This window comes from Nanorana parkeri, unplaced genomic scaffold, assembly GCF_000935625.1.
Source record: "Nanorana parkeri isolate BGI_ZX_2015 unplaced genomic scaffold, ASM93562v1 scaffold20, whole genome shotgun sequence".
NCBI classification, from domain to species: Eukaryota; Metazoa; Chordata; class Amphibia; order Anura; family Dicroglossidae; genus Nanorana; species Nanorana parkeri.
The window spans coordinates 127,329-271,507 of NW_017306288.1; the positions used below are offsets into that span (position 1 = coordinate 127,329).

Here is a 144,179-nt window from a genome sequence, read left to right on the forward strand (position 1 = left end):
GCAACCAATCAGCATTTTTCTCTCTTGTTCAAATCTTACCCGAGAAAACTGAGGACAGATGCCGATTGGTTGAAATGGGCAAATGCTCCAGATTCTGTCTGCTCCAGTTTTGATGCATTCCCCCCACTGTTTTTTATTACCGTTTTCTATAGAGGTCAATTAGAGAAATAGCTCAGTTATAATGCTGTGTATGCAGAAGTCTTTATGTTGTTAGTTGTGTTTTCGTTCTTTACACACCTTTTAGCCCTCAGATGCTTCCTCTCATTCTGTGACCGGCCAGTCACTATATTCAGTCAGTCTGCTTACCTACTGACATGTCAGAAGACTACACTAATCAGCAATCAGAGGTGGACGGGGAGACTGCGCAAAAAGTTTCCCTCTGCCTGCAGCAGACCGATGACATCATTTTCTCAGCATTCCCCTGTGAGGCCTAGGCACAGTCACCAGACTGGAGTTCAGGGATTGCTATTTAATCATAGAAAGTATAGGTTTTGTTTAGGAAAATGTATAGTGTTCCCGTATATTGTCACACATTAGGATATTACTCCTGCAGAGATGTTACAAAAACTGACAGGTCCGCTTTAAATGTTGGGATTGCATGAAGTAAATAGTAATCGTATTATTCACATTTTACATTGAATACGAATACATTCTACTCACTTGTCAGAGGCTCGCCTCTGTTTCAGAAGTATGTCCGGCAATTACTTCAGCCATTCAGCCAGCAGAGCTAAGGACATAAGAAAAAGAAAGAATTAGGCTAATTGGAGAATAGTAAACCTAAAACCAAGACTGCCCCCTCAAGCAGCAAAGCAATGCTGGTCATATACGCTGCCCAGCCAAAAATAAAAGTCACACTCATATATTCTGTTGGACCGCCTTTGATTTTAGCTCTGATTGCGGCACACAATCGCTGTGGCATCGTTTGATAAGCTTATGCGATGTCACAACATTTATTTCCCTCCAGAGTTGCATTCATTTTTCCCCAAGGTCTTGTAGTGATGATGGGAGAGTCGGACCTCTGCGTAAAGTCTTCTCCAGCACACCCCAAAGATTCTAAATGGGGTTAAGATCTGTACTCTGTGGTGGCCAATTCATGTGTGACAATGACGTCACATGCTCCCTGAACCACTCTTTCACAATTTGAGTCCCATGAATCCTGGCATTGTCATCTTGGAATATGTGCCATCAGGGAAGAAACAATCCATTGATGAAAAAACCTGGTCATTCAGTATATTCAGGTCAGCAGCTGACCTCATTTTTTGGGGACATAACGTTGCTGAACCTGGACCAGACCAACTGAAGCAACCCCAGATCATAACACTGCCTGAAATCCAGGTGGTGACTTGTTTGGTTTTTTTGGCCGGGCAGTGTACTAGTAGACTTTTTTTCCATTCAGCTTGAGGGCAGTTTGGATGCAGAAACTCCTTACCCCGCAGGGTATTGTATTCTGACAGCAGTGAGTGTGCCACTGTCAGAACATCCAAACAGTTTGGCTAAGAAATTTGTCACCCGGGTCCTTCAATTTTTAGATCGAAGGACGCCTGGACGGCGACTGCCGACAGGGCCACCCGCGAAGAGAACTGCAGCCGCTTTATCAAGAACTGGTTGAAATTCGCTCAGTGTACACAAATGCCGTGTTACAAACAAAGTTTACTTCATGATAAAACTGCATGCACAATTTTTTGGAATCGCCCTGCACTGCATTGTGGTACTGTGCGTTACAGTGCGGGCGATCACACCGTGGGTGGGAGGCGTGTTTGGGCATTTGAAATGAATGGCACTGCAAAGCACCTCCCGCAGCAGAATTTTTCAGGCCAAAACCAAAAATGACTTTTTTCCCACCTTTTATAATTTTTTTTCTTAATAATTGCATTGTAAGCACATGGCGCTTGAGTAGCTTCAGCCCGGGAATGACAGCTGCCAGCGGCAAGATCCCGCAGACGGCAGCTGAAATGTAAATACAGCAGGTAGTGGGCAGGTGCAATAGCCAGCCTGCTATTGGCCACTTTAAATTGCAATAGCAGACTGGCTATTGCACCTGCCCACTGCTCACTGTGCCCTCCTCCCAGCGTGGAGGAGAGAGCTAGGAGATCCAACCAACTAATCCATAATGAGAATAGTTGACAACTAATCACATTATCGATTAATCAATTAGTTGGTTGCAGCTCTACTATTTCACCAATACCTAATGCTGGGCACACACCTTACAACCATCGCAAGACTTTTGTCTTGCGATGGTTGTAAGGTAATTAAAAAAACGCACGATCTGGCCATCTTGGACAGGCAGATCGTACTTGCGATAATCGCAAGCCCGCTGAGGGGCGGGCTTCCGGTGACCGCAATGCTGACGGGCAGTGTGCGCTTGCGCACACCGGCCCGTGCGGCTTTTATCTTGTGAACATGCCACAAACCTCCAACATGCTCCAAAGACAAAAGTCGTGCCATCGTACAGTAGAAACGGTTGCACGCCTTCCACACACCTTGCAATAATCGCGGGATTTCCCACGATCATACGATTATCGCAAGGTTTGTGGGCACCTTAAAAGCAGCACCTTGTTGACACCCGGCAATTGGCAGCAAATGTGGCAGGGGGACCACACATGTGCTACACACGTCCTGTGTACTTTGGTTAAACTTTTTTTTTGGGCGTGTGTAGCATGCCCAAAGTGCAAAAAGTGATGTTCACGCAAGCCAGACAGTCAGTGTAATTACAGCTGGTGTGAAACAGACCTTCGTACACCACGTTTACAAACACTGCTTATACTTGTGGTAGAGATACAAACTAACAATATTGTGACTTTGTATTTCCTATTTATCTGCAGATCAAAGGGACGAGCTTAAAGCGCACCTTTACACTCAAGAATCAAATTCTACCAATGGGCACAACCGTTGGGCACCTCCACCATACAGAGAGGACAGGGAATCGCCAGCTGGGCACCTCCACCATCCAGAGAGCACAGGAAGTCGCCAGCAGGGCACCTCCACCATCCAGAGAGCACAAGGAGTCGCCCGCTGGGCACCTCCACCATCCAGAGAGCACAGAGAGTTGCCCGCTGGGCACCTCCACCATCCAGAGAGCACAAGGAGTCGCCCGCTGGGCACCTCCACCATCCAGAGAGCACAAGGAGTCGCCCGCTGGGCACCTCCGCCATCCAGAGAGCACAGGGAGTTGCCGGCTGGGCACCTCCACCATCCAGAGAGCACAAGGACTCGCCCGCTGGGCACCTCCACCATCCAGAGAGCACAAGGAGTCGCCCGCTGGGCACCACCATCCAGGGAGTACAGGGAGTCGGCCGCTGAGCACCTCCACCATCCACAGAGCACAAGGAGTCGCCTGCTGGGCACCTCCACCATCCAGGGAGTCGCCCGCTAGGAACCTTCACCATCCAGGGAGTACAGGGAGACGGCCGCTGAGCACCTCCACCATCCACAGAGCACAAGAAGTCGTCTGCTGGGCACCTCCACCATCCAGGGAGTACAGGGAGTCGCCTGCTGGGCACCTCCACCATCCAGAGAGCACAAGGAGTCGCCCGCTGGGCATTTCCACCATCCAGGGAGTACAGGGAGTCGCCCGCTGGGCACCTCCACCATCCGGAGAGCACAAGGAGTCGCCCGCTGGGCATTTCCACCATCCAGGGAGTCGCCCGCTGGGCACCACCAGCATCCAGAGAGCACAAGGAGTCGCCCGCTGGGCACCTCCACCATCCAGGGAGTACAGGGAGTCGCCCGCTGGGCACCACCAGCATCCAGAGAGTCGCCCGCTGGGCACCACCAGCATCCAGAGAGTCGCCCGCTGGGCACCTCCGCCGTCCAGGCAGCACAGGGAGTCGCTCACTGGGCACCACCAGCATCCAGAGAGTCGCCCGCTGGGCACCGCCACCATCCAGAGAACGCCCTATTTCAATGAATACAAGTCATTCTCTGATTTGACTATGCTGGGATCATCGGCCCCTCCTCTCCACCTCGTCCAATCAGTGAACGTCTTTTATCCATTGAAAAAAAGGTATTTTCTCATTTGTTGCCCTGTATGTGGCACCCCCAGTGGCCCCTCAGGAGATCAGATACAGATACTTCCATTGAGCCAAGCTAGCCCACTAGAGTATATTTATTTATTTTGTTTTTTTGGGCGAGGTGCAAAAAAAATTAAAAATGTTTTTTTTTAACCACTTGCTGTCCGGAGCAATTTCTTACATTTGCACACACATGATGATAAAATATACATTTTTGGCTAGAAAACAGCTTCAGACCCCCAAACAATGATATATGTTGTGAAAGCAGAGGCCCTGTAGAATGAAAAAGATGCTAGTTGCAATTCACGATATTTGCGCAAATGTTTATCAAACCTGTATTTTGAGGATAAAATACACTGAATTTAAATTTAGTGCACAGAAACAGAATATAATACCCAATTTTTTTGATAAAATATAAAAGACGGGGTCATGACGGGTAAATAGATACCCAACATGTCAAGCCTTAAAATTGCGTGCAACCATTAAATCGCAAAAATCCTCAATTTCCCATAAGGGACACTTTAAACGTTTTTACCGCTCATCAGTTTAGTGCCAACAGTGATTGATGGCTCTAGAATTATGGCTCGCACTGCGACGTTGGCGGCAATATGTAACATGTATAGCGCAATTGTTGCAACTTCCTGGCTTAGTATGTAAACATGCTATAGGTCAACTCCAACCCCCTGACCTCACCTTCAAATCTATAAGAGAAAGCGACCCTCATCCCAGTGTGCCATAACACGTAAAAGGGGTAAAATGTATGTAGGAAAAGGAAATGACAGGGAGTCAATCCTTAATATGTGTTTATTAACAGGCTTGCACAGTGTAGCAAAGAGCAGAGTGCAGTATCCACATTTCCTGAAGAGGTGGCTAAGTACCTGCACACTGTCTTAAACCCGCACACATATAACACATTCCGCCAGCCTCACTGTCTATGGCCCGCCATTAACAATATAAAATACCGGGCCGGTACCTACCCCAGGCCCAGTCCCTATCCTACAAGCTAGCACTCCACCATCATACTTACGGATACGGCGCTGCGTGCCAGATGATGACGTCAGTACGCTCCCCGGCTTCACACGGCTAACGCGCATGCTTAGAGAAACAAACGGGCTCGTTCCCGTGGGCAGCACGCTGACGTCCGCAAGTGAGTACAGATGCTGAGCTGGGCGTCCCCGTACATGTGTTTTGGGTCATCGTTATAGAGGTTTTTTTTTTTTTAACTGATGAACTTTATTGGCAACATTTAAACAGGCAACAATTGTCAAAGTCGGTTTGCTGTTATAGACGTGTGCAGACATGCGCCTGAGACCGTACAAGGTGAATAGCGGCGTATTTCTTTCCTCGCCCGGGAGCCCCAGGTATGCATGCAGCAGCCCATAGATATCACTGGCTGTATTCGGCTGTACGCAACTACGCATGTATACGCAGGACTCGCGTATGCGCTGGGATGGAACAAGGTGCCAGTTTTCTGGTGGCAGTGTATTAGGATAATGTATGCTAATATATTAACCAGACTCTCTCTATAGGGAAGAATGATCCCTGTGGAAGTTATGTTGTCTTCCCTGGTCCCTCTATCAACTTGCTAGTGACGGTCTCAAATAAAAGTTTTGTTTTCACTACATACTTTATTTTCCACCTAGGCACATCATCGCTAAGGTCTTTGTGCTTCTCTATGCAACGCAGGTACATCATGTCTGGTGGGAGGAGCTGCCCAGATGCTGTACATTAATTCCTTATAACATCATAGCATCCTGCCTCAGTACTTCTCCCAAGAGCCCCCAACCCTGCTGCAGCAACCAGTGCCCTTGCACAACCTTTCAGTGTCCCCTTGCACAACCTTCCAGTGTCGTCGTCCCCACACAACCTTCCAGTCTCCTCCCCCACAACCTTTCAGTGTCCCCCCCCCACACAACCTTCCAGTGGTTCTAGTGTCCATTCGCACAACCTTCCATTGTCGCCACTGAAAGGTTGTGCGAGGGGGACACTAGAACCACTGGAAGGCTATGTTCACACCTCCTGACCGCGCGGTTTTGTGCCGCACAGCCAGTAGTCGCCAAGGTGTGAACCGATTGCGCTGTGGGTGCCATTATTTTCTAATGGCACCCCAGTCACGCAGGGGTGGATCGTGGAGTTTCCAGCCACGATTCCGCCCGTGCAAGTGAACACGATTGTGGCTAAAAAAAAAAAAAAAGCCACGAGTTGTGTCGCAAAAAAAAAAAGGTACTTGTACCTTTTCTTTTTTTTAACGATTGCTGGGCAGATGTCACCCCATTGAAATCAATGGGTCCGCGCGGCAATCGCTGTGTTTACTAGCACGCGATCGCATGTCCCCGGGTGTCACGCGGTGTACTGCAGGTGTGAACCTAACCTTAAATAATAGCATGGCCTATTTCCTGCAGTATACAGATAAGCCACGCTGTCATATAAGATGAACTACATATGACAGAGCTATGTTACTTGCTAAAGGATTTGGATTTCTGCCATCCGGTCCCGACATTTAAACAGCTCTGTCACTCAGCACAGCCAGCCTGGCAGACCCTTTCTTTCATCTGCTACAGTTGTGTAATGTAATTAGGTCTTGTACCTGCCCACAGCCTGTGACAAAGCAGCAGACTAATGGAGCTTACACTATATTGCCAAAGTATTGGGACGCCGGCCTTTACACGCACATGAAATGGCCTCCCAGTCTTAGTCCGTAGGGTACAATATTGAGTTGGCTCCGCCCTTTGCCGCTATAACAACTCCAACTCTTCTGGGAAGACGTCCACAAGGTTTAGGAGTGTGTCTATGGGAATGTTGGACCATTTATGAGGTCAGGTACTGATGTTGGAGGAGAAGGCCGGGCTCGCAGTCTCCGCTCTAATTCATCCCAAAGGTGTTCTGTCGGGTTGAGGTCAGGACTCTGTGCAGGCCGGTCAAGTTCCTCCGCCCCAAACTCCCCCATCCATGTCTTTATGGACCTTGCTTTGTGCACTGGTGAGCAGTCATGTCGGAACAGGAAGGGGCCATCCCCAAACTGTTCCCACAAAGTTGGGAGCATGAAATTGTCCAAAATGTCTTGGTATGCTGATGCCTTAAGAGTTCCCTTCACTGGAACTGAGGGACCAAGCCCAACCCCTGAAAAACAACCCCACACCATAATCCCCCCTCCACCAAACTTTACACTTGGCACAATGCAGTCAGGCAAGTACCGTTCTCCTAGCAACCGCCAAACCCAGACACAGAAGCGTGATTGGTCACTCCAGAGAACACGACTCCACTTCTCTAGAGTCCAGTGGCGGCGTGCTTTAGGCCTTTACACCTGAACGTTTTGTAGCGCGTTCAACGCTGGACGAACGCTCTACAAAACGCTCAAACATCTAAATCCCATTGTATTCAATGGGTCTGGTTCACACCTTGCCGTATTTCCGCCTGTCCGAACGCGATACAAAACGGCCTACGCCCAAAGAAGTACATGTACTTCTTTGGGGCGTTTTGGTCTGACGTTTCCATTGGGATACAGCCAAGTAGCCCACGGAAACGCGCGTTTGTCTCACGGTTTCTTTACCGTGAATCGCGGTAAAAAAGCCCATATTCAATACACCTAGGTGTGAACCCAGCCTTACACCACGGCATCCAACGCTTTGCATTGCACTTGGTGATGTGCGGCTTGGATGCAGCTGCTCGGCCATGGAAACCCATTCCATGAAGCTCTCTACGCACTGTTGTTGTGCCAATCTGTAGGCCACATGAAGTTTGGAGGTCTGTAGCTATGGACTGCAGACAGTTGGCGACATCTGTGCACTTCAGCATGCGCTGACCCCGCTCTGTCGTTTAACGTGGCCTACCACTTCGTGGCTGAGTCGCTGTTGTTCCCAGTTGCTTCCACTTTGTAACATTATATTTTATACATTATTTATAATTATATATATATATACACACACACACACACATTTTTATAATACCACTAATGGGTGGCGGTGGAATATTTAGTGGCAAGGAAATGTCAGATGGACTTACTGCACATGTGGCAACCTATCGCGGCACCACGCTTGAATTCACTGAGCTCCTGAGGGCGACCCATTCTTTCACAAATGTTTGTAGAAGCGTCTGCATGCCGAGGTGCGTGATTTTATACACCTGAAACAAATGATTTGGAGGGGTGTCCCAATACTTTTGGCAATATATTGTATCTATTAAGCTGGCCATACACCTTACAACCATCGCAAGACTTTGGTCTTGCGATGGTTGTAAGGTAATTTAAAAAAACGTAAGATCTGCCCATCTTGGACAGGGAGATCGTACTTGCGATCATCGCAAGCCCGCGCTGCTGAGGGGCGGGCTTCCAATGACTGCAATGCTGAACGGGCAGTGTACGCTTGCGCACACTGGCCCGTGCGGCAGTTAGTCTTACAAGCATGCCACAAACCAGCCAACAATCGTATGATTCTCGGCGGGTTTTCGAGCCTGCTCGTAAGACAAAAGACGTGCGACCGTACAGTAGAAACGGTTGCACGCCTTCCATACACCTGCCAATTATCGTACAATTGCGGGATTTCCCGTATCGACAGGTGTATGGGCACCTTAACTCTGATCTCTCTTCCTATCCGTAGGCTAGTTGCAATGCAGCACAACTGATTAGCTCCTGGCACTGCTTCTCCAGTCTGAGCTCCGCCGTGTAGGGCATTTCAAGGAGTTGACACCACGTCAAATCCAGGTACGTACACTGCTTGCATAAAAAAAATACATGTAGTGATGTAATAATGAATACAGAGCTGCATTATTCTGTGCCTTTTATATTAGTCTGGAGTAGAGCTTTAAAATGAACAGACATTTCGGACTCCCAGATCATGAACGTAAATGGAGCAGTCCGCTGACACCGACGTCAATTCAAACCTCAGCCGTAACCCACATAAAAGACAAAGTGGTAGCATGTGTGGCCTGGTCCACGTATAATGTTTATTGATGTCATAAAACAATACAGTTAGTGTTAGATCCAACCACAAAACAGCAAAAACAGGATAAATGGAAAGAAACAAAATTGCACAGTCGGCAGCATACAAATCACACTGAGCAGATGATGAAACTATGACAACATCTAAATAAAAATTAAAAACAAAAGGAAAGTTCTAAAAAGAATTCTTACTCATTGAACCTTATATGAAAAGAACGCACTTCGAGGATGTCCACAGCAAAGAAAGTGCATGACATCACATAACCAAGCAAACTAGATGTATTACAGGTCTGCTCACAACCCAGGTCCATGGATTTCATCTTCTCTCAGTCACACTGGATTCCAAAAGACAAGATGGAAGCAGAACATAGATTTCATAGGTTTATAAAATGACCGTGGATTGTTACAACTACAAGCAGGGACTTTATCGCGAGCCATCATGTTCTCAGCTTATACTCTACGTTTATGTCAATTCTAGAGCTTTGATTGTGTACAAAAGATACCCTTATAAACGGATCAGTCCAAGCTTCTCATCTCCTGTGACATGCTACTCAATGCACTGCAAACGTGAGTCCGTCTCTGATCAATAACATCCATTGATGGGTCCCCGGGGTCAGATTACTGTAAATGGCAGCGGTCCCCAACCTTCACTTCATCCATAGAGAGGTCTAAAGAGGTTCTCCAGGAACATGTTCTACACTTTCCACTCCGCAAAAGGGTTTCTAGATGTCAGCCCAGTAAAGGAAATGCATGGTCGTCTTTATTCAGTGTGTAAAAAATATATATTTATTTTTATTATTTCCTGGTTCCTACATGGCAGCATACCTATGATTGGTGCTCTGCCCACATCCAACCTCCAGGAACGATAAAATCTATAAAATGTCAGACAACCACCACCGCACGCCAATCCCCTGACCTCTTATGATTAGCCAGTATAGCCTACAACATTTAGGTTGGGCTTTTTTTTTTTTTTTTTTTTTTATTTTTTTTTTTAATTATTTTCTTTAAACAAATATTCTTTTTTTTTTTTTACAAATTGAAGTACAAAAAGAGCACCAAAAAGATTCCAAGGACTTTCCTCTTAAGTAAAGCCTAGACGATTTAGATTGGGCTGTCCTTTTTTTTCATTATAGGCTAGTCCATTTAGGTTGGACTCTAATTTCATAAGCGTGAGCAACTCCCACCCTCCATCTGTTCTGGAACTACAAGTCCTATGAATCATTGCAAGGCTGACCGTTACAGGCATGACTCAGAGAGGCATGTTGGGATTTGGAAAAGCACAGTTGGAGGGCCGGAGATGCCCACCCCTGCCTTAGGCTGTCTATGGAGGTAAGGAGCTAGTAGCTTAAATAACTGCCAAACCAAATAGTCCTTCAGGCAAGCTGATGAAGGGGAAACACATCCTTGTATCATGGTGACATCATCTTGGGGGCAGAGCTTGTGTGTGGGATTCTGAGGTTCCCCTCCTTCAATGCCAGCACTGCAAATGTCCCTCCTCTCCAGATACTGACCGAGTACATGAGTGCTGAAATCTTGTCCTTCCCTGATGCTCTCTCATTGCTCCCTGTCCCGTTGATTTTCAATAAAGGTTACATTAAACTCTACCCTATAGATGTTTGGTTGCAATGTTCTCTTTTGTTTGTTTTGCTGTTAAATACCTCCCTTGAACAGCACTTCTGAGTTCAGACACGGGCTCAGACCTCACACAGCCCTTTGCTTTTCTGTGTAAGTGAATGCGCTAAGAGCTGCTGAAGAATCTCTTTGTGAATGGGAAGAATAAAACTTGCTTATGAAGAACCTCTTCAAGAGTATATACAGAGAAGCTATTGCCCCCGCCCCCCCATATTTCATAAATTGAGCTGAGCATATGGTTTATACCCCTGATGAAAGCACACTGGACTGAATCCCACATTTGATTCATATAGCTGCTGCAGTCGCCATCTTGCATTAACATCTCTACCTCACAACATGTTTAACAATGATACAAATCAGGCCTTGAAGTGATTTGAGACATTAACTAAAAAAAATCCAAAAAACACAAAAAAAGTATTCTTTAATAAACTAAATAAAAAAAAAAAAATGCATAATATATTGCATGAAGAGCTGCTGGTATTTGTCTTCTTAAGAAAATATAGAATTGTGCGACTGTGACTACAATGCACCGCTGGAGACGCATTGTTTTTCCTGTGCAGTAGGAGAGAACATAATGAAGGCATATTACCGAAATAAGCAAGAAAAAAAAGAACCTGAACCTTCCATGGAATCACAAGAAATAATGCTGCGCGGTATGGACTTGTTGATTTGTCGTGAAAATCTACTTGTAGGCATAGAAAATTCGAACAGAAGGTGCAAGTTTGACTCTGCGTTTATATTTATAATATATATATTTATAGGTGGGTATGAAAAGCATATAGCTTTATAGATGGCGTTGGAAAAAGGTTATTACTGTAAAAACATGGGAGGAGGTGGCCGAGGAAAGCAGAGACGGGATGGAAATGGCGCTAACTGAAGTAGTGCGGTCATGTAGACAAGGCTTCTAAATGATCAGAGCTAGAAAATATAAATACACTGCTTTGGGGTGAAGAAGTGTCCAGAAGTTGAACAGAGAATGGATCAGTTGCTTTGATCGAGGGCTCTTAATAATTCCTCGCCCTGCAGCAGGTTCCGGCTTCCTTGTATCGGGGCGTTCACTTCGCAGTCGTAGCTAGTTAGCTGAGGAAGCCTGGTGCCATCCAACGACTGTCCAAGCAATCGACTGGCCATATCTGGAAGGAAGAACAGTCCAAAATTAAATGCGTTATCGTTAAAACAAGATTTTTTGACTTCCCACAAAATAAAACATTTTCTTACATTATGGGACACAGGTAATTCAAGAACCTTGGGTTATGCTGATGCCTTCAGGAGATTGGACACATGCAAACAAGAGCTATAAGACAGCCCAGTATAACTGCTTCCACTCCCAGCATTACCTAGAAGCCAGAACCCAAAGGATGTAGGGAAGCGATGGCCAACCTGGCAGCTTCCATGCAGAATTTTTGAACCAAGAAAGGTTGTGCGGTACTTCAGATCCAAAACAGGACAAATGCCCCTGTTGGGTTTTGGAATTGTGGACAGGTTTGAGCAAAAATCTTGGAACCTCTCTTCTGCTAGGACAAGGGCTACACTAACCTATTTGAAGGAGCTGCACCAGAGCAGCTTGGAGATCTAGTCTGTGCAGGGATGTTGGCAGGTAGAGGGCAACATTTTAGCTTGTAGCCCCCCAGCTGGGTACCACCTTTTGAGCCCAGATGTCTGAAATGTCCTGGGACCACGTGGCTGCAAGAGTAAACAGGTGTCTTCTCCCCCCCCCCACTCCGGCCCCATTTGAGGAGGCGGCACTCGTGGCTTGGAAGTTTTGGGAATTCAGAGCTTATGGTCGAATGGACTGCCAGACTTTGCCTTGGATTTTGAGACCTGTGAGAAACAAAAAAGGAGCTTTTCTTAGTTTGAGGGTTTCCTCGAAAAGGAGAACTATGAGGTGAGTGCTTTTCACTCACCTCATAGTTCTAGCCGACCTGTGACAATGAGACTGTCACAGGTCGGCTCAGTAGATTAGGAAGTGAGCGAACACATACCGTCGCTCGCTCACTTCTCGATCCTGTCATGGCAGAGAGCCGTGACAGGGGAGGGACTGGATTCCCCTCTCCCCTGTCCGATCCTCCAGTGCTGACTAGCAGAACGGACAGGGGAGGGGGCGGATACAGCCCCCTCTAGATTGACAGCTGGCTCTGCCTCTCACACAACTGGGTGGATCCAGACATAATTGTCGGGATCCGTTCCGGCATCTCAGTATACCGCGAGCTGTAGCTGGCGGTATACTGAGCTTTGGGTGACGGGAGGACGCTAGTTTGTGTCCTCCAGTTATCCTTAGGAGAACTATGGGGAAAAGCCCTAACCCCATAGTTCTCCTTTAACACTGTAGGAGAGGGTGTGGCTGCCTGTTTGTGTACGCTGTGGTCTGATTGAGCTAACCTGGCTGCAATCTTACCCATAAATTAAGAAAGAATGTAGCAGAGAATTCCTCCCTGGGTAATACAGAGAAAGTAGCAGTATCAGGGCTATGTGTACCAGGGCCTTTGGAAGGCACGCTTCACGCTGCCCCAGAACTATTTAGTGGATTGTACATTGGCAAGGCCTACAGGACCAGTGCCTTTGCGCTTATAATCCACCATACTGCTGTATGTAAGTGAGGAATTCCCCAAGTGGTACACTCAGTCTCTAGCGGGAACAGGAAGAGTGAATGTCATCTGTGACCTTGTCACTGGAGGCAGCAAGGAGCTTAAAAGAAGCCCATAGATCTTAGTGGAGCTGCAGCAGATGAGGAAGAGGGAGGTGCTGAGGGGTGCACATGCACTCAGTAAATGGCACGCACAATGTGCCCGCGTTTAAGTCTCAGCATGGCGCACTTGCAGTGTGCCTGCATACTGGAACTGTACTGCACTGCACTGTGCCTCTCCCACCACTGGTGTGGGACCAAATCTGGGGAATCCAGCGCTTCAGTTAACCCCCAAGGGGATCCCCAGTAAAAACACACACCAGACCTACAAAGAAAGTGTGATAGCCCTTGCTTACCGCTGGTGCGTGGTCTACGGCATCTTGTTTGTCAGTGTCAAATCTCCTGACAGCAGCAGCATAACTAAACGTTCACAAAGGACTATCCTGTGTCCCATAATGTACAATGGAGAAAACAATTCAACAATACAGTGCACCATTTATTGATATTTTTAGCTATTACAGTCGCTATCTCTACATGACGATGATCTACGATAAGACTTAATGAAAAGTCTGAAACTGAACAAGTACCTGTAGACAATAAGAGGATTGTTCGTTGTTCAGGGCCAGTTGGCTTATCAGAGTCTGACACTTTGACACATTTCCATAACAGAGGAGAGTTAGGCCCTGGATTAACATTCGTTTGGAATAACGTTCCCTATAAATTAAAAAAATTTATAACATTTTACAAACTGTGTATCACTAAAACAGCATTTAGAAATTAAATGTTTTTTTATTAAAAGCCCACTATAGCAAAACCTATGTGGGGACATTTACTAAAACTGGAGCAGCTGTGCATGGCCAACAATCAGCTTCCATCTTCTGCTTGTTCAGTTAAGCTTTAAAAATGAAAGCTAGAAGCGGATTGGTTGCCATACACAGCTGCTCCAGTAAATACCCCTCATTCTATTTTACGGTTTGCATTAATACCTGTAATGGTAGCATTCAGCACATTTGTATTATACCTTTATTTTTCTTTGCATTTACATGCGGACCAAGCTGTCCAGCAAAAGTGACAGTTAAACCTAACTATTGTACAATTATATTGTGCTTACAATGGTTAGCGCTTATTTATAGGTAGAGGTGCACCGAAATGAAAATTTTTGAAAATCAAAAACAAAAAAAATTTTCAGACCGATACCGAAAATGTTTTTTTAGTAATTTTTAAAATATTTTATTTTTTATGAACTTTATTTTTTTTATATTTTTATTTCTCAATTAATTTTTTATTAAATAATTTTTTTTAGATTACTTTTAGGGGCTTCGGGGAAATATTGGGGGTCTAAACAGACCCCTGATATTTTCCTTTTAAAATAGAAAAAGAGGATTTAGGACACAAAGTCCTCTATCTATTTTTCTGTATTCCCTGTTATCAATGAATAGGAATCCTCTGAGTGTTCCTGTTCATTGATAACATGAGTTATCATGTTTGTTTACTATAACTACAACTATGAATGAACAGGAGGTGATGTAGATCACTTCACCTTCATTCATAATTGAGGATATAGTACACATACCATGTCCTCAATTATCTACAAACACTCAGCGATCACTGAACACTGAGTGTTTGCACTGCTCTCCTCTCTTGTCACAGGAGGCTGAGCGAGTGGAACAGGGAGGAGAGCTCAGCCTGTCTCCGCCCACACACCGCTCTGCCGGACTGGGAGGAGACGCCGGTCGCTCACAGCGCTCTACTCCTGCAGCGCTCGGCAGCCTGTCACAGTTTCTCTCCTCCCCGCTGGAACACAGAGCCGCGCCCAGCGGGGTGGAATGAAAGCAGGGATGCGCTGATCTATTGGCAGGAAAATGGCAATCTCGGCATTTAGCCAAAAGTGCAATTTTCGGCCGATATGTTTCGGCGGCCGATATATCGGTGCATCCCTATTTATAAGGATTAAACATTTTTCCTGAAGCAAAAAAACTGATGCAGCAACTGCTTAAAAGTGTTATCTGGATCTGGCCTTTGATTTGTTTGTTGCTTGCTTAAAGTCCATCTAAAAACTACATGTCCATTTTACACCACCTTGTCTACAGAATGACAGTGCAGCACGATGAACAGGGAAGTGAGAAAACAGACCTACTGGCAGGATCAAAAGGTAATAAATCTATGCTACAAGAGAGGAAAAATAAAACCTGGTGTGTAAACGTGTGCTATGGGCAGACAGCATCATATAGGTCATCTTTTTTTATTCTGGCTATAGTTCTAATCTAACCAATGTCTTGTAGGCCCAAAATATTTGTACTCCATAGCCCATTTTGCACAAGAAAGTGTTACATACCCAGCAGGGAAATACCATCCACATTGCATATCTGCACAGTGCTTTAAGCTTTCTTTCTAGATATGAGCTGTCTCATATTAAAGTACAGTACCCTACTCTCACCCAGCACAGAGCAGTTGTAATGCCTTGGAAGCCATTTAGATATGCATGCTGCAGTATTCTGCTCCACGTTAAGCCAAGTCAACCAACAGGTGCATTTACAAGCGAACATATAACAGATGAATTAAAACGCAACAAAAAGACCCAGATATTCAATTCTAACCACTTCCCGGCTGGCCGTTGTAAAAAAAAAAAACAAACGGCCGGCCAGGAGCTCTCTAGATCTGAGCGGGAGACTTTAGACATCCGCTCAGCCACAGTGGATCAGAGGGAGATCGGTACACGAGCTCCCTCCGGTCCCCTCTCCGCTGTCAGAATGCGGAAGTGATGTAGATTACATCAGTTCCGCATTCTCGTGTCACTCTCCAGCTTCAGATGCTGGAGAGAAGCTGATGGAGCAGATCTGTACTTCATCAGCTTCTTTTGGGGGGTCCTAGGTGACATTAGGGGTCTTGGAGACCCCTGATGTCTCCATAAAGATGACCCGTCACATCTTTCACTATCACATGAAAACCCCCCTATGTGATAGGGGGAAAAATTAAAGTTTCCCCCCAAAAAATTTAAAGTTACACATAAAAAAGAATTTAAAAAAAAACTATTTTAAAAAAAATTCCCCCTCATACATACACGCATGCAAACATGCGTCAGGTGCGCATACGTGCGAAAACGACGATTGCGCCCATTACAGCACACGTTACATATCGTTGCGAACATCGGAATGAGAGCGATAATTCTAGGGCTGTCGAGCACCGATAACACTAAACTGATGAGCAGTAAAAGCTTTTAAAGCGTCGCCTATGGCCAATTCTGGGTATGGTAGTTTTTTGCGGGTGCGTGCAATTTTAATGCTTGACATGTTTGGTGTCTATTTACCCGAGGTGACCCCGTCTTTTATATTTTACCAAAAATATGGGTAATCATTGTTTCCTTATATAATGGGGGAAAAAAATTAATTTCAATAATTTTTCTTTCATATAGTAAAAAATAAAAACCGCAGTGGTGATTAAATACCATCAAAAGAAAGCTATCTGCCCCCCAAAAATGGTATAAAATTAATTTCAGTACAGCGTTGCATGACGGAATAAATGTCAGTCAAAGTACTGCAGCGCTGAACACTGAAAAATAGCCTGGTCAGGAAGGGGTGTAAACACCTGGTCAGCAAGTGGTTAAAGGAGATGTCCAATTTAAAGGAGTTTCCCACTTCCTCTGGGTACAATCTTTGGAAGACAATAGCCTAACAATTCAGATACAGCTGCTGCTAAAGTTCACCAATAGGTGGCACTGCAAGTAGAATCTAAAACTGTGCTGGTAAAGGGTTCCTTCTTACTGAGCGCGAGGGGCCACAAACGGGCAAAGGATTTCCTGTTATTGAAAAGGTCAATTGTAAAATGTATATTTAAAAAAAAAAAAAAAGCTTTTTTTTTTTTCTTCTGCACTTACTAGTCCCACTGCTTGAAACAAAGGCCCATCGTTTTCAATTTTGCGTTTTCTCTGGACATTATGTAAAGCGATCATCTTTGGGCTCATTTCGTCATCCATGGGTGCAGGTCTGAAATTAAAAAAACATACAATGATAGCAACATGTAAATTCATAGAAATACCAAAACAAACTGAAAAGCTTCTTTGCTTAGTCTTGGACAGAGCAGGGAAGGATCAGAACTTGTGCCAGGTTTTTATGGCTGTGTGTCTCCTCGCTCGGGAGATTCACTGATTGAATTGCAAGGACAAAGTGCCGGAATCGCGCACGTATGCCGCGCGGTGAGGTGTCGCCTAGGTGTGAACCTAGCCTCAAAGAGAGCTCTTCCAGGCCTCCCTGCACCCTCCCTTCGCAGTGGGTTAACATTGGCGCCAAAAAAGTGATTAAAGCAAGTAACATAGGACCTTATGCATGTTCACGTATGTGTCATCAGACAACTGTTTTGATCCGAGTAGCATAAAATAGCCAGTGGTACCAGCTGCTTGTCTTTATTATCATTGTCACTGAGACTGAAGGCGAGGGAAATAAAATTGGGACACTTGTGGTGACAACAGTTTTTGCTCACTTCCTGTTGTGTCTACAGAAGAAGTGAATAGAAACTCCAGTTTTAAAGGAGAACTATGAGATGAGTGATTTCTACTCACCTCATAGTTCTAGCCGACCTGTGACAATGAGACTGTCACAGGTCGCCTCAATAGATCGGGAGGTGAGCGACAACATACCGAATTCGCTCACCTCTCGATCCTGTCACGGCTCTCTGCCGTGACAGGGGAGTGGCTGGATTCCCCCCTCCGAACTGCCAGCGCTGACTGGCGGAACGGACAGGGTATGGTACAGCAGGCTCTGCCTCTATATAGGCAGAGCCAGCTGTCACTCACGCATCTGGGCGGATCTCGACATCGATGTCGGGATCTGCTCCGGCGTCTCAGTATAGCGCGAGCTATAGCTCGCGGTATACTGAGCTTAGGGTGACGGGAGGACGCTAGTTTGTGTCCTCCCGTTACCCTAAGGAGAACTATGGGGAAAAACACTGACCCCATAGTTCTCCTTTAAACCTTTCCCTACTCTATCCAAAAATCAAAAAAGTTGGATATACTTGAACCAGTAATTTGCAACAATTGTTACGTTGGATCACTGAAATTCTTGTAAGCGGTTGAAGATTGGAGTCACCTGCTATCACTGGCACGTAATATATGACAATGATGAGCATTTATATAACTGAAATGACCGATGAGCCAGTCACTTGTTTAGCTACAGTGGGCAAATGTTCTATGCTCACACTGGAATACGGGTCACACATGTAGCATGACAAAATGTCGACTGTTTACATTAGCCTAGATGTAGAGGTATGCATATCTACATAGATCATACACACACACACACTGACAAATAGGCCTTAATCATTTACAATGCCTTCCAAGGCCTGAATTTTAAAAAAGGTACATTACCTTTTATTTAGCGAACTCGTTAAATTGGGAGTTCCAGGGCGGGATCTGTCCTTTTCGGCTGCTTTCTCTGTCCTCACGGGAGAACTTGTCCGACTTCGGTTTGCATTATATGGGGAAGCGGGGGCACTTAGCACCTTTTTATTGGGTGGTGTAGGCGAGTGCACAATGATGGTTTCCAAATCGCTCATGGCTTCAGTGGCGATTGCTTTCAGATCGGTAATGGGTGGAGCAGTAGATGGCTGGAACAGATTGGTCATGCTTTCTAGTGACTGCGGATGAGTGGAATCAGTCTCCATGGAGGAAAGCTGGTCAAAGCTTCTTAGCTGGAAGTCATCGTCCATTGGGATATATGGAGCCAACATTTCCAGGTCCAAGTCTGTTTCCTGAATTCAGATAAATGAATATATCTATAAGCAGGCCGTACGGTGATTAATTGGCTAGCGCTGGGCCAAACGCACAGTGATTTACCTGTGTACAGAATGGAGTCTTTGCTTCTGTGTCAATGGCAAAAAGTTTCTCAACCAAGTCCATCTTAAATTCCCGGGAGATCTCACTATCCACATCGAAACAATATTCTGCTGGAGTGCCAGGCTGCACAGGGAAGGAGGAGGGAAAGAATATAGCCGTTATTAATATTATTTAGCACATTTCTAAATGCTTAATACCTTTTCACAGCATGATATAGATTTTCCATCCTAGAAAGACAAATCACACCAAAAAGGACATTTTGATGGCAATCCCATCTTTGAAATAACACTGCTGTGCATAACACAGGAGGGTGATTTGTGCTCAGAGTCTAATGATGACATAATATTGAGCAGCAAAAGGGGAGGGTGCCAACCTATCAAAATCAGTTTCACTTTTTAGGGCAAAGCTTACACAAAATATATCTACTACCCTCTTATACCCAATGTTTTTAATATCTTGTTCTTACCTCCGTTGAGCTCTGGCTGCTGCTGATTTCTGTTGGACTAGATGGCTTGGAGAGCTGTGGAATGGTAAAAGCCAGTGCCAGCTGTTGTGGGCTAGTCTCCATCTTGATCACCACCTCCCTGTTCAGAGCAGGGTCGGCATTGCTACGCATAGGCTTCGGCTTCTCTAACGCTGGAAGCGGAGACACCAGGTTTTCTGGAGGCTTACTGGTTGGGTGCATCATGACGTCATTATACAGTGGGACATCGTCAAACTGCGGCTCTGAATCTAATGTAAAGAAGATGATCAGAAAGATTATATCCTGCTCAGGAGAAGGGAATAGTCCATATAAATCCAAGCGAGGACACCCACCACTGGAACTGAAGTCCAAGGCTATGATCTCATCTCCAGCATCAGGTGCAAGAACAGTCAGTGACTCCGGCTCCTTTTTCAGTTTGTCAAACAGGCTTTCCGTGTCCTCCTCCACATCCAGTTTAGTGAAGATCTGCGGCATCTTTATTTCAGCAGATTCTGTGGACTCTGTCTGGCCAAGGGATAAGACCAGCTCGTTCTCCACAATGCCACTATAAAAAAAAAACCCCCGCAAGTCATTAAATCACCAGATCCTACATGAAAAGCAAGCAATGCGTCACAATATTTTACTACTATGGATGCACGGCTGGAGGCGGCTCTGCACGCATCGGCGGCAGCAGATGGTGGAGGTTGCCACCAGGTCGCTTATGAGGCTGATATCCTCAGGTCCCTATGCTGCTATTGTGGTTCTTGGCACTTCAAAGGACCAGCCCCTGACGGTGCTTATTCCAGCCTCCTCCACACAGTGAACACATGCCCCCCCTGTCCCGCAGCGCCTTTGTACACGCATCTGTTGATCACACTGTAAGGGGACCTCCTCCTCCTAATGAAGCCACCTGCGGCGCAAAACACGTTGAGCACAAAAATGCAAGTACGGCATTTCCTATGAGCTCTGCAAGTACTGCACCACCACCCACCAAATGTGTTTCCATTAGAGGTTTTGGTTATTTCAGCTTATGGATGAAATGTTCTTCATTGATTCTATCCAATTTTGAACTCCATAATCATGTGTATAATTATCTGATCATGTACTACTACCCTATATATGGAACCTAGTGGGTGAAAGGAGGTTCTCATCAAATTATGCATTGTTTTATTTCTATGTATCACACTGATGATTTTTAACTTTTACACCAAATCCAAAATATATTTTTATACTTCATAGTTGTTTGAAGCTCATTGGTACGTGTCAATTGGTGCCCAAAACACCAACTTCTTTCTATTCTTTATTACTACTATGGATGTCGGGAAAACAATTCAGACATGCATTTTGTGCATCCTGACTAGCAGGGGCAACAAGTTTATACATTCATATTATCCCGTCTCTAGAAGGCGCTGCTAAAGTAAGTTAAAAAAAACCCCGCAAATAGCGCTATTCCTGCCATGGAGCATGCGATGATTTATCTTGAAAGAGGACTTCTGTGGTGAAACTCTATTACAAAAAGGTGCAAACCCTTCTGTCCCTGTCGAAGAGTCTCACACCTACTGTGCTGTAGGGAGGAAAAACTCCCTTGTAATGAATGGCCACATCAGAAAAGTTCAGCTGGGAACACATGAAAAGAATTGGTCACCGGAGGGCCAGAAGATGACTGACCCCATCAACAAACTACTCAAAAACAAGCGTCATTCAGGACATTCACCAAACCAGGTTCAAGAAAGTTTATAAAGGCCAACGGTGAAAATGAACTTTACTTCAAATCTCATACCTGTGAATGTGCCTACCAATATCACACATAATGATGTTAAAAGGGAATTTACCGTTTTGTCCTTTAAAACATATCAAATTGCATTGAATATGGAGACAGCTGATATAAACTTTATTTTAAACAAAGCCTTCTTGAAGTCACATTAAGCAGAGACCCTTCATAGCAGATGCTCTTTTGGGCAAAGATAGTACCTGTGTTCCAATGCACAACGCCCTGATGCCTCCTTCAGCTCTGTGGAAAAGCCAAAATTTCAGGTATAGATCATTCTGCCCAACTGCCAATCATGAAATGCTTGGTGCTGAGTGATCATATGCCAGGACCAAGTATTGTCACATGTATTGGGCAGGAATCCTGACTAGCCCTATGCACATATCAACTATTCAGATGAGTAGAAATCATGGCTGTATAGCCATTTTAGTAGCCGTCCCTGCAGATAGAGATTATGTACTTGCGACAAAGTGCCTTCTGAGCACCTGTGGGATTAAATTTGTTTTTGATGACCCATGGTAAAAAGGAACTTTAAGGCCCCGTTCACATGTAGCGAATTATCGCGCGATTTCCGCCGCGATATCGCGCATTTTTGCCGCGCGATATCGCGAGAAGTCGCCGGCCAATGCTATTCAATGGAGCTGTCTTAACTCCATGTCGCGCATCGCAAGTCGCTTCTACCGGACCCTTTTTTCGGTGGATTTTGCGCGATTTTGCCCTTTTTCTATGGAGCCCGACGGAGAAGGTCGCGCTACCGTCGCTGGATCGTCGCTGGAACGTCGCCCCGAAAGTCACGCTATCCCGGCCGTGCGGATCCGCTGCAAAAGGTATGTCGCTACGTGTGAATGGGGTCCAAGACCCCATTCACACTGAGCGACATGCAAATCGCGCTACGTTGAGCTACGTGTCGCGCGATCGAGAGCAATATCGCTCAAAATCGCTCTAAAAAAGGGTCATGTAGAAGCGACAAGCGACGAGCTACAAGCGATATTGAGCGATATTGGACGAGATGTGAACAGCTACATTGAAATGTATTGGTGAAGCTACATAGAGCGATATAGTGCGGAAATATGAGCGATATCGCTACAAAAATCGCGCGATAAATCGCTCAATGTGAACGGGGCCTTAAGCTAAATTCCAAGATCCTGGGTGCTTGGAGTCATTCAATCCAAAAGAGTACCGGCAACGTTAGTGGCGAACCTGCGAGGAACAGTGCTGGAAAACAGCAATGCAGCATTTTAACCCCTTCATGACTGAGGCCCTTTTTTCCATTTTTGCACCCATGTTATATTCCACATTTTAGGCCTGAAAATGACGTAAAACCCCCCAACATTATATATTTTCTGAATGCCAAGACCCTATAGAATAAAATGGTGGTAGTTGAAAATTTTTATGTTGAGGACACCATTTTTCTTAAACCCCCACCAAAAAACCCCCCAAACAAACAAAAGACTGGAGTTCTGCATCCTGCTGCATTCTCTGCAATTAAATTTAGAGAGCCCTGGAGAGATGCAGGAAACTGATGGACCATTCATGCTAGGATCCATCAGTTCTGTGTAGACTGATCTTTAAAGATGCACCATATCAGCTTATGTGAAGATAATGTGGTGTATTAGGAGCACTTACCTGAGGACATAGTTCACGCACACAATACACTGGGGCTGGGAGTTCTTTGTATTGTATATAACCGTGGCCTGTGTCTCCACCCAGACATAGCCACCTTTCTTGGCCAGCAGCCTGTACTGTCCTGTTGTCACCTGCCCTTTGGTGAACACTGCAGAGAAAGAAAAAAGGAGCAGTTAACTTAAATGAACAAGTTTGTTGTGCAACATTGTAACAATAAATACTGGCATATCCCCTACCCCAGGCCACTGCTCCCCTACTTACCTGAATTGTGGGGCTCTTCTCCCTGCAGACTACTGTCATTTTTTACATTTGACATGGCTGTGCTTGGCTCCAACCGCACAGCGGCATTACCCATTCAAAGATCCACTCACAGAACCTGAGAATGCAGAGACTACGATTCCCATCTGCAGCTACTGAAGAGGAACTTGTAGCTCTCAAAAGGTGTGCATGTGCGGTGACGTCACCTCCCGTCCTGTAATTGAAAGTCCATACCTTGGTAAGGACAAGGATGGGAGAAAGTCTGATGGAGCCAGAGCTTTGCACCCATGATCCACCAATAACAGTTACAGACCTTTGCAAGTTCAAATGTGCATGTGCATTTATTTTTTTTCTTCTAAAAGCTGTGTCTTTATACAAACATATCTAAATACCTGTAACTGAAACACTAATACTAGGCTATCAGAATTTCCAGAAGCTTGTAAACACTGGCAATTTATGGGATAAAATTAACCATGCAGAAATATCAGCTTTAAATAAGCTGCAACTTTAAATCAAGCAAATTGCTCTGCATAAGTTTCTGCACCGCATCCACACCATATTATTCAAAATGGTTCAATGGGAAATGTCGGCGGAAAGCAGGCATCTAGAACTTGTCTACAGTAGGTGGATGCCATTGGCAAAGGAGTGTCCTGGCTTTTTCAGGACTCAAGGGGCCAAGTATACGAGTATACGCTGGTACCTCTTGTGCCTCCTTTTCAACACTGCTGCCTATTTAATCTGTTAATGTGACCATGAAGTCATTATATTCAAGAATTATCAGCCCAACCCAAAAAAAAAAAAAAAAACCTTTAGTGTTCTTTACATTAACTCTCATTACTGCATAGAACTTCAAGAAGAACGTACTGTAAACCGATCAACAAATTTAAACCAAGAAGGAAATTAAAAAAAATAGCTACAGGAAGCACTACAAATTTTCTCCTAATGCCCTAGTGGCCCCTAAAGTCAGTGCTCCACCTTGTAAGTCACCATATGCACTGAGCTCAGGATAAGATTAAAACTAAGGTTTAGTGGAGGCAGTGTTCAACAATCACTGCCTATCCCAGTAACGGTATACTTCGTCTCACCCAGAAAATAACAGGCAAATGTCACCGTGTAATGAATCCTCCCATCACTTACTGTCATGGTGTGCTTTGGTCAGGTGGTCAGAGTCCAGGGCGTGATAATACTCATACACTGACCTTCCCAGGAGTTCATCTGGCTCATATCCTGCCAGCTCTGTAACTCTGCAATAAGAAAAGAGAAAACAATGTGTCTTGAGTACTGCAGAGACGAATGTACAAATGAATGAAAAAAGTCAATGCACCTAGGAAGATTACAGATGGCACCCAGCTTTTTTTAAGCCTTAAAAAGAACTCTAGGAGAAAAATGTTTATAATAAAATATGCCATATTACAACTAGCTGGGTCATGGGTGGATGCTACTTTCAGGATTGCTAACATTTCTGTATTATTTAGCGTTTCACTGATGCCAAATTTTATAGCTATCCCTATACTTGTAGCTCTATGGCTCCGCAACACATAAGCCGTGTTGTCATTTATCCTCTCCCCTTGTTCATTCATAGAATGCTTTCAGCCACAAAATACAAACTGTCCTGTGAATGGACAAGGGGAGGAGGGGGTGGATAAACCACAGTACAGTTCCTATGAAGGAGAGCTGCAGCCTTCCTTGTCACAGCGCCAGAAGCATAGCAATAACTATACTTTCTGACATTCCGTGAAATAGAGAACCTGCAGTAATCCTGGACATGGCATACACCTCATGGAACTTAGCCACTTGCTGCACGCCGGCCGTATATAAACTGACGCACAGGTGCCTTCTAGATGCGGGTAGCAGTTTTAAAATGTCTTTGTGCGCGCAAGAGTGGGAGACTGGTCAGAATTTCAAAAATAACCAGTGATGGCTGTTTACATACAAACAGTCCGGCGGCCGTAGAGCGGCCTGATCGCTTGCATGCTGTGCCTTCATGTGCATTCCCCCCCGCGCCAACCCAGTCGTCCGCCGCCGATGTGCTCTGTGCGGGCACAGCAATGTGGCTCTGTGCAGGGAGATCAGAGGCAGATCAGTACACAATCTCCCTCTGATCTCCTCTACAGTGTTGAGAATGCGATAGTGATGTCTATTACATCAACACCTCATTCACCTGTCTGGCTACAGAAGCCGGAGGGAAGCTGGAGAAGTAGCTCTGATTCAGTCTCTTTGGGGGTTTTAAGGTCTCCATAAAGAGGACCTGTCAGTAATTTGATATCACACGGGGGGCTTCTTAGCCCCCGTTGTGATAAAAGTGTAAAAAAAAAAAAGTTTACAAAAATGCAAAGTCCCCCACATACACACATGCATCGGGTGCGCCTACATGCGAAAACAAGGAGATTGGACCCATGTTACATATCATCACGAACATCAGAGTGTGAGCAAGAATTGTAGGGCCATCAATCACTATTAACATTAAACTGATGAGCGGAAAAGGCTTTTAAAGAGGTGCCTATGGCTAATTTTAGGTATGGTACTTTTTTGCGATTTCTCGGACATGCTCAATTTTAACGATTGAGTGATTGGTGTCTATTTAACCGACGTGACCGCGTCTACTATAGTTTACCAAAAATTGGATAATAAAAAGGTTTCATAACATAATAAAAAGGGAAAAGTTTTTCTTCAAAATGTTTGGTACTTCTTTCGTTCTAAAGTAATAAATAAAACCCCCAGTGGTGAGTAAATACCACCAAAAGAAAGCTCTGTGTCTCCAAAAAAATGGTATAAAATTAATTTCAGTACAGCGTTGCATGACGGAATAAATGCCAGACAAAGTACTGCAGAGCTGAATACTGAAACACGGCCTGGACCGTAAGGGGGTGTAAACGCCGTGGTCTTCATGTGGTTAACTAGCTGTAACAAAGCACATTTAAGAAAAACTTTTTTCCTGGAGTTCTCCTTAAAAGTCATTGCTGTTTTTCTGGTTTAGACTGACTAGCCACTAAATTCTACAATAATCCATCATTAACTACCATATGTACACAGAGGAACAGTGTGCAATGAAAATGAGGAAACAAAATTACACTACAGACTTCACAGGGACACTTGCCAGGTAGCAATGCTTTATAATACAAGGAAAACCTTTCCAAATGTAAAAATGTGTACGGCTGTGAAGTAACCCACAGCCCCCAGATTTGAACTTTAGTATTTCAGAGTAGACGGGACCAAAATATCTTTGACGACTGGTTTGCACTCCTCTTTGCTTTAGCAAAAGGTCAGAGCAGTTCTATTCTCATTGACCAATAGGTGGTGCTCCTGTTCCACAATACTAAAAAGGCATGACATTTCCATTCTAAATATACTCAAATATAAGATTAAACACCTTTCGTCACAATAAGAGAACTTCATGTCAAGGCTGTGGCGGCTCAGGAAGGTTTTACTGTCCAATGGAAATTCAATATTTGATGGGTGAGGGATAGGTTCGCAGATCAGCACCATGCAGGTCATGGGTGGCTTCTTATATCCGCAATGGCTCTGGTTGTTGCAGTTGTCATACACACGCATGTGCCCTGTGCAGTGAAGAACCTAAAAAACAAAATGCAATTCAGGTTCTGCTTAACAATCAAAATGTAATAAAGGAGGTCATGTGAATAAACACAATTTGTACTTGCAGTACATGACCCGTTTATCCAGTTTGTAAGCTATACAACATACATTGGTAAATGAAACATTGGATGTCATCTATTTTCAGAGTTTAATATTTCCAACACTTTCTACAAATCCCTACAAAGTTGGACACATCAAGCACTCGCATATGGATCATGTGACACTTGGGTGCTGATGCCTCTGCCATTTTTGATAATGTTATACCCGCAGAGCAATGAGTACCGCTCTTATATTCTGCATAGGAGACTTCCACTTCTCCTGGCACAGACTAAGGAATGCTGCTTATTGTAAGATTTTACTGGAGACATGAGGCAGCCAAAATGTTTAATGGATGGCTTGTCCTGGTATAGCCAAATTTCAACTAATTATTTTCTAGACAGAGCTGGGGAAGGGTTAGAAATTCTCATGTTTTTTCACTGTGGTTTGTGAGCCTATTGGGGAGTTAACCAGCTACTGTACTTCCTGTCTGTATTATAACCTCCCTAGTTAGCAAACTAGTATACAAAAGTTTAGGCTGAAGTCAGGCTTTATTAAATCAGGTAGCAGGTCAATGTAGTGGGTATATTGTTACCCAGTGTCAGTTCTGGATATGTAAATTAGACCTATGTGGGTCTATAAGCGTACCACTTGAACCCCCTAAAGGACGGATGGAACCTGAACTGCAACTCTACAAGGACCAGGAAGAAATATCCAAGGGCTCTCCCTTAATACCGTTGTGTACAGTGCCTTCAACTGATACCTTTGGGGCAGTACCTGATGGACGCCAGAGAGTTCACAGCATGACACAGCCACTGAGCTATCGCCTCAATGCAGCACTGCTTACACAAAAGCTAAGCAGAGTGAAGGTGCAATGCTTCTAATGACTTAACTGGTTATTTACAACAGTGCATCCATTAGCTACTTCCACAGCAAAGTCACTGATAAATACATTGACGAGGTTTATTAAAAAAAAAAAAAAAAAGGCACTGCAAACATACGCAGTTAGAAACACAGAGCGGAACTGATGCGGAGTATCTGGTCTTCTTGCCAGGACGATTAATAAAGCTCCTCGGACAGAAAATAAAAACATGTCCCTGTGCCCACCGTGCCTCTTACCTTCCACGTGGCAGACTTGATATTTACGGTTCTCCCCCGGCTTGTGAGGGTGCACTTCATACGCAGGAAGAAGCTGCGCTCTGTGATTTGCTCTTTACCCTTCTTTGCTGGTCCTGAAAGTACATTTAAATAGAACCTCATCAATGCAATTGAGAAGATAAGTAGCAAGAAGAGAATCATACAGTGTTGAACATTTACATCTACCAAAAGAAAAAATGAGCAGTCACAAGGGCTTGTGTAACTGTGTGTTTGGTCACCCTCCTCACTCCGACAACATTTCTAACATTATAAAAAGCAGAAGTGCTTTTAGTAGAGCCGTGAGCAGATCATGAGCTAGAAGGGCCGATAGGACCCTGCGCTTAGGAGGGGAAGGTTGGGGGTTGCATGGCCAGTCGGTAATTTAGCCACTGCAAGGCAGCAGCAAGGACGGGTCTGAAACATGATTGGAGTGGAAGGGGTATTGCTGCCCTACAATTTCTCTTTTTGTTGCTAGTGTCCAATTCTTCTGAAGATGCCAGTATAGCTGCCCCCAAGGATGACTCTACTCTGTGTCCCTTAATTACAGATTAAGAACACTTTCTCCCCCCAGAGAAGGCTTTTAAACAAGGCTTTTCTGATGGGCCCAATATTAAGTGGTATAATCACTTGAATATGTCTGAACACATAAACATGGTCATCTGCACAAGTTCACATGTACATACCATTTCTAAATGTCAGCGTCTCCCTCAGCTCCTCATGATCACAGGGGTGGGTGAAGTCGAACACACTGTGCCCAGTCAGCTCAAACTAAAAAAAATAAGGTTATAATGATATATGGGCAAGATCGAGTAATACACTACACCACAACAACAACAAGGTATAACGGTATTCATACCTGTGTGAGTCCCATGCACTTGTTGACATTTTCAGACAGGTAGATCATATCCCCTTCCTCAGTCAGGACCAAAACAAATCCCTCTAAGGCCTTTAGATAAAAACAATTCAGCTGTTTTTCCATGTCAGACTCTCCAGCTGCTTCACCTAATGGACACAAAAAAGCAATTCAATTAGTTTAAAATGTGTATAGATGTGGGTCATGCTGTCAGAAAAAAAATCTCAAATGTGACACAAACAGCAGACAAACCCTGACCTGCGCGATTAACCAAGAATAAAAAAAAATTGGCTTTAGATATGGTTTAATATCAGTGTCCCTGAATTCACTGTGCAAATCAGACTGGGAGAGCAAGGGGCAGCAATGTCACAGAGTCCAACTCTACTTCAGCGCTGTGCCACTACGTCATTGACCTATTATTGGATGGGGAGATCTTATTGATCAATTGTAATACACTACGCTGGGGAGACTGTGGAACAGGACCAGGTAGGTGCATCTGGATAACAAGACTGGCTGATCAAAATGACAGGTAAAACAGTTCACCCTAATGCAGGGGTAGCCAAACTCCGGCCCTCCAGCTGTGGTGAATCTACAAATCCAGTCACCGCACACCGCAGGGATTCCTCTCTCCGATCCTCCAGCGCTGAATAGAGGAACGGACGGGGAAGGGGGCAGGCGTACCTGGCTCTGCCTCTAGATAGGCAGAGCCTGCTGTCAATCAGCCAGCTGGGTGGATGGCGACAGTATTATCGGGATCCCTCCCGGCTACAGCACTCTCCAGTATATAGCGGGCAATAGCTCACTATATACAGAGTTTTGGGTCACAGGAGGGCATTAGTGTATATCCTCCAATGACCCTAAAGATAACCATGGGATAAACAAAAAAGGTTACCCCATAGTTCTCTTTTAATGTTAAGCCAAACCTAGAAATATAACATTTCCACAATTGGCTGTAAAGCATGTGACCTTTTAATGCCATAACTTTTGTTTAGCGCTATGCCCCAATCTGCTGCTGCAGCCCTGAGAAGGGCCTGATGCGTCTTGGTATGCAGCACACACACACCCAAACACACACACACACACACACACACACACACATTCCCCAGTCTATTATGGCCTGGTTCACACTTAGGCCCAAAACACAAATTGGCATTCAAGTCAATGAAGGCTGTCCACACCTTTGCATTGCGCGTGCAAAATCGCCTGTCGCGCAAAAAGGTGCAGAAGCTATTTTCGTGCGGTTAGCGCACCATTTCGGTCCCAGAGACAACTCTGTATTGAAAACTGGGCGGTTTTCAAAGCAAAAATCATGCTAAAAAAAAGTGTGAAAGCACCTCAACAGCTCAGTTGCCTAGATGTGAACCATGCCCGAGATGCAGCGATCGATGCCTTAGCACCAATCTGTCTGTATTTTGGGTTGTTTAATGCTAGAATTCCATATTACATTTACTATTATATGTATGTATATATGTATTATTTACTTGAAAGCATGTTCCCATTTCCTGTAAATCTCAGAGGAACTAGAGAGCAGGGAGAAGTTGCATACAAAGCCAAAACCAACATGACAGTCATGTAATACTTTGGTTGAAGGATTGCTTTCTGCAACAGCGATTTAGTCCAGCTGTTGGGCTGATCCTCTCAAGAGAATAAATGCCATTTACAGACCAGAAACTGAAGATAAACCTTAGTTTAATTAGCGGTGATAGAACTGCTCCAGCTGTTCTGAACAGGAGAGGAAAATCGAGGGATTGCACCAAATCAGGATTAACCAGCACGCAAAGTCACAAATGCTTACGGACATTTCATTAAAGGCATATTTCACCATTTGCAAAGAAATACATCCACATTAATAAAATAGAATTATAGACCAGTCTGGGTGCGATGCCCGGGCTCCAGCAGAGAAACTCAGAGATCCCAAAGGAGCGCAAGTGCAATGACGTGATCGCACTTCTAGTCCACGATTACTTCCTCCGGCCCCATAACGATGCCTTTACCGCCATTCAAGAGCCTGTGCAATGCACCCACGATGCAGTGATCACTGTTGTGATGTAATGCAGGCCTAAATGCATAATATATGCACATTTTTTCTTTTGTCAATGTTGGTTCATTTTTTATTTTTAAAAAGGTTATGACTTTAAGGTGATGTTAAATCACAAAAATAAAAAACTGAAATGGAAAGTAGTTAAATATGCAATGCTGTAAAAACCTTAAATCAGACAAGATGGCTGGCAGCAGGTTTTGCAAATGTGAGATACAAATATATAAAACATGAGCACCAGTGGCATAGAAGCTCAATAACAATGTAACACTAAACTCAGGAGTTAAATCTTTAAAAAAAACATTCAAGTACCTTAACTAGTAACAAAAATGTATCTTATTTGTGTATCACTCGGCTGTAGATCCTCAAATCATCTCTGAATTGGTGCTGACACTGTCCTTCCTTCTGGAGGGTGGCTACTTTTGTTCCCCATGGTCCCTGTGTGTGTTGTAAAGTAGTCACTACTCCCCCCACCCATGCTGCTTTGGGCACTTACCTTAAATGATGCCTCTTGATCCGATCATCATCTTCTTTCCAGTAGTTTTCAGGAGTCCCTCCAGTGCTGGTGCCGGTCTCTGATCCAGTGCCGACTGCTGTGACCTGTCCCACGGAGCAACGCGTTTCAAGGCAAACCTTTGTCAAGCTCAATGATTGCCAACTTTGAGCTTGACAAAGGTTTGCCTTGAAACGCGTTGCTCCGTTATTCCCACACTTCTCTTCTCTGAGTCATCCTGGCTGACCACCTGCACACATTCCTGGCGGATACAGCCGCTTCAAATTTACCCCACAGAACTCACATTTTATGCGACTCGAGTGATCACTAACAGATACTCCCGTCATGTAAAGTTAGCCAAGTTTGACACCTCACAGTCCGGGTATTGTCTAACCCAGTGCTGACAACCCCATCACAGGCCGGAAGTCCAGTGACTCAGCTAGGACGCTGACAGCGGCGGCCCATCCGTCTCCTCTGTCCCGCACTGCATCCACTCTCTCCGGCCACTGAGATCTACACCTTCCGTCCACCACACGATCTCTCCTGGACCCCACTACAACAAGATTGGTCACTGGAACCATTACAGACGTCCCCTCGAGGCATATATCACAGCACCCATAGGACACAGATCCTCTACTCAGGCTGCATGAAACTCTGTCCTCACCAACACCATGCAAGTCCTTTTTCTCTTATAGCACACCTACTTGCTAATGGTAAAGTGTATGCACTCGTTTGTACTTTTGGCTTTTTATTTTTGAAGGGTTCAAACCCCTGCCAGGTTCTTACTGCTGGGGGCAATTCTACCTAATTTTCCTGGTGACCAAAAATCACTGGAGTAGAAAGTGATGAGAAACCAAACTTTTACAATCATCAAAACAGAAAGGAAGTGAAAAATCATCCAATAGGGACACCTGTTCTGGGGATACTATGAGGATTTCACTTTGGACAGCTTTATTCTTGCTCCTCGTGTTTCTGGAAGGGAAACCTCCTAAATAGGACAATGACAAAATAAATCGCCACCACAGGGGTTTCATCCATCCCCTATGCTATCCAAAAAGTTTTGACTTTAAATACGCTAACACAGGAGTACAGATCTGATTGAAATGGAAACTGTGATGATGGATGAACAAGCTGCAACAGCTCGGGCTGTCTCTTTATCTTACCTGCATCGAGGAGCCTTCTTAGACGCAGGTAGCTGATGGCGAGCCTCATTATGGAGGCTTTATCAAGATGAGAGCTGACATTGTGAGGCAGCGGCAGCTGGTGGGACAGTTCATAAAAGACCTCCGATTCTTTACTCCTCCGACACCTTGCAGCATCCCGAGATTTCTCCTTCCGCCGCTCCGAACTGATCCTGCAAATGATAAAATGAATAGCTCGTTATACATTCTGTCACACAGCAATTTCATCAAAATGCAAAGGTCAGCAAAAAACAGTAATATGCTAAATGACATTAGCTCACTTCACAGAAACAATTATATTATAATTTGCAACAATAGGGTAATATTTCTGGCACATCTACATTCACCTCACGGGCATTGTTGATTATTTTTTTGGAGAATTGTACACCTTCCAAGGAACACAACTGGTTACCTGACCTATCAAACCTACCTTTACATGTCTGCTCCGGGGCCCAGGATAATTCCAAAGAACTCTTGTGCAAGTGTGACACTTTCCACAAGAATCCCAAGCCGGGCCAGACTTCTTCCACAGCATCCTATTGGTCCATTACGATGACAGAAGGCTTTACTGGCCAACAGGGAACATTTGCATATAAGAGAGCTGGGGGATTTGGAACCTGGGTCTCCACAACAAATATGAAACTTATGTTCGGATACCTGTTTTTTTACACAGGGGCCAGTTGCCTAGTCCCTGGCTTTCAATGATTGCAGGTTTGTTTTTGGCTTGTTGGAGCGTTCTCACATGTTGATTATTGAACAGGTAGATGTTGCCCTCTGTACAAAGCTGGCTTGCTGCCTAATCTTTCTGCACAACAGCCCTTTTGTTCTCCCATTACTCAGTACAAGCCTACGGACAGAGCTCTGCTGACAGACGTCCTAGTCAAAATAGCCTAATAGTTTGCTGTAAACATTAAAAATTGTTACAAGAAAAACAAACTACACAACAACTGGACAAATATCAACTGTGGCCCCATTCACACCTAAACATGTGCATATGCACACAAAAAAAAAAAAAAAAAAAAGAGTATTTTTTTGCACATTGGGTGCGTTTCTTCTGCAACTTGTAAGACAGGAGCAGACTTGTGCAATCTCTGCCCTATAGACTTAAATAGGAGCACCGAGCGGGTTTTTTCCAGGCGTTCCCGTTTACATCTTTTAGGCAAAAAAAAAAAACCCACACAAATTTTGCCCCAAAAGAAGCTCATTTTAAAGCTTCACATGAGTGGCTACAAGCAACAGAACACTCCGATGTGAACAGGGGCCTTGAAAACAATGGGAGTCTCCTTGTTGAGCGTTGTCGGGCTTAGGGAAAGGAGCTGCAAAATGCATGAATGGGAACCAACATTCACAGGGTTATTCACATAAGGGTGAAGAGTTTGGAGAAGGCAGGAGAAGTGACCAATCTTCTAGGACAACATAGCTGAAGTGGAAAGCGAGGTGAATTGGAGGATTTTTCCAAACCAGCTATGTTGTCCTAGATTGTTCACTTCTCCTGTCTTCTCCAAACTCTTCACCCTTTTGTTAATATCGCCCGGTTAGTTTTCACTTAGAGGCAGAACCTGCAAAAACCTGCAGAACCCACTGCAAGTCAATACAATTGTGTCCAAAATGACTGAAGCAAACATTACACTACGTAGAATTCTCCCAATTTAAACTGAAAAAGCTAATTTATTTGGTACAATATCTAATATCTTTCTTTTTTCTCCAGAGATCAACCACTAAGTACATACAGAACGAAGCTGATTTATAGATTTCAGAATGTTTACACCAATTGTGAAGATACATTTCAATTATCGAAAGGTGAAAAGAAAACCCCACGCCTGTAGCTTAAAGTGATATTAAAGCCAATTTTTTTTTTTCATTTCTCCTTTAAGAAGACCCTCCTTTGCTGGAGGCTGTTGCTTTTTTTTCTTTAAAACTTAATTCCTCGTTTTTTTGTGGGTCCCCGCCATGCTCATCCCCCCCGCCCCCTGCACGGATGTCACCATCGTTCTAAAATGGAGTCACCCATGCATGCTCGTGCCCACAGCGCCGGTGTGCATCCATAGACACACACACAGCCCTGTGGCCGGACACGTCCCTTCCCTCTTTGATTGATGGCAGAAGGAGCCTATGGCCTTCAGTAAACCAGAGGTGGAAGAGTACGATGAAGACATCTACAAATGGTGTGGCTATGTATTAGGCCTCATTCACACTGGGCTAACTCAGGGCGTCCACGCCTGTGACGGGGCAATTTCCGGGAAGGACAGGCGCTGCGTGTAGCAGCCTGTTCTTCCCTATGGATAGACATGGCCATATGCACACCCGAACTGCACACATACATGCAGGTTCGGACTCAAACAGGATAAATGCTGTCTGAGCACGGACACCCGGACGTGCAGTTCAGGTGTGCGTATGGCAGCATATGGCCATGTCCTCCCATAGGGAAGAAAGGCTAACACACAGCCCCTGTCCTTCCCGGGAACAACCTGACATCGGCATGCACGCCGCACATACATGTACGCCCTGCGTTAGTCCAGTGTTGGGTAATAGTGCTTGCAGCATCTTTGCAGATGATTGCACTACAGGCGGTAAGGCGAGGCGGTGCCATTTACTTCAATGCATCGCCATGACCCCTCCGAACCCTGAATGCAGGAAGCCAGCTGGAATGCGATACAGTGCGTTCCAGAGGCTGATCGCTGTGGACCGCACAGTTGGTGTGAATCGGCCCCAGGTTCTCTACCTCCTATAACATGCAAGTTTTTGCGAATTGTTTTTATCAATAAACAAAGCATTTTATTGTGCAGGATCAATGCATGTCTTCTCTCGTATCATCTTCCACATAAAATGTATGCAATCTTTTCAATTATAGGGCGCATAAATTGCAACTTGTCACAGAGATTCTTCCATTTTCTGACACACACATCCCATTCCATAGAAACATGCACTGCGATATATTGTTTACCTGGCACTTTGGTATACATTTTGCAAACTGTACTAGTGATACCACCAATAATTTAGTCGGGTCAATTTACTGCGTAAACATTCTCAAATCTTTTCGTGCACAATATCAACTGACTTTCCTGGAAAGGAACTGTATTTGCCTCGAGTCCCCTGTGTAGTTCATCTATTATCACTTTCCAGTCACTAAAGCAAGAACCACTCAGAGCCCAAAAAATGATGCGTGCTGACGTAAGGAGAAGAAACAAGCCAAAATGATGCGTGCTGCCCCCACCTCCTCCCCACATCTAGTATTGTTAAAGCGTGAATTGTTCAGCTTACTGGAATTTCCTCTAAGTTGAAAAGGGGTATTAGACAATCTAAGATACAATACATCGAAACTAGTTCGGAAAAAGAAAAAAAGAAAAAAAACAGGTTCTAACTAGTTGAAGATTGCAAACACAAAATATCCATATACGCCAAAGTAAACAGATTCAGATGAGATTAGAAGCAGCCGAAATTCAGAGGCACCTCTCCTTCGTCCCGTCCCCCATCACTGATCACCCACAGGAACAAAGGCAAGAAGCCTTGTGTAAGCAAGAGGTTTGCTTTGGGTTGAGCTTTCAAAGAACTAAATATTATCTCCTAAACCCCCACACCATGTGACTGTGCTTGGGGCTGGCGACTGGCTGTACAGGTAACCCATCAGTACAAAGGTCAAGATCTGTGCTGTGTCCTTCGCCGAAAAACCCCCTTAAATGTATTGTTCCGGAGGGGGCTGGGGAGTTCTGTTTACTAGGGATGCACCAATACCGTTTTTTCGGTATCAAGTGCGAGTACTGATATTTTGTCGGTGCTAGCCGATACCGAAAGTCCCATTAAGGAAGCCAGGCGGCGTGTAATGACTCGCCACCTGGCTTCCTGATTAGGGAAGCAGTCTCCATGCTCCCTCGCCACCAGGTGACGAGGGAGCACGGAGCCAGCTTTCTGGCCAATCAGGAAGCCAGGCGCCATATAATGGCGCGTCGCCCGGCTTCCTGATTGGTCGAGAAGCTGGCCAATCAGGAAGTCTGGCAACGCGTCATTACACAGCGCCCAGCTACCTGATTGGCCCGAAAGCTGCCTCCATGAACCCGATTGGAAAGGAAGCAGGCTCCATGCTCCCTCGTCACAAGTGTAGAGCCCGGTGTATAATTCTGCTACAAAAACAACTAGAGATGTAAGAAATATATTCAATTATTAGATGAGATGTAGAAATGGGAACATATGACACGTAGTGGATATTTCTCAAATGTAACTGCAAAAGTGCACTTTAAATTGTGGAATCTACACTCGGCACCATTGAAAACAGAGGTTAAGCAGCTCTATGTGTATCACAATGTTCCTGCAAAGGGCTTTACTGCCTCAGGCTGAGCAAGAAATAGGTCAGAGTTTATGAGGCATTTTCTTCTAAATCTACCAGAAGATATCAAAAGAACGATCACGTTGCAGGCGGTGACCAAATAAAAAAAAAGAGTCACAAACTTCCATACGTTGACTTGCCAGGACATTTCATAAGGGACTCTGCATGTGAGCCACACAAGACACAAATGTGAACTATAAAGCAGAAAATGCAGCAGCCATTGATGATTGCATCTTTATAATGTATGAATCCAGCCACAAAGAATTCAGAAGCCAAGGAATATGCGCCTCTGTTAAAGCTGGGGATGCACCAAAATTTTGGCCGAAATTGCGGTGCATCCCTGGTTTCTCTCCTCCTCGCTGGGCGCTGCTGTGTCCCCTCTAACACAAAGCAGTGTCTAGCGAGGAGGAGAGAAACCTTAAAGGAGACAGAGCGGGGTGAGGAGGAGGAGGACGCTGTCAGTATGTCACAGGAGGCCGAGCTCGCCAACCGCACCGCTCTGCTCGGCCTCCTGCGACAGGCACATCAGGATGGAGAGCGGTATGGAGAGGAGAAAGCCGTTGCAGGAGGTGGAGCCGCAGTGTGGGGGAGGAGTCAGCAGTGTCAAAAGAGACCACGCTCTCTTTCCCACACCGCCTCCTGTAACAGGCGAAGGAGTCTGGCTGGAGAGCAGTTACAAGCACTCAAGGATCAGCTGATCGCTGACTGTTTGCAAATAATTGAGGCCATAGTATGTTTATTAGGAATGAACAGGAAGTGATCTACATCACTTCCTGTTCATTCACGATTGTGGACATAGCATACTATATCCACAGTTTTTGAGTGGACAGGAGCACTCGGTATAGAAGCTTCCTGTTCATTCAGTGCTGGGGCTGCAGAAAAAGAGATTTGAGGACTCTACGTCTCCAATCTCTTTTTCTATTTCAATAAGGGACATACTAAAAATAAAATAATTTTTTTTTTAAAAAGGAAAAAAAAAATTGTTTAGAAATTGGTTTTAAAAAGGTTAGAAAACTATTTTCGGTCTGAAAATTCAATTTCGGTGCACCTCTAGTGGCTTTTTTTTGGGTACATCTTCCAGAGTTCAGTTCTTACTATATCCCAGGATTTCTTGTAGCGTTAAAATATAACCTTTCACCTCTGTCCATTGTTCAGCTGCCATTACATGCCCAGACAGTATGAACACTACTTTGTGTACATTCAGCTTTCCTGCATCTGCGCTCCTGAAAACAATGGGTGAGAAGAGAGACTTTCCATCACAAACGAAGCAGGAGCCATAAATGATCATTTCTATACTACAGAACTCCTGGAAGCCCCAACGATCACAAACTAATAGTGTCCCCATTAGAAGACTTTCCACAGCAGGGGCACAAGCAGCAATAAAATGCCAGGGTTGATAATATTATATAGGATTTATATAGCGTCGACAATTTGCGCAGCGCTTTACAACATAAGGAAGACATTACAATTACAATTCAAGACAAGATGGTAAGGAGGGCCCTGCCCCTGAGGGCTTACAATCTAAAAGGATATCTCATCAACATTCAAAAGTGTGGTCTTTAGATTCACTTTAAAACTTTGTGGCACCTTACATTTACAGCTAAAATGACCAACTTATCAAGTCGCAAAACATCAAAATTAAAATGAAATAGACTTCAGCAGGAAATGCTTCTAATTTTTACACCAATTGTCATCATCATACCTCGATTTCAGGCCTGGTGCAGACCTGAGCGATCCTGGATCGCACAATCCTGCACAATTGCAGGCAGCGCAATCGCCGAAAAAAGGTACAGGTACCTTTTTTTGTGATGCACGACGCACGGCTATTTTAGTGTTCGGATGCACGGGCGGAATCGCGGCAGGAACCGCACAATCCGCCAGACGACTGGGGTGCCAGTAGAAAATATGGCACCCACAGCGCAATTGTCTGTGATGGGCAACTCCGTGAACGCGCGGCAATCGTGCACTACACCGCGCAGTGACAGATAGCCTACATGTGCACCGGCCCTCAGAGGCAAAACAATTGCAGGACAGTTCAAAGAAACGTCATGATTGCCATTTTCCTAGTAATCTATATTAAAAGCCAGCTTGAGATATATTTTTTTTTTTGACCTGTGTGAAAGTTTGTGAACTTAATTTTCCTACATAATGGCTCTTAAAAAGTGATCATTTTCATCTTAAAATAAAAAGCGTTTTTTGGATGCATCTTCCTGTTTTTCACACACACAGGCTAAACTGCACATTAAAAGTAAGAAAACGTATTGAAGACCAGAAACACCACAAATGTACTGCGTGCAGAGGATGTATAGAGCAAAAAGAAGCAAGTCACACTATATAGCGGTGAAAAGATATAAAAAAATTATAATGCAAATACTAGGAAGCAATGTGATCAGAGCACATTTTCCTTTATAAAATTGTATGACTGGGCATAATGATAAATAAAAAATAGCATATTATGTAATCAGAAATAAATGCACTTCATGTGGGGTTTTTTATTTTAATCAATCTGCCAGAAATCCAGTGATTTGAATTCCTGTAGTGAGCTGACAACACAGTACATCTGCTGTATTGAAATCTTAACAAGTGTTGTCAGCCCTGCCCAGTTCTTCCCTGCTGGACTTGAGAACACCATCCTCTTAGGTTATGGAGATGTGAGGGTGGTTTTCTGTAGTCCCGAGGAGGAGACCACAGGCAGGGCTGACAATGCTGCTTAGGATTTCATTACAGCAAAGGCCGCATTGACAGCTCATTGGCCAGAAAGCTAGGGAGCTGCTAATCAACAGGTAATTACTGTAGTGTTTTTAAAGAGACTAAATAGGGGGAAATGTGCATGTATTGCAGAGATGTATAAATTAGTTTTATTTTATTTGGCCCAGATATATACTTCGACCCAGATATATACTTCGACTAGGTAAACTTAATTACACATCTGGCTTTGAAATTAAATGTGTATTTAGGCTTTAAATATCTATACAGGAGTCAAATGGCCCAATTCCACAAGCAAGTGCCAACACAAGTTGTTTATATGTGCAACATGTAACACCCTACTGATAATTGTTGAAGTTGTTAAAAGGAGAACTATGGGGCTAGGGCTTTTCCCCATAGTTCTCCTTAGGGTAACGGGAGGACACAAATTAGCGTCCTCCTGTCACCCTAAGCTCAGTATACCGCGAGCTAAAGCTCGCGGTATACTGAGACACCACAGCTGAAGCGGATCTCGACAATTATGTCTGGATCCGCCCAGCTGCGTCACTGACAGCTGGCTCTGCCTATCTAGAGGCAAAGCCAGCTGTACCCGCCCCTCCCCTGTCCATTCCGCCAGTCAGCGCTGGAGGATCAGAGCGGGGAGGGGGGAATCCAGCCCCTCCCCTGTCACGGCAGAGAGCCGTGACAGGATCGAGAGGTGAGCGAACGCCGGTATGTGTTCGCTCACTTTCCGATCTACTGAGCCGACCTGTGACAGTCTCATTGTTACAGGTCGGCTAGAACTATTAGGTGAGTGAAAAGCACTCGCCTCATAGTTCTCCTTTAAGTCATTTCTGCCTTAAAAGGACATCACGCCATTCACTACTGACTTGGTGTATTGTGTATCAGTTGGCCGAAATTCAAGGTTTTTTTTTAAGGGTTTTGTGAATGGAAAGACTACAAAGTCCCATCTGCTACTATGGCAGAGAGACTTGCAGACCACAATGGAGAACAAGTGTGGAAAGTCACTGCACTTGTTCATTTATACCTCTCCCCGTTCCTTGCCTTGGAATGCACAGGGGCTGGGAGAAAGTCTACAGGAGCCAGAGCATTGCATCTGTAATCCACTGAACGCAGTTGCAAGGCTTTGCAGTAGGAATGCACCAATACTGCTACTAGTATCGGTGCCGATGCCGAGTATTTCGGTGAGTACTTGTACCCGCCCAAATGCTCCGATGACTAGCCTGATACTTCCGGTATCAGGTATCAGGAAGCTGCGCAGCACGTCATTACATGCTGAGGGGAGCATGGAGCCGGCTTCCCGGCCAATCAGGAAGCCGGGCGCCACGTCATTACACAGCGCCTGGCTTCCCGATTGACCAGAAAGCCGGCTCCATGCTTTCTCGTCACCTATTGATGAGAAACATGGGGACGGCTTCCCTGCTAATCAGGAAGCCTGAATGGCACTTCCGGTACTCGGTTTTGGCGAGTAACGGGAAAAAATATCGGTACTCGTACTCAATACCGAAATACCGGTATCGGTGCATCCCTACTTTGCAGAATCAAATGCAAAAAAACATTAATAAAAGAAATTCAGAATTTTTAATTGTGTGCATTTTTTTTTTTTTTTTTTGCAAAAGCTGGACTACACCTTTACCCTGTCCTGGGAATCTTCAATGTGACGCCGCACGGCCTTTGACTATAAATAAGTTTGGCCTGCATGCTTTCCCGTAGTCTGTAACTTTAGGTAAGGTGTTTATATAAATAGTGTGTGTAGTTTTCCCTTAAAATGTATTCTATGCAGTTCTCCGAGTTTTTAGCGCAAGGAAAACAAAGTTATAACAACAAGTCACACATTAGCAGTCATATTACTGGGACAAGGATAAGAGAAACGTCAAACAGTAAGCAGCCCCGGTCATTAACGTCAGCTGTCCGATAACAAAACACAAGAACAACTGAGCTGCTAATCTGCGAGGACATAACCACAGGCATTTCATACACGATAAACTGCTTCTGAGGAAAACATCATAAAAACCATACAAGGCATCCCAGATGAAAGGAGAGATTCAGCCAAGACACATCGAGCTATGTGCACATTTCATATATGAGCCCCCCAAAAGTCCCTGGAGAGGTGTATCTGATCCTAGAACTTATTTCCATTCTAGTTGTAAATATTTCACTGTAACCAATGTTGGCCTAAATCACACAGCGTGTTCCGATTGGTGCTATCCAAAACTCACACATACAAAAAATGGTCAAGGATCACTAGGTGCTTTTATGGTACTGACCCAAAGCAAGAATTTAGATCAAGACTGAAAATCAGAACTCATTTGCACACTATTTCAGGTCGGTGAATAAGAAAACACCAAACACAATGGGCCATCGTAGCAGCCAGGAAGACCTCTCATTATCAGAATGAGAGGCCGGCAATTCATGCTTTTTAAACCCAAGTTCCCTGGAAAGAGACCCTGTCTCCAGACCATTACAAAAAACAATCTTCCCATAAGATATGTGCGCACTGAATGTATTATGTGCATTTAATTTGCATGCAAAAGTCTCCGTTGTGTAGACATCTAAAACCCGAGACTTCTGCTGGGTGCCGCCATCTTGGATGTGATGTCAGCAGCAACATTTTTTTGTACTCTTCCTGCAATGTTTTTAAGTTGGTGAGCAGGGAAAAACAAGCTAATCTTTTCTTGGAATGTAAATGAAGAGAATCTGTCACTTTGCCTATTCACCAGCTGTGCTCCCATGTGGCTTTGTTCACCTAGCGGAGCCCTGAATTGGAGCTTCCACAGCGTTTATGACCTTCTTCCTTCCCCCATGTGAAGTGAGGACCTGAATGGGCAAAGTGACTGATTCTTCAAGATACTGGCAAACACTCAGTACACTGGAAAGTGCATGAGACTCAGTTCAGCTAAGAGATTTTCCAGCTGGCAGGATTTCCTAAAGTGGAACTCCGGGTAAAGCACATGCATCACACGGCCAATACACCCAATCTAGTAATAGAAAGCTACAAAAAGCTAAGAATTAAAAATATTGGAGTCACCTGACTGGCTATGCCAGGAGTCAGGTCACCAATGCTCCCTAAAAATTACATCTGGCGCCTAACTTTTGAGGTTCTCTCTAGCTGCTGTAAACGGAGCTGGCTCCTGGATTAGACAGACTGGCTCCTGTATTCCATATTCATTTGTCCACCCCTGGGCACTGTGGCATAAGCCTAAATCAGGCCGGACAGAGTTACAAATTACAATGTTTACTTCCTACTTCCAAGACATGCTGGATTAGCAGATTAATTGGCTGCTGTTTAAATTGGCCTGAGTAAGTGTACACATACACATGAGATGGGGACGTTAGATAGTAGCAGAGACTGATTTGAATATGTAAATTGTAATATAAAAAGTCTATATACACCAGTAATAAATAAAGAATCCCATCGCCTCTAAAGCGGCTTACAAGGCAATGTCTGTGCCACACGTACTTTAGGGACAATTTGGGTAAAAGCCAATTAACCTAGCAGTAGGTTTTTAGACTATGGGAGGTATCCCATATAACAAGAACATGCAAACACCATGCAGATGTAGGCCTGATGAAACCTGTGATTAGCCAGAAAGCCGGCTCTATGCTTACTCATTACCTAGTGACGAGAAGCATCGGGACTTCACACGCTGCCCGTCTTCCCTGCTAATCAGGAAGCCAGGTTGCGAGTCATTACACGCCGCCTGGCTTCCTGAATGGGACTTCCCGTACTTGGTATTCGGTATGGGCGAGTACCGGAAAGAAAATACAGGACTCGTACTTGATAGCGGTATCGGTGCATCCCTATACTAGGATCCAGCATTGTAACCTACCAAGCAGGCCTTGCCCATGTTATTTCATAGTTCCCAGGAGCGCCTAAACCTTGTCGTGCAAACACCGATTCCCTACATGGAAGGCATTGCTTTCCTGTGTTCTCAAATGTCTCACCTGTAAGACCACCAAGCACAATGATAAACCAATCAGAAAGTGCAGGAGATGGAAGTGGGCACAGCCAAATATATTACATAAATATGTATTATGGGCTAGCAGAGAAGAACCTACACTAGGGAAGTCTCATCACTGCCCGGCGGCACAATACGCTGCAGGATCCCACCACATATTACAGGCAATTCAGATGGCATAATCTCATTTTTTTTAAAGATCTTCTTGCCTGCTAAAAATAAAAAAATTATATATCTGCTTCATAAACTGTATGACTTCATAACTTATGTCGCAATTCCACTTCATACAGTGTTGTATACTAGCAAATGAATACTGCATTCCATATCAGAGAACCAAGGCAGGCACAGTTTGCATGCACCTTCTGTAACTTTTATTTTTTACAACAGAGAATTACCCAGCTCACATTTAACCACAGTAGTACAGAAGGTTATTGTCCTATAAATATGAAAAAAACAAAAAGATAAAATACAGGATGTACTGTATAGAATATAAATCTATAAACAAAGGGCAATGAGGATCTGCACAGGTACAATGAATATCTTGAAAGCTGGCCAAACACTACTGGTCTTGCAGTAGAAGGCAACAAGGTTTAAAAAGAAGTAGGGCTGCAGCTAACTATTATTTTCATAATCGATTAGTTAGCCGATTATTAAGTTCGAGAAGCTGTGGGTGCACATCAGAGGAAGCTGCTTTTTCAGCACGTTCTGCAAAGGAACTTATTTTAGACTGGAACTAAACATGAGGGCCTCATGAACTGGTGACCTCTGCGTACAGCAGGAGATATGTATGGGAATGATAGGTCACAACCAAGACACAACATAGTCAATACCACGTCGCTCCACAACAAGTGGCAACAAATGAAAGGAATTTATTCCCATCAATGAAGGGAAAATCATCTTATAAAAGAGCAACTAATATTTTTTTTTTAGTTTTGGATAGAGTGGAGAGAAATTAGAACATCTTTCAGGTTTTTTTATTAGTTTGTGTCTCCGAGGATTCGCTCTCTGTCTTGGTGACTATTATCACTGAAAAAAAGTGGAAGAAAATCCCAAACTTTGGGTTGTCGCCAAAACAGGAATAGATGAAAAATCTTCCAATAGACAACCAGTGATTTCCTCTCACTTCCTGTTGTGGCGATCAGACAGGAAGTGAAGACAATCAGGAATCCGGACGCTGAGTAAAGACAAGGCACCCTGCTCTCTGATTGGGCGGGAAGCCGGATTCACGCTCCCTCATCATGAGGTGATGAGGGAGCATGAAGCCGTCTTCCCAACCAATCAGAATCCTGGGCGCCGCATCATTACATGGCGCCTGGCTCCCTGATTGGCCAGCCTCCTGGTTTCCTGATAACAGAAGTATCGGGCTAGGCATCGGAGCATTTCGGTGAGTACGAGGACTCGCCCAAATACTAGTATTGGTGCATCCCTAATATACTCATTTAATTTTTCCCATGCTTTTTAAAAATGGAAGTACAATCCAAACATACCAACACTACATATTTGTGTGTGAGCTTTATCATAGAAACATCTCTAACTCACAGCAAAATTATTTTGTTTAAATGTTTGCAGAGCACTTTCATGCATTTCCTGTTACTTTTAAATATTAGAGACCGCAGTATTGCTTCAAGCTTGCAAAATAATTTCCCAAAGTGCAATGAAACGGTACAGGGTTTGTCTTGTACAACATTTATACAAGGTGATATAATTACTTTACAGTCCTTGTAAACCAGTCTTACCAAAAAACTGACCTTTTAAAAAAGGAGAATTATGAGGCAAGTGATTTTCACTCAGCCTTATAATCTGAGCCGACCAGGTGCACAGTACGCAAATATGTTTAGCCCGACTTAAGGCCTCGGTATGATCCTACATTTCACAAGGCAGTGTGGGTAAGGCCACCAATGCACCTGCATTGCATTGTGGGAAATGTGCCCAAATCTCAAAATGGAGCAAAATCTATTAGTCCACACTGTGCGTGCCCCTAGACTGGAGTTTCCAGGGGATGCTGGAGCAGACTTCAAAAAAGTTAAAGAACTCCAAGAAACCGTTCACCCTTCTCGTGCGGCTACTCCCACACTTCAAGGGTTTCAGTGCTTGTTTTTGTCTAGATGTTAAAAAAGGTTATACTCATCAGAAGCTCCAAGGTGGCCGGCTGTCACAATGCTCCCTCCAGCCCACATCCTCCTCCGCTGCAGCATTGGAGTTTTCCTTAGCGTCCTCACATCTATACACTGTGTATAGAACGTGATGATTCATGGGTTCTTAGACTGCTGCAGAGGAGGGGGAGAGAGGCTCCAGGGTCTTAATCTAAAAACAAGCCAGCTCAGAGCATCAGGTGAGTATGACTTTTTTTTTTTAACCTAGACAAAAATGAGCAGTTAACCCTTGCACTGCAGGGGTTTTCCCACTGCAAGGATTAATACATATTTTTCCTGAAGTTCTTTTAAGAGTATGTACAATACCTGCTACTGCTGAACTATATTCTCATGGTATTTCCCAAAGACAAGATCACTGTAAAGCCTATTCCGGGATGAGTGGGGGGGGACCGCCTGTGTTTAAATGCCTGTTTTGATCTAGGGTACAGGTAAAGCAGTTTTACTTACCTGATCCCAGCTCCTCCTGCAGGTGGCATTGCATGCAATCTACTTTGGGTTCACGATGGTGGTGTGGGGGTAGAGAATCATTTTTTTTTTAACCCATCGAGCGGCTTTCCTTTGACAGGAATGCTTAAGAGGCCGGTTTAGAATAAGACAGCATCTGGAGCCTACTGCTGAAAAATCAATCTGTGGAGCAGTAAATGTGGGAACTGAAATTGCAGACTTGCTTGGTGAAAGTAACGGGGCTTACACATCCCGTTTCACTACCTCTAAAGTCCATGAACTAGGACAAGAAGGCGACCAGTAAACTCAGAACTCCTAACCTCATACTAGCTGCACGAAAAACACTCCGTGATGGAAGGATGACCGTAGTAGTCCAACAAAAGCTCCTGTACCCACTGATGGGTTGAAAACAACTTTGTAAATAAAGAACAAGACTAAAAAACAAAACTTAAAGCGGACCTTTCCCTCCCGGCCCCCCTTCACTAAAAATCACATCAGCATGCAGCTCTGCAAGCCGATATGAAATCGCCTTACATTCATTAAACATATTTTTCTTTTACTTCGTTATTGTTTTTCCGCTTCCTGGTCCTCTTGGCCATTAGTGATGTAATATGTGCCCAAGTGATGCATCCTGGGAAGGTTACATCAGCAGAGCATTGCTGGGAAATCTGAAATCTCACGAGATCTCAGGGAAAGGCATTTTCCTCCCCTGAAATTATGTGCTTGGTCACATGTCCTAGTCACGTGTGTCAGAGTTCTTGAAAGCAAAGGGATATATATTAATCTACCCTTAGTAAAAATGGCCACTGTGAGAAGAATGCAAAAAAAAAAGCATGCAAATATCTAGAAGAATGGGTTTGTAGATTGTCATTACTGAACATTTCTAACAGTGTCTTTGCTGCCATTTCAAAGATAAAGTTCCTCTGGCAGATGTCCTCAAACCATTCTGTGCATTGACAGACCAGAAGAATGAGACAGGAACAGGGTTATTCACAAAAGGGTGAAGAGTTTGGAGAAGGCAGGAGAAGTAAACAATCTAGGACAACATAGATGATTTGGGAAAATTCTCCAATTCAATTCACTTTCCAGTTCAGTGATGTTGTCCTAGATCAGGAGTGCCCATTAGGTAGATCGTGATCTACCAGTAGCTCTGGTAGATCACAAAGTGTGTGAATGGCGGCCCCTTTATTCCATTTTGGTATATTTATTTAGCTGTGCACACATGATTACCTATTAGCCCGAGTCTGCTGAGCCAAGCTCACCGACACCTTTCTGGTGGATACTGGTGGTTGAAGTGCTATGTATTACATCAAAGAATATTACTTTACACAGCCTGTTGCAAAATACAGCAAGGTGAGCCTGGAGAGAGCCAGCCAGGAAAGAGAGAGAGCGAGGAGAGCCAGCCAGGAAAGGGAGAGAGCGAGGAGAGCCAGCCAGGGGAGAGCCAGCCAGGGGAGAGCCAGCCAGGGGAGAGCCAGCCAGGGGAGAGCCAGCCAGGGAGGTTTTTTTTTCATGGGTAGATCTAATGTAGCTCGTCATTTGAAAAGTAAATCTCACACAAAAAAATGTGGGCACCCCTGTCCTAGATTGTTCACTTCTCCTGCCTTCTCCAAACTCTTCACCCTTTTGTGAAAAATCCTGTAAATCAGTTTATTCAGACTAATCACAGCATAGCAGTAAATGGACAGCAGAAAACCGGCAGAAGTAGCTTCTACCAATGAGAAAATGGTACAATGTAAAACTTTTTTATATTCAGCCAACTAATAAATGATTTACAAAAGTTGTATTTTTTTTAGTACTGAACATAAAGAAAAAAAACAAACAAACCATGCATAAAAATACTATACGTCGTCTCTTCAACAGAAAACACTTTTCTTTAATAAAGGGCGTTGATGCGTCAGACTGACATTATAGAAGACGTGCCAGAACAATTGCTACTGACAACTTTAGTGACCTTGCATCTCATCAGATCCAAGCAAGATACAAAACAAATCCGTACTGTCAGTCTTGACAGATGACATGATGCCGGAGAGAAACATCCAAACGCACAATAATACAAATCTTTATACTCTATGGTAAGTGGCACTTCCTGAACACAATTCTTTATCCTTAGTGTGCTTAATAATGAATTCTTTCCAGACCACTAGTCATGACATAACTCAGCATACCAAAATAGAGGTTTCCAGACAAGAGCAAAACACTTGAGAAAAAGGTGAGATAATAGCGTCACCAAAGAAAGAAAGGGAGGGGGTCTTCAAGTAAAAGCATTACACCCCAATTTTCTATCTGACAAGCCCATATGTTCTATTGAACAAGAAAAATGGGAAGTTAAAATGCTGCTCTGTTGTAATATTAGACATACAACTACGAGATGCAAAAGTTCCTGTAATTCATGAGCAGATGTTAGCATGTTGTTCACTGTGATGGCTTCAAGCATAACTGGATGATGTAAAATAACCTGAGGCATGCATTCACTGGATTGTTAGAAGTAGACTGGTTTTAATAACCAGATAAACATTAAACCTGAAATACCGGTAATGATCTTAGCCGATTACACGCCTTTTACAACTTGCAACACGTTCACTGTAAATGCAACATGTCACAAATCAGAGTTCAACCCGCTGAAACTATATTCATCCCATGTGATAAAAGTGGGGCTTTTACATTATAACAGAGCCACTTGACTGTTTGCCCTCTTCTTCCAGCACTGATAGATCACAGTTGTCCCTCTTGGCTCTTTCCACATCTTCTCCTGGGTTCCTGTCCCTCCACTTCAGTCACTGGGCAACCAATGATGTATGCAGGAGTTGCATCATTCCAGAACCTAGCTCCATCCATCTATAGCTGGGTTTTGAGATGATTCAACTCCTGCATGCATCGCTGGTTGCCCAGTGGGCCAGGGAGTGTACACTGCACTTGCTTGTGTCCTAGGCATTGTACATTCAAACAAATGCTAGGAGACAGGGGAAAAGGTTTTGTTTTTAAGCAGAAGAGGCATGCTGGAAAAGGGCCAGGGGTGTACACTGGATACCCTCAGGGCAGGTTCACACCATTTCCTGGACCATATGTGGTCTGGAAAATGGTGTGAATCTGCCCGCAGTTCCAGTGCATTTCGGACCAGACAAAATGAGGCATGCAGTATTTTCCTGGGCTGGTCTGGTACAGACTGCACTGGTGTGAACAGTGGCCATAAATAGCATAGGGATACATTGGGATGCATTTTCGGTCCAGAAACAATCTGGTCTGCTCTGGAGATGATCTGGACGTGGTGTGAATGGGCCCTTAGGCCCACCCTACCCCAAGGGAGAGGTGTCTGCAGGTTTGAAAGTAGAAAAGAGTGCACGTTTGGTAGAGCCAGCAGGCATTTCTCTGTACCTGAAGCATCTTTAAAGACACAGAACCTGGGGAACTGAGCAAGTGTTGCAGAGGTATACAGGTTTTATTATTTTGTCCAGTCACACACCTAAAGTTTACATACTGTTTACTTTCTGTCTAGCCTTGAAGAGGAATCAGTCATTTGAGCACTGAGAAGTTTCCTTTATATTACATAATATTCTGCCAAGTACAAGCCCATCTGAAATCTAGCCAGCAAGCATCCCGTCAAGAAATAAAGCTGTTCCTGAAGGCACTACTGGGATCCTGGAAATCAAAACCCAAATAAGAATCTTCGATGCTGCAAAACCGGTGCATACGTCCCTCGTTACACATGTGGCTCTCACTGATATAAATATAAGAAGGTTGCCTTGTCAACGACAATCTCCCAGGCTGTTTTCATATGGAGACGTCTTGAACTGCACTAATGATGACGTGTTGCCTTGGAAACCAGCAACGCATTCACCAGTGAAGGACAAAGCAAGAACGTAAAAGGTGATCATGCTTTATAGTATTTATCATCTAACAAAATAGTGCTATGTGGTTAGGCTTTGTCATAGGTATGTAAATTAGGCTTTGTCATAGGTATGTAAATCATGAAACAATGAACATAAGCAGATCTATATCTTTCGCCATATGCAATGAAATGGCTAACATCTGCGTCTTCCAGCAACATCCAGTTCCAGCTGAAATTGTACTTGCTCAAACTTTCCAGCACACTTCAAACCCTCTGCAACCAAAGCAGATGAAACCCGTTACACATAGTTTGTTAGACCACTAAACTTTAGGGATGAGCTCAGGTTTGTGGGGAACCAGAAACTTAGGTATTTATATACACCCAACAAGCTGCAACCAGGGCATTCTGTGCCCCGCAGGTAAATAAAGGGACGGGATGCTGGCGACATCGTTAATCTTATTTCGTCAAATTAAGTCAATATGGGCAGCACAGTGGCAAGCGCTTCTGTCTTGTAGCACTGCAGGTCCTTGGTTCAAATCCTGACCAGGTCACTATTTACTAGGGCTGCAACAACTAATCGACATAATCGATTATTGAAAAAGTTGTCAACTTTTTCAATAATCGATTAATCGGCTTTCGATCAGTTGGCCCTGTTCACGGCTCCACACACGCTGCACCTCCTCCCCAAATCACGCTCACCGCTGCCAGACCCGCCCACCCGCATCCACGCTTTACACGACGCACCTCCTTCCCGCCTCACAGGTGCCATTCTGCATTCATTGCTGTATAATTTTACACTTTCCATTTCACTATATTGCACACCACACTATTTTTTTTCTTTTTTACTTCCACTGCTCCTAGCTTGCTCCTGTGATGTACTGCAATCTCAATACAAACTAGTAGTCCCATCACTGGAGCCATTTTTTAAAATGTATTTTATTGTTTATCCGATTAATCGAACTTAATAATCAGCTAACTAATCGATTTTGAAAATAATCGTTAGCTGCAGCTCTACTATTTACAAGGAGCTTGCATGTTCTCCCTGTGCTTGCGTTGGGTGGGTTTCCTCTAGGTACTCTGGCTTCCTCCCACACTCCAGTAAAGACATGGCAGGGTAATTGGATCCTGTCAAAATTGGCCCTCCTATGTATGCATGTGAGATAGGGAGCCTAGATTGTAAGCTCCTTGAGGGCAGAGACTGATGTGAATGTGCACGGTGTAAAGCACTGCGTACAATTTTCTGTGCTATATAAATGCCAATAATAAAATAAAGAAATATCACTACCAACTGCAGCTGATTGGGCCATCATACAGGCTAAACTTCCGCCTCCGTGTGAGCTTGGGTCCGCCCCAAACCTGAGCTCATCACCACTAAAAGTGAACACAAGCAAAAAAACTTTTATTAGATTTGGATAGAGTGATAAGAGGCGAGAACCCCTGTCAGGTGTAAATTGCTGTGTCCCCATTAGAAAAAGTTGCTCCCTAATTGTTCAGATGACCAATCTTACCAAGAATCAAAACAAGGTAAATCCAAAAAATAGAGGGGGAAATCTTTCAATGGGGATGACTGTTGCTGTGACAACTATCTAAAGCTTGTCATACAACGTAATATTTTCTTTGTTCAATCTGCGGGCTGAACAAAGAAAATATAACAGATTCCTCCATTGACGCTTACCAATGTTGATTGAGGAATCTCCCACTGTCTTCACTGTATTCTGCCAGCTAATTGGCTGCCCACTCTGTTTGAAGATTTTCGAACAGCTCCTTTGATTAGCTGATTGAGGGATGCCGGCAAAAAGGATGCCAACAGCAGGACCCATTGTGCAAATTTCGGCAGGCGCATCACGAACCAGCTGAAATTTGCATAGTGGATGGCCAGCTTAAGAGGGGATTTCCCTCATTTTGGAACAATATCTTAGCCCCTGTTGAGTCATTAACTTTTGTTGAATGGACTGGTGCTGACAGGTCACCCACAGATCAAATTTTCGCTGAGTCGGCAGAACTCAAAATGCGAGCAGTATATTGCTAGCTTTTGGAGGGGAAAAAAAGGCTCATCTTGGCAGTGTTGCCTGCCAGTGGGAAACACCTATGTTTTCAAAGAGTGTGATCCCTTAATCTGCAAATAAAATCAAGTTGAATAGCCTCCATCTCAATTAGTACAAGGGTCATGCACCATTATGAACACAACAAGCTCTTGTACTACTGCTTCTCAGAAGAGCCAATTCAAAGCAGCTGCTGTGCACAAAAAGCAATGCCGGGTGAAAAATTCCAAAACAATGCAAGGTTCCCGATATCTCCCAGCCACTGAGCATGCATGAAGAGGCTCCTGTTTGTATGGAATGCTGTTCATTGGCTGCCTGCCAGTACTGCAACTCCAGTTCAGAGCTCCCTCTTTATGACCCGTCTGTTGTTCATTAAGTTCACAAACCTACGGCCACAAATCTAGGTTAAGAGGCAAACTACAAGGTACAAAGTAATGTGTGATTAAACAGTTATAACAGAGAGAGTGCTTTTTCAGCCTGCATAGAACCTGCAATGACATTCATCCACTTATTAACTGGACCGGTCTAGCAGCCAGGTGGGTCTGAGGTTGCAGTGAGTCTTCTTTTTCGTCCTTAGTCAAAGACATGTTGTCAGCCCTAGTAGTCCGGGGGTAGCCCCAGTGCAAAAGTTACGTTTTCTTCCGTCCGGAGTTCTTCAGTTAGAGAATTTCACTTTTAGCAATTGCATGCAAGTTCCACTATTATATTGTGATTGTCCCCGTGCTAAAAAAATGACACCAACCTAAAAACAACAAAAAACACCCGCAGGTGAAAAAAGTGAGATACCCAGCTTCCCCTGGCTTTTGAAGTGCAGGGGGTAATGTCTTCATCCTGCTGATTTCAGTCCTGGGAATGCAGAGTACTCCAAATTGAAGACACTGCAGCACAGTGCAGGACCATCTTCTTAGCAAGATTTGGATTACCCAACATTCTACAGAACCTCATCAGAAGGTGGAGGACATCCCCTTTGCCTTGGCACCGTGGGAGAAAAGTATATTATGCAATTCCCCTCAGATGTTTTTTTTTTCCCTAGGTAAATGCAGTGTTTCAAAAAAAGGGGGTTGTGTGGCACACTTAATGTAGTGGACCTGTCTACCTAGATATACATTTAATAGACGTAACTGTAAGCACTTGAACATATCACTTTCCACTTTGACCTCAATGATGATGAACTTGCGACCGCGTGTTCTCTCTAGATTACTCCGATCTTCATGCGGTCTCAAGAACTGGGTCGTAACCTCCACACGCTGTTACTTATGCAGAGTGCTAATCTGTTTGGGAACCCATCATGCGCAGACTTTCCTGTATCCCAAGTCATCATGCATTATGGCAAATGTGAATCCATACCAGATATCCAAACGTGCAGCCGAACGAGACACTGTTATATTTCAGGCCCCGTTCACACTGAGCGATTTATCGCACGGATCTCGGCTATTTACCGCGCGATATCGCTCTCCAATGCATCTCAGTGGGGCTCTGTCCGTGGCGGGTCGTGCGTCGCTACAGCAGGACCCTTTTTGGAGCGGATTTTGCCGCGATTCTATGCAATTCAATGCAAGCATTTGCGCGACAAACGCGCGATATCATGCAAAATGCAAATCGCGCAACAAACACGCGATTTGCGAATTGCTCAATGTGAATGGGGCCTTAGTCTTCTCTAATCAAGGCACCCATTCTGCCGTTGTGGTCTTGTGTGCGCAATGTTGATGGGCGACCACAGCGAGCTTCTTGTTCTTCCCACTTTAAACCTTTCTACCCACTCAAAAAACTTTCATTGATTCATGGTGCTATGACCATACTGAGCCAACATACAACAGTGGATTTCCACTGGTTTCACTCCCTCCCAAAGGCACGTTGTTCTTCTCTGGTGCAGTCTCACCACGGAGCGTCCATGTTTCTGTCCATATGACTACCACTCGACTAAAGTCCGACAGCTGTACTGTGCATGGTCGAACTATCCAACAGAATATATAAATATGCTGCATTGTGCGAGCTTCTCTATGTTCTGGTTACCACTTAATATAAATTACCTTTATTTTTAGATTCTCCCTCATATTATGTATAGCCAGCTGAGCGATACTAGTACTACATGCAAACCGTTGAAGGTATGGCAATACATTACTAAATGCTCTGTCACTACAGCAGGGCTGCAACAACTGATGAGAATAGTTGGCAACTATTCTCATCAGTTAGTTGGTTGAGAAGGGGGGAGGGAGGGAGGGAGCGAGAGAGATTTTTTTTTTTTTTAATGCAACTAAATCGATTCATTGAAAAAATAAAAATCGGGCAACTAGTCTATTATGAAAAATAATCGTTAGCTGCAGCCCTACACTATTAGGCTAGGTTCACACCTGCACGACACCCGGGACGCACAGTCCTGTACAAGAAAATAATGGCACCCACAGCGCGATCGGTTCACACCTTGGCAACTCCTGCCCACGATGCAATCCGTGCGGAATCGTGCACGATTGTCGCGAGGTGTCGCCTAGGTGTGAACGTAGCCCAAAATGGTTTTAGGCTGAACAAAATCCCAGGAGCCAGGTTCCCAATATACATAAATATATCACAGCTTGCGTTTATCCTAGAATGACTAATTTTCTTGTCAATGGAAGCAAACACACCTTGGCCCCTAAAATTGCCCGTTGGCTACTAAATCACACATATGCACGGGTAAATTTGACAATGAATGTATTGGGATTCAGTTATGTCCCCTGTTGCAGAATTGCAACCCAATAGTACCATTGCCGTTCCCGTAGATCTCTTCTAGGTCAGCATAGGTTAATGCTTGTGCTAGCCCATCAGTGAAGGTGTTACATTTAATTATAAGTGCACTGTTAAAGGCAACATGTTTTCACAAAATATTGCAGATGGTAAACTGGTATGTGTGCGCTAGATACACAAAGTAATTGATGGAGGTGCCCTCCGCACACCTTTCAGCAGTCCCGGCCAACAATCAAATAAATGGTGCTCGAAGTAACTTCACGGATGGCACCGTGCAAAACACAAGATTGAAGAAAATAGGTCACCAGCACTCCATAAGTTAAAATGAATGAGTCCTTTTAATGGACAATGATGTCACAGAAATCCAACATGAGCCGACGTTTCGGGGCCACACAGGGTCCCTTCTTCAAGGCAAGAGATGTCACATCTCTTGCCTTATGGAGTGCTGGTGACCTATTTTCTTCAATCTATTAACTTATGGAGTGCTGGTGACCTATTTTCTTCAGATACACAAAGTACACATATAGGAAAGAAACCACTCAAAAGTACACATGCCCTAAAAGATAAAGTTCCAGATCAGTTGCAGACCTGATCAAAACTGCATCCAATGTATTCCAATGGTATTTTTTGCTCCAGTTCACATTGCAGCGTACAGTTCCAGAGCAGGTGAAAAAAAAACTGCAGCAGGCCCTATTTTACCTGCTCTGGATCTGCAAACACATCAAAAACGCATGCAAATGCCTGGAACGCACTGAAAGCCCATTTTAAACTTTTTTTTAAAAAGCCAAAAACACATCTAAAAGGACTAGCGTGCTTGTGCAGAAACCTGAGCGGATCTGCTCTGCATTTGGTATGAACAAGGCCTCAAGCTCTCCTTGATATGCAGAGAGTTCTGCGTTTTAGGGATCCAGCCAAATCCTAAATAATGTATTTGTATGATGCTTTGCAGATTGGACAAATCTTTAATTTACTCACGAGAACCCAACAATTTTCAGTCCCCACATCACCTTTATATATACACACGATGAACAACAACACAAAAGCTTCACACGCGTTTCCATGTCAAGGCATTGAAATAGGACTCCAACTACGTCCACAGATCAGCTTTCAGGTAATGATGAAATGCCTTATTATGACATTATTGCTTTTAGAAACAAATACTGAACTCAAACAAACAAAGAGAAACTACAGCTGTTGGCAGTCAGCATTTCAGAAAAAGAAAATACAAGATTGCATTAACGCAGCTACAATTACAGGATTTTTGGCCAGATAATAGTAAACATTTACTGACAGAAATTTGTACTATTAGCCCAGGTTCACACCTAGGCAGCATCGTTTTTGTGCGTTTGTACACGCGTGTCCAGCGTGCAGTTGTTTGCACATTTTTATGTGTGTACATGAAGATTGGCAGCTTAAAGTCCATTTCCACCTTTGTAAGTGATTCGCATTTATTGTGGTAATGAATTGGTTCAGTGATGATGTATACGTCTGCACATTTTCATGACTCACATTTTACACTTTCTTTGGGTTTTTTTTTTTTTAAGCAAACCTAAAAATTCTAAATATTCTCCACAGGAAAAATTAGTCAGACACCGGGGTCGGATGGTAATTTGGCTTTAAACAGCTCTCCCCCTCCCTGCTATTCATTGTAACATGATCAGCAAACCGCAGCTCTTCCTTTATAGACAATACACTGTCAGGGTGGGGGGCACTCTGAATACTAATGATTGGGAGAGGTGAGAAAGCTTGCACACCACAGGCAGACATTTTTACATAAGAATATAAAGAGGAAAGTTAACAACAAAAAAAAAAAGTAAGTTTGTGGGTTCAAACACAGCAGCTGCGTACATTGCTGGCATATATGTTTTAAAGAAAATACCTCTGCAAAAAAGGTGGAAATGGGCTTTAAGAAACATTGCAGGCAATGGACAAACACGCACGGAAATGTGCAACATGCATCTGCCGCATTTTCGGGCGCTTCCATCAACGTCTATGGGGCGAAAACGCGATGTTAACCGCCCAAAGAAGTTCTTGTACCTTTACTGGCATTTTAATGCTGGCGTTTTGCTGCTCGGGTGTGAACAGGGGGCCATGATAATCATGGGATTTCTTGTGTTGGGGCGTTTAAAAGCACTTTTTCAACTGCTCAAAAAACACCAAGGTGTGAGCCAGGCCTTAAACCTTCTATAAAAAAAAAAAAGTAAATTCACTATTTTCCACAATTCCATTATTTTCCTTCTATTCTGCCTTGCAGAAAAGTTATTTGCGTTGTGCGCCTGTCGCAGTAAATTCCCCTAACTTCCAGTTGGGAAGCGAGTTACAACCAATCAGAAGGCCTAATGTTGGGACTCTATGTCCCATGAACAATTGTGATCATTGTACTGCACTGAAGTGTAAGACATTCTGCTGGCCTCTCCTCCTCAAACGCCTGCATTGGAGGACCAGCAGAAAAGTGTTCATCACTGAAAGGCCCCTTTCACACAGGATGATCAGGAGGGGAATCTGTGCACGGATCCTCTCCTGATCAGAGCAGTACGGAGCGGATGGAGGCAAAAAACTGCAGTTACAGCCATCCATTTACACCTGGCTGCCAACACACTAGCAGTGGGCATTTGATTGGGTCAGCCTGAAAAACTGACAGGTGGACCCGATTGGAGTGGCCATGTGAAAGGGGCCTAAGTGGCAGTTTGCATGGTGACAGCTGAATGTTTACTATGATGCATTGCCAACAAAACAAAGATTGAAAATAAGAAAAACCAGAACAGGCAAATATTTGCAGATGTGGTCTATTCAAAACTTCCTGGGATAAATATTTCTAACCTATAAAATGTAACCTTTTTATAAATACTGGGTTCTAGTCGGTGTCTCCTTTTATATTTGTATAATTTGAACAGAGTTGAGCTTTAAATGCTTTTTGTTTTTCAATCCACTGATCATCATCACACCCCTGCCACACTACATAACCATCAGGGTGGCACCAATACTCACTACTACAACTTCCTGGCTGCCTGCTCACTGGAATAGGAAGGAACATTTTCCCACTGCGGAGGTCTTCCCTGCACACTTTTAAAAAAAAGCTCCCAACACAGCATCCAGAGCCTAAAATAGCATCATAATGACCTCCATATACAATACAAAACTGCCCAAGAATGCTAAAGCTTCCACTTTGATATACACTGAACAGGAGATTCTGAGAGCAAGCTAAACAGAATTACTTCACAGATATACTAGGACGTATTTAAATAAACAAGAAAATAAAACATTTTTAAAAACCACACACCTGTACTGATGAAGACATGACTGGAATAGTTTGGATATTTGTTCACCGCTTTCTATAGTTCCCTTCGGCTTGTTTACACCATCATTTTGCTGCATTTTCCAGCACAAAAGGCTTTGACAAGAAAATCTACAGCTTGCAGCAAGGTCAACTCACAGAAATGCATTGCCCTTGGAATAATAAGGTGTGTGTGTGTGTGTGTGTGTGTGTGTGTGTGTGTGTGTGTGTGTGTGTGTGTGTAATTTCCATTCAACGTCAGATAAATGAGGCCATTGAGAAATGGTCTGCACATGCATGGCATTAACACAGGCATTTTCATGGACAAATGGTGTAAACTAAGAAATGCACAGCATGCAAACTGCAGCCTGTGTGACTGAAAAGCCTTAGGGCTTCTTCAGACCAATTGCAGACCAGATCTGCATGAGGTTTCTGCACATGCCGTGCAGTTTTAGACATGTTCCAGGCAGTTTTTTGTAAAAATAAGAAAAAAATAACCTAAAATGGGGTTTGCGAGTTCCAGGGCATTTGCATGCATTTTTTAATGCATTTGCATGCATTCAACAGGAAAGATAGGCCTTGCTGCAGTTTTTTTTTTACATGCTCTGGAGCTAAAGCCCAAAATACCATTGGAATACATTGGATGCGTTTTTGATGCACTCTGTAACTGCTCTGCATCTGGCATGCATTTGGTGTGATCAAGCCCTAAAATGGGCTTTCAGTGCGTTTTGGTGGTTTCCAGAGAAGAAGAAAAAAATAGGGCTTGCTGCAGTTTTTCCACATGATCTGGAACGGAACGCTCTGGTGTGAACTAGAGCCCAAAATACCATTGAATACATTGGACGCAGTTTTGATCCATTCTGTAACTGCTCTGCTCCTGCTCTGCGCTTGGTGTGAACTAGCCCTACGTTGTGTTTTTCTTTTGTGAAAAATAGGATTAAAGGTTTTGATAACCGTAAAACCAGAAAATGTTACTATCATAATACAAAATCAACCAACCATTCTAAGGCTCTGTTTACACATAGGCGTATCGAATATGCGCGTCTGTCGCGCGTTTCTACCGCGACTCGCAGTAAAAAAACCACGCGACAAACACGCGTTTCCGAGGGCTACTTGGCTGTATCCCAATAAAAACCCACAAAGAAGCTCATGTACCTTTTCAGGCATAGGCCGTTTTGTAGCGCGTTCAGACGGGCTGAAATACGGCAAGGTGTGAACCATACCCATAGAAAACAATGCGATTTTCATGTTTGAGCGTTTTGTAGAGCGTTGAACGCGCTACAAAAAACGTACAGGTGTGAACCAGGCCTTACAGAGGAAAAAAAAACATGAATATGTATACATGCAATATTTGCAACTGAGTAGGAACTGTAAACACACATTGCAGTATTATTGTTGTAACTGTAAATATGCTGAGCAAAGATGTAACATACAAATCTACTAATTAAGGAGACACGCAAACCTCATCATGGAATCATTAAACAATCACCAAGAATAGCAACCAATAAACATGCTTTTAAAACCTTTCTTGCAAGACATATTAAGAACGCAAGCACTCAGCGATAAGGCCTCATTCACACTGCCGAGCGTATAGTACCATATGAAAATAAATGGCTCCATACACAGGCGCATATAGAGCACTATATTTGCGTAGCGTATATATGCACAAAAACAGAATGCAACAGAGATGCGTCCGGGCAGCGTATTGCTGCGCATATACGTGTGTTTACACGCGTATATGCGTACAGCACATTAAAAATTCCACTACGAGTGATGCATTCTGGGATTGCATATAGTGCCCGTATATACGCACATAGACGCAATATACAATTTTGCTTGTGTTGTGTGTGAATGAGGCCTAAGGGAAAACAAAGCTGAATGTAAAAGCTTTCATACAAACAAGGTCAAGGTTTTCTTGTTAAGAAGCAATTGTAGAAAAGAGAAGCAGATATTACCACAGAAGCATATTGCAAAACCAGCTAGCGTTCAATAGCTTGACACTGTACAGATATGATAAACAGATAAGACATTTTCAGAGATATTCAAGAAACAGCAGAAGCAAACATAGTGGTTCAGCCAAGACGTAGCAGTCAGAAAAAGAACTGGCGAGAAGTTTAAACATTTCCTTAATGAAAATAACACAAAGATTGTCCATCGGGATTTATTTACAGCAAACCGATTTCTGACTCAAAACAGATGTTTTGCAATAGGACTCTCATTCTCTGACTTTTTCCCTTTAAACATAAAAACTGGACAGGTTCTGCAGCAGTTCAGCTTTTGCATTAAGTTAACCAGAGTAAAGAAAAGAAAATGCCTGCAAAAGGCAACTAGTCACTCCTGTAATGTATGGGCAACACTGAGGACAAATCAGGCAGGAGTTGCACAACTTGTTCGTCCACCAACCCCCACAAAATGGCGACGTGGAAAAGTCACAAGACACAAGCCCTGAGAACAGAAGCAGCTCAGCTACATTGTGTCAACTCAAACCTCTGAACACTGCAAGACAGACAGCGATTACAGGCTTGTACTGACAGCAATGAAGTACTGTCACAGAAGTTTACTTGCACTTAATCATGCAACACAAACCCACAATTGATACATGGCATAAAGCACATTGCAATACTGAGATATAAAGAAGTATTAGAAGACCGATCACTGTATTACCAGCAGGAGATTGCCTTAAAATGATCTACAAATATAACCCATGAGCTCCTCCAGCCTGCCACATAATCAGAATCCTCAACCACCCACAACCCCTAGATAAAGGAGGAGGAAATATAATCAGAGGGAAAACTGCCCCCCTTCTATATTATATACACCCAACTAGCATTGTGTATTATCATATGATTGCTCCCCAACAAGCTCTATAAAAGACGGGTTACTACAGACAGAACTTGAACCCAATTATCAGCCCTGAGCTTTTCCTTGTCTGCCATGTCATGTATTTAGGATCAACTGCCCTCTCCCTCTTTATATAGGCAAGCAGTGCCCTTGGGGGAGCTAGATCACGATCATATCCCCAATATCACTTATCACAGCCCCCCATTATTTCCACCTACAGAAAAGCAGGAAATAGGGGTGTAAGTAATTCCTCCCCAAGATCAGCCCTGAACTCGTCCTTGTTTGCCATGTAATTTATTTAAAATCAATTACCCTAACCTGTGTAGGGGTGTAAATAATTCCTTCCCAATATCAGCCCTGATCTTGTCGTCGCCGGCCCAACAATTAATATTAGTCATCCCTGATGACAGGAAATTGGGATATATTTCCTCTAATATCAGTCCTGATTTGGTCCCTACCTCCCGTATAATCAACAGTATTATTGATTGATCCCAGCCAATGCTAAGACACGGGAAGTTGTGCATTTGCCTGCTCTACAATTATATTGATCACTGATCCCACTGTCCTCACTGAACAGGAAATAAAGGAGTAAAAATCAAAAATGTTCCCCAAATCAGCCCTAGAATCAATAATATTGACGACTGATCCCACTCAATGTGATAAGCAGGAAATAACTGTGTAAATAATCTCACCTATCAGCTCTGAATGTTCCATTGCCTGCCCTACAATCAATAATATCGATTACATTCTTCCAATAACAGTCTTTAATTGGTCCTATCCTCCCATACAAATCACTGCTATTGATGACTCATCACACTCAATGTTATAAATTAGAAACTGGGATTATAAATAATTTCTCCATTATCAGCCCTGAATGTGTCATCTGCCCTACAATCAATATTATTGATAACTAATTACTCCCAATATTGTGACATGAATTTTCAGCCCTGAATTGGCCCTTAGCTGCCCTACAAATAATATTGTTGATCCCAATATCAGCTCGGAGATTCCCAACAGGAAGTGTGGAAACGTTCCCCAATATCAGCTCGGAGCTGGTCCTTACAAATATTATTGATTCCACCCATCAACACTCCTAATAAGACTCAGGAGTGAAAATATTTCCCCTGAACTGGTCCTTTCTTGCCATACAAATAAATAGTGATCATTGATCCCACTCAATGTCAAAACAGGAAACGGGGAACTGCTGCCCCAATATCAGTTCTGAATTACTACTTGCCTGTCCCCAAATCATTATTATTGATCACAAACAAAAAGTCAATGTCAGGAAGCAGGCTTCTGGGGTGCACATTGTTTTCCCCCAATATCAGCCCTGGACTGGCCCTTACAAAAATCAATATTAATTGATCGACAAGCCAACAAAATGTCATGCAAAAAAAAAAGCCAGCTCAGAATTGGTCATTGCCTCGACCCAACATGATCCCCAATAATATAAAACACTTCCCCTGAATTAGTTCTTGCTTGCCCTACGAATTAATAATTCCGACCCCCTCAAGGTCATAAAACAGGAAATGTTGCCACCAATATCATCCTTGCCCTGCAATCAATCAATATTACCGATTCATCTCAAAGGCATCTCTGCCAATATGAAACAGGAAGTAGAAAAGTAAATTATTTCCCCCAACAAATCACTATTATTTATCAATGATCTCACACAACGTCATGAAGTATAATACAGGGTGTTAATCGCTTCCCCAAAATATCAGCCTTACATGTCCTGCAATCAATATTATTGATCACTGATTCCTATGTCATTAAACAGGAAATAAAGAAATGTCGCCCTTCCCCCCTCTATATTAGCCCTCAATTGCTCCTTTTCTAGTCAGCAATCAATATTACCGATCATTGATCCCTCTCCATGCCATCCCTGACAATAGAATAAACTTATGCGAGTATATTATGTATATAGGTTCTGCTTTGTTGTGTCAGGAGTGGCATGGAAAAAGATCAGTGATCAATAATATTGGTTTCAAAGAGATAAAATGATCAATGTTATTGATTTAAAAGGGATCAATGATCAATCATATGGATTTGAAAGTGATCAATCATTAATAGTGATTGTAAGGAACAATTCAGCACTGATATGGGTGACAGTTTATTTACACCCCTATGTTCTGTCTCATATTATCAGACAAGGCCTTGAAAGGGATCAATGATTTATAATATTGGTTTGGAGATAATATTCAATAATCAATCATATTGATTGCAGAACAGCAAAGAGCCAATGCAATCAATATTATTGATCTCTTTTCAATGTCATCAATGATAATATACAGCAGAACATAGGGTGTAAATAAATCCCCCCAGAACATAGGGTGTAAATAAATCCCCCCCACAGCGCCCCCTAGAGCGGTGACCGGGAAGAGTGGGTGTGAGGAGCTCCCCGAGGCAGGAAGGTCACACAGGACTTTCTTACCTTTTCTTGTCTGTCACTACTGCTCCCTCCATGCCAGCCGGGCAAGAAGGTCTCCCAAGTTCCTTCAAGCGCGGGGTTTGTTGGGTGCTGGTCGCTCACGCACTGAGGCCTGCTCCCAGCTGGTGTCGGCTTGGGTGTTATAATCCACTCAGGTAACAAAAGCCCGAGAATACGGAGGGAGCCCTTTGGTCCCGGTAAGTACGCTGTGTGCGCAGTGAGGGTAGGCCGCAGCGGTCGGTGACGCAATACGTAGCCGGTACGTCTCTCACGCTGCTTCTCCTCGGTCTCTTTCACTAGTTTTTTTTTCTCCCCTTCTACGCAAACAAAACGCCAGGCCTTCACCTGCGTCACCGGGTGGGCGTGACCGGTAGAGCGAGCTGCTGACGTGAACGTCCGGAGCCAATCGATAGATTTGAAAGCCGAGCCCCTTTTCTTTAGCCACGCCCCCACTTCTTGGAGTCAGCTGATCTGAAAAGGGGGTGGAGGAATGAGATAACATGGTTAACTCTGTAGCTGCTGGACGGGAGTGAAATGTACAGCGTATAAGCCCATTTAAAACAAATAAAGGGATACATAGCAATATTTTACATGGCGTGTGTGTAAACCCAATCACTACATTCTCATAGTACCACAGTGCTTTCTTGGTTAGCACTTCAGCCTTGCAGCACTGAGGTCACTGGTTCGAATCCCAGCCAGGGCAATATCTGCATGGAGTGTGCATGTTCTCTATGTGCTTGCGCTTACCTGGGTTGTCTGAATAAAAATTGACAGATTCAATCAGATTCCTGTCTAAGATTAACCCTAGTATGTGTATGCATGTAAGATAGGGACCTTAGATTGTATACTCCTTGACAGCAAGGGCTGGTGTGAATATGTAAAGCACTGCGTCACTTGCAAGAGATATACACTGAGTGGCCAGATTATTATGACCACCGCATCAGTACTTCGTTGGGCCACGAGATGACTTAGTTGGGCCGCCTCGTGACTCCACGAGATGTTGAAAGGTGATGCAAGGAATCTGACACTGCACTGTTGCCCTTCTGTTGTCTTGTACCAGTCTTGCCACTCTCCGTTCTGCCCTAACATTGACTAGTCGCTGACGGCCACAATTCGCACGTTCAGACCCAGATTTTCGGCTGACAGTCCAGTCTTTAAACACTTTAACAATGAGCCCCTCTTGAACATTTAACGAATTCTGCTGTTTTGCTGATACTCGCTCCATGGCTCGCGCCAACAATCATCCCACGTTCAAAGGCTGTTAAATCGGGTTGTTTACCCGTATCTTCAGAAAAAAATCACTTCCACTGTCGTGGTAAACAACCTGCTTCCCTATTTATAATGGTCTGGCCCTCTAGCAACTTCAGCGTGAAATTCTAGCTAATTATAGCTAATTTGCCTACAAACATCAGGTGGTCATAATAAACTGGCCACTCAGTGTATAAAGACCTGTAATAAATAAATATAAGCTTAGCACAGCAATTGCATTTGAAAAGTAATTTTCTTTGTTTGATTTAGTAAGTCTGCACTTTTTTAGTAAACACCTTTCTGCAGGCGTAACGCATATATGCATTGCCCTGGAGGATAGTCCTTAACACCGCCCGTAAGCATATATACATCACCCAAGATTGTGGTCCTAACACCGCTTGTAAGCATATACGCATCGTCCCAGAGGGTGGGCCTTAATGCAGCCTTTATGTGTATATTCGTCACCCCGGAGATTGGGCCCTAACATCTCCTGTAAGCATATATGCATCACCCCGGAGGGTGGGCCCTAACATCTCCTGTAAGCATATATTTATCACCCCGGAGGATGGGCCTTAACACTGCCTGTGGGCATATATGCATCACCCCGGAGGGTGGGCCCTAACACTGCCTGTGGGCATATATGCATCACCCCGGAGGATGGGCCTTAACACCGCCTGTGGGCATATGTGCATCACCCCGGAGGATGGACCTCTGTTGCATTAGGAGATCACCAGAAATACTTTGGAGGTGGATGGAGGGGCAAAGCTAAACCTTTTTGGAGGAAAAGTTGAGGTTTGCATATGAACTGTCTATATTGTGGATCTACTCATGGTGTTGACGTGACTTGTCACTAAAGGTAACATCTACTCATGCACTGTTTCGAATGCTCAATCTGAATTGCCCAGGTTTATGACGGGTTTACTGTATTAGGGCTTAGTCAGCATAATCATAACAGGGATTGTTCCATGGAGAGTAGGTGCGAGCAAATCAGCCCAGATTGGGATGTGATATGAGTGGACTGAGCAATTTCCTGGGAGAATGTATCTTTTATTATTTGCTTTTGCTCTATAAATCATGATAAATGTATGTTATTATATGATTGTACATGGGACGCCGTCAGACTTCTTTTTCAATCCATAAAACTAGGGATGCACCGATACCAAGTACAGTACTCGGTACAAGTACAGATACTTTTCAAGCTCTAAAGCTGCCCATACACCTTACAATTATCTGCAGAGTTTCTGTGGTCAGATGGAAAAGGTGCAACAGATTCCTCCATCTACACTTAACTGTGTGGCTGGAGTAATCTCCACCTTGGCCAATCTGTTTCACGTTTTCCATCTGACCACAGAAAATCTGCAGATAATTGTAAGGTGTGTGGGCACCTTAAGACTAGACTAGAGAAAAATTAAAAAGTTAGGAGACAGCTGTCATTTGTAAGGAGCCCACAGAGCTCCCGGGATTTGTACTTCTCTGTTTTAATGTAGGATTTTGTTTTTATAAACATATATAAGAGATGCACCGATACCATTTTTGCGAGTACAAGTACTGATACTTGTCCAAGTACTCACAGATACAAGTACTGATACATTTATGTTTATTGTCATGTGACAGTTTTTCTAAAACAATACAGACTAATGATTTCAGGACAGAGGTGGAGCGTCAAAACTAGGTCCCAGCTGCAACCACTGCATCCCTGGTAGTTCTCATGAAAATGCCAAGTATCGGCACCGTTATCTGAACTGGTATCGGTGCATCCCTACATAAAACCAAACAATGCTTCAGGTCCATTTTAACTCAACGTTTCATAAAGTACACCGAGCCAGCCCCCTCTGACGTGAAATGATGGCTTACTGTAATAACTATGCCCGGTATTCCGAGAATTATTCTGTAATAATCTGAATAATCCGATAAGTAGTTTTGCTTTCTATGAAGACATCACTCACTAGAAAATCAACCTTAAAGGAAGGGCACAGGAACAGGTTTATGTTTATATATTGTGAATATTGGAGGAAAAATGTATTTGAGGCATGAATAAGTAGTAATTCCTAAACTTTCAGCATGTGTGTGTCACATGGACCTATGTATATTAATATTTGCAAGGATTTATGTGATTACAACATTGTTATCAAACATAGCATACAAATTCAGCAGCTGGAAAGCACTGTCCATCCAAACAAAGGGAGAGCTCTGTTCTTCTCAGGAAAATACACTGAAAGCTATTAAATAGACATGTGCACCGGTAAAAAATTCATTTAGTTTCGTTTTGATGCGGATTCTGCGTTATTTCGTTTTTCTGTATTTGGGTCCGAAAGTCAATTCGTTTCAGGATTCGGATTCAAATGAAATTCGGACGAAATAGCGGTAGTCTGTACAAACTTTCGTTTTCATTTCCGTTTCGTGTTTGTTTTTCGTTTCAGCACAGCAAAATAAAAAAATAAAAATTAGGGCTGGTAATGATTAAAATTTTCGTGTTCGATTAATCAAATTTTTTTTTAATCGATTAATTTCAATTAATTATAATGCACATACAGATCCAACTACATTGGCCTAAACACATACAGCACAGCAATGAAGTAATAAAATGAACTAGGATCACACTAATCCAGCACGTTATTAATCTTACGTGCCCCACTCAATATAGCCGCCGCTTGAGTGGGGCAACTCAGAATAATAACGTGCTGGATTAGTGTGATCCTAGTTCATTTTATTACTTCATTGCTGTGCTGTATGTGTACAGGCCAATGCCTTGGCTGGCGCTCATGTAGAAAGTTTCTTGGGCAAACTCACCGGCCCAAGTGGCTCCGTCAGCTAACGAAGGGGGAGGGGTCTGGTGACGTCACCGGACTCCTCCACCTTGCCTTCGTTAGCCGTCAAGGACATCGACGTCACCTGACTCCTCCCCTTCCCTTCGTTAGCCGACGGAGCCACTTGGGGAAGGGGGAGGAGTCCGGTGACTTCGATGTCCGTGACGTCACCGGATCACCGATGGGACTCCCGGAAGCCGGCAGAGAGGTGAGTGTTTTCATTAGCGATCAAAATAATTTTAATCGATCAAAAAGTTTAACGATTAATCGAGAAATTAATCTTTAATTTCCACAGCCCTAAAAAAAAGTTTTTGACACTTTGCTGCAATGAAAAATTCGTCCACAAATGAAAATTCATACAGACTACCGCTAACGAATTTAGGCCGAAATTTCGTTTTCAGAAATTCAGTTTAGGTTTCATTTGTCATTTCTGTTATTCGGAAATTCGGATACATCCGAATCCCTGAAAAACAAAAATTTGTCTGAAAAACTATTTTTTCCGAAATGAATCGCACATGTCTACTGTTCAACCATTGTTTGCTTTAATGGGGAACAGAAGCCAAAACATTTTGGGTCTTTGTGAATAGCTGTCATCAGAAGCTTGTGAGCCGCTGATGGCAGCTATTAATTTAACTGGGACTGTCAGGGGAACAGTTCTGATATAAGCTCATCCGAATTTCCGAACTGCATTCGGGAGCCTCAGCTTTAGTAATATATGTATATGGCTCCCATACCCGAATGGCATTCGGGATCCGAATTTCCGAATTGCATGGGTGGAATGAAAGTAGTCGGGTAAGCCATATACATATATTACTAAACCTGAGGCGAGTGGCATTCGGGAGCTCCTGAATGCAATTCGGAAATTCGGATCTCGAATGCCATTCAGGTCTAGGAGATTCAGGTTCAGTATTAATATCTGTATATGGCTTTCTGTGGTATTCGCAACGAATATTCGTAAACTCATCTGAAACTAACAAAATTCGGATCTTTTCTGACTCCTGAACACCAACCAAATTGAATTTCGGATCGGGATCCCGAAATAAGAAAATATCTGAACCGTACCAAATTTTTCTGCAGCTTACATGTCTAAGGAACATCAATTAAATTGAGCATGACTAAGGCCCCATTCACACTGAACGATTTATCGCGCGGTAATCTGCGCGATAGCGCGGATATTTACCACGCGATATCGCTCTCCAATGCATGGCAATGAGGCTCTGTCCGTCGCTGTGGCGGGTCGTGCGTCGATACAGCAGGACCCTTTTTGTAGCGGATTTTGCCGCGATTCTAGTTTGCTCAATGCAACGATATCGCGCAATATCGCACAAAATGCAAATCGCGCAACAAACGCGCGATTTGCGAATCGCTCAGTGTGAATGGGGCCCATAGTATCTAACCTTGCAACCTACAATAATTTTCAAGTGGCACAAAAGTGTGCAATGCAATTGCAGGACATTTGTGTGTATGGAGCACAAGTTACATTTCCCCAGTAGGTCATTGTAAATAGTCCAAAAATGGCCTAAAGATCAGTCAACAGTACTGCCTGTGGTCTTCCTGCAGCTGATGTTTTCCCCATTGCTGGCGAACCATGCCTCATTCTGGTAAAGTTTCCACTCTAGCAAGCAGAATAGTGGACAACACAGTTGTAACATCACCAAATCTCACTACAATTTGCCTGAGGTTAGCAGTCAGAGGCAACAGTGCCTTAGTTGATCTCTCACTGCAGATATACAGCTATAGGAGGCTGTAGGCACAAGTGTACCTAGACACCCTCACATACAAGGAAGCGCACTGACATTTTGTTAGGATGAATTCAATGCAAAATGTACATTTTATAGGATACTTGTTAGGCACAATCAGCATTTCTAGATGTTACCTATAACACAGCAAATCTTCACTTTTGACTTGACTTCCACTTTAAAACACATCTGCGATTGAGTTTCTTTATGCTGGCTTGTTTTCTTCCGCTTCAGTGTGCTTTTCCAGGTTTAGATTTCTTTTGTCAGATTCCTCTATTTTATTTACAGTGGTATTATGTCAGGTCATGAGTGCTCAGGTCAATACTCTTCAGCAAATTCAAGTGGTGTAAACGTTTAATGATGCAGCCTCTTTGCCATCGTCAATATTTACAGTGCTAATGAGATCCATAATGAGAGCTTGTTAGCATCCAACAAATTCCACTCAGTAGGCTTTGTAGTAAGACTCATTTCCCACAGAAAGGGAGGAGATTGCTACCGGATAAGTTGGTCGAAGTTATCCAGTTCTGTCTGACGGTGTGAAATAAAATGCATTGTATCATCCCTGCCTAAGATTGTGAACAGAACATTAAAGCCTCCTTTCACGTGGCGTTCAGATCCCCCTGTGATTTTTTTAGCCTTAATTAAATGTAACTGAGTTAATTTTTTCTTCGTTTTTTTTTATTGGCGCAATCATAATGTCTATGGAAGGGCAGAAGTAAAGTTTATTAACGATTACCTCCAAGAACATTTGTAAAATTAACGAGAATGTTTGATTTTTTTTTTTTTTTTCGGACCTTTAGTATGATGGTTCAGAGGTATTCGGATAGAAACGGACACAGGTCCACTTACATATGCCTGCCTTTAGACTTAACATGGGTCCATTCTGCTTTGAAGAGTAAAAACTGTATGGAGAATTTGGCTCCAATTTAAAACAAGGGATCTGTTGATGGACAGATCTCCTGCTGAGAGGAACAGATTTATTCCTCAAAAGGGCGGGCCCTAAGGCCGAGTTACAGCTAAACATTTTTTCCAGTTTCAGACACAGTGGGGGAGAATTAGGACCTCTGTTAGGTTGTAAAGCGAACCTGTAAATCAAAGTAAAAGCATCTTGTAACAGAACAGCCTTTCTACTTAATTGTCTGGTAGGTAGTGAGTTAAATCTTTGCTGTTATGCAGTGCTCTGGGCGCCTCTGCTATCTGACATTTCCAGATGTGTTGGATAGTGTGTCCCCCCCACCAGGTGCTGTGGTTTGTCCTCCTAGCCCCTACATCACTGTAGGACACAGCAGTGACATAAGGGGTCAGCAGGGGAAGTGTGAAAGGGGACGCTTTTTTCCTTAAGGAATCCTGGCCACATTCTGAAGAGTAAATTATCCATATAACTTGGTGCTTCTTTGGATAGTTTAGGGCCCATTCACGCTTCTCTGTTCCTGCGTGTTGTGCTAACACACATGTAAGTTAATGTGCATTGCGTTAAGACAACCCAAATCCTTTTAAGTGGACTTCGAACACTGAGGAACGGACCGAAAAATGAACATGCAGCATTTTTCCTGATGCGGTACACCTCAGTGCATGGTAGTGGTTTACAATGCATTGTGGTGCGCTGCTGGACCATGTACATCGGAGCTGCATTGCCTTTGTGGAACAATGAATGGCACTGCAATGCCCTGTGTTGTGACAACACATGTGTTAAAGCGCATGGTAGCATAGTGCACAGAATCATAAAGCTGTGAATAGGCCCTTAAGTTTAGAATATTTGTTTTCAACTAAAATATGTGTGTGCTTTTTTTATTTGTATCCCTTTGCATACCTAAGCATACATGAGGTGGGCAGGGTAGGTGTATAAACCCCCACGCCATGATGGCATGTCCAACTGAGTCCAGGGGAGTATTGAAAAGAGCAGAAACCCCAATACTATTGCTTTGTAAGGGGTACTCCTTCCTTGAGGACCTCTCTGAAAGCAACTTTATGACTCTAAGTCCCTGTTCACACCTAGGCGTTTTGTTGCTCAAAGGTAATCGCAACAAATCGCTCAAGAGAAGGAATCCCATTCATTTCTATGGTCCTTGTTCACACCTAGTCGTTTTGTCACAAGCAGAAAAATGTCTGTTGCTGGAAAAAGTACATGAGCTACTTTTTGGCAGATAGTGCTTTTCGGTCCAATAGACTTCAATGGGAAACTTTATGCGACAAAATGCTCAGGTGTGAACAGGGGCCATAGAAATTAATGGGATTCCTTGCCTTTTGAGCAACAAAACACTTAGGTGTGAATGGAGCCTAAACAAATAGGCTAGAAGTAGCTTGGAAGAGGTTCAAGCCATGGGGACATCAGCCCATAAGGCTGTTTAGCCAAGCTGGTGGTGTCAGGCGAGGGTTCAAAAGACATACTAATAAAAACTAACCCTCCGAGCCCTGACCTCCTATTAAAACTTCATATTAAAAAACGTATTAAAACTGCTGACACCTTAAACAGCAAAGGCTAAAGCTGTGATAGCCATTTACTTTTGAATAACATCCTCTGTGAAATCAATTCAATATCACAAGCAAGATGGTTGGAAAGAAACTTGTTATACACAAGCAAGAAATATGTTAAGTCTGTGGTAGGATGAATCATATTTCTGCAGATCTGTGTTTTTGCAACATGAGGACTTTTACAAATTTTGTTTAGGTATAACAGTAAATGGAGGAGCTTGTTATAAAGCTAGGTCATGTTCTGGCATCATAAAGAATTAAGAAACTGCAAATTTTCCAGCCCACTTATGTAAAACTGCTCCGGGTGACACCCGGTCTCTGGACGCCGCTTGAGAAACACATTATCAGTGTGCAAAAGCACGCAGAGACAAAAAAGTTTGGTCTAATCATAGAGAAAGAAGTATAGTGACATTGCAGAACATGAAGTGGAATCAGCTCATTGTGGAGCTTAGTGCAAAAGCAGAGTCTGGAGAACCTATAATTGCTGGAGATGTGAATGCACACTTAAAAGACATTTGCGGCAGATTTCAAATTTGTGCATACTGTAGATTGAAGGCCTGAGCACACACTTACCAGACATTTTCATGAAGGGCAAGAGGAGTCCACACTCATTGCATTGTCACAAATGCTATCCTACTTGTGATCATCTGGGAGGTGACTGTGGGGACCCCCTTCCTACCTTTAGAGCTCCATATTAGAGCTGCAAAGGAATGAAAGTAGTCGGGTAAAACAACCCTGTCTGTAGAATCTTTGCTTTGCCACCAAGTAAAGCCGCCTTATGGATCTTCACCTCAGACACTTCTAGGTGTACCAGATGCCTGCGACTCCTGCTACACTCTTTGGTTTCCATGCAGGCCCCTGTACCCTGTAGTGATGTGAGGGTGAGTGGGAGCAGCCATCGAACACAGCAGGGGACATAGGAGATTGACACTCCTGGAGGTGTCAGTTTCTGAAGAAATTGCACCACTTGATTTATTTTCAGTGATGTAGGGTTTGTGGTCCAAGCAGCAGGAGAGATGAATATTTACTCTCCTTTTCAGGTCCTTCCTTTATTTGCAAGCCCTCTTTTCCCCCTGCTCCGACTGGGGACTGTCCCTGGGTGTCCCCGTGTCTAATGCAGGGCTGGGGAATCTGCATTAGACATGATGACGTCAGCAGTCCTTAGATTGCTGTAGTGAAGGGGAGAAGCGGCTGTGGGGACCTGCCTAGCAGCACAGAGGGAGCAAGCAGGAACATAAAATAGCTTTTTCCCTGTCCCCTAGGCATGAAAGAACAGTTAACCCTTCTAATACAGGGGTTGGTACACTTCAAGGGTAGTTTTTTGGTTTGCCCAGAGATGGGCTTTAAGTAGCAGCTGCTTTCAGGTCCCATTGAGATTTTACCGCTGTGTTAACAAAAGGAAGTTAGCACACATTTCTTTGCAGATTAATGTGCATTGCATTAATGCACCATAATGAACCCCCAGAAATGGGCATTGTGGTGCACTTTAATGTGGATGCATTTTCCATAGCTGCATTAGTAATTGCCAATGCATTCAAAATAAATGACACCCCAGAGCAAAGCACCGTGGTGCATGCCTTTTCAATAACTCTTGGTAAAATGCATGAATCTGAGTGGGCCCCAAAGAATTCACTCCCATATCTGAAATGCAAAGAGTCAGAAGAACAATTATTAGAGCTGCCATTGCTGACTTGCTTTTGCAGGTCCAACTTCTTAAGTTGTTAACCTCACCCTTACAGCTGCTTAGTTATTCACGAACCTCTAACAAGCATGTAGCCAATGGAGGGTAAGAACACCTGAACTGCATACTTGTTTTGGGAGAGTGGTTTGGGACAGTGGTTTACTAAGTAGCGAATTAAGGATCAGGATGACAGCCCTTTAACGTCAATGAACAAGTCAGCAGTAGCAACATTTATTTCCTGACAGATTCACAGGCTAAGTGACCTGCACAGGTAATTTTAGGGAGAAGCGTCTATCAATTTTCCTCCATTGGGTAGGGGTCCGGTCTCAGAAGTTATTGCAGGTCGTATTGTGAAATCTTTGAAGTCGGGAACAGTGTATTTCTGAAGAAACAGCTAGCAGCTTTTCTCAAGAATTCACACCCTTCAACGAAAACAGATGTCACTAAACTCCTGTACATCAAAATTAAGTTTTTAGAACAGAAGGGATTATTTGTAACTGTAAGCCTGTTTTACCACAAAGTCAATTTATTTCTCTACGAGATGTCCCTGATTTACAAGCTGAACTGGATATACGGCTTAAATGGGACCTCTGGGTGTTCAGGTAGATCATAGACTTAATAGCAGCATACCAATCTACAGATTCTAGAGCTAGCAAGATACTCTCCTGCCCCTGTACAAATCATTAGTAAGACCCCCATCTTAAAAATGCAGTTCAATTTTGGGAACCAGTTTTACAAAGGGAATGAAATAAAAGATTAACTGAATTGAATGTATTCTCCCTTTTACAAGGATGATTAAGAGGGGATATCATCAACTTGTATAAGATCATAGTGGTCCATATAGTAATCTTGGTGCAAAGTTGTTCACTATAAGGTCATGGCAAATGACAAGGGGGCACTCTTTTAGCCTGGATGAAAAGATGTCTAACTTCCGCATATGGAAAGGCTTTTTTCAAGTAATCGCTGTAAAAAGGTGGACTAGACTTCCACAGGAGCTAGTTTTAGCTAACTACGTAGATTGTTTCAAAATGCACAAAATATAACTGGTCATTCATATTTATTAGTAATAATACTATAGATTGTTAATCCAGGGAGAAGTCAATTGTCCTATGGGAACAGTAAGGATATTGGTGAACTCCAGGAACAAAAATTGTTATTTAACTATATTCCTTAATAGCGACAAATGATATAAATGATCTTTGTGTGCACCTAATGCCTTTGCAAACCCAGATTATACCTTGTAAATGTAGTGGGGACATCAACACTGTGCTGTACATAGCAGAGAGCAGAGCTGTGGGAGGGACCCAAGAGGCCCCACCCATTACAGGCTGCTTGCAGAAAACTGCAGGTGGGGGGCAGAGACAAGACCAGTAACAGGAGAGAGAGCAGCAGTGACCGGACTTTATTACAAGAAACTCTTGCATAGATCTGAAAAAAACACACAAAGATCAGCAAGGTTCCAATAAGAATACACAGGTCTCTATTTGAACAATATTTGCTTATCTCAGAGTTTATTATTAAGGTCAGCAGGAAATTACTTCTCAAAACCAACAAAATGAGAGGGCCGGGGGTATCTGAGTGACCCAACATATCACACTAAAAATCAATGTTTTTTGTATTATTTTAAAAGGTCTACATATGACGTGGCACTGGTGGGCTTTTTAACTGCAGCACCAGAATGATATCACAATTTGGCCACTATCCACATTTTAAAACATAAAGCCCAATCTGGCTCAAAGCCTATTAACAAGTATATACTTTCTTTATTTATTCGTTTATTTTCAATTAATATTTATGTGAAATGATGATCTTACTGTAAATAATTTCCCTAAGATAAATAAGATAATGTAAAATGAAAAAGATAAATAAAGGAAAACAAATCATGTTGTGCATACTTTTATGTGTACATGGGGGAGGACAGAGGTGCTTTTTACCTAAAACAGAAAAATTGTAATTCATACTTACCGCAATTTTCTTTTTCTGTCCAGCTCCAAGGCAGCACAAAGGATACATTCTTCATCTGAAGAGGGAGAATCAGAATGGGGTGCGGAGGACTCCCGACTCCGGCCAGGGGCGCCAGCTCTAGAAGGGCCTATTCGTGTGCTGCCATGGAGCTGACAGGAAATTTATTTTCTAAACATAACTTTAGCTCTAACCTCATTTCAGTTTTGGATAGACTTGGGAAGAAAAATACTTTTATTTTACTTTTACTTTACCTTACTTCCTTTCCCTGTGACACCAGGATAAGAAATTATGGTTTTTAAGGAGACAGGAAAACACAGACAGTAATGGTGACCATACATTGTACGATTTTCATACACGAATTGTCTTTCGTACGTAAATCGAACAACTGATGGTACATCAACGATTTTCCTTCTTGATATTGTGATCAAATTTTTTCGATCGGTCAGGTTGGAAAAAAATTTTCTCTGACCGAACAAAAATTGATGAATTGGTGAGGTTTTCAATCGTCAAAAATCTTACAAAGAACACAGCACATGCACAAAAGGAAATTATTTCCGCCGTTCGTCAACAATGGGTTGGTTAGTATGGCTAGTGAATGATTTCCGAAATCGACATTTGACCATGCTTGATGGGAAAGTCTAGGTATAATCAAACAAAAACATTTGAATAAAAATCGTACAATGTATGGCCACCTTTACTCCTGGGCGTTTTGACGCTCAAAGCTAAGTGCAACAAAACTTTCAACACTAGAAATCCCATGCATTTCTATGGCCCCTGTTCACACCTGAGAGTTTTGCCGCAAGCTGTAAAACATCGAACGCTGGAAAAGGTACATGAGCTTCCTCCGGGCTGATTACAGCATGTTTGGCCGCATAGACTTCAATGGAAGCGCATTAAAATGCGCGACACAATCAGTTTGCAGATTCCTGTGCGCTTCTGCACGCACGTTTCCTCATTCACAGCAATGCTTTTTGATCTGCTCAATAAAACACGTGTCTTTGTCCATGTGCATCTAACGTGTGTAAAAATGTGCAAAACGTGCACAACCCATGTGAGGGGAAAGACGTGCTTAAAAACTTGCGTTTTACGTGCAAAAACACTGACGCCTAGGTGTGAATGTAGACTTACAGTTGCCTGAGAGACGATCTAACCCATCCCCTTTTACTGAAATAAAAATGTTTAATTGCAGTTTTTGTTTCCCATCATTGAGATGCCTATGATGCCATACTACCCTTGGTTTGGGGAACCCAGAGCCCAACTACATGGCTCCTTCTCATCCACCAACTACCCAGAAAAGACCAAGAACACCACCTTGCTACCTCCAGACCTCCAAAGTACTATATTAGATCACAATACAGATGCTGGGGAAATCCACCAATCACAAAGAGGGCCAGACAGGGAACTCCTTAAAGCAGAAGTTTAATCTGCTTTGTTTGCCTTCCCTGGTTCCTTCTTTTCCCTTCATCAACACGCTAATGATATTACTAAATAAAACCTTCCTGTTTCCATGACATACCTAATGCTAGACCCAATGACATCAACACTCTGTGTTCTATCTGTGTTTCTCTATGTAATGCAGGCAGATCTTGGTTGGTGGGAGGGGTAATGCCCACATGTGATGCTGAGCCTCCATGACTGAAAGAACTGAAAACCAATTAATGAAAGGGGTGGCCCAGGAACAGTCAGGCTGGGGAAGAAAGAGCTAGATGATAGCCAAGAAATTAGATGGGCTCTATCTGATTTGCTGCAGCTTCTAATGCACATAGTGAGAATCTCACAGTGTGCAGTGAAATCATAGCAAGCAATTACAGTATAGGAGAGGAGCTGGTACAAGTGTGCAAGCCTGAAGGGGAAGGCCAACTCAGCTTTAAGGGACATTATTATTATCCTCGTATGTGCCTACATGGTCCAGTGATGAAAATCAGGCCTTGTTTGCCATTAATACAAAATTACAACATATCTGTGGCATATAGACGATAATAAAGGAGTTGTATTTATTAGGGATGCACCGATACTGGTTTTTCGGTATCAAGTATGAGTACTGATATTTATCTTTCGGTTCTCGCCAATACCGAGTAACGATACCGGTACTTCCGCTAGCATGGAGCTGGCTTTCCAGCCAATCAGGAACCCGGGAGGCAAGCCATTACCCATCGCCTAGATTCCTGATTGGCCATGAAGCCAGCTCCATGTTCCCCTGCGGCACTTCCGGTCATAGGGAATCTTTCTCTGACCAGAGGTCCCGGTATCGGGGGTAAGTATCGGAGCAAATACTCGGTATCAGCACTTATACTAGTATAGGTATCAGTGCATTCCTAATATTTATATATCACTTGTTTGAACAGTGATCAGCTTGGTCTATACAGAGACAAATGTCAAAACAAGACCTGCTTGGTGCAGCCATGGTGGGAGTTGCGAAATCCCCGCATGGCATTGTTCCATGAATCATAATAAGAATTACGAAATCCTTTCCCATAATCTGTCAAATTAAGAAAACAAAAAGTTCAAGAGGAAGTATCTGCTAACTCATGACAAGACTGTGGCAACCGCTAACTGCAACAAAACATGCATGAAAAAAATGGGCAAATCATTTTATATTGTAGATTCCATACCGTGTAAAAATATATATAGACATACAATTCACGAACAATAAGACAGGACAAGCATCATATCAGGGAGAACTCTTTTTTCTGTTTTATTAGGGATAAATTATAAAGTGCTCATTTAAAGCCCAGTTTATCCGTAAGTCTAAAACAAAAACAAAAAATACATTACAAAAGGATTAAAACAAAAAGTGTTAAAAATGTCCTAAAGATCTTTTTCTGTCTAAAGCAGCCACTGCCTGAGTAGTAAAGCCTTCCCCCTACCAGGATACTGTAAACAAGGACCCTTGCTCTCTGTGTGAAAGCAGAGGTCCTACTGCAGCTGTAAAACACACCCCCTAGTGAGCCAGACCAATAGATTTGCAATCAGCAAAGCTCATGCTCCCTGCGGATTGGAGAGCTCAGACTCAGCTGGTGGCATGCTGGACCTCACCAGGGAGACCGCTGCCTCCCCACAGAGAGTAAGGGTCTTTCTCTACAGCATACTGGCAGGGGACAGGCTCTACTTTTATAGAAAATAAACTGCATGCCTTTTGTTTTGATGCACTCAGAATGTATTTTGTTTATTTCATTTAAAGCTCATCTCCAAGCAAACCAAAAAACTGCCCTTGCAGTAGGGCTGCCCCTGCACCGCTAGGGTAAATAGCTGGTTTCTGCCTAGTGGACCAGAGTAAAGCAGTTTTACTTACCTGATCCCCACTTCCCCAGCGTCAGTACTCATCTCTCTACCCTCTGCTCTGGCTGGTGGAATGTCCCTCAGCATCCTATGGAACCTGCATTAGATGTGATTATGGCAGCAGTCCTTAGACTGCCAGAGTAAAGAGGAGGCAGGGTATGGGGACCCGTTGCAGCAGAGGCACTTGTAGTTCTCATTGGAATATAAGTGGAGTTATGTCAACGCGCTTCCAACTGCTTGAAAAAACTATATTAATGGAATTTCACATCCCCGATATTCCTCGCTTTTAATTTATGCATAAACCCCGTGAATTGTGTCTTTTAATCAGCTGTGTAATTGAAGACGTTTTATTAGACGTCATCTGGCAGAATGCCACACGCCATCCCTTTCATTCCTATTTCGTTTTTACTGTACAGTTTTTATAAGCTAGAAGGAGACGATTGAATTTAATCCGAGGTGCTGCAGCCAAGTCAGTATTTTAGTTTCAAAAGATTTCATCAGAGGAAATATAAATGCCAATAATGAATTACAAAACAGTAACCGCTGCACTGAAATCAAAATGTCCTTGCCTTTCATGGCAATGATTGTGTTACCCTGCACTGCTTTGTTTTCTGCCTAGAATGCTATAAAGCAAAGTCCTGGGCAAAATCTATCTAGAAAGATAATGACATGTGCTTTTTAGCACTTAGTCCAAATCAACCTCTGTGTCAGATCACAAGCAAGGATTGTAAAAAAAAGAATGTAGCCTTAAAGAAGAACGCCACGGGAAACTTTTTCTTAACCCTGCTCATTTTTGTCTAGGTGCTAAAAAACTAAGTTATACTTACCCAAACCTTCAAGCCGGCCAGCTTTCACAGCTCTCCCTCCTGCCTGTCTCCTCCTTCACTGCAGCATTGCAATCTTCCTCAGCGTCCTTACGTCCTATACACTGTGTATAAACATGATGATTTACGGGACCTTAGACCGCTGCAGTGGAGGGGAAGAGAGGCTCCAGGGCTCTAAGAACAAGTCGGATCAGAGCTTCAGGTGAGTATAACTTTTTTTTTTAAACCTAGACCCAAAAAAAAAAACTGCAAGGGTTAATAAAAAATGTTTTCCTGGTGTTCTTCTTTAAAGAGGGACTTTGCCCAATCAGGACGAAGTGACAGGTGCCCTTAAATGAAGAAATCCCCCCCACCTGCTGATATGCATCTTTACCTCAGCAATTCCATTGGTCCATCAGGGTCGGGCATTGTAGACCAGTGTAGGTTCAGCATTGGGCGATGTGAGATCTTATACAGGGTGAAAATTATATTAAAGTCAAAAGGTTTTTAAACTTTTTCAAATGCTGATGAAATCCCTTACAATGGATGCTGCTTCTTGATGTTTAAATGTTTTAGTTTCCTGTAGAATCAGCTGGTCCCCTGAGCACTGGTGTACTATTTTAGGGTGGGCACCCCTGCCACCCCTGTGTGTGCTAGTAAGCTGTGTGTTGCTCTCTGTTCTCTCCTCCCTACTCCTGCCTTCTCCTTCCTGTTTTTTTTTCCTTCTCCAAGCTAGTAGATGGATAGTTGGTGGAGACTGCTCTGTCTCTTGTGGAATCTTGTGCTCCACAGGACGTTCAGGGAAGCAGAGCTAAGAGAGTTGAAGCTGTTTGCAAAGAAGATGACTATAGGTGCTTAGGCAATTGCTTTGCTAAACAATGTATATTTGTTTGATCTGAATTCATTATTGAAAAAAGAGAGTCTGAGGCCCCGTTCACATCAGGGCGTATTGCGGTTCAGCGCGATTTTACGCACAAATTTTAAAAAGGCGGTTTGGGGCATTTTTTATTGCGTTTCAGAGCTGAAACACAATGTAAAATGCCCAAAACCGTGCTGATCAGTGCAGTTCCATTGAAATCTATATGGAAACCGTGCTCATCAGCGTGAAAAAAAAGCTCATGGAGCATTTCGGGCGGCAGGCGTTTCGGATTGTGCAGAGCCGCGCGGTCGCAAGAACGGTCCCCATAGAAATGTATGGGATCGTTCATGTCGGCGGTTCAAATCCACGCGGCCGAACCACCCTGGTGTGAACTACTTTAATGATGTCTTCCTCACCTGACTATTTTCAAGCCTACCCATTGGCTGCCCAGGCCCTAGACCTGCATGCTTGGTGGAGGTGACGTCCTCCTATATACCTGGAAGTATTGGCTATTTCCCAACAGCTCCTGCAGAGGAATGGCTTGTACAAGCTCGGCCCCTTGCATCCTGTAGCTATTTTTCCTTTCAGTAAAAATGATGACTATAATGTGCTACTGGAGACAGCATGGGGTCTGCTTTATATGCAGGGTTATTTTTCATCTCTACAGACCATCAAACAAGAGAAAGAAGCAACAGTTTTAGGTTTCCTGAACTATAAAGAACCCTCTGACCCCTTTTAATATCTTCTACACTTTCCTCCACCTAACCTTCTTTTGCTAAAGTCAGCCATACATGTTCACAGGTGCATAAAAGAGGACACAAAATATGGTAAATGTATCACAATTTACACATTCTGGCCTTGGGGCTGCCCCCTGTAACCCTGCTGATTTAGGCACTGGTCCAGGAATATATTAGAGGAAATAGAGCCCTACTTGCTACTGGATATTCAGAGCCTTGCTGTTCCCCTGAGGAGCCCTTGTAGAATATTTCAGCAATGATGGTGCATTTAACCACAATGGTATGCTATCAGATCTTGGCAGGTCGACTTTAAACAAGAGCATGAGAGTGGATCTCAGAAATGCCAAGCAAGGATATGTGCTTAACTACAACAATAGAAATGCAATTGCTGCCTCTTGACTGATGAATTGGTCGATTACGTCCCTCTGTTAAAACCCCAATAAACACACAACATGAAAAGTCCCCTAAAGGGGAAGAAGAAAACATAATACACTCTTAAACACATGGCAACCCAACAGATCTGTCTCATAAAATAACAGACCTGGGGTACCCTCACAATCAGACCCACAATAAATGCTATTTCAAGTTATTAACTCATCTGTCACCATCTAATATTTCCCAAACCATATAGGGTCATATAGTTTAAAATAAAATGAACACAACATGTTCTATGAGGACGCTTCTACAGGAGTTTGATCGCTACTCAGGGATGTATTTTAAATATAGTCTACTTGTAGATCACTTTATATACTCATGCTTAATTCCAGCATTGCGGTGATCCAGCTTTATTATAATACAAACACACATAAAATGATCCTCTTCTGCGGGCTGTATCCTGGAGAATCCTCTGGCAAGAGCACTGCTGACCACCAAAAATTTACTGTGACTAGTTCCAGTAATGAAGGAAAATATGATGAATTGTTCACAGGGATTATGTTAAGGGCAATGATGACGTACATGTCTTAAGCTTTAGAAACTTGCAGAAAGTGTGGAATATAAAATAATGTTCATGAAATTTCTATGAAATCATCTTAGATTTTGGAAGCATAGCGCATTTGGCTTGGTGGTCACATGGTGAGTGTGACTTACAGCTGAACATGAGCACTGAGCTAAATACATAATTGAAATACATACTGTACATTTGAACTGTCTGTCAATGGAGTTGTAATATTGTTTACCCAATAATGCGAGCCAAGTACACCTGCCAAACAACACAGACAAGTCGATTACCTTATAAACCAAAGAAGAGAATGGATTGCATCTAGCAAAACTCATGCTTGGCAAAGGCCTAGCAAAACTTGTAGAACTGGCTGTCAGATGGAAGTGATCATCAGAAGTTATCACCCAACCATTCCTACAGCAACACCCGACACCATTCCAGCATTTTCCTTTATGTTTACCTAGCCCTTGTAGCTTGGCACACAATCACATGGCTTTGCATGCTTTTTACAAATAAAGCTACAGTCAGTGCACTGATATGAAGGCTTTGGTCCATTAACCTTAAATGGGCTGTGATGCCTTTTTTTGCAGTATTAACTCCTGCATTTATATCCGGATTTAGAGTGTTTGAAATGTAAGATCAAAAGTGTAATGGTAGCAGGCTTGGATTGAAAGTCTGTTCATTTTAAAGGGCTTTTGTATTTGAGAGGCATCTGTAGGCCTGCCTTAATTTTTTACTTTTATCAAGCCGACAAAAACGAAAAGGGTACTGCATCTTGTAAATTTTCAACGACTATTACTTAGTCACTGGAATTGAAAGGAAGCCTTATCAGCCTCCTAGGCTTAGGGAAGCTTGGCTGCTGGTACAAAGATTGGATGCCATTCCTAAAATGCCAGGGCATTGAACTGAATTCATAACAGATCTGTACTATGGGTTTAGCAGCATCGAGGACCCAATGACATGAGGCTGTGTTTGTGGTAAAGAAAAGTTGAGCGGCCTTTCTTTGTTGGTGTGACTTGTAACTAATCATCAGCCCACCAGCAAGGAGAGAAAATATAATTAACCAATGGTTCTACCATTCATCACTTGGGGATTTTATACTTCCCAACTGTGCCTCATTTGGAGTGACTGTCCCTCATTTGGAACCAAAGCCCTCTGTCCATCTTTCCTCCTCGGGTGTCTCTCTTTTTTGGTCCAATGTACAGATATCTATGAAAATGTCCTTTTTAGCTACAAAAAGTATTATTCTGTACTAAAACCTTCATCTAAAACCTTCACTAGGGTTCTGTTATACCACCCATCTGTGCCTCATTTGAAGGGACTGTCCCTCATTAGGAACCAAAGCCCCCTGTTCCTCTTTCCTTCCCTCTTTTTGGTCCAATGTATAGATATATATGAAAATGTTCTATTCAGCACCCCGATTCAGATATAAAGTATTATTCTGTACTAAACATTGATCTTATCTTCTAATTATCCTCTATACTATTTGGAAAAGCCAGTATAAAGAAAAAGTAATGATGAAAAAGACAGTTGTGGGTTTAACCAATCATTTTGCCATATACATTCTTGATGTTCCGCATAATTGGAGGCTTGGCAGGGGTGTGTCCATTGTCTAAATACATTGTGCTGGAATGTGTCTCCCTTCTCATCTTAGAAAGTCGGGAAGGATGGTTTTATAAATATGCCAGTTTGATTAGATTGACTACCAAAACATTTTGCCATCTTTTGTGGCCTCAGTTTCTTAGTTGCTGTATTTATCGTGGAACTGAATATATGTCTATAAAAGAAAAGGTAATACATCTAAAGATAAACTTTTTTTCTGAAGACATTTTAGAGTAACCAATTTTATTATAAATGTAGAAATATGACCACATTCTGGAAAGGGAATAAACACAGCTGCAACCAATTCACAGGAACTTTCGGTGCCGCCTTTACCAGGGAAAGGACCCATGAGAAGTGCTAAGTGCTGTTTAATGTCAGTACTACACAAATACTGGAAATAAAAGAAACAAGAACTGCACAGAGAACAACAGTAATATGAACTTAACTGCAGTTATTGCCACAAGGTGAAGTTGAAGAAACTCACAGGTGGCATTGATATACAGTTGGTAGGTCCACTTCTCTAGTAAGCAGAGATGTGTGATACTCTGCTGCTTACTAGAGAGTCCAAAATCTTTTTTGTCATTCAGCAAGAAAAACAAAGAACAGCCAATGTGCTTTAGGGGCCAAAAATTGCCATTTATCAGGACTGGGTGCAATAGCAGAATATTGAATGGATCCCGAGCAGACTGTTGTGTAGTCAGAAGATTTTTGGGGGAACAGTCAGTTTACAATTGAGTTAACAGCAAAATGACAGGGACTCTCAAGATTTTGGTCTGGCACTCTTCTAGACCTATTAAACTTGGATTTCTCAATTTGGGTGAACGCCCTCCTTAACGGGCCTTGCATGAAAATGCAATGTTGCAAGGTTCACTTATCGTTTAGACCCCCCTCCCATGTGAAAATGCAGAATTAAATATATATACAGTATATAAAAATTAAATGTTAGGAGAAAAGTTAAACATACACTGACCTTACACCCTGGTTTCCCCTCGGGGTGCCTAGGCAAGAGTGATGTCATTTAACATTCAGCAAGATCCTGAGAAAGCTACGGATCCCATATCTTGTGACAAGACACTTCAGAATTATGCTGTTTTTTACTGCTGTCTATGACATTTTCACTATTGTTCTGCTAACCACAGCCATCAGAGAGTGATGGGAAATCCAACATTTTACAGTTGATGACAAAATAAGGGGTGAGCTTGTGCTCAGGAAACCCATAAAATGTGTCAGTTTTGAACAGGTGTCGAATTCTCATCATTGTGTAGATATTTTTCTCTCACTTGCTGTTGGCTCTAGTATAGGAATTGAAAGGAAACTGCCACAAGGGGACACAGAGAGCAAATAAATAAACCCTTAACCCTTCCTTACTCTATCCAATACGATATAGTAATTAGCTTTGGCTGTACATACTCATACTTGAAGGGCTGGTGTGAAAAAGCAAATGTGGCCTACTTTCGGATGCATTTGGCTTGCGTTTGAGATCAGTCAAAGACTTTCAGACTTCATTTATAGGTGCATTTAACCTGCTTTAAAGCTGCATCAACCTATCCCGAGTTGTTTTTGTGCACCAACCCTAAAAATCACAGTTTTTCTGCTTTTTCCTTGCTCTGGTCATTTGGCTTTCACAAGCTGATGTTATTTGCCCATACGTCTACATGAGAGGTCTGCATGTCTACTGGCAGCTAAAAGCTGGACACAGATTATGACCAGAAATGAAAGTTGCCCATATGGAGGCACTATCCAAGCAAACCATTGTGGGTTTTTTTCATATCAATATATGGCATTAAAACAGGCATCCTCATTTGCATTCTCACATACTGCAGACAATGCTTTACCAGGTTTACTTTAAGGCAACAATACCAATACCAAGTACAACCAGGCTAATCAACTGCTCCCTCTTGAGATGAAATAGCTGAGTACTCAAAGACACAATGGTGTTGTGTCCCTTACATCTAAAATTAGGCAAGTCAGGAAGCAATCATCTGATGACTATAGGTACCTTAGCATACTTCTGATTGAAACAATCAGAGCTGAAAATTCTGAAGCAACGGAGTGCTTGTGCTGAAAGACAAAGCAATCATTGCCCAATCCATCCAAAGTTAGGCAAATCAGAAAGCAATTGTTTGATGTATATGGGTTCACAAGTTTGTTTCTGATTGAAACAAAGAGAGGAACAATTCTGAAGCAATGGCCAATGACCAGTTGTGGATGACTGCTGGGTGTTTGTACTCGATGACCCAACATGCATTACCCAATCCATCCAAAATTAGGTAAATCAGAAAACAATCGTCTCATGTCTATAAGTACCTTACTATGTTTCTGATTTAAACAGAGAGCTGAATAATTCTGAAGCAACAGTCAATGACCAGTTGTGGTGTTGTTAGTGGACAGAGTTTGAAGGGTGGCGAGTGGAGACAGAGTAAGGCGGACTAAATTAATGTTGTGTTTGTTGTGGGAGATAATGGGGGTGATTTACTAACCTAAACACACACACACACCAGGTGTGTGTGATTTTCACACAGCAAAACGTATTTATCAACCAAAAAGTCTCTAAAAGCATATTTCCACTAATGCCATATATGGAAAAATCATGCACATGATGCATATATAATGCTGCTTCACAGTTTAGACAAAAATGGTTAGCTCATGCATTTACATTCCTTGCATTCATCAACGCAAGCAACACAACATAGAGCTAATTTACCCAACATCACCTTGGAATTCCTTCAGGGCTTTGCTTAGATTCCACCCATAGATCATGCTGGGAGGGAACACACTGCAGAGGTGTATACACGTCCGTGGTGTGTTTATAAGGTTAGTAAATCAACCCCAATATCTTAGTGAAAGTGATTATGGGAATGGTGAATAGGTTAGACAAGGACGTTGTGGTTTAAAAGCTAAGGTAATAGTGCTTTTATCAAGCTGACACATAGTACATATCTTACTTTTTGCTTCCTTCTTATCCTATGCAGTCTGTTTAAAATCAATATAGGCAACATGTGCTGTGCCATGCTTCCTTTAAAGTAAACAAGACCAGCTAATTCCCATGAAACATATGATGACAAAAACTTTAAGTGGACGTTACCATCATTAAAAGCTGTAAGTCAATATGGTCAGTATATCCAAAAATATGGACAGCTGAAGTATATATGCAAATCTTGATCTCACCACCTTCCTTTTGGTCCCATAAGGTGATGGTCAGCCTCAGTGACTCGTAAGAAGCTTGGAGGGTTGGCCTGAGGTTCTCCTGATCATTTTGACATGAAATATTCACTGAATGTGGGCAATATTGACATCACATAAGAATGATTGGGTTTGCTAGCAACTGACGATAACTTTAAGGGGGCTGTTTGTAGGCAGGTTTCACTGCAAGTAACACTAATACCCCTGGCATGAAGGGTCCTTGTTCGGGCACTTCCTGTTTAAGGGTGACAACATATAATTTAGGCCATTATTCATATTTTTCACACTGGTAACATCTTCAAATATTTATGTTGCTAAGATGAAGTAACATCTTGGTAAGACTAAGAGCATGTTGATACATCATGCTTTGAGGTTTTTTTTAGTTTCAAAACAGTTTTTATTTTTCAGTAATGCATTGATTAAACGATGCACTAACACGAACATCGTGCGATGCTTTGAGTTTTAAAGGGGTTGTGAAGGTAGAACAAAATAATGCACGCAGTAGATTTCTACAAGGTAATTTTAAGACCAGAGATGTGTACTTCATTCACTGGTACCTTTACCCAGGTCTCTTTCTTTTCAGACATTGGGGTTATAATTTGCCACCAAGATTAGGGAGATGCAATACAAGGAGAGAAGAGGGAGGCTCCAGAGTACAGCGTATGCTTTGGATATGAATTTAGAAGAGCATACATTATAGATCACATTTGATCCATTTCCTGCTGAAATCTGATCTATGCACCACCTGTTTTGACAAAAGTAAATTTTTCAATCAAATTTTGTTGGCCGAACAATGACTACAGCTTATATATGTTCTGCATGTCACAGCCCCTTACATAGTCCAACAGTATCTCTGTTGTAACTTGTAATAGGTACAAAGGATAAGTTATCATTTGGGGCTCTATACTTCCAGAGCACACTTTACTTTGAAAGGCGGAAATCACCTGTTGAAGCAATTTGATTTTTATATGAACTAAACTTAGAACATGTCTCAGCTGGCTATAAACCACATTAAATGAACCAGAGTTCAAGATAAATACACAATACACTGGGTGTTAAATTATCTTTTGTTTTCCTATATTGTCCGCTTGTCTGCTCCCATTGCATTACAGTTTCCGCCCAATAGATACACATGAGTTTGACATGTTATCTTGGGTGCACACAGGCCACATGCCCTTCTCCTGCAAGTCATGTTTGGTAGAATACATATATCACCATCCCAGCTTGCTAGGTGCTATGCAGCGGTATTTTCTTCCCAGAAATCAAAATAAGTGAGGGTTTAAAGCTTTTCCTATATTTCTGCTGCAGCAAGTACTGGTGGCTCCCGGCTTTTATTTTATTCTCAAATCTAATATTAGTTTCAGATAACAAGAGTTTTGCTAAAAAAATGGATTCTCCTATTTTGATCATCGGTTGTTTAATATCTGAAGATCCTGGTCAACTTGGGTTGCTTGGCATGTTCATTGCCCTATACCCTTAAGACGCCTTCCCTTCACTTTCCTTCCCTCTTCCTCTCTCCTGTTCTTATACCTCTCTTTCTTGCTTCGTTCTCTGGTTTTAACCTTTTTCTTTTCCTCTATTTCTTCCTGTTGAGGTTTATTATTGCTCATTGGATATCTTTTTTAGAACCTTGCTGAATATATGAGACACAATATGCAAATGGCTCTTGTTGCGCAATATGTGTCTTTCAGGTTACTAACCTCTATAATTTCTGCACACTGGTTTTTATCTTGATGTACCTCGTTTCTTCTGTTTCTTTTCCCCTTTTTTATTTTAGTAAAAATATTGAACAACAAAAAATGTATTCCCTAATGTTTATAGGCTGTGCAAAAATCCCAAATCCAGTTCAACGTTTACAAAAAGTGTGAACACAGCTTGAAAATTATTTTTAAAATGTTTTTCTACACACTTTTTACAACATTTGACACCTTCTAATGAAAAACATGACCGGAGTATTTAATAAAACAGTGTACCAAACATGAGCCTTATATGTCCTTAACAAAAATAATGTAAAATTATTTATAGATGCAAATCAGTCAGAAGGTTATTGTTGACTTAATTGGTACATATTGAAGCTGCTAAATGTGGTCTGGGCATCTAAGCTTCAATGATCCTGATCATGAAGGGGTAAATGATTTTGCTATATGGACCCATTACACATACTGTAGTTACAGCCATGTCTATACTTCTATCTCAGTGCCCACTACCTGCCAGGTTGGTAGTTATATCATTTGAAAAACACCTAATCCCACCAAAAAAGACCCTTTTTGTTGTTTTACATATATTTTAATATTTTTAATTGTATATTCCTCATTTTACTCATTTTATAGCTCAGCATCCATCAATGTCTTTGGAATTCGACACATCAGAAGCATTGGGTGCCTTTGTCCCCATGGTTTCTTCATTTTGCTCTTATTCTGCTGCTCAGTCCTGTTGTGACATAGGAGTTGAAGGATGAAAGCATGGCATGTGTCAGGGGGCACAGGCATCCTACACTATCAGAAGTGTCAAATCCTGAAGACAGTGATAGAAACTGTAGCGCTGGAATGGAGTAAAGGTAAGACACACAGGCTGCCACCTTAAGTAATACAGAATACTAAGGGGGTTATTCACAAAGCTCCCAAAGGCAGCTGAGAGAATAACTCAGCCGAAGTGAGCCGAACAATGTTTGGCTATTCACTTCAGCTCAGTATGGCTGATTCCAACCATACATCGGCTGCCTTCGGTCAGCCGAAGGACTTCGACTCAGCCGATCCAACGTCTGGATCGGCTGAGCCGAAGCTCCAGCAGCTCACTCGCTGCAGTTCGCCCCTATTCACATAGAGGTCGAACAGCAGTGAGTGAATAGCCGAATAGCCGCCGAGCGGAATTCGGCTCGGCTATTCTGCTTGGCACCTCTGTGGTACCGAGCAGAATAGCAAATCAATGAAAATAGTTTAAAAAAGAAAAGAGAGAAAAAGTTGTAAAAATATTTTTAATAATGTAAATAAATATTAAATTTAAAAAAAAAATAAAGATTTTTCAAAAAAGCAGAAAAAAAAAATTGGGCAGAGCTAGCAGTGACAGCTAGCTCCACCCAACTGTTTACTATTGTCCGGCACCTGCTAGACTCTTCTAGCAGGTCCCAGCCAATGAATAACAACTGGGTGGAGCCGGCCGTGATATCAGGGCTGGCTCCGCCAAGTTGTCATTTGCGAGGTGTACGGCACGCTTCGGTTGACACCTTGGCCTAGTCGAGCCGAAGCAAATGCCTTCGGCTCGGCTAAGCCGATCAACATCCTTCAGCTGCTATATGGGCTATAGTGAATAGCCCATATAGTAGCCCTTCGGTTCTCCTGAACCGAAGGGCTCCGTTTGCCGAAGAGAGCTGAAGGATCAGCCGAAGCTATGGCTGGATCCTTAGGCTCCTTTGTGAATAGACCCCTTAGTGATTTTATTGCAGTTGTATGCAAGTTCTAAAACTGTATTTACATTCGTATTATTCTAGTGTATTGTCAAATGTTATTGCTACCTGCATTTAGAGTCCCTGTAGCAGTTGCATGGTCTGCTGTGACTACAGCTATGCCGTTGAGTATATTGTAATATAATAATGTTATACATTTTTTCAAACAAACTTTATTCAGTTTTTCGGCCACCCCCACATGCGGTATAACCTTTTTTAACAAATGAAATGGAATAAAATAAAAACCAAAACAAATAAAGTACGGTACTGAAAAATACAGATTTTACATCTTGGGGTCGCTGATCGCAACCCCCATAAGTGCATCTTAACTTCTTCTCTTCTAACATTCCCAACTATTTTTCCCATGCTGGTTGCCACGTTAATATTACTTGTCAAAATCGACACTGCAAGTACTGATTGCTCCTTAGGGTGTCACTCGTGATTCCCGATACATCTCATAGGTTACACTTTGACATCTACAGTTCATTTTAAGGTACTTCCAGGCCTCCCAGGCTATTTGACAGTTTGGCCTTAAAGGAGAACTATGGGGTCAGTGTTTTTCCCCATAGTTCTCCTTAGGGATGGAAGATGCGTTCCAAGATCTCGTTATGCATCTCCACGCAGCCAGCAGGCATATATGTAGCCAGTCACTATCCTTGTAGGTTGAGCATTGCGGTTCCTCGGCCGAGTATTCGGCTATACTGAATAAGTATAACAATGGATTCAGTTGTGGGGTCCACTTCAGAACTGTTTTGACATAGGAGGCCACGTTTGACCAAAACCGTCCCATAGAGGGGCACGTCCATAAACAGTGGGCCAATGATGGGCAAGATAGTCCACACTTGGGGCACAGGGATAACAGTCGTTGTGGAGACGCTCCGGTGGGTAGGAAGTACGCCACATAAGCCCGATGCATTATTTTGAATTGAGTCTCCCTCTAGTTTTCATTGATAACCAGCCTGCATACCAGATTGTATCCATCCACTATGCGTTCTACTAGGTCTGGGGCCGGGAAGTCTTTTGACCACTCTTTGACATTTAAAGAGGATAGTTTGGCCACATATGTGAGCTGTAGCCTCGGGTAGATATCAGAGATAGAATAATTTCCTCCCGAGATGAGCGTCTCTACAAATGTAGTGGTGAAAATTTTTTTGGGGTCACATGAGAAATTTTGCCATGTCATTTTAGCCTGTAGGTAGTATAAGAAATGGGAGGTAGGCAGGGAGTACTGCATTGCCAGTGCTGAGAATGACAGGGGCTCAAAGGTACCGTTCTGAAATAATTGTTTCCAGTGTGTAAGTCCCTTTCCACGCCATGACTTGTATGCAGCACAGTCTTCGCCTTGAGGGAACATGGGGTTCCCGAGCAGTGGGCACTTCGCCGAAATGTAAGGCAAGAGGCCCAGCCTGCATCTGACCACCTTCCAGGCCAAGACTGTGTCCCTTATTAACAAGTGACGGCCTAGCGCCCCCGGTATCTTGGACAGTTTGCAATGCAGTATTGCCCTTAAGTCCCAAGGGTGCACCAGAGCCGCCTCCAGTTTAAAGTTGGAAAATCTCGAGCTTTCCGTAAGCCAGTCCACAGCATGGCGCAATATACATGCCAAGTTATATAGTCTGACATTTGGGAGATTTGAGCCCCCCTCGCTCCTCGGGAGCCACAGCTTTTTCATAGCAATCCTCGGGCGCCTAGCGCGCCATATGAATTGACCCATGGCCTTATTGAGACGTTGGATATCCTTTTAATAACAAAGGCACCGTCTGGAGCGGATATAGCAGTCTCGCAAAGCTAGTCATTTTCACTAAATGAATTCTCCCGAAGAGCGATAGGGGCAAATTCCTCCAATTCTCCAATTCCCGCACTATCCTGTCTATGAGTGGAGGAAAGTTCAGGTTATACAGTGTTGATGGCATTTTACCTACTTTAAGTCCCAGGTAAGTGATGTCCGAGCGCGCCACCGCAAATGCAGAGGAAATGTCCCACGTAGAGGAAGACAGTCCAGCCAAGGGTAATATCTCACTCTAGGCATAGTTTATTCTTAGCCCTGAGAAAGTTCTATAGGTGTCAAATAGGTTTTGAATTGTCAGTGAATCCTCCCTCGGGTGGGAGGTGAACAGCTGAATATCATCGGCAAAGAGGGAGATGCGCAGTTCCTCTTTGCCAATCACTATTCCCTGCAAGGGGGCTGTCTGGATGATATATCTGGTCAAAGGTTCCAGGGCTAAATTAAATAGTAGTGGAGATAGGGGGCATCCCTGCCGTGTCCCTTTACTTAACTGAATAGGACGGGAGAGAGTTCCCTGTGTCCATATCCGTGCTGTTGGAGCGTCGTACATCTTCCGTAACAGGGAAAGGATCCTACCTCGCAGCCCCATCCTGTCCATGGCCAAAAACAGCCATTCTAGGTTAACATTGTCGAATGCCTTTTCCGCGTCAAGAGTCACTATGGCATACTCCTGAGCTGGATGCGCTTTCGCTTGTTCCAGGGCCAGAATGACCCTTCTCAAGTTCATAACTGCCGCTCTACCCTTAACGAAGCCCACCTGAGCGTGATGTATTAGGCTGGGCAATATCTCAGCCAGTCTGCTTGCTATCATTTTTTAAAAGATCTTGGCGTCCACATTTAGAAGTGATATAGGCCTATATGATCCAGGGCTTGTAGGATCCTTTCCCGGTTTGGGCAGGAGTTTAATGAACGCTTCTCTCCCCGTATGGAAGTAGGCTCCTTCCCCCCACATATGATTATACAGATTGTGTAATGTTCCCATTACCTCATTGTTAAGTATCTTGAAGAAGTCGGCTGTGAACCCATCTGGGCCCGGGGCCTTGTACCCTGCCATGTTTTTAATAACCATTTCGATGTCCCCCTTGGTAATATCAGCGTTAAGTGTTTGGAGCATTTCGTCTTCCACTGTGGGTAATGTAATCTGTCCCAGAAAGTCCTCCGCTGCTCCTTTGTCCATGTCATCTTTGCTATAGAGAGATGTGAAATAGGCTTCAAGGGCCCCGTTTATCGCCTTCGGGTCTGTGAGGAGTGTACCCTTTGGGTCTTGTAACACAAACATATGTGTCAGGGAGTTCCTACCATTAACCAGTCTAGCCATCAGTTTCCCTGCTTTATTCCCGAATTTATGGAAGGAAAGGTCCATGTAGGAGGTTTTCATAACCTCATACCGGTCTGCCCACAGATCAAAGATCAGTTTCGCCTGCTCCCAGCGTGTTTTCGTGACCGGCCCTTGATTATTCAGTAGCTCTCTTTGCACTAGTCGAACTGCTGCGCTGGCCTCCTTGAATGCCTGGTTGGTCTTTTTTCTGTAAGCGGACACATACGACATTAATCTGCCTCGCATGTAGGCTTTCCCTGCTTCCCAAAACAGGGAAGGGGTGTCTACATGTTGGCTGTTATTTTCTGCGTAGTCCTGCCAGGACGAACGGAGAAAGTGACAAAAATCCTCATTAGTTTTGAGGTAGCCCGGGAACCTCCACATAATGTTATTTGCTATCTGTGGGGTCACAGAGATATCTACGGATATGGGGGCGTGGTCTGAGATGACTATGTCATATAATGCTGCGGTTCTCACCAACTGCATCAAGGGGTTCGTACAAAACAGGTAGTCTAGGCGCGCAAAGCAGTCGTGCACCCTAGAGAAATGCGTGTAGTCCGCCTCCAAAGGATGCAGCACTCTCCACACATCATGAAATCCCAGGTCCAAGGTCAGCTCAGATAGGGCGGATTTCGAGCTTAATTGAGGCGACTGTGCGGCTTGGGAGGTATGCAGGGCTCTCTTCCTGTCCTCTAGTGGATTCATGGTGCAGTTGAAGTCTCCCCCCACCAAGTGGTGTTTGGTGCTTGTCTTAGCGAGCCAAGAGGACAGCTGTGCGAAATGCGATTTAGTCAGTGAGTTCTGCATATAAATGTTGGACAGCTCAAAATATTGTAAATGTATCGTTAGCATCCGACCCTCGTCATCCGCCTTGACCTTTACCACCCGGTAGGGGAGCCTCTTATGCAACAGGATCACCACCCCCGCTCTACGACCGTCTGAGGGGGAGCCAAAAGCTTCACCGACCCAGAGTTTTTTAGTGCGTTTCACATCCTCCGCCCTTAGGTAGGTCTCCTGTAGCAACGCTATGTCTGCGTCTAGATGCTTAAGGTGTCTTAGAATCATGCTACGTTTGTGCAGGAAACGCATTCCCTTAACATTCCATGAGACTATTCTCATACAGGGTCTCTAGTTAGATGACATGTACAGGCAGCTATAATTGTTAACGCAGCTTTGGTGAGTGTAGGAGTTCCTAGGGAAAATGTACTCACCCGGTTAGGGTCCGTGGACAGCTCGGGGCTCAATTCTGTAAGTAATGAAGACACCTGCAGGGCGCGCCCGGATAGCACCTCATCCGGGTCTCCAGGACACCAGTGATCTAAGAGGCAACCAGCAAGATGGGAAAAGTTAATAACCATTATACCTTCAAATAAAACCTTAAACTTGTAAACACAAAGAAACAAAAAACATTGTAGTAATGACTCCACTTTTTCCTATGTGTGCGGAGTGAGATCCGTGTTCCCGCCACCAGGCGCCACTCTAATATGGATACTAATAGGAGCACCATTCCCCACCCAACCCTGAAGGTGGTAGACCCGCCATTTTGTAGCTATATTCAACATCAGTTCCTGTGTTGTCAGCGCAATCTGTATTTATGCGGTGTGCCCCTGTTGCGTCTTGGGGTCTTAGTAGTCTTACGGGGGGATCTGAGTGGTTCAACGGCTTTGGAGGGAGACCCAGAGTCCATAGTCATCGAACGAAAAAAAGATTCTGCCTCCATGGGGTCCTGGAACGAGCATTTTCTTCCCGTTGGTGTTTCCATGTGGAGAATGGCGGGGTACGCCAATGTGAATCTGATCTGCTTCTGGTAGAGCGCTGAACAAATCTTATTGAAGGCTTTACGCTTTCTCGCAACCTCCGCCGAGTAGTCAGCAAAGAGCAGTACCTTGTGGCCGTCCACCTCTAGCGAGCGAAAGGAACGGTATTTTTGCATGATGAGGAATTTGTCCGCATAGTTCAGATACCTGACAATGACCGGTCTAGGATTAGCTCTGTCAGGCTGTTGCTTCCCCAATCTATGCGCGCGTTCAACTATGCATGTGGAGGGGAGGCCCAAAGCCTGTGGTATGGTATTAGAGCAAAGTAGACATGTGCGATTCGGTTCGTTCCGAAATTCGTTTTGGACGAATTTTAGGAAAATGCTCGATCGCGGCACTGACATCGAGCGGGATCGCGTCCCGGCCAGGAACCGGTCCATTAGTGACAGCCGGCACAGCAGGAGCTCGGTCTCTCTGCAGCCGATCACATGGGCGCCAGAACCGGAAGTCATGTTATACATTTTAATATTTACTTTGTACAATATATATTATTTTGATCCTTTGGTGGGCCTGAATCTCCCAGTCAACTATGTACCTGTTACCTATTGTAAGCACCATAAAAAGTAGGGTGCTAAGTTTGCATTATGTAATTAATTTATATAAATTCTGCATAATTACTGCAAAAAAAAAGCCATTTCCTCTGGGAACAGATTTGAAATATTTTTCTGTTGTGAAAGATCATCAACTTGGAAAACACCATAACTAGACAATACGTCAGCAGTCACCTTGAATCAGCCCTATGGAGGAGGTTAATTAAAAGGCCTTCATTAAAATATACAGTAACTCCGTGTTTCTCAACCTTTTTTCTAGTTATGGCACCCTTTAAAAGTATGCAAAATCTCGAGGCACCCCAGTCTAAGATGTCATAGATTTTAACAGGAAAAAACACCCAGAAGAGTGGGGTGCCCCCTTTAAATCAAGACTTCCCTCACCCTTCACATCAGGGTCACCCTTTGCATCAGTAGCCCCCTTTCACATCAGGAGCCCCAGTTTCATATTAAAGTTCTCTCTTTTTACATCAGGAGCACCCTTCACCTCAGTCTTCAAGCGGCACCCTGGTTGAGAAAAACTACTCTAACATTTATTTTTTGTTTTGGATAGAGTGGGGAAGGGTTGGAACCTCTGATCGGAGGGAACAGACAACAATGAAAAGATAAAGGTACCCTTTTCCCATTCTATCCAGAACTGAAAAAAATGTTGAGTTTCTGAACAGGACAAATTGCCTTTTACTGAGATAATTTTTACGTTGTACTTTATTTTTCTATCTATCAGAAACCATTTGAGGAACTCTAGAGGATTCAGGTCTTGGAGTGGGACTTATCAAAGACGGTATGCATGGCTCTCACAAAATATAGGTAAGTCAAAGCAGGATTTTTTAAAACTGTTACATGTTTTACCTATCCTGCTTTTGAAATTCCAACTGCTGGTACGTACAACATATGACCAAAAGAATGTGGACACACCTCCAAATTTTAGAGTTCTGAGGTTTCCAGTGAAAGTACTTTTAATGCTATGGAATACAAACACATTTTAGACAGTTGTGCACTTCCAACCTTATGGCAACCGATTGCAAAAAAAATCAGGTCCATGAAGAGATGGTTAAATTATTTTGGTGTGGAGGGACTTCAGTGTCCTGTACAGTGTCCCTGACCTGAACCCTACTGAACACCTTTGGGATGAAAGGGAATGCGAATTGTAAGCCGGGACTTCTCATCCAACATCAGTAGCTGACCTCCTTTGGTTGAATAGGCACAGACTCCTGGCAGGATTACCTATTTTAATTGTGAACATACCTGTATATACTTGATAATGTGGAATGCCAGCCAAACAGCTAAATAAACCATTCAAATAAATATACATGAACTTTTCACCAGCCAAAATGTTTGTTCAATAATTCTCATGACTCATACTTCCTTAGACTAGATGGTGATATTATTCACTATAGCACCTTTGCGGGTTTTTGAGTCACCAACCTGTTTATTGAACCATGGAAGAATATCTTTGCACGGCTAAGGTCCTTCACGTGTTCTGTTCTTCGTGTAAGCTACTTAAACACCAATCCCTCCAGCTCCCGGTACCTGAAAACATTTTTGATTGGCATAACTGTTCAATGCTCACAGTGCAGAATCTCCCACTCTCAGTCTGATGTGGATGGGACTAAGGGAACATAATATGAAAAATTAAATTTGAACACAGACACAAAACCCTTTATGTAAATATATTCTTCAAAGTTTACTAAGATTTAAAGGACATAAATCCACTTTGTGTGCACCAAATGCCTTTGCCAGACCAGGTATCACTCTGTAAAAGTAGCAGTGACATCACCTATGGGCTGCATATAGCCTGTGCAAAGAGCAGAGTTGTCGGTAAAGCACGACAAGTCCTCTTTCTAAATGCTGCCTACAAAAAACAACATGGGGGTGGATACATGACCAGTCATCCTGCACAAGGTGAGAGAGCAGCAGTGACCGATCTATATTACAGGAAACCCCTATACAGAGGCAATGTGCAGGAATTGTTTCATATTGGATTGCTGCACTTGTCTGGAAGAAATACAGAAAGAACGTTCAAGTAAGAACATGCCTCATGAATGTAGACAATATTTGGTGAGCCTGGATTTTAGCTTAATGTTTGTCTTTTTAATGGCTACATCATTAGAAAAAAAAGTTTTTTTCCCCTGAAGTTCCACTTTGCCATGAAATTGTACAATCCCTCCTTCATATGCTTTCTAACCTGAGACATATTGTCTGGCATTCTTAACAATGAACCTAGGGTGGGGCTCTATAAATTATTTTAATAGGCATGCTTCTGTGAGCCAGAAGACCTTGACATTGTACTAGCAGGATATGGAGGAGACATTACTGTTTTTTGGACAAACAAAGCATCAGAAAAGACAGGTGCATGTAGTTTTCATTAGAGAGAACTGTCTACTGTACAACCCTTAGTTTTAATGTGTGTGATAATGCCTTGGCAGGAACTTAAAGACAAGTATATCTAAAGCTATTGTAAATTCTTAATTTTTAGGGTTTATTCTTAGGTTTTATTTTATTTTTTTAATACGTTTTACTTTTTTTCAGCACAACGTAACACAATGGAACAGAGTGGTTTGAATTAGTCCCATTGTGGTGGTGCATGGCAATGCCACGGTGTAGTATGGCAACTTTGGCACCCAGGACTCTCAGCCGGAGGGGCTGAGAGGGTCCAGAATGTGAACCATTTTATAAGGAAGAACCTGGCTTTTCAGATTCTTCCAGATTTTCCTCATTGTAGCTGGGATCTGGAGCTCTGCTGATTTCTTAGAGCTCTGGGTGGGATGTAATCTCCAGTCCTGGGGCCAGGTATTGCCAATGACCAGCCTGGGCTGATCAGGTGGCTGATAGCAGCCTCATTAGGAAGCCAACCCAGAGCTCAGGGGAGTTTTGGGTGTGCAGGAGGCACATGGCACTACTTTTTTTCAGTGCAACGTAACGCATCGGATCCGGAGTGAAATTCCAGATCAAGCCCATTCATTTTTCGGTGCTCTTCCATTAGCATCCTTTGAAGAACGTATTAAAAGGCAATGGATCGGAAGGAAGTCAAAAGGTACAATTTCCTTCCGATTTTGGTGTGAATGCACCTTTAGACAGCTGTTACTAGAACAAGTGTCCCCATTTGAAGATTTCCCTACATCTCCCCTCCTGTCTGTTGGCAGCTAGAAAATGTTAGATTTCCCATCAATTGTTACTAGAACAAATAAAATAAACTTGAGACGAAAAATACATCTGATGCTAGGTTCACTCATGTGTCGTCCTAATGCATCCTGATCGGTGGGATTCTATGGGGAAACCCCAGATGTTTTGCAGAAGCCCTTTCTGAATGGGTTTCCAATCTACTTATTTATGACAACTTTAAAATGTAGGATTTTCCTTCACCTTCTGTTATAGTGACCATAAGTATCTGAAAGAGGTTCTAATCTTTCATCTCTTTATCCAAAAGGTGAAAAAAAATTGCATAGATTTGCATATTAAGTTGGTCAAAGTTTATTACTCTATTGCGAAAAAGCAGCACACTCGCCTTGGGGTGTGTGAGGATGCAGCATTGCCAAGATGTGTGAGAGACAAACACGTGATGCAATGTAGACCTTGCGGGTAAATAACCTTCACGAGGCTCCTCATTTCTTCTAATGTCTCTTGTAATATTTGGTGTTGTGGGAAACTAGCTGTCAAACTCAAAATGGAGAAGTTGTGGCAAGAATTAAGATTTATGAAATGGGTGAAAGACAACAGACTGGGGAAATGAAAGTCCAAGTTTAAAGTAGTTTTAAACTCTCAAACTTTTTATAATAATAAACCCAGAGCCAGGGCCGTCTTTAATATTATTTGGGCCCTGGGCAACATTTTGCTTTGGGCCCCCACAACCTCCCTGACTCCATCACTCGACCCCCTACTTCCCGACCCAGGCCCCCGTATCAGCCTACATCACCCTCACCCTAAAAGAAATTTAAAAATGAAATAAATATTATATTTCTATAGTTCAGTGCAATAAGGCAACAGACTCAGGACTCTGAAAGGCAATAGTAGTAGTGATAGTAGTGATGGTGGTCAGCTGCAATGAAGCCTGACACACAGGTCTATTCTCTGAGGAGAGCATTCTCAATGAAATTACAAAATAATTGAAACCCTCATCACACCCAGCACTGATTTTGCTCTCTATGCCCTGCACAGTCATGTTGCACACTGTCCCCATCCACACCCAGCATCCCCTCCCCAGGCTGGGCTGCCCTTTCCATCCCCAGCATCATCACCTTTGCCAGCCAGGCGCGCCGCTCTTTGGAGCTGCAGACAATGGGTAGAGATAAGCCCAGCTCCGGCTGCTCTGAATACTCGCCCAAATACTTGGTATCGGTGCATTACTAATTGTATGGCCAGATATATGTATAACATGCTGGAAAAATCTACTTATGATAATGAGTACTGGGGTATGATAAAGACTCTACAGCTTCTCCTACTCAGAAGCCGACCAATCATGCTGCAGCATTTCTCTTTGAGATTCCCTACAAAGTCAATTTCTTCAGTCTTATCACTGGGGGAGAGGAGACAGAGGAAATTCTTTTCCTGCCTGCAGCAGGTCTGATGACTTCAACAAAAACAATTGACTGGAGCTAAAAGTGCAAGTAAAGGAATTTTAAAAAAATACATTACTAGGGATGCACCAATATATAGGCCGCCGAAACATATTGTCCGAAAATGGCACTTTTGGCATAATGCCGAAAAGTGCCATTTTCTGGCCGATACAGCGGTACATCCTATTCTCTCCTCCCCGCTGGGCGTTGCTCTGTGTCCCAGCAGGGAGGAGAGAAACTGTCACAGACGGCCGAGAGCCCTGTGAGCGGCCAGAATCTCTCCTCCCTGCACAGCTCAGCCTCCTGTCACAGATCAGAGGAGAGCAGTGTAGGTGGATACAGCCAGCGCTGTCACAGGAGGCTGAGCTCCGCTCGTACAGCGTGTCAGGATGGAGAACGGGTACAAACACTGAGCAATCAGTGATCGCTGAGTGTTTGTAAAAAATTGAGGACATAGCGTGTTGACTATATCCTCAATTATGAATGAATAGGAAGTGATCTACATCACCTCCTGTTCATTCATGATTGTGGATATAGTAAACATACTCTGTCCTCATGTTATGAATGAACAGGAACAGTCAGTATAGAGGACTCCTGTTCATTGATAACAGGGGATACAGAAAACGAGCTTGAGGACACTGTGTTCTCCAATCTCTTTTTCTATTTTAAAAGGGAAATATCAGGGGTCTGTTTGGACCCCCAATATTTTCCAGAAGCCCCTAAAAGGAAAGTAAAAAATTAAAATATTTAATAAAAATATAAAAAAATTAAAAAGTTTATAAAAAATAAATAAAAATAAAATATTTTAAAAAAGTTAAAATAAAAAACATTTTCGGTTTCGGCCTGACATTTTCTTTATTTCAGTTTTGAAATTTTCATTTCGGTGCACCTCGAAAAATTAGCTATCAGCAGGCTTTTAATGGCAAACATATACATTGTTTAGTGGAATGATCTTTGTGTGTGTACACAGTGACAGCTGCTTGGAAGTCACCAAACACATCTAATGAGAATAGAAGAAAGTGTATTTATTGTTCGTTCATTGGCCGTCCGCAGGAGTTCTCGCAAGAAGAAATAATTACTGCAAGTCGCTAATCTGGGTCTCTCGAAGAAGATCCTGACGTGATACTGCGGGAACTAGCCAGGAAACGACATCAGCATTGGGAAATGTACAACCTCAAAGCTACTGAAGAGCACACGGGTCTGATGAGACAATGGGCAAGCTGCATAATGGAAAGACATTTATGTGTCCAATTCTATGTGTCTGACAGGGTATAATAACATCTGCTTTTCTAATTCATTGCCGAATCAAGGAAATGCGTCTGGGGCGGAAATCGCCAATACCCATCCTTTTAAACAATACCTTCTTATTTCAGTGGTGGTAAAGGTTCATATGTAGAAGTTTTAGCTTCGTAAAATGCCATGCTGTTCAGTGTTACATGAAGGAATTTTCCAGGAGAGAAATATCAAAAAGCTTCTGCTGCTGACTTGCTTTTGAACGTGCCAGCTCTGGGGTAATATATATGTTCTGTCCTCACTATTTGAGGGGTCACAGATCTAGAACAGGAGTCAAGTCATGTGACATGTTGCTGCAACTTTACAGGAGCAGTATTGGGGAATAACATATACTCTCTCCAATATGTAGGCTCTGTTCACACGTTTTTTTTAAGCTTGCAATGGGTGCGCAAAAAAACTCAAACACCATAGTGAACATAAAAAGTGAATGTGAATGTGAACACATAAAAAGGGCACTAGGGTCTGTCTCAATGTTCCATCTCCATAAGAGATAGGGCACAAAGCTCCTAATGGGCACTCGTGTGCACCTATCCAAAGCTGACCATCAAGTACTAGGTTGGGACCTCCCCTAAAGGGAGACCCCCGGGTTTAGGGGAGGAAGGAACCTGATGGCCACACATCCTCGCCTAGACTTTAGTGCAGGTCCGAAGACCCACACCCTCCATCCTAGTGAAGTGAAAAATAACACACAGAAGTGAAAGTGTCACATGGGGTGATCTGGGATTCCTGAAGTGCAAACCTATAGACTCTTTCAGCAAGAATCCCAGTTGTCCCCATTCAGATGCAGCTGCTGTGAACATTCATATTAATGAGAGGTTGAAAGAGGCCGCATCTGTCAGCAGGACACAGGATAGATGCATCAGGGACAAACATCTGTCCTTACATGTGGACTGCCACGTCACCCTGTCACTAACCTGAATGGGCATGGCAGCTGCATCTGAACAGGGACATCTGGGATTTCTGCTGCAAGAATCCATAGATTCTTGCTGCAGGAATCTCCGAATGCAGCACAAGTCCCCTTGTGAATTGGTCCTTGGAGCTTGCGACACTACAGCTGTCACTTATACCAAGAGCTGAGCGATCATGTGACCACTAAACGCTCAGGTCATGGTCTCCTCCCCACTGGGATTACCCTTCCCAGATCCCATTTTTACTGGCCAGGTTGGTAAAACATTGGCCATGTGGCAAGTCTAGTCATGACTGGGGAGCGAATCCAGCACTTTAGGCTGCCTTTTTCTGCCTCGTGGGTATGACGCTAGCCCTTGGGCAAAAAACCTCTCTGCAGTATCCCAGATCCCAAATAGGCATTGACAGCCGCAGGCATGACTCCCAGAGGCAGATGCAATATGAGAGTTGTAGTTTCACCCCAGCTGGAGGGCTTGAGTTTGCCTATCCCTTCTCTAGAGGGTGCTAGTGGTTTCTTGTATAGTGAGCAGTGGCAAATTAAGCTCCCACTTGATGGTACTCTTTAGTTCTGGCACTATCACTTGTAAGAGCCAAGGACATGCAATCAGTAGAACTTTTCACCTTGTCTCTCAGGTAAGTAACCACTGACGCCAACGGTCTGTAAGAAGCAGTATTCTTCCTGCAGACCGCCAGTGTAACAGGACATTCTATTTGCAGTGTAAGGTGAACAATTCTTCACTGAACTCCAATGTAAGAGGCTGCTTTTCCACTGGCCAGCAATATAAGAGGGTGCTTTTCCACTGGCCACCAATGTAAGAGGACACTGTTCCACTGGCCACCAATGTAAGAGGGCACTGTTCCACTGGCCACCAATATAAGAGGGCGCTTTTCCACTGGGGCACCAATAGAAGAGGGCACTTTTCCACTGGCCACCAATGTAAGATGGCACTTTTCCACAGTGTAAGGTGAACAATTCTTAATTGAACACCAATGAAAGAGGGCACTTTTCCACAGGCTATCAATATCAGAGGGCGCTTTTCCACTAGCCACCAATGTAAGAGGGCACTTTTCCACTGACCTCCAATATCGGAGGGCACTGTTCCAATTGCCACCAATGTAAGAGGGCACTTTTCCACTGACCACTTATGTAAGGGGGGCTTTCCCACTGACCACTAGTGTAAGGGAGCACTTTTACACTGATCATCAGTGTAGGGGGAACACTTCATCACTGACCAGTAATGTAAGGGGGTACTTCTCCTTTGACCACCAGTCTACAATGGGCTGTAGATATTTTAGCAGGGGTTTTCAGAGACCAGCTAATTCTCTCAAGGGTTCTTTTCTGAGGATAAATGGTTGCAAAGGCTGGCCTAGAGGCACTCTGAGACAATATAACTAAGGAATAAAAAGGGCAAATATATCGTTTTTATAGGCAAGCCTGCGCATATATAATAATTTAAAACAAAATATTCAGATATTTTCAAAGGCTCATTGACAACTGGTTCTCTTTGGTGTGAAGTTCAATTTGTAGACATTTCCTGGGTCAAATATCGTTTAGAGCGAGCAGATGATTACTTAACATTGCCCAATTTCAAATCCTTCCGACTAATACTGTATAATCTACAGATTTTTACACACTTTACCATAAACTACGGCACACACAGGAAGAGGTGTCACCAGGTAATTTTTTTTAGAGCATTCTCCTGTCTGATCACCTTATGAATCAGAACCTTATCTTTCTTCTTATAATCAACACATATTAAAAATTCAACTATCTCAAACATTATAACATGTCGGGTGGAATCTGAGGTTTTTTTTATCCTCTTTGTGACCCACTATGCATTATAGAAAGGGACAGGGCATGGTAGACTTTGCAAAAATCAACCTCAGAATAATACCCATACAAACAGCATGTTTTTAAGGAGGTCAGCATTGGCAGCCCCCAAGCTTCAATTATAGAATGGCTTACATTAGCAATTCCCTAGAGCAGCCTTTCTCAACCAGGGTGCCTTCTGGCTTCCTCAGGTGCCTCAAATGTTTTGCACAGCAGCATGCTTTTTCATGGTGTAGACAGGCCAGCCGCCAGCACCATGGGAACGAATAACGCTAATCCAGGAAAGGTGGGATCCACTCAGAAAAGGACAGAAGTTCACCTCCGCCAAGACCTGCTCCACCTCCCACCCTCTGCCATGCTAAGGACTATGATGTAAAAGGGGGACTGAGGACTCAGATATGAAGGGTGAACTAAGGACTCTGATGTGAAGCGGGGACTGGGTGAAGACACTGATGTGAAGGGGGGGACTGAGGACACTGGTGTGAAGAGGGAACTGAGAACTTTGATGTGAAGGGGGGACTGAGGACTCAGATGTGAAGGGGGGATTGAGGACTCAGATGTTAAGGGGGGACTGAAGACTCTAATGTGAAGGGGGACTGAGTACTCTAATGTGAAGAGGGTTTCTGATGTGAAGGGGGAACTCTGATATGAAAGGGGGGGCTTTGATATAAAGGTATGAATGCTGATATGAAATGGGTTCTGATATAAAGGGGGGGGCTCTGATATAAAGGTCTGAATGCTGATGTGAAGGGGGGCTTCTGATGTTACGAGAGCTCTTGATGTGAAGGAGGGATTTGTGATGTATAGAGGGCTCCTGATGTGAAAGGGGGGGGGGGGCTTTTGATGTTAAGGGGACACTCTGATGTGAGAGAGGGGAACTCTGATTTTAAAGGAGGAAGCTCTGATGTAAAGGGAGTTTCTGTTATGAAGGGGGCTTCTGATGTGAAGGGGGCTCCTAGTGTAAGGGGGACCATGATGTGAAAGGAGGAGGCTTCTGATGTGAAGGGGATGCCTAATGTGAATAGGGTCTCCTGATTTGAAGGGAGGAACCCCACTTGTTTTGTGTTTTTTGATGGGATTTCCCATTAAAATCTATACAAGATCCCTACCTTGGATAATGTTGTACACTTACAGGTTTATACAATTTGGACTGGGGTGCCTCAAGAATTTGCAAATTTTGAGGTTGAGAAGCTCTGCCCTAAACACTGTTGATGTTATTTGCAGTAATCACTGATGTGGTCATGCTCTAGATGTTGATTTGTATTAGAAAACCACACATTGTTAGACAAACAGTAAGGAGAGCTAACTACCTGCAGTATCTAACTGTGGAGTCCGAGTCCATTATTTTCTTTATTTAAGGAGAATGCATAAATATTTGCTAGTCATTGAAATGTGCAGTGATAAACCCCTCTAACTAACCCCACTCTTGGATTCGACCATAAAATCATTTTTTTCTCTGTGATTGGGAAGAATATGCCTCTAACTTACATACAATTTCACTGCTACAGAACAAAGACTTCCTTCTGAAATTTCTGCATAAAGATAACTTAAAAACAAAGAGGGCCTGTTTTATTGATATATTGTAGTTCAGTGTTCAAGAATTGAACCAAGAACAAGTATTGCTGCAGAAAATACAGGACTAGAATATCCATTAAACTGTTATTGAACCCTCACGTGTTTTTTGCATATATCTCCTGCTAGCAAGCAGGAGATATGTGCAAAAAAAAAAAACAAAAAAAAAAAACCTTTTGAAACAGGTTTAAACTTACCTGTATCTTTGCTGCGCGCTCCCGTCCAAACATCTGAAGAGTCTCGGGCGGCCGCAAAGGATCTTGGGGCGGGCGCATGCGCACTTCAGATGTTCGACCGAGAGACAAGGAGAGATACAAGGTAAGTATATGGAGCAGCGTGCACCAGCACAGACTCCGTGGGACATCAGAGAAGAGGAGGAAGGAGGAGTCACCATCGAAGACCCGCACCAGTGCTGGAGGGACAGCTGAAAAGGACAGTAAAAAAGATGTTCGAATAAAGAGGCATGATTTAATGTAGGTCCTTACACAAACATTGGGGGGGGGTGCCTTTTATGTCACTTTAAGGGGTTGTTATGGTGCCCTCTTAGATATACCCTCAGGTATGGTTTGGTGACCTGAAGACCATATTTAGATGTCATGCTACCCTATGCACACCCAAATGATGAAGCCATTTCATATAAGCCCCATCCCTTGTGTTATGTGATTATTTTAGTAATGTGCTATGCTAAACAGTGCGGAGAGGGGGGAATCTTCCCTGCTGGTGATTCTATTACCTGAGCAAGTAATGCATCAAATTGGCTGCAGTCACTGTTTGGCCAACAATTCTTGGCCTGGCAAGTGGATGGATGCCAGTAAGTTCACACACTGACTAAATTTCAATTTGAACATTGTATGGCAAGTTTAATCTATCTTCTCCCACTAGAAGGACAACAACAAAGATTAGAACCTGCATCACAATGCAGAGACTGCTTACACTTATAGAAGGTGTATTCCCCCAGTAACCCAACATACATTGAGCAACTACGGTGTCATCACTTATTCCAGTGTATGCAACCACAGCATCAGAGTTCCTATAGCTCAGGTGCTTGCTGGACATAAATCACAGTAAAATCCTCGTTACTGTCTCCCTGTGTGTATGTTCTGTGGCTCTTGGGATAAGGAAAATTGATATTTCCAGAGTCTTTGCCAGACTGCATATAAGGAACCATTCTTTCTAAATTGTCCTAACTGTGGCATCAGCACAACCAGGAAAACTGAAAAAAAATTATGTGATAGAATTTAATCAACACCAATGCAGTTCAATTCACAGCAGTTAGCTCAGGTGTCACCTCGCTGTTCCTGCAACGTACATTCTATGCTTATCCTGAATGTGACATCAAATTAGTCAGTATGGTGGTGAAGAGCCCAGCTGAAGGGCAAAGTGCAGGAACCCATTGCAAAGAGATTTAATTTTGTTGAAGTCACTTAAAGATGAAACCTAATTGGTAACTATTGACTAATGAACTTTACACACACACACACACACACTATATATGTATATTGTATATGAATTTTTTTTTCCCCTAAATCTTTTACAGTTCATCACACTTTTATTTATTCCAGCATACATATAAACTGCAACTGTCAAAGGAAGCTGTTGCAGCTGTAAAAATAAGTTGTTTTACTAAAAATTAAAGTGCTACTATGGACAAAATAAAATGACATATACGATGTAGTGTGTCACTAATATTAACACAGCAGATTTTGTTTTTCAGAGTCCCTTGCTATTTGGATCATTGGTAGGCAGTTCCGTCAGTATACTTACTGTTGCTTTAATAGGATGATGGAGACGCTAGAAGCAGGAAAGTTGACTGGGTATTCTGCATAAGGCACCCCTTCCCAGGCTCCCTAGCAGCCATATGACATATTGCCAAAGACATATTGCTATAAGCCAATAGGCATATTGCCATCACAGTATTTTGTTAAGGTGCCCATACACCTTACGACCATCGCAAGACTTTTGTCTTGCGATGGTCGTAAGCTTATTAGACAGGCAGATAGTACTTGCGATCATCGAAAGCCCGTCCGGCTGAGGGGCGGGCTTCCGATGACCGTAATGAGGGGCGGGCTTCCAACCACTGCAAACGTGCAGTGTGCACTTGCGCACACCGGCCTGTTCGGCAGTTGTCGAACAAGCAGGCCACTAACCCGCCGAGAATTGTACGATTCTCGGCGGGTTTTCAAGCCTGCTTGTTCGACGGAAGATTTGCAACCGTACAGTAGAAACGGTCGCACGCCTTCTAAACACTTTGCGATTATCGTACGATCGCGGGATTTCCCGCGATTACCGTACGATAATCGTACAGTGTTTGGGCACCTTTAGTCTATGCATTTTTAGGGCTCAATCATATGGACGCACATATCCATATGGCGTGCACACCTGTGCAGAGACCCGCCCCTGGGAGGGAGAGGTGCAGCATGTAATTGGGTGCAGCTACCTGCCTATGTCCTCCCATAGGGATGTACAATCAGCTCTCTTGTGTGCTTTAAATATTGATTGGCTATAGGAAGGACCATCTCAAACCTCCATACTGGGCATGAATATTGAGTTCCGATTACAGTTATATGTTGTGTTATGTTAAGATGGCCAGTTCATTTAAACGACTGCTTAAAGCATGACAATGCACAAAAAAGAGCATGCAACATTTTTTGCATGGCAAGCACCTTACCATGTTGGCGCACATCAGTAGAAACAAAACATCTATGGGGTCTATTGACAAAAGGGTGAAGAGTTTGGAGAAGGCAGGAGAAGTGACCAATCTAGGACAACATAGCTGAACTGGAAAGTGAGCTGAATTGGAGAATTTTTCCAAATCAGCTATTTTGTCCTAGATTGTTCACTCCTCCTGCCTTCTCCAAACTCTTCACCCTTTTGTGAATAGACCTGTATGTATTTGTCATGTTCCCAGAACCTTCCCCATCCAGTTGTACGTTTTCTTCATCCCCAATTCCAGTTAATAAGAAAAACACAATCATCAATCGGCCTCAGGTGCTACAGAGGTGTATCAAACAATGGAGCTGGTATTATTGCTTGCTATTGCAGGTGTATTATAAGTCTCCGTGTCGCAGGTAGAGAGCCAAGTGAATCCACCTTAGAGCAGTTTAGACATGCCTGATTATGCTCATGTTCAGCTGCCATGTCACACATCTAAAAGGCATTCTGACTATCTGCATGTATAAAAGGTGCCCATATACCTTACGATTATCATACGATTTTCATTTGCGATCGTGTTTTTGTACAATATTCGCAAGGTTGATGGGGAGTGTACAACCGCAAATACCGTACAATCGTACAAATTTCTTCTTTCCAGCAGGCTAGAAAACGTCTCTCAAATCGTTAGATTGATGGCGTTTTCAACAAAGTCAAAAGACTCCTGTAGAGACTGTATACAGTACATGAGGTGAACTGCAAGCACTATTTTGATCACACCAGACCGGACCGCAGGCATAATATGCCTTGCTATCCCGTGTGACCGATCACATTGCGGCCGGAGGGCGTGGCTACGGTGCCATTCACTTCAATGGCCCGCCACGCCCCCTCCGGCCACACAAAAAAGTGAGCCGGCCGCAATGCGAGGCAGTGCACTCTGGCTAGAATCGGGCCAGAACGCACTGCATCTGGTGTGAACGGGCCCTAAAAGAGGAACTTTACCTCTATCATCAAAATGACAACAAAGGCACCTTTAGAAATGTTTAGTAATACCAATCTACAGACAGATACTTCTAGATAATTGTCAGCATTTTATTCTTTGCATACCTTATTTTTCTTTTCTTCCCCAGACTTCTGAAAGTGGCCATGTTCACTAAGGGCAGATTACTAGATCTCCCTTTATTTCCTGGAGCTCTGGCACATGTTACTAGGACATGTGACCATACACATCATCTCATGGCAGGAAACTTTCCCTGAGATCTCGTGAGATTACAGATTCGATTTCCAAGCAATGCTTTGCTGATGTAACAACTACATTATTTCTGCCAAAGTGGACCAGGAAGTGGGAAAAAAGGAATTGGAAGTATAATAAAAATATGTTTGTTTAGCTAATGAATGTAAGATGATTTCAGGTCAGTATGCAGAGCTGTATGCTGATGTGATTTTTAGTCAAAGGGGGTAACCATTTTCTATTCTACTGTAAATAACAAGTTTTGGCTTCACACACACTTTAAGTAGGCCCGCACACAACGATTGTGTGGCAGCTTTAGTAAATACAAAGAAACAAAAAGGTTACATGCATTCACAGTCACCTTTATACTTTTGTTATTATGTGTGTAATGTGCTCTGTAGCATGTTGTCTCTTCATTCCTGTGCCAAAGAAAATAGGACTGAGCACGTCAGCTGGATTCTTCGAGCTTCCTGGCACGGCTTTCTCTTAATTCTAATTATTTTATTACAGAACTATAGCAGAGAACAATGCCTCATCTATTAATTATATTTTTATCTGTGTCTGAACTAGGAACTGCTTGTGCGCTTCTTAGTAGCTAATTAGATTTAGGTTCTCATTTTCCACATTATTTCCATGTGCAAGTTTAGGCTAAAGTGTACAAAACCATAAACTGATATTAAAGTCAAAACATATTTAGCGATTTCAAATGCTGATTAAATCACTTACAATGGATGCTGCGTCTTTGTTTGATGCTCAAAGTAGAACTGTGGGAATTTAGGGTGGAGCTACCCCCGCAGTGCAAGGGTTAAGTGCTCGTTTTGTATAGGGGGCTAAAAAAAAACAGATATACCCACCTGAGCTTTGGTCCCGCCTGGCTGCTAGACCAGTCCCGGTCCCTGCCACCTCTTCCTCCCTGGGCTCTGGTTGGCTACGGATCGCTGACATCACCTCTTAGGCTCATTTCACACCTGAGCGGCTGTCCGCGCGTATTCGGCTGTACGAATATGCACAGAGCTGCTCTAAACAGGGAATTCAATGCACTTCAATGTGCATCATTCACACCATTGCGGGGGCCGCGCGGTACAAAACCGTGCGCACCCCGAAATAGTGCAAGCATGATAATACGGCGGATTCTGCGCGTTCGCAGCTATTTAATAGCCACAAACGAGCAGCAGCATGCGTAGATTTAAAAATATTAGCGTTTTCGTCCCGCACGGAAAATGGGGGAATCACAAACGCTATGTGTGAATACAGCCAAATGCAGCTCCATTGACTTGCATTTAATGTGAGGACGCCAAGGGAAATTGCAGAGCCAGAGAGGAGTGGGAGAGATGTAAGTGCTGACCGCTGCGGAACTGAGGATCAGCTGAGTAAATCTTCTATATTTGAGCCTCCTAGACCAAATGAGCACTTAACCCTTGCAGTGTGGGGGGCAGCCACACTGCAAGGGTAAATTTTTTAAACTCCTGTTTCTTGGTTTAATGGGACATTAAAAGGTTTTTAAGCGATCTCAATTTAATTACATACAATGAATGCTGTTCCTTGATGTTTAAAAGTTTTAGCTTCCTGCAGAAGCAGCTGGTCCCTTGAGCACTGGCCCTGATATCCTGTTTTAGGGTGGCTCCTTTCCCTTGCAGGGTGCTATGGAGACAGCCTTGTGTGTGCCCTCAAGCTATGTGCATCTCCACAAACACACAGCCACAGCAAGTCAAGCTACTCCCTTCCTCCCTCCTCCAAGTTAGTAGATGGACAGCTCCTGGAGACTGCTCTGTCCCTTGTGATCTTGCACTGAACAGGACGTTCAAGGAAACTGAGCTGAGAGAGTTGGAGCTGTTCTGAAACATTACTAAATGGGCAAAATTAAAAAAATACTTTGGTAGGCGGTGTATATTTGTTTGATCTGGATTCACTGTTGGAAAAAATGTTTGTGTGTTTAAGACTGCTTTAAATTCAAAAATGATTAACTGTTACCTTACCCTGTAAGTGAAAGGAGTCAAAAATAATACCGAATATGGAACAAAAGGACTTATTTTTGACATCTTCCCCTGACGTTACCTTTTCTTGCACTATTATTTGTCCATTTGCAGCAGTTCCTCAGGAAGATCCATCTGTAAAGTGACATCTTTTTGCTCATGGGGCCGTTACAGCAATTTTTTAGAATATACAGTTTCACAAATCAGAGAACGTGGCACTGCTGCAATTTTCAGGAGGAAACTGTTCTTGCCATAATCATCGATAAATCCTAAATGAAAGGGCGCTATTCCAGGCGACAGAGCTCAGAAGACAATAAACAAGCGCTAAATCTTCGCAGAGTTCACTTTGAACTTGCAGACCCGGCTGGAAATGAAAGCATCAGGCGAAGGAGTTAACCTCATTCAAGAGCACAAAGGAAATAACAGGAAAAGAAAACCCTGCAAAACTGGCAGGTCAGGAAATCTGGACATCTGCGGACAATCCCAACATCTTCTGACCTACAACAGTTTATTTTGTATGATCAGGAAGACAATCTACAGAAGTGAACATTCTTGGGAACAGGAGATGGTAAAGACATTTAAAGGGTATCTATGGTCAAAAACTAAAAATAGATCTGTATTTCTATATTGAATGCCTATAAATTCTATACCACACCCAATAACCATATCAATCTAGAAGCTTGTTGAAGATGCCCACAGCATGTAATTCCTCAATGTACTGGCAATTTCTCACAGCCCTGTGAATATGGACTTCTTTGTCTCACAGAACCTGCTTTCTGAACTACAACTCAACGTCTGAACAATGTAACATTATCTTGCTGGAAGCAATGCATGTTGGGCTATGTCTTGAGAAATCAAGATTGCATCACATTAAGCAGCAGGGAAAGAGACACAAAGCACACTGGGAATCCAGGAAGTTGGTGAAAGTGATGAGTAAACGGAGGCAGCGCTCACTACATAAAAGGGATTTTTTTTCAAGTAACCTTTGATTGCATTATCAAAAACAACTGTAGTATGTATTCCTATTACAATGCTGATGTTATAACAGGATAGGATATGTAGGTAATTTAAAAAACCTTGAAAAAGGCACTGTTAAACCCCAACAATGAACATCTTATTTGCTTCCTTTTGGTCTGTAAAATATACCACTGAAAGCGTTTTCTAATATTTGTTGTGCAAAAAAAAATACTTGTTGATCCGAATAGAAATTTTATGAGCTGATGACATCCTGTTCCACTTTTATTTGTTGCATTGTTTCCAAGTCTCTCTGTGGACTACAGAATGTCCTTGTTGTGGAGAAGAGACAAGACAGAGCTGTTGTGTAGTCCTATCGTAGGGTAACAATGCTGCTCCACAATAGATACAGTAGAGTGAGTGAGTGCTCTCAGCCCAGGCAGGAAGTCTGATGGCAGGATTACCAAGTGAAGATAAAGAATGAAAAAAGCCTGAAAAAATCCAGTCACCACAACTAAGGACTGGTAACCTGCTATATATTACATTTTTGTTCTTGGGTTTAAATACATTTTGAGACAGGAATGTACAGGCAGATATACAAGGAGTAAGAAAAACATATGCAGATACAATGGTAATTCTTTAATTTCCCAAGGTAGTGACATATTGGGGGGAATTTATCAAAACTGGAGCAAACTGAATCTGGAGCAGTTGCTCATGGCAACCAATCAGCATCTCTCTTTAGTTTGCCCAGGTGAGATTTGAAAATAAGAGGGAGAAGCTGATTGGCTGCAGTGCAAATCTGCTCCAGATTTTGTCTGCTCCAGTTTTGATAAATCCCCCCCATTATGCTAGAATAATCAATACCGCTCAGAGGCTTCTGATGGCTGTGCTCAGCTGTTGTGGGTGCCGGCTCGACTAGAAGACTCATCTCATCCTTCTCATACTCCACCAACTGCAATGAACTGTAAAGCCACACTTGGCCACCAATCTTGCGTTCAATGAACTTTATTCTTCAAAGTGCAAAAGGATACCCTGGTGAACTCTTTAAGCCCTCATGCATTTCGCCCTGTTTTCAGTCTTATTATGGGAAACAGGTTGAAAAGCATGCAGAGCTAAAATTGTATATCTGCTCTCGTAGCCAAATTGGGATAATGCTCATTTTATATTTATTACATACTCACATTCACATATCATAACCTAAAAATGTTTTTGTTAAATTGCTGCTTGCACAATACATGCTCCATTCTGAGAGAAAAGTTGTCTATAGTGAGTTTCACTCCTGAATGCTGGAGGGAAGGGGGTAACTAATGCAAACATAATTAACCCTGTCTGTACTGTGCTTGCAGATCTCTATCATTTGTAAACTAGATTTGACAAAGGGCTAAAGATCTAGAAGCATTGTATGATAGTGAGGGGAAGCTCAGTCTGTCCCCAGTCTTTATATGGGGACGGCCAGCGTTTCCTGTCACTGTCCTGTCTGGTATACAGACACACCTAAAAGGTAAGAAATATTTTAAAACTATATTAGGTATGCTGTGTAAATAGGAACACAAACATACTGTATAGTTGGAGCTTTCTCCATTTTGACTGCAAAAGGGGAGCAAACTTGAAAGTGTATGTCAGGATGAAAAAAAATATTCAGTACATCTCTGCATTACATGAACATTTCGCTATCACTTCCTGTTTAAGCTGACAACACAGTTAATTTTGAATTTAAAAGAGATGTGCAGGGAGCACAGAGGTGACCTATGAAAGAGGGGTGCAAGGAGCACAGAGGTCAGTGATGGTAGAGGGGTACAGGGAGCACAGAGGTGAGCTGTGTAGTAGGAGTGCAGGGAGCACAGAGATCAGTGGTGGTAGAGCGGTACAGTGAGCACGGAGGTGAGCTGTGTAATAGGAGTGCAGGGAGCACAGAGGTGACCTATGAAAGATGGGTGCAAGGAGCACAGAGGTCAGTGGTGGTAGAGTGGTACAGCGAGCACGGAGGTGAGCTGTGCAATAGGAGTGCAAGGAGCACAGAGATCAGTGGTGGTAGAGTGGTACAGCGAGCACTGAGGTGAGCTGTGTAATAGGAGTGCAAGGAGCACAGAGATCAGTGGTGGTAGAGTGGTACAGCGAGCACTGAGGTGAGCTGTGTAATAGGAGTGGAGGGAGCACAGAGGTTACATATGAAAGAGGGGTGCAAGGAGCACAGAGGTCAGTGGTGGTAGAGTGGTACAGCGAGCATGGAGGTGAGCTGTGTAATAGGAGTGCAGGGAGCACAGAGGTGACCTATGAAAGATGGGTGCAAGGAGCACAGAGGTCAGTGGTGGTAGAGTGGTACAGCGAGCACGGAGGTGAGCTGTGTAATAGGAGTGCAAGGAGCACAGAGATCAGTGGTGGTAGAGTGGTACAGCGAGCACTGAGGTGAGCTGTGTAATAGGAGTGCAAGGAGCACAGAGATCAGTGGTGGTAGAGTGGTACAGCGAGCACTGAGGTGAGCTGTGTAATAGGAGTGGAGGGAGCACAGAGGTTACGTATGAAAGAGGGGTGCAAGGAGCACAGAGGTCAGTGGTGGTAGAGTGGTACAGCGAGCATGGAGGTGAGCTGTGTAATAGGAGTGCAGGGAGCACAGAGGTGACCTATGAAAGATGGGTGCAAGGAGCACAGAGGTCAGTGGTGGTAGAGTGGTACAGCGAGCACGGAGGTGAGCTGTGCAATAGGAGTGCAAGGAGCACAGAGATCAGTGGTGGTAGAGTGGTACAGCGAGCACTGAGGTGAGCTGTGTAATAGGAGTGGAGGGAGCACAGAGGTTACGTATGAAAGAGGGGTGCAAGGAGCACAGAGGTCAGTGGTGGTAGAGTGGTACAGCGAGCACGGAGGTGAGCTGTGTAATAGGAGTGCAGGGAGCACAGAGGTGAGCTGTGGAAGAGGGGTGCATGGAATGCAATGGTAAGCTGTGGATAAATGGTGCAGAAGTGATTAACTTTTTTTAATGGTTATAAAAACTGTATGAGCAGGGTGGTGAGGGATTAAAAACAATTGAGAAGCACTCTTCTAGCAGAATTTGTAGTCTACATTACTATTGTCCTTAGCAATCAGATTTGGTGTCTAATTTTCATACTACAGGTAAGAGGGTTAAGCTGGCAATAAATGTTAAGATTTTTCTCGTTCAGCCCTACAGACTGAAAAAGAGAGAAATTGCCTGATCCCCACTCCCCATCCACAGTAAACTATTGCATTCTGACAACTGGTGTCCGCAGCTTTCAGAATACCTGAACAATGACCACAACTGACTAGCTGCAGTCACTCTTTGGCTAACACTTTTCCACCCTTTCAGATTTCATCCATCTATGGACAGCTATATAGTTGACAGGTAGACAACAGCCCATCTTTTTTGCCCTCTGAACTCACAGTTTTTAGCAGAGGGTAAACAAGAGTGGCTCAGTTGACCTCTGATCAGCTACCAGTTTGGTCTTACTTATTAATTCAGCACAATGCAATTCTGTGCAGTAACACAAGGCCCCAATCAAAAATGAAAAGGCTTTAAATGGATCTTCAGCTTAGTCTGTAAAAGTGTTGGTGCTCCAACAATGGACCCAACAATTTCTTAAAGTGGTTAGAACACTCACAAGCAGGTTAATAGGTAGGAATCACAACAATCTTTGGTTATGTAAGAAAGTTCCCATACCTGTACTTTGAGCTGTTGCATCACTTATTGTTCTAAGAGCACACAGATAATAGATTATTAGTGAGAAAGCCAAAAGTGTACTAAGTGTCTTGCTTTAACCAGTATCAGGTATGACTCAAAGGGTTTGCTCCAACCTCTGAACATCTGTGGACTGGCTGGGCTAGCGTTCCTTACCTGCAGCACCCAACATACACTTAGGCCTGATAAATGCCCACTTTTATTTCCATACTACTCCATAGGTTGTTAAAGGAACATTAACCCTTGTTTTATGTTTCCAAACCTGTATTACAAGAACTGTACGAAAGCCATTGTCATCCAGGGTTTACTTCTACTCAGGATATCTGTGCCTCTGCTACACGTTGGCGTGAGAGCAGCTCTTGAGAAATGTTTGGCAAACCCTTTGGCTCAGCTTAGATGTTTTAAAACCAGGATGAAATATTAACAGGAGCTGGCGATTTCTGGCCGGCAAGTCAATGAACAGAAAACAAAGAGACTGCACACAGTATCATAAATATATTTCTAAAAGTCAAAATATTCCAATACAATAAGCAGGATTAAAACGTGTTTACATTTCGTGTTTGACATTAAAAGCTGAAAACACGGGAGCGTGGATGCACTCTTTTATAAGTCACCTCCGGCTGGAAATTCTCTATAGATATGGCAGGTCTTACTGCGCACTCCTATAGATCAATAACATGACACCTCCAAAATATGTGATCGATCAGGTAGACATTTATCAGCGTCATGATAGCCCTACAGATTCTCATACAAATGGATGGATACAAAGATGATTTTTAAGAAAGGATCATATCTTCCATCCTAGTGGAAAATTATTTTAGACTTTGAACAAGTTGTCACACTTTTGTTGTATAGATTGATTGACATTTATTTTTACATGTATGGTTAGCAATAGAATTACAGTAAACCTGCCATGATGGAAATGCTAATGGCCTGTTATTCTGACCCCTAGGTTCAATACTTTATTAACACGTATGCAGAAGTTGGAGAAATCAGAATTTACACCTGCATACTTCTACAGGTTCAGCAACTAAAGTCTGGGGGTCAGTAACTTGTTGCTTCACGAGGTGTAGTCAGTCTGGCAACCTCCAATTTTCTCTCACTTTCCAATTCAAACTCTGAAATTTCAGCGTAGTTTTAAATCCGATTAGTTACCATGAAACACTATAGACATCTTAAAAGGACAAGTTCGTGTTTATATATATAAAAAAAAACCCCAGCCCTCCCTATCCATCGCCCCAGCCAGGTTCTTGCTTATGTCCGCCTCCCAATCCCCATCCTTTTCTGGTGTTTATCCTCCACTGTCCTGGGCAGCAAGTCCACACAGATCTAAAGAGGTTTATACTCTTTTCTAGTGTAAAAGTATTGACCTATGTAAGTCTATGGGGATTCAATGCACCGGCACAATGGCCGCCACTGAAGATTTCAGGTTGAAGAAGCTTAAAACACTGTCAGGCAGAGGTGAAGTGGGAGGTGTCCAGGTTAAAATAGGATAGGGAGGGTGAGCTAGTGCATTTTTGTATAAATGTGAACTTGTCTTTTAAGTTAGACACTAAGTAGGCTAGGTGTGCACAGACTTGAAGCACTTGTCTAACGTTGCAGTACTTGGTAGTGTCATTGCCTTTTAAGAGGACCAGGCGTGATTGGACCTATGCAAGAATCTAAATACTCAAGCATAAATCATTATAGGTGTGCAGGCTTTATTATAAAAGATTCTTTATTTGTTCCCTTATGTAGCTTCACTACATTTGTGTAAGCCCAACACTATGGTTTGAGTATCGGATCAGATATTTACTGCTTTGTCAGCTGCCTGGCTTAACACGGTCTGCCAACTCCAGAGAGTGCATAACAGGGCCACAACATGCCCATAGTTGTTTATATTGCTCAGTACTATGGGTCTTTGATATTGGACACAGGTAGGCACTCTTAGGAGCTGCAAGGCAATGTGTAAGGCCAGGTATTTGACAGAGGCAGCAATTCTCAAAATTTAGGTGACCTCTGATCCCTGATGCTCAAGCAAGAGTGTCAGACTCATAGTGCGTAAAACGTAAAAAGTATAGAAGGATAATTCTTTCACATGTAAGCCTCCACAAGTGAATATTCTGATTCTTGTATAACCCTAGTCAGCTTTATTTAAGGTGGATACTGTTGGGCCTGTGCATCCTATAAAACGTTTTGCTTTGGGGCCCTCTATATATAGTTATTTCACTATTCTGTGTGCCACATTAACAGATAAACCAGCCTTTGGTGTAGCATGTGCGCCGGGGTCTTCTATATGGTGACTTCAAACTTATGTATCAACCACAAACACAATAACAATTTCTAACGCTTTCTTTCTGTTATTCAGTAATCCTCTTTCGGTATAAGACGTTATTAGGATGTAGATGGGGATTCACTTTGGTTACCAATTTTTTTTTCGAGAAATAAAATAGAAATGGAATAAAAAAAAAAAAAAAAAGAAACACAATTAACTTAGCTTGTGCTGTATTTTGTGCTCTTATGTAACAGTCCATGTCCTACTGCCTGGGAGGGTTTAGTAGCTAAAGAAAAAAAGGGAAAATCAGTATCAACTTCATTGTCAAATATGCCTCCAATATATTTTTTTAGCCATACTGCGTAATCACGCCACTTTGTGGTGGGAAGCTATAATCCGTTGTTTTAGCAAGACCCTCTTAGGATACTTTTCAGCATTACCCAGGATCCAGAAGTATCTTGATGTAACCTTGTCCTTCACGCACACATTTCCCTTAAATCCATGTAAAGCTTGATTTGGTTTGACCTGGTTTGTAGTCTATAAACTTCCTTATTTTTTTGGAGGCCAAGGTCATGACAACATGGCAAATTGGCCAAGGTTTGGAAACGGACCAGTTTTGTAACAGCATTAAAAAAAAAGTTTTCACAGTTCCGAGTTACTTCCAACCGTTTAAGAGTCTCCTGCAACGTTCCACCATTTTGGCTCCGGCATGCTTACAGCTGTGAAGCAGAGATTGAAGCTGCAGCCTCAAGCAAGGAACTTCCATCACTTGCTGTCTGGTTCAGCACAGACTCAGATTGCAAGCCAGAGACAGCAAGAATGTGGCAATGAACAGTCTGGAGAAATCTCCACCGCAGTCATTAATGTGTCAAATGCTGGAGCCTTCAGCTTTCAAACAGCAGATGCTTAAGATTCAGGGCATGCAGATACAGTACCAGCGCTATAAATAATTAATCTCCTCAGCGCAGGAATGCACTATACCAACAAAGACACATCGGCTGCTTCTCTCGTGTCCTGTGCTGCTCTCACTTTTTTTTTCACTCTGCAGAGACAAGGGTAAACTCTGGCTCATTGCAGCATACGGGCATTTCCATCCTCTGTAACACCCTGGGGTTCCGGAGCTGTGTATGAGAAGTTCCTGAACTCATCCTGATTAATCATTGGGATCAACCGCTCATCAATGGGGGTTAATACTGCTTCCTCTTTAATGAACTCTGGGTCGAAGTTGCTCACATCCTCCCTAGTTTTCTGGACAAAAGAATAAGAAACATTACGTCACAGTCAAATCATTGTAGAGTAGTTTCGTCACTAACATAAGTCACTGAAATTTCCTGAGAGGTTAGGTAAATGAGGACTCCAAGCTAAATGTCTCCTTTATATAAAGTCCACCCAGAACCCTGACCACATACCCATAGTTCTGCCTTTCACAAAATAAAACCTCCAGAGTCACATGTAGAATTCCTGTGCTTCTCTTTATCTGTAGCAGCTGAATCAGAATCAACACTTGCAATGTTCCAAATAAATATCTGCAGCTCAGCTATTTTGCGGGCACCAGATTCAATCTAGTTCTTAGGTTTAAAGTAGAACCCCAGGTAAACAGCTCAATACACAGATTACATATATCTAAGGGAGCTGTTTTACCTAACAAAGCGATCATATTTCTGCCCTTCAAGTCTTGAGATTTATAAACCTTCAACACAGCACATGCAGGCAGACACCACTTTCTAGGTTACATTTATAGACTATCCCTTCTACAGTCTTTAAAGTGATGTAGACCTCTAGCCTGCTTATTGGACAGTAAAGGAGCTGCAGTAGGCCGATTAGATCATCTCTCTGCTCACTCTGCTATATCCACCTAAATGCAATGCATGCTCCTTGTCAACAGCAACAGTCAATTGCATACAGCCCATTTATATGGCTCCCAGCCCTGCCCCTTCCTCTCCAAGTATGTGTGCTGCTGTATAGGAGGTTACAAGAGGCTGATGTCAAGTCAAATTCAGGTACCTACACTAGTTGCATTGATACATAATATATATATTGAATTATTAATGAATTCCTAACTGCATTGATTTCTATCTTTTTATTGTTATTTAAAAATTGTATTTAAAGCTGAATGTCACACAAACAAAACAATGTATAGCTGTGTAAGCCTTTAAAAATGATCAAATGTATTTTTACATACAGCTAACAAGAATACCTATATCCGTTTAATATCAGCCCTGTCCTCCCTTCCAAAGCAGTACACAGACTAGAAGCTGGAGGGGCAGCACTAAAAGCCAGTCAGGCTCTGCTGCATGCAAGTGGTGGTGGAGTTTTAATGTATGACCTCAATTACTTGTGTCGAGGATTGGAGTTGCTTTTCTGGGCGTTTTGGAGCTTAAAAAAAGCATATGCAGGCTTTACATGGGGCTCATTCTGAAGTAGTGCATTTAAAAAAATATATGTATTACAAACCTTAAAAAGTTACTTCTAAGAAGCTTACAAGATGCTCAAAAAAAAAAGACCTAAATTGCTCTAAATTACTTCATGTATGGGTCATTGCATGATGAGGCTGACACAGTGGTGGACAAAGTCACCATAGGACCTCTGTGAAAATATTTTTGGGCCCTCGTTCACCTTTTCCACAAGTAGAAATACTTATGTACCGTAGATAGAGATGACGTCTACTCTTTGCAAACAAGCCCCAAGTACAGTCCAAATAGCATCAACTGGAAATAGGAGAAGCAATCTGGATGTCTTAGTTCTAAGGAAGGCAGTGTAGGAGGTGCTGGCTGCTTGGGCATTACAAACCAGTAGAACAGTAAGGCTGCATTGACCCAGGGTCATTCAGGGATCCCTACGACAAGAACCTACGGATCCTTGCTGCAGGAATCAGATGTGGCTGCTCTGCCTGTTCAAGTTAATGACAGGGTGACAGCGGTTGCATCTGTCAGCGGCAGTCCACATGTAAACATACATGGTACGATTACATGCGGTTTTGGATAGATGATTGTCACTGGTCGCATCAATCCTGCGGACTGCCGCTGACAGATGTGGGGACACCTGGAATTCCTGCCGCAAGAATCAGTAGGTTCTTGCTCCAGGAATCACAGAATGCAGCATACGTAAATGGGGCCTTAGGTTCATGTCACACAAGCATTCCTTTCGCTGGCAGCAGGATCTCTAACAGACCAATTACATTTTGCTATGGAGCTGCTCTTGTGCTACCTGTAACAGCAACATGTCACTGCAGAATTATGAAGAATGCTTTCCAATTCTCATCTGTTCTAGAAATAAACCGTGCCCAGGTTTAGGAGATAGGAGAGACAAAACCTGTATGGGCCCATAGGTCCCAGAGTGCTCATGTGCACCTGCTCAAATGACCCACCTGTGAGCAGACAAATACCTGCTTGGACCAATGCCAAATTTACTAATCTAAGTTTGTGAATTTGTGGAGTACATGTGACCCCCACAATTTGTGAGCCAAGAGAACTACTGTCAATTTACCATATTGCAATGACAACTTTGGAATCTGTACTAATACTTACAATTCTGGGCCTAAATGGAGGCTCAATTTCCTTCTTGTTGAGTTGGTCCCAGTTAATATCTTTGAAAAACGGGTGCCAAAGGATGGCTTTCTCTCCCCCCAAGGCCAGGCTTCCTAGGCGCTTACTGGGCTTCTTCTTCATGAACTATAAAGAAAGAAAAGTGTTAAATTAGAAATCCTAGAGATCTTCTAAACCGTACATACATAACCTAACAATCATGGGGAATGATCAGTGCTTCTTTTTTCCCAGCCGTTCCAGTTCCTTCCAGGTACTAAACTCATCTACAACACAATTAAATAATATAATCTGAATTTAAAAAAATCCCATAAGGAGAGTGGTAGCTTCTCATAATGGCCAAAGCAGGTATGCAGATCCAGGAACTTAGCACAGACATCCCACTGACAAAGTCCCTGACGAATGTATGAATGCACTTTGCTGCAGGAAAATGGACAAGTGTGAGCTGGCCCTACCAGCTGTGTACAGGAAAATGCATCTGAAAGAACCCAAGCCATGTCCCATCTACTTTTCCCACATACTTTACATGGAACATGTTTTGGATTCTCTGGTCCTGTGTGTGGGTGGGTTGTAATGACCCTGTCTAGACTCTAGAGTAGAGCTTGGGTATTCTGTTCATTAGGTGGAAGAAAACTTCAGCCCTTACAGGCCCACTGTGCCTTATGATACATTTTAACCTGTGTACATAATCTAATTTCCTTTAAAGCTTAACTCCAGACAAACCGTCAAATCTACAGCTGAAATACATGTAGGAGCAGTATCTTAAATGCCACACAGCATGGCCAGTCTAGTGACCTGAAGTTTTTCTACTTCCTACAGTTAAGAAATACAGCTAGAGCCACTCAATGCACCCAGAGGAGTAGCAAGGTCACTGTCTAGTGATAGGCTGGGTCATGAGGCGCCCGGGGATACGTGCCCCCCTCCCACCCCGCTATGCCAATGACCCAGCCTATCACTGGACAGTAAATAAGCAGCAACAGGATGATGAGGTCATCTCCATGCGCTCTCCTAAGCATTGCTCCTTGTCGGCACATGTGCATGCAGGACGCTTGACTGGCCCCAGGTACTGCCCATCTTTCCCTAAGTCTGAGTGCTATTATACAGACAATTATAAAAGGCAGAATCAAATCAAATTCAGGTATTTATACTTGTTGCATTTAAAATACATTTAATTACTTTAAGAAATAAACTGTTTTTTTTTTCTTGTTATTTGATATGAGGGAGAATCATTAACATACATTTACTGTAATGGCTTTAATAGAAGTAACTGTGAGCACTTAAACATATCACTTTTCAAAACGGTCCCCATGCAAGATAATGCACTTGTATTGTTCAACTAGCTTCTGTATTCCGGCAGAGAAGACGCTTTTCAGCTTCTGCTGAAGCCAGGTATGCCCCTCTTCCTTTACTTCATCATCTGATGTGAACCTGCGACTGTGGAGCGCCTCCTTCAGTGGACCGAACATGTGATAATTGCCCAGCACCAGATCTGGGCTGTAAAGAGGATGTGGAAGACATTTGAACCCATGCTGTTGCATAGTCTCCACTGTCGCTGCTTCTGTATGAGGGACGTGCATTGTCATGGTGCAGCAGGACTGTTTTGGACAGCATTCACCTTTTTTTGCTGTGAATTGCAGATTTCAGTTTATTTTATTGTTTGCCCATGCGCTTGAAAAAACTCACCAGAATAGGCACCCTCATGTCCCAAAACAGCGTTAACATGATTTTCTTGGTGGAGGGCTGACTTTTAAATGTATTTTTCGCTGGAGGAGATGGAGGTCTTCATTCCATGGTTTGTTTGGACTTGTGAGCGCGATGTTGATGGCGACCAGAACGAGCTTCGTCGGTTACACCTGTCCTTCCTGCTTTAAACCATACTAACCACTCATAAACCTTTTATTGATTCGTGGTGCTATGACCATACTGAGCCAACATCCAATGGTGAATTTCCACTGGTTCACTCTCTTTGCCCAAGGGAAGCGCACTACAGCACGTTGTTCTTCAAGGGAGCGTCTAGGTTTCTGTCCACGCGACTACCACTTGACTAAAGTCTGAGAGTAAGTCTTGACTAAAGGCTGTACTGCGCATGGTCAAACTATCCAACAGGCTATGTAAATATGCTGCATTGCGCAAGCTTTTCTCTGTTCCGGTCACTGCGCAATTGATAGAAAATCGCCTTTACTTTTTGATTCTCCCTTGTATATGCCTAGAGTTGAGCTTTCACTTACTAAATCATTAATTCTTGTAAGCTCAATTTTCAGCACTTTGTGCGATTGTGCAGGCAGCACTTAGAAACTCTACTGTCTTAGCTCATGTGCCAGCCGAAAAGATATTTACAGCAGCTGTATGTCTTTGTCTTGCTGACCTTCTGAAGGACATTGCTCCTCAAGTGCTTGAATCCATCAATAATAGTTTAACAAGTCTGACAACTTAAGTCTCGCTGATTCCTACCTACCATTAATCTTGGCGCACACTATTTTTTTACCATTTCCTCTAATGTCTCCAGCTCTTCCATAACCTCAAGTGACTTCTAGTGAAAGTGAATCACTGCTTAGGAAAAATATATATGCAGTGGAATTAAAGAAAAAGTGTTTCTTTTTGTCAATTCATTGTCTTGCGGTTTTTATATTTCATACCTATAACCATGACCTGTGGTTGCTGTAATTTTGCTGCAATTTTGGGAAACTCCTTACTTGCTAAAGCTTCAGGAACTCAATGACTTATAAAATCTGGCATTCTTTTATATTTCGCAATAACGCTTTTCAAAACTATGGAAAAGATCTGCCCCAAAGTACATATCTTGTGACTGCTTCACCCATCTCCTATAGCCCCCCCTTCTTGGTAAGCCCTTTACCAGATACCTGTTGCATATATGATTTCCATACCTCCAGACCTAGGTCTTCCCTAAGCATTACTTATAAAATATTTATTCCCTACAGAAAAGAATCCTCTTAGTAAAGTTAAACAGAAATACGAATTGCCTGTGAATAAGAGGCTCTATACTTGCATTTCTGGCCACCCTTGTGTTCAAACACCGCCAAGATGACGCAACCCAGTGGAGTCCGTGGCTGCTGGGAAGCATATAGTGGCACACTTACCTCTCAGTGTGACGGTTTCAGACTGAAGCCACTGCTCTATCTAAAGCTGACGCCATATCCCCTGCCACTTCTTCTGGGTTCTTGTGATGCTCCTCTTTGGCCCCTGGGCCATCACTAACAATGTAGCTCCTGCATACGCGCACAGGACGTACATCAACTCTGGCACTATTCGACTTGTTCAAACAGGAGTATACAGCATACCCCCCCCTCCCCCCCACACACACACACCAACCTCTACTGATGCCTCAAACCAACTGGACCCAATCAGAGCATGTTTTTAAGAAGTCCTCCATTTCTTATAGGCAATTTTCTGAAAGTATAGCAGTTTATATAACTCCATTAATATAGTTCCAGTCTGTTTTTTACTGTCATATGTGTTCTTGGTGGGGAAATTTCCCATCACTTACTTTCAGGAGAGGAAGCAATAATGAATCTCTCTAATGAAGACACAGACAAAAACACATGTATTGTAGACTGAGAAAAGGTGAGAACATGTGATGATGGTTTAATTGCGGTCAGTGCTATCCTGTTCTAGTGACAACTGCTCCCCCTATTTCTTTCATGGGTACCTGTAAAAGACTCACCTGGGGGCGGACTGTAGCAAACCATCGCCGTCCAATCACAGCAAGGCATGCCGCTCCTTCTACTTCCTGCTCACATGCTTTTAGCCTCACTGTTTGAATTGCTCGGTGTTCTGTTGTCTTCAGCACAACGCTGAGCAATTCTGGCTCGGCCACGAACCTCACTACTTACCTGCTGATCCTGTTAGTACCGCCGACAGACCCCATTGTTCGTCAGAGCAGCAGCAACCACAGGAGACCTGCCTTAAAGGGGACATGAGTGCATGAAAAGCTACTTGAGAGATCCATTAGCATCAGGACTTATCCTTTGAGCTACTAATTGCAAGTATTCCCTCACTTATGATCTGCTTCCTATTCTTGTTGGGACTTTGTGTTCTTGAAGTTGTGGTACTGGCCATATTCAGGCATATGAACTGCTATACGAAACTAACCTAATACATCTGGTGTGAAGAAACATTGGAGTGTACATGATACTTTCTGGATTATATGGACTATTATGTAAAGCTATTCTGATTGTCCCGCTGTGAGGAAACACGGGACTGCACACGTTATTATTCTATGCTCATACAAACTTCTAAAGTACTATACTAAAGTAACCTGCCTCAGACTCTGCAACTATGATCCGATCCGGTAATTACCATATTATCTCAGCGAGTGTGACAGTACCACAGGGACAGGAAAGTAGGGAATTTTTTCCAAAAGTCACAAACAAATAAAAACCTGACAATGTTTAGCTTTAAAAGCATTTAGCTTAGGTTAGGGCTCAAGCCTAACGCGAAAAATATTCCTTACCCATAACCCCCCCAACACTTCAATACCCCCCTTAAAACAAACCTTAACCCGAAAAATAAAAGTAACTCCTCTTTATCCTTGGCCCTAAGCATAAGCTAACGCCGTAGCAGATATCACAGGTAGGGAGTAGCCATGAGAAAACCAAGTTGGTTTTGTGCCAAAATCTACCTGTGCCTGACAACAAGTGCCAGGAATTTGGGGCTGGTTGTTATTGTAAAAAAAAGTGCAGCTCTGTTCCTACAAGGCTGCTTAATTTATGTCTGCAATAAGAACTGTCTGTGCTGTACACTGCAATCAGATTCTTGCTTTCGTGTTTCTAGTGCATGAAAGGGAGACACTTACATTACAGGTGGTTAAGGTTTGAGAAAGACCCCAGCTACGCTGACTGAACCACTCTTCGAGACATGTATTTTACGAGCCTGTCAGCCTGCCCGTATAAAACCAAAATGCCGTGTTCATCTCATTCAGACTGTCTGATGCCATTTCAGTTTGCCCTGGCAAGGCTCCAGCTGCAGAAATTCCAACTCACTATGGTGAATGCCGGTCCTGTCTGGGCTGCAGCAGGTGGGGGGAAAGTAAAAGACGCATTTACAAGTAGTTCACGAAATTAAATAAAGTGGATATTTATGGCGTCAGTGCACAAAAAAACCCACAATGTGCAGGAAAAAAAATGGCTTAGAATTTCTTTTTTAAATGCTGTTCAACCACGGCAGTGCCATAATTAGTCTAGCTGAAACCTGCAATCTCAGGACGGTAGCATGACCTTGTGTGATCCAAAGCTACTCAGATAGGATTGTGTACCCGTTTTATATGTGGAATGATTTTCGGGGCTTGAAATCTGCTATGATAGTGGTGATCTACAATGGGCATTGCATATAGGAACTAGAAGAAATGAGGGTATAAGGGAGGACATTCCACATTCACTTTACTGTACAAGGACCCAAAAAGGGGACCAATAAAGCATGGTGGGTTATTGAATGGAGAAGGTAGTTGGTATGCGCAAGAGTAATTTCCTCTTTCAAACTTGGCAAGCATTACAATAATAATGTTTGCTTATACAGAGTATTGTGGCGAATGCAGACTCTGACATTTATAGTGTACCTAAACCCTAAAATGAAAATTCAATATATTGCATCTTACCAGTCCTTAGATGTGGTGGCTGTATTAATTTTTTTTTTTTTTTATAATGTTCACCTAATGACCTTGCCAGTAACTCACTTTACTGTTCTAGGCTATGCTCACTCACCATACCGTATCGTTTAAGGAGCAGCGTGGTCACCCTAGGTTGCTCTGCTGGACTACAAACACTCCCTTTCCTCCTCTCCCTTACATTGGAATGGATCTTTTAGGAGTTCAGAGGATAGCTTGGAAAGTTTAACATTATTTAAGATATAAGTTCAAGTAGTTTCTGTACTTTCAGAAAATGTACTCAGCTGAAAAAATAAAATGACTGCAACTACCCATCTATGGATCGGTAAGCTGCAATATATTACATTGATAGTTCTCGGTTTCTATGGTTCTAGTGGATTTTTAGGCACAGGAGATTCTTGACTAGTTTCTTGGCTGGGCACTGCAATGAAGACCTGTTAACACCCAGGGAGGCCAGGAAGGTGAGACGGTGCCAAGATCCAAGCCGTAACAATGACAGTTGCAGCTGGTTTTAGTACAGTGTTTGGGAATCAAAACAAATGCAAATTAAAGCAATGCACAAGTTTCCCCCTACCTTGAAGTGACACCAAACGCAGGTGTTACGCCATAAAAATGCATCCAAGTACCCCAACTATTAACAAAAATGTATCTTATTTGTGTATCACTCGGCTGTAGATCCTCAAATCATCTCTCAATTCATGCTGACACTGTCCTTCCTTCTGGAGGGTGGCTACTTTTGTTCCCCATGGTCCCTGTGTGTGTTGTAAAGCCAAAACATGAAAGGACTGGTAAGCTGCAATATTTTACATTGTAAGCCCTCAGGGGCAGGGCCCTCCTTACCATCTTGTCTTGATTTGTATTGTAACTGTAATGTCTTCCTTATATTGTAAAGAGCTGTGCAAACTGCTGGCGCTATATAAGTCATCTATAATAATAATACGTTTTGGGTTTAAATACACTTTAACCCAATAAGACCTATTCCTATCATAAAACCTTTAATACTTATCTCACCATTAACATGCACAGTGAGGCCCCTTTCAGACGGATGGTCCAATCTGGTCCTCCTGTCAGTTTTTCAGGCGGACCTGATCAGAAGCCCAATGTTAGCCTATGGGCAGCTAGATCTGAATGGACGTGCACCTGTTTACATCTAATTACCCCCAACTCTGTCCAGATTGGGGGTAAACAGACATGTCTACTTACATTTAACTCAACACAAACCTAACATGAGCATGGGTAATAATTTTTTTTTCCCATCGCGAGATGGAGGAAAAAACTGGATGGACATTGAAATGTCACAATGGTGAGATCTGATCCGTGTTGTTTTGATCAGCAGGGAACTCCTTTCTGATCAGAACTGACAGGTGCAAGTGTGAAAGGAACCTAACACTGGCAATACAGGGCACAGCAACAGGTTTGTTGTAATGGAAACCCCCTTTTCCCCAACGCCTAACCAAATTTGCACCTTCCCTTTACTCCCCCGACAATTGGCCATTGGGGATGAAAAAAAAATTCTGGTGCTTCTGGTTATTCACCCAAAATTGAAAAATTAAGACCATCTCTCTAGTGGATCAGAGAATATAAAAACTGCATTTAAAAAGTCTTGTTATTTTAGATAAAAAGATAGATACACAAAGTATGAAAACACCCAACTTACCAGCACTATAATTGCAAACCATTGAAAATGTTCCAACCATGGATTTATAATGTGGTTTCGTCATCTATAACATATATTATACATAATGGCATTGTGCCCTTTACCAGCATGAATACATTCTTCTTAAAGCAAATTGGTACAAAAAAACAGACATTTTCAAAGGAAAATGTCACAGAATACATATTCTAGAACAGCATTGTGCTGCTGAAGATCTTCATTCCAAAATTAGCGTGGAATTTCATAGATTCTCCCACAGGAAGTGAGCGAGACTAAGCAACAGGATGGAAATGTACACACTTTCAGTATACTCTTGGGGCGTTGCAAGAAAAGCTGCACAACATTTCCGCATCTACTGCTAAAATAAAGAACTCCGGACGAATAGCAAGAAGTCCCCTGAGACAAAAATAACCCTCTGCGATATCAGCTTCTCAGGAACACTGGCAAATCACTGACTGACACTTTACAATTCGGAATGATGAAAGAGGAGGTGACAGGCTTTGAACTTGTGACTTGACAAAGACACAGTGCCAGGGCTAAACAGAGAATATATAGAAACCAAGACGGAAAAAGGAAATATAACTCCCCCCCCCATACTCCACTGACTATTCTATACAGTATTTACAGCACTGCATTTCTCTCATGGGAGCTCTTACAAGTACCAACTCAAAATGAACAAGTTGCATGTAATGTAATTTCCCTCCAGCTCACACTATTAACACACCTAACCTATGTGTGCCACCTAAACACCAGGTTCACCATCACAACAGCAGGAACTTCTACTAACAAGACAACAATCAGCTGGTATGTGGCACATGATGGGAGTTAATTATGAAAAAAGGATTCTGATGACACATCCCCCTCCCAGTCCAATTAACTGCGGCTGGGGCATTCCCTGCCCCACAGCTACTCGTTGCCAAGAGGGGGGAAATGCCCCGGCCACAGCTGATTGGGCCAGGAGGTGGAAGCGTCACTGACAGTTTTGCGCAGGCTCATGTGAACACACAACAAGCCCATGTACATCCCTACTCAACAGTTAAGAGAGAGAGGGTCATTTTATTGAGCCAGGTAAAGCTCCCTCATGTGACTAAACTATAGATCTGTATGTTTAATACAACAAGAAAAATATGTAACAATGTAAAACTTGATAGGTCATATATAAATGACTTTTGTTGAAACACTTAAATGAGAACCTATATAAATCCTGAATAATAATAATAACAATAAAAAAGAAGTGTTCACTGAAATGCAACAGCCACCTTTACACAAAACCCTTTGAGGGGAATTTGTCAAAACTGGAGCAGACAAAATCTGGAGCAGTTGTGCATGACAACCAATCGGCTTCTCTCTTTCATTTTTAAATCTTAGCTAAACGAACTGAACAGAGAAGCTGATTGGCTGGCCTGCACAACTGCTCCAGATTTTGTCTGCTCCAGTTTTCCCCCTCTTTGTGTTGGGGGAAAAAAAAAGCAACAACATGATACTACACACAGCCAATCATATTTTGGCAGATTAGATTACTCTGCCTTGTGAAAGAGGATTTTGGATTGCTATGGGCTAAAGCCTAAGGCTGGGCACACACCTTACAACCATCGCAAGACTTTTGTAAGGTAATAAAAAAAACGTACGATCTGCCTATCTTGGACAGGCAGATCATACTTGTGATGATCACAAGCCCGCCTCGCTGAGGGGCGGGCTTCCGATGACCGCAATGCCGAACGGGCACTGTGCGCTTGCGCACACCAGCCCGTCCGGCTTATATCTTACGAACATGCTACACACCCGCCGAACATCGTACGATGCTCGGCGGGTTTTCGAACATGTTCCTAAGATAAAAGTCGTGCGACCTTACAGTAGTAGAGGTCGCACGGCTTCCACACACCTTACGATAATCGTACGATCGCGGGTTAAGGTGTGTGGGCACCTTAACCCTTACACTAAATTAGTACAATAGTGACTGCGGCTGACTGGCTGGTCCTGCATTGTACGTGATGGCGTAGGAGTGCTCAGCCAGGAGAGAAGAGGAAGGAAGCACCGGCTTTCACAGGACCTAAAGTTTCCCCTAGACAAAACAACAAAGCATTAAATCCTTTTTTTACCCGTGGATATGGGGTGGTCATTTTAATAATGTAGAGAATGCCCAGTGTTCAAGGTGGCCCTTATCCTTCACTGGTTACGTAGAAAGGTCAGAGACATGTTTTAAGAGCATTAACAAAGCACCCAAGTGGCCACTAGATCTTCTAATGATGAATCGCCTTTCAAATCTGATTTTGTCTTTGTGCAAAATCTGTCTAATCAAAAACAGACTTTTTATAGTTTCTAATGACACGAAATACCCACAATGCCCTTGCGATATGCTTTACATAAGGGAGCTTGGTGGCACGGATTTTATACAGGGCATGGAAGGGCATTTTTTTTAATTTAGATTATGTGACATTGAGTATCCATGTCATGTGAAGCATGAATACATGTTAATTAACTGTCTACTCTAAAAAGAAAATAATCCCAGTTCATTTGAACCTTTGCTACATGTTTGCTACTAATAGTGGGAGAAGCCATTGCTGGGGTGTGCGTGATAAGCGTTTGCTATTTTATGAAATGGAAGATGGACCTAAGCTCGGTTCCCTAAAAGTCCTGCGTCACTGAATTGTAAGGGGATTAGACTGTAATGGGAGTGGAGATTATTCTAAAGACATATTAAACAATGTATCAGTGTTAGTGTGTCTTTCTCAGATTCCCCTATTGTTCTGAGGAGTCTAATGGAAGCAACCAAGTCCAGACACATAGTGTATCATCATGTATGAAAGTTAAAAGGTCAAAGCTAAAGTTTAGTTTTCACCTTTGACTTAACCTTTTCTTTCAAACACTTTCATACGTGATGATAACCTATGTGTCTGGACTTGGTTGCTTAAATTAGACTCCTCAGAACAAAAGGGGAATCTGAGAAAGACACACTAACACTGATACATTGTTCTGCATATATTCTGCTTATATTTTGCCTTCCCTGGTTCTGTCTCCCCCGCCTTCAGCATCATGCTAATAAAATGTTTAAATTAAAAAAAACGTTTCCATTTTCATCACATACCTTCCTATAGTCCCAGAAAGGTAGCTAGGTCTTTATGCTTTTCTATGAAATGCAGGCTGGTCATGGCTGGTGGGAGGGGCTGGCAGAGTGCTGTACATCGCTGCTTGAAAACATCACAGTTCCCTGCCTCAGTAATCTTCTCAATAGCCTTCACCCTGATACAAGCAGTAGGCTGGCTCTTGGGAGGACTTATGCAAATATCAAAATGCCGTGATGGGTGGATGTCAGTCTGGAGGAGTGACGTTCCTAGTCAGACTATATTTGCATGCAGGCCGCCCTAGGCAATGCCCACATGTGATGTTGAGTCACCATGAGTAAAAGAACTGAAATCTAATGAATGAAAGGGGCTGGCAAGAGACAGTCTTGGGAGAAAAAGGGAGGGGGGTTCTGATGTGAAATGTGGGGGTTCTGATGTGCAATGGGGGCTCCTGATGTGAAGAGGGGGTTTCTCATATGAAAGGAGGGGGCTCCTGGTGTGAAGGAGGTTCCAGATGTCCAGATGTAAAGGGGGATTCTGTTATGAAAGGTGGGGATATATTGTGATTTAAAGGGTGAATCTGATGTCAATGATAGAACCCATTTTTTGGTATTTTTGCATGGGATCCCACCTTAAAATCCATACCAGACCACTATCTCTGATAAGGGTCTGGTATGGATTTTTTTAAAAAGGTTGAAAAACACTGATGTAGAGGGTCAGAGAAAAAACAGCGTGGTGGGGACACAGGCATTGACACTCATAGAAGAGCTGAGTGTTGAGGTATTCCAAGGCTGCAGCAGAAATCGGTCCAGACAATGATGTGCAGCCAATGCTGTACACACAAGGTGGTTGGAAAAGGCTAAAAGAGATCTGCAGCGCTGGGATGCAAAAAGGGAAGTATTTTATGGAAAAAACACAGCGACTGACTATGATACAGACCTTTAACAAACTAAATGTCACCCACTTAGTGTTTAGATCTACTTTAAGCCCAATTGAAGACACATCTCCTTTCTGCTCCATTAAGGACTGCGCCTCTCAATTCCAGTCATGGTCTCTGATCTTTCAGCATATTAAAAAATATATGTATTTAAGAAACCTCACATGTGCATTACTGACAGTGCTGAAGAACGCCAAAATAATTCTGCTGAATGAGTGGAAATTTTACACTGTGTTGGATATCAGGACAAAATATTCCGGTCATGCCAGCATCTCATGAGCATGTGAGTAATGGAAGATCTTAGTAATACACTTACAGCTTGCAGAATTCCCACAGCATCCTGGGACAGCCACGCTGGATAGGCAACTTCATCATTCAAAATAGCTTCAAAGAGGTCATCTTCATTTTCTGCTTCAAAAGGGGCATGGCCACAAAGCATCTCATAGAGAAGAACGCCCATCGCCCACCAGTCCACCAGGGGTCCATACTGCATTTCCTGTAGAATCTACATCAAAGAGAACACCGCCATCAGTATACTAGTTATGTTCACAAGCATCATTAAAAGACACTGGTAAAAAATTTAAAAGCAAAAACATGCAAGCAAAGCCCTTAAGGTGGTACTTGGCTGCCAATAAAGGAGGGGAGGACCAGCCATGGTTGGGTCCGAAGGCCTTGTGGGCCTAACTGAAACTTTTCCTTTGCCCCATCGTTGGGTATATTGCAGATGTTGTTACAGGTGGTTACATTCTCTGTTAAAAGTGTATCTAAAGTAAAAACTTTTTATTATATTAGTTCTGGATAGAGTAGGGAAAGGTTAAAACCAGTCACTGTAGAGATTCACACTCTCTGCTTGGCGGGGTAACCACTGTCCCCAAGACAAATAGTGAGGGGAAATCCAAAATTTGGAATAGAGGGGAAATCATTCAATGGGGACACTTGTTCTGGTGGCAACTGTCTAAAGCTGGGTTCACACCATTTTCCGGACCAAGTCTGGAACACAGTGCATTACGTTTGTGCCACTTTTTTACCGCGATTTTGCCGTGATTGGAATTGTTTTATTTATTTTAGCTTAAAATGGTCTTACAGGTGTGTTCCAGTACGTTTTTGATGCGCTTTTATGCGTTCCAGTGCATTCCAGACCAGACAAAATAGTATTTTCCTGGTCTGGTCTGGAATTGACTGCGCTGGTGGGAACAGAGGCCAGAAATAGCATAGGGATACATGCTATTAATCTGGATGTAGTGCGAATGGGCCATAAGGGTGGATTTTGGACAGGTGCGAGTGTTGCTTTGAGTGGGCGGAGCCCGACGAAGATTTTGCCACTACTGTCCATTGTCAATTATGAGGGAGGCAGACCTGATGGACAACTAGTCTCTCATCTTCCCCATCAGGCTCTGCCCACTTCCATTCAGCTATGTCATTGGTTGCTGGGACACTGTTGGCTGTGGCGCCAACAGCCTCCTAGTAACCAATGATGCATCCCTGGCATCATTCAGCTACTGCCAGATAGATTCTTTGGTCAACAGCTGAATGTAAGCAAAGGGGTGGGAGATGCTGGCTGAGATCATTTCCCAAATATGGCCATTGCACGGAAAACCATTTTTATCCAAGCTATTAGACTGTCTTTATTTTCCAGATTGATGATGCTTTATTTAAGATGATATTGAGAACAAAATGTTTAGGAGATACAATACCTCTGGTGCTATATAATCTGGAGTCCCACAAAATGTCGATGTCGTACATCCTTCACGAATGCCTTCTTTACACATCCCAAAATCGGCCAACTTGCAGTGTCCTTCATGATCTAGTAAAACGTTGTCTAGCTTGAGATCCCTGAAAGAGATTGAAGCAGTTTATTTATTACTCAGGTAACCCAGACACTACAGTGGACACATTTGAAAGAACAAAACCTCTAAAAGTTGTTTTTGTACTTTGTTAGAGAAAGAAAAGTCATAGAATATATAACAACCAAAGCTAATTCCATCATTTAGATGCACCTGCTTTGACATTTATGGCAAGTAGGCATCTGCAAAGACATTTTCTAAACTCCATTCCATTAACGGACAGCAGAAGGTTTGTTTTTTCTCTTCAAAAGTGGATTTACACTTTAACAACTCATAGGATTCTATCAAGACCAGTGGCGTAACAACCGGGAGGGCAGCCGGGGCGCTGGCCCCGGGCGTAAAGCTGAAGGGGGGCACCGGCCGAAAATTGCACTTTTGGCTAAATGCCGAAAGTTCAATTTTTACTGCCGTTTTGTCGGCGCAGCCGTGATTTATTTTCTCCCCACTGGGCGCTGCTATTTGTCCAGCCGAGCACTGCGCGAGGAGACCGCCGTGAGCGGCCGGTGACTCTCCTCCCACACCACTCAGCCGCCTATCACAGTCCGGCAGAGCGGTGTGGGGGCGGAGAAAACCCACGCTGTCACAAGAGGCTGGGCTCTCCACCCGACACCGCTCACTCAGCCTCCTGTGACAGCATGTCAGAGAGGAGAGCGAGAGCAAACACTCAGCGATCAGTCATTGCTGAGTGTTTGTAAATAATTGAGGATATGGTATGTTAACTATATCCTCAATTATGAATGAATGGGAGTGATCTACATCTCCTCCTGTTCATTCATAATTGTGGTTATAGTAAACATACTATGTTATCAATGAACAGGAACATGCATAACGGATTCCTGTTCATTGATAACAGGGGATACAGAAAAAGAGATTGAGGACTCTGTGTCCTCAATCTCTTTTTCTATTTTAAAAGGGAAATATCAGGGGTTGCAGGTACAGTTCCAGTGTATGTTTATATAATGGGGGGGGGCGAAAACAAATGTCTGCCCCGGGCGCCCATAACTCTGGTTACGCCACTGATCAAGACAATTGGTTTGATTTAGAAAGGTGGCCATACGCTACTCAATTTCTGCAATATTGGATAATTAAAGGAAATCTTCACACAATTTATTGGGTGAAGATTCTCAACCTAATCACTTTGACACCATTTTACTAAAGGGGTTAAGAAGAACAACAAATGCTGGGTTCTACATTGGCTGATACGAAAGAACTGTTGAAGCTAACAGAAATAATGTTTAGTCAAAATAATACCCCTGATCCTGTTAAGGTCTACATCAGTGGTTCTCAACCTGTGGGTCGGGACCCCCTCGGGGGTCGAATGACGATTTGCCAGGGGTCAGAAAAAAAAAAAACCCACCATAGGAATGCATAGCTAGATTCCTATTGGCTATTTCACTTTGCAAAAGCCAATAGCAAACTAGCTATTGCAACCGCCCTCTGATGCTGTCAATCAGCAGAGGGGGACCTGAAGTTCTCCACCAGGTCCCCTTCTAGTGATTGACAGCAGCAGAGGGTGGGTGCAATATGTATGTATTCAAGCAAAAAAATATGTAAAACACACCTCTAGCTATGCATTCCATTTTCCCGGTCCGCAGCTGCAGAGATCGGGCAATGTCTCAGTGCCTGTGATTGACACTGCGCGCTGTCAGCTTCCTGGCGGGCTCGGCACATGGAGATGCGAACACGCCCGAGCCCATCCCTATCAGTGACAGTACTGCGGAGTATGTACCTCATACGTTATATAGTAACACACACTTTAAATCCAATTCTTCTAGTTCCAGCTGAAGAGCACGGTCCTGTCTTTGCCTATAGCAGTGGTTCTCAACCTGTGGGTCGCTGTGCAAGGTGAGAGTCCTCCTCAGCTCTCTCCTAGCGCAGCAGTGTCAGTTCTCCCGGCACGCCTCCAGATGTCACTGCAGCAGCCGCGTCATCCCTAAATTTTACCTTTGGGGGTCACCACAACTTGGCAAATGTTACCAAGGGGTCCCGGCCCTAGAAAGGTTGAGAACCACTGGTCTACATGAATGAGCTTCATGTGATAGGGTAACAATGCTCTGTTCCAGTCTCCCAACTGTGCTCCTGCGTTGTCATCCTGCCACATGGGCTTCCAATGGAGAATGCAGACCAAAAAAAATGGCTTTAGCTGTCATTGTGATGTTTTTTGTTTTTGCAGGCTGGCAAGTGTGCTGATAATGTTTGTTCTTGCACTGTGCAAAGCCCTCCAATGTGCACCTTTTTTTAAAGCTAGTTATGAATTGATTAGTGCATTTGCCATTTGTTTCACTTGTTGTATTTGGTATGGAGACACACTGGGGGCATCAGCTGCCATTGTGATGTGTGGGGCTCCTGGTGTGTCCCTATGCCTTTAAGGAGGTTGGGCTACCTCCTGGCAAACCTGCACCCAATTCATCCTTTGCTCTATATGTTTCAAGATGGAGGCTCTCTTAGATCAGAGTTAAGACTGTACTATACAGGGGGGCCTTGACGAGGCAGTGCGGCTTTCACATGTTTTGCAAAAGTTGTGCAACTAAAACCTATGTTTTTAACCTTTGTAGATAGACCGTGTACTTTTTTTGCGGGCTGGCTGGTGAACGTGCTGGGAATTTTTTTTTTTTTTAAAGCATTTATGACACAGTTCTTTAGCAAGCTAGATGTAATTCCGTTAAGGAATATGTAATCAATCTAAACACGGGGTTAATACAATGGTGGGGTTAAACGGGGAAGAGTAAAGTCAATCGTTGATGTATGCAACATTTCTCAGGTCTGGCCTGATGGTTCCTTGGTAGTTTGTGGTCACTAACTTATTGGGCACATCTCCCAGACTTAAGCTTGGGGCTTTAATCCGAAAACTGTGAGTGGATTGCAGCTCTGGCCTTGGCGCACACTTTAAAGCAGCACAAAGGCTTCTTTTTTCTGCCCATGGCTAGCATTCCAGGAAAATATCCTTCACACTTCAGCAGTTTCTCATCAATCATTTTTCCTTAGCAACACCGATTCATTTTTCTTCGTTTTAGGAGAAGTGTTTCATGAAATTGCTGCCTCATGCAATGACACCATTTTTTCACACCAATAAAGAACGTGCTAACCGATCATACAGTAGAATATTGGAGATGTTGGACTAGGTCCTTCATTACTGCAGCTTTACAGTAGAAAGGCTTGTCAACATTTCAGGTTTGGTCTAATTACCCATTGCTGGAATATATACAGTAGAACAAAATTGGGTTCAACTTAAGGCAAACCTCTGGGCAAACAGCTCATTACACAGTTAAAATGCGTATGTTTACTGTTTTATCTGCCAAAGTTTTGGTAATTCTGTACAGTTAGGCTACCATTCGTCCCCGTTTCCCTGGAGCTGTCTCAGTCTAGGTATCTGGGGATCACCCCAGCTCCAATTTCTATACTGATCACACTGAGCAGACGAGCTGAAAAAAAATCCGGGAGGAGTGGGCATGGTTGTATAACTCTCTCACTCCTCTGGCATCCATTTGCTGCACCTCCTCCAGCTTTGCCCCTTCTTGTGCTATAAACAATGAGGGGATGCCTGTCAGTCGTGTAGCCCCCAGCCTGGCAGTGCCAAGCGTGGAGCTTACCTAGGAAAATCAGCTGGTGTCAACTCTGGCATAATGGGAGCTCTGGGCTTTATATGCATGTCTATCTGCCCTTCAGGCTCGTCTGCAAGGGGAAGCTTCACAGGAGGCAGGGGGTTGCCAGGTAAGAGCAGTGCACGAATAAACCCTCAAAGGCTGTGACACACTGCACGCGAAGCGGTGGCGCGCTGCCTTCGCGAGCAGTGTGTCATGTAATTTTCTCCCCAGCACGCCAGCTCGCGAGAGCTCGCATAACTCATCGTACCAAGATGAAAAATCTCATCTTCAGCCAATCAGCTCGCGCGTATAAACCCGTGCGTCAGGATGCCACGTCTGGCCGGGTGTTACACAGGAGCCGATTGGCTGAAGGTGCAGTCAATCATCTGCCTGCACTCAGCTTACACACTGCACGCAAAGCTCCGTGCCGGACAGCTTTGCTTCACTCTTCACGGCTTTGCGTGTAGTGTGTCACGGGCTTAAAGCATATCTAAACCCAAAATCTTTATATATTGCTCCTTACAGAGCCTATAAATGTGGTGGCTGCATTCATTTTCTATTTTTTCCCAGGATTTTCCTTTATCTTTACACTCACTCCTCCACTGCCCACAAAGTAGGGAAATTGAAGTCTGTTCTTTTCTTCTCATTATGCCAGCCATTTTGTCACAGCTCCACTAGGGGAGAAAATCCTGGCTTTGCCCCAAAGGGGAAGTTGCATACCATTATGGCTTTTGGGGCTGTCTGGAAATAATGGCAAGTACGGCTGATTTCCATCCTATTTATTCCATTTTATAAATGTGTATATTTTTCTTTAACTCTTGGAATCTACTGTGATTACAGGCTGGGCACCTTGTACATGCCCTGCGCTGGCACCCAGCTTGTTCATATTGTTCTTTTGCTTTCTCCAGCCCCCCAGCAGTTCTTGACACAATTTCAACCTGTTTTCTCCTAACATCATCATAAACCAAGGCAGAGACTGTCCTTTGTCAAACATTTGGGATTTAGACTTCTCGGCACTCACGTAGCCGTAGTGGGTGCCAGAGCTGCTCAGACAACACAGCAAAAGGTCAGACAAACATTCTGGAGGCATCACATAGCAATAAATGTTGCTTCAGCTTCCTTTACCATAGGAATTGCCAAATACAGACAAGTGCCAGGGAAAGGCTAAGGCAATAATCGAAAATATTTCATGGTCTGCAAGGAAGTCATGCAGGGGGATTTCCTTGAAGAGGAAGTTCATCCTCACCTTAAAAATGACAACAAAGGCGCATTTAGAAATGTTAATGACAATCTACAAATAGATACTTCTAGATAATTGCAGGTTTTTTAGTCTTTAAATAAATACCTTTTTTTTTTTTTAATACCATTATTCTTTTCCTCCCCAGTCTTCTCACGGTGGCCATTATCACTAAGGGCAGATTAATCCATCTCTTTTTATTTCCTGGAACTCTGGGTTTTGCCTCCTGGAACCTGTGACAGTGTACATCATCTCAGGAGGAAAAAATGCTTTTCCCTGAGATATCGCAAGTTATTTCAGTTTACAGAGGAGATTTCCCAGCAAGGCACCAGTGATGTAGCCTTCCCAGGATGCATCTGTGAGGCCACAGCTACATCACCAGAGTCTTTCTCAACCAGGAGGTAGAAAAACAGTAATTGTAAGTAAAAGCAAAACATCTTTGTTTAGCTAATGAATGTGATGTGCCGATGTGGTTTTTTACTGAACGGGGGTTAAGGTCCACTTTAAAGGGCTAAAAAGGATCACTTTGACATATATATGCTGTTAAGAAAATTTAAGTTGAAATCCAGGCAAACAGCCTAACTGTACAGTGCTAAAAACCTACCAGATAGTGTATATATAAAACCCATAAATTAGTGTAAAATATAGAAGGTGAAATATCACAATATATTTGTGTATCAGAATAAAAGGTGCCACATCAATATGTATAGATATAGGACTGATTGAATATTTATGCTATCAAAAACCAATAAACAAAATAAATCAGAAGACAGTCCAATGGTGAAAAAAATAAAAATATATAAAAAACAAGGGAAACGATTTGTTTGGGTAATTTCAGTTTCTCACATTTGCTGGGAAACTGGTATTACCCTTTAAAGGCAACAGGTGGACAAACCAAATATTGGTTTGATTTTTTTTATTTCGTGTGTATGCACTTTGTAGGTTGCTAGTTGATGGATGAATAAAAACTATTCATTTCATAATTTTTTTTTTATAGCATCCTCTCTTCAAATTTTCCACAAGTAACACATTTTGCACAATGTTGAATATGTATATAAACTCCAGACTGTGAACTGGTTATCTTTTTCATGTGCTCTCTTTAAATCATTATGTCCCACGTTACGCATTAGGAGGGGTCACCTTGGCAATTCAGACATCGCAAATGCTTGACCGGGCATCTGAAAATCCAGATCAATTTCCCTGCTCTTATCATGGCTGTAAAACAGATGGTGCAATATGTAGTAAGTACACTTTGCAGCGCTCTCCCTGCTCATACTTGTGATGTAATAATATCAGTGACTCACTTCCCATCCTACATTCTTTGTCTCAGTTTATACATCCCCCATCAATCTTCGATTTAGGGCGCCTTAAAAGTCCCAATCTCTGTTTCTGTCTTTAAACCACAACTATCTGATACAGAACTCTGAAAGAATCAAACACAATATTTCAGCAACCCAAGTGCTTACCGACAATTCACGGTGAAGTTTAACCCAGTAAATGCATCAGCTGCCAAATTACTATTATAAAGGGAAAGCGCTCATGTGTCTTAAAGCATTTATTAACGTATATGCACACCAATTAACTACAATCTCATAAGAATTAACTTGCTAATGTAATTTCAGATTATTTTCATTATTTTAAAATTTGCAGCTTTCAGTCGTTGTTTAGATACTTCCTGTTTTAGGGTGACAAAACTCTCTCTGTGTCTGCCAACTGTGCTTTTGCATGATCACTAGGTCCCACAGGCTTCCAATGGAGACTGCAAGTCAGTTCCTGGATCTGCATACCTGCTGTGGTCCTCAGGAGGGGGTTCTGCTCTCAATATGTTTTCTTTCATTTTTATAGGAAAGACAATGCAACAAAGTGGATGAATCCCCAAAACCCCCAGGTGGACATTACTCTAGAATCATGGCTCAGATATCGCACTTTCAGAGAATCCCAGACATATAAGGAAGCCAGAGGATGACCCAGGCCACCAGGCTTCACATATAGCTTAAAGCCTATCTCCAGCTAAGAAAAAAAACCCTCCCCTTGCAGTGGGGCTACGTTTGCACTAGAAGGATTAGGGGACCTGTCTAAAGGACTTTTACTTACCTGATCTCCACTCCCGCTGGCTCTAAGACATGTACCCGCAGCCTCTTCTGCCCCTATGATCCAGTGGTTGGAGGCCCGCTGACGTCATTACGTGCAATGTACGATCCATAGCTCTCTGCCTTATACACTGAGCAGCCCCCAAAAAAGTCACACATTTTAATATTTCGTTTGACCACCTTTAGATTTGATTAGAGCATGCATTCGCCGTGGCATCGTTTCAATAAGCTTATGCAATGTCACAACATTTATTTCCATCCAGAGCTGCATTGATTTTTCACCAAGATCTTATAGTCATGATAGGAGCGTCGGACCACTGCGTAAAGTCTTCTCCAGCACATCCCAAAAATTCTCAGTGGGGTAAAGGTCTGGACTCTGTGGTGGACAATCCATGTATGAAAATGATGTGTCATGCTCCCTGAACCACTATTTCAAAATTTGAGCCTGGTGAATCCTGGCATTGTCATCTATGAATATGCCCAAATGTGCCTTCAGGGAAGAAAAAATCCATTGATGGAAAAACCTGGTCATTGCTGAATGTTGACCAGACCAACTGAAGCAACCCCAGATCATAACACAGTCCGAAATCCAGGTGGTGACTTTTTTTTTGGCCGGGTAGTCTACATGAGGATGCCAAGGGACATCCCAAAAGCCAAAAGGGGAGAGAGATGAGCTCCGACTGCCAGGGAAGCAGGGATCAGGCAAGACAAAAAGCTTTACACAGAATGCTTAAGCTAAAACCAGCAGGGCAGGTATAGCCCCACTGCTAGGGTTGTTTTTTTTATCTAGAGATTGGCTTTAATAGAAAGCACAAACAGCGCTCTACCTCTCTGCCAATATGGGGGTCTCCATTTGTGGTTCAAAAGCAAAAACAGCCAACAGTGACATTGCCAGGGCCGCAAACACATTTCAGCTAAAAACCTTAATCATGGCAGATATAACTTAATCCTCGCTTTTGTGCAGGTACTGACCTCTTCAATGTAAAATTTGCATTTTACAGGTCTTGAACTTTGCAAGTGAATGTATGAAGACAGGTATTTATACATGAAGCACTAATGGCGTCTTTGTTTTTAATCTCAATTTGCAATGGTGCCTAGTACGATGGGTTGTGCCAAGGGTTTCTCTGACCTAAAACTACCAACATAAGTCCTCTTCAACATAAGTCCTCGATCTCAGGTATGTCAGCACGCTGTCCATATGTAGGATCTATACAGGACAGTTATATTATTCTGGAACAGGTCCCTTAGCTTTCAGCTTTTGAAGTGCCCTGTGACATGCACAACACACGACTTCTGCTACTGATATGCTGAACACAGCAGCTGATGGCCTTTTATGTACATGCCACTCACAAACATTCCCTTGCTTCCCCAGTGGTCAAATAAAATATAATATGGCGTACATGGTACATAGGATTGCATGGAACTGTGGTTTGTCTTTCTGTGTTTATAATATATATTTGAAAATACCTCATAAGGCTACATTTACACTTACAAAGTTCAAGACTTAGGCTGCGTTCACACCTGACCGTTTTGTAGCGCGTCCTACGCTCGATGAACGCGCTACAAAACGGTCAAAAAAATAAATAGCATTGTAGTCAATGCCCTCGTTCCCACCTAGGCGTATTTCCGCCCGACCCTAACGCCCTACAAAACGGCCCACGCCTGAAAAGGTCCCGGGACTACTTTGGGCCATTTTGTAGGGCGTTTTCCATTGGGATACAGCCAAGCAGCCTTTGGAATCGCGCAACTTTTTTACCGCGAATCGCGGTAAAAAAAACACGCGACAGACGCGCTTTTGCAATACGCCTAGGTGTGAACCCAGCCTTACAAACAAAAGCTGACCATTGCAAAAAACCCCCCACCCCCCCCCAAAGTCATATAAAAATAAATAAATAAAAAAGGGGAATTTATATACTGAACAATATGATTACAGGTATTATACCTATACAGTTACCAGCATGTAATATTTTTCACTAGAAGTGTGACCATTGGTAGGTCTGCTTTAACCAGTATATTCAGACTTGCAGTTGTACACGTATTCAGTGAATGAATATTAAATTCCAAGCCTTTGGAAGGGAGTAATAAATCACCTTAAACCTGGTGTATAAACCCGGAATCTGACACGAGATGGCCTGACTAATCAAACCAGATCTAGCCACTCAGGTACAAGGTAAATGCAACAGTCAAACCACCCAGCATGTTGAAGCATGGCCACAAAGACTCATATGACAGCCCAGGGCAGGCTGCTGTCCGAATAAAACCATTTCATGTTTTTATGTTTTA

At 43.1% G+C, this 144,179-nt stretch overlaps 2 protein-coding genes across 4 annotated transcripts in view; both read right to left on the reverse strand.

Annotated features, from left to right (window-relative positions):
• Nucleotides 1-11,066: 11,066 nt before the first annotated feature.
• HIF1A (hypoxia inducible factor 1 alpha subunit) lies at nt 11,067-63,560 on the reverse strand. 2 transcript variants are annotated; one of them, XM_018562619.1, is made up of 15 exons: nt 63,200-63,560; nt 32,458-32,648; nt 28,767-28,912; nt 28,594-28,678; nt 27,893-28,005; nt 26,514-26,716; nt 24,281-24,387; nt 22,886-23,033; nt 19,845-20,056; nt 19,495-19,760; nt 19,029-19,151; nt 18,561-18,943; nt 17,076-17,184; nt 13,789-13,915; nt 11,067-11,711 (listed from the first exon to the last, which is right to left on the reverse strand). In XM_018562619.1, the coding sequence occupies exons 1-15, from the start codon at nt 63,229-63,231 to the stop codon at nt 11,560-11,562; spliced, it is 2,397 nt and encodes a 798-aa protein (XP_018418121.1). In that variant the 5' UTR covers nt 63,232-63,560; the 3' UTR covers nt 11,067-11,559. The 2 variants fall into 2 exon arrangements, with proteins under 2 accessions (XP_018418121.1, XP_018418129.1); XM_018562627.1 differs by lacking the exon at nt 13,789-13,915 and having other exon boundaries at nt 11,565-11,711.
• A 55,800-nt stretch (nt 63,561-119,360) lies between these two features.
• Nucleotides 119,361-144,179, reverse strand: part of PRKCH (protein kinase C eta) — a 154,133-nt gene continuing 129,314 nt past the window's right edge. For both annotated transcript variants that reach the window (XM_018562752.1, XM_018562744.1), the window contains 4 exons: nt 134,836-134,974; nt 133,458-133,646; nt 121,854-121,997; nt 119,361-119,574 (listed from right to left, as the gene is read on the reverse strand). In XM_018562752.1, the coding sequence (XP_018418254.1) occupies nt 119,395-119,574; nt 121,854-121,997; nt 133,458-133,646; nt 134,836-134,974 (652 nt within the window). In that variant the 3' untranslated portion in view covers nt 119,361-119,394. The remainder of the gene's footprint in view (nt 119,575-121,853; nt 121,998-133,457; nt 133,647-134,835; nt 134,975-144,179) is intronic.

Coding starts and splice junctions, on each gene's coding strand:
- HIF1A (XM_018562619.1), bottom strand. CDS start 63,231: ATGGAGGGAGCAGTAGTGACAGACAAGAAAAG. Junction 23,034..24,280: donor GACCAAAGCACACCATGACA/GTAAGTGATGGG, acceptor CTTTCTCTGCAG/TGTTCACCAAAGGGCAGGTG. Junction 19,761..19,844: donor CTTGGACTTCAGTTCCAGTG/GTGGGTGTCCTC, acceptor TCTTTACATTAG/ATTCAGAGCCGCAGTTTGAC.